The sequence below is a fragment of the Epinephelus lanceolatus genome, chromosome 8, assembly GCF_041903045.1.
Source record: "Epinephelus lanceolatus isolate andai-2023 chromosome 8, ASM4190304v1, whole genome shotgun sequence".
NCBI lineage: Eukaryota > Metazoa > Chordata > Actinopteri > Perciformes > Serranidae > Epinephelus > Epinephelus lanceolatus.
This window is the reverse complement of record NC_135741.1, coordinates 27,639,494-27,744,370: the sequence shown is the minus strand read 5'-3', so window position 1 is coordinate 27,744,370 and position 104,877 is coordinate 27,639,494. Positions and strand designations below refer to the sequence as shown.

Genomic DNA, 104,877 nt, shown 5'->3' with positions numbered 1-104,877 from the left:
GTGAGTCCAAAATCATCATCATCATTTGTCTGTACCTTCAAAAACCTTTGCAAAAATTAAACAGTTTTCTGATCTTACAGAGCTGTGATGAAGGTTTGGTTAAATTCAGGCACAAAAATGAAATGAAACACCCACACCACCAGGCCCTGATATCTAAACCAATAAAAACTTCCATGTCTACAGACATACATTGCAGCCTGCATATACAACTAATTATCAAGTATGAATATACAGTCGCCTTCCTCTGCACAGCTCTACTAGAATAAACTAGAAATGAAAAAAATCAGACAGTTAATGAAACTGTGGCGGGTGTCACAAGCATTACTGAGCTACAGAAATTAAATCGCCTGACACTTCTTATAGAATCAAAAGCAGAATGAAATATCACCAAAGCAGAAACACAGACATGTATAAACAAAATGACAGTAGCCACAATCCAACACACACAGGCCAAGGAGCAATTGAAGTTTTTACCAGTTCATACCATGTGTAGTGCACACATGAATAAACACAAGAAAAAGCATGTGTACATGGGTTTTTTAAACACGTGTAGACCTGCTAAAAACAGGCCATAGAATCCTTTTCCATTGCCAGTAGGCCAGAGCTGTGTACATGGTTCTGCAGTAAAGTATGCCTTTCTGTGTGTGTGTGGATTTTTTGGTGTGCCATATTTAATGTCATGAGCAAGCCAGAAAACGGGTTAGTAAACAGTAGAAAGCAGCATGGAGGCCTGTGAAAACCTAACAGTGGTTACTTTTTTAATATAAATATTAACATTACTTATTCAGTTTCTCCTTCAAACTTATTGCAGACTAATTTGAATCGATGTTTGAGTGCTATGTAGGCAGAGACAGATGGTATTTTGTGGTGGTGATTACTGCGTCTCACCAGTTATGGGTATTATGCCCAGGTGTTGTGTTTCCATCAAAGCTGATCAGAGCTAGGTTTGATAAATACCTGGTGTAAATGGCAAATATAACCCTTCCCATTACATTAAAAAGCCAGATGTTAGCAGGTGTTAGTGTTTGTTTTTTTTGTGCAGTGGAAAAGGGGCTTCAGTTTCAGTCATCACCTGTCTGAAAATCATTTGTTTTACCCCTGAAAAAGAAGGAATGATTATCACAAGAGTAATAGTGGTTACCTCTTTACTCTTGTAGTATGTGATGTGCCATGTTATGTGATGACAGGGAGATTGTCTCTCTGTCACCTATCACATTTTGTCTCAAAGTTCACAAAAACAACCGAGCTCTATATAGGCATGGTATTTGGAGCTGTTATGCAGAGCAGTTCATATTGGCTTTGAACCCTCTCTCAGGCATCCTAGGTGCTTGATTTGATGCTGTACTTCTTGTAATAAACTTTTCTATATACAAGCAAGACGGTGTCAGCGGAGTCTCCTTCATCACCTTCACATCATCGCTATTTAATAAACAACACTCTAATCTTCTTACAAAAATAAAACAATTTCCAAAGAAGTGCACCTACAGGAAATATGTCTTTTTGTAGAAAGTATACACCTCTCTTTCAGTTAAACATGCACAATGTGTAGGCTACCTGTGTACAAATTTTCTACTTTCAACTTAATATACAGGTAACAGTGCAAAATATACTACAATAAGTGTACATATGCATTCACAGTTATGGTTCCTCCTATGCTACAAAGCAGGGACTTCACTCACACAAAAAAATATGGAGCGTGGACTGGTGGCTGGAGAGGTGCCAGTTCACCTCCTGGGCACTGCCGAGGTGCCCTTGAGCAAGGCACCGAACCCCCCAGCCGCTCAGGGCGCCTCACCAAGGGCAGCCCCCTCACTCTGACATCTCTCCACTTTGTGCATGTATAGGTCCTGTTTGTGCATGTGTGTGTCTTTTGGACCTGTGTGTAATTGACAAGCAAGAGTGAAAACATTGAATTTCCCCTCAGGGGGATTAATAAAGTGAATAAACTTAACTATATTTTATCTTCAACTTCTCTGCTCTTCATTCTCAAAGCATGTCCCAGAATAGCCAGTCTCACATTGCCCCATTATAACCACTCCCACTGCACTGCAGCCACAAACAACAGAGAGGCCTCACACACCTCACTGAAGGTATAAGTTATCCTGGAAGATCCACCATGAGCATGTTAGCATTTATGGTGGTAGGCAGACACAGAGTGCACCTGTTTGATTTGTGTCACAGCATTCTGGCTGGATGGTGCATTAAAGGGAAATTTGGGTTTATTTCAACCCGTCTCCTATTGTCCTAAATTTGTTTCAAGTGACTAGTGACATAGAAATAATAGTTAGCATGTTAGCCGTTAGCCTAGATACAGCCGTAGCATCAGACCTGTTAAAATGTAAGTGAACGGGCATCCCTTCAAGTGCAAAGTTAGTCCACTAAACAAGCTTTTTTTCCACAAAGACCGCCTCATATCGTTAGGATAAATGTCAGAGAACATATAGAAAACGACATGTAAACGTGTTGTCTTACCTTACCGGTGTGTTGTCATGTTTGTTTACAATGTAGCTCTGCTTTCCAAAGTGCGGCCGAAATATCGCGAGAACAAGCAGCGATCTCATAGCGTGCCTGAACAAGCAGCAACAGCTGGAAGGCAGAACCGGACAGTAGCCTGAACGGAGGAGGAGGAGAGAGAGAGAGACGCAACTGGTAACGTTAGAGGACGAGAGAGGAGGAACGGTTGCGTAGCTCTGGAGATTGGTGGTGTAACGTTACCTGTGAATGCTGTGCCCCAGTGCCCACAGAAGAGGAATGCCTCTGTTGCAAGGAATGGGACCAGTTGCAGCCTTATTTTCAAGGTCTGGATGTGACCGAGGACGAGACACCTCCACCGGGAATAACGTTAGTATCCAGCTGGGTTTTATCTAGAGCTGGCGAGATATATTTCGGCTGCGCTTTGGAAAGCAGAGCTAGAGGGATAAACAAACATGGCAGCACACCGGTAACGTTAAGGTAAGACAACACGTTTACATGTCATTTTCTATATGTTCTCTGACATTTATCCTAACGATATGAGGCAGTCTTTGTGGAAAAAAAGCTTGTTTAGTGGACTAACTTTGCACTTGAAGGGATGCCCGTTCACTTAGTTTTAACAGGTCTGACGCTACGGCTGTATCTAGGCTAACAGCTAACATGCTAACTATTATTTCTATGTCACTAGTGACTTGAAACAAATTTAGGACGATAGGAGACGGGTTGAAATAAACCGAAATTTCCCTTAAAATCTGTGATTAATTAAAGCAGATGATGCCGTCTTGGTGCGACCACAAGCCCATCTACACGCATCTTTCCTGGCATCAGGTGAGTGTCATCTCTTTGGAGCTCTGCTGTCCTGCAGCCACAGACACACCTGCAGCTTCCTCTCTGCTGTAGCTGCTAAATTTATCTCTCTCAAGCCATCTGTTCTTCGCTATCAGTTTAATTTTATGACTTTTTAATGTAACTTAAAATGTAAACTGACAAAAACATAAGTGTATTTTCATTCATATGCCAACATCACTGATGGATAGTGAACTTCAGTAACTTCACAAGTCAAAATCCATGGTAACAACATGTGTGTCAAAGCCACACGCGTCACTTTTCAGTGCCCCCCTGTAAACAGATTCCGCTGTCATGTGGAGCGACTTGTGTGTATTATCTCTATTTGTTGCATAGGTGTAAATTTAGGGGGGGGGGGGTGCAGGGGACATGACATAAAGTATCGTGACATTTCCACTATAAATTGATGTAGAAAAGGGACAAATTGGTGCATAGAAATTCACCAGAAAAAACCTACACCTTTCATAGGCAGTGTGTTCATGTATTTGGCTGTGCCCTCTCTATCTGCAGCTGTATGCTGTCAAATTGGTGAAGATGTTCTCTTAATTTGCAGTACGTTGAGCTCTCAGGGCCACTGTAAAAACGCCCATAAAAACAAGTGATTGGAAACATACTGTATATAAAACTCTTCCAGAGAGAAGCAGAGGATCCTGGGAGCAGAGAAGACACAACTGGTCTGCGGTGTAATATTAAAAGTTTTTGCTAATTAGTTAATTACAGGCAGTTACTTACTAGCACAACATGCTGATTTTAATTATATACATAATCCACAATTATAACAGAACATTTTGACACCCGCCTTGCATCACCCAGATCCCAGAGTGCTTTTACTGAGCAATAAATTCTCTCTGAATCAACAGAGACATCAGACGCTGTCTGTGCTTTAACTCTCAATCAACTTTTGGTAGTTGTTGCCATTTATTTGAGAGTTCACTTAGTTCAGTTTGTTCCAAAACATTGCAAACTATTGCCCACACGTAGCAGCAGTGCAGCAGCATTTCACAGTGAAATTAAGTTTGTCTACACAATAGCATCCATGCTGTGGTACTGCAACACAACATTGTTCACTGCCACCACTACCAGCCGGAGCTTTTAACAGATAAAAGTATGTGAACTGTGCCTTCAGGGGACGTCACATGATTATAATAAAGATAGTAATAAAGAAAGACAGTGAGAGACAGAAAACCCCACTAAACACATAATACCCATCTGTGCTTATTGCTCCAGTGTGTGCATGTGTGTGTGTGCGTGTTTGAATGCTCAGCAGTAATGGTACACAGCATGCAGAAGGATCAAGTATTTTCATGGTGTAGAGCAGGACAAAGCCATTATAGTAATCAGTCTGTGTTGAGTGGAATTGAAAGAACCAAATATGCAGGCTTTCATGTTAGTGTTCCACCAGGATTTAAGAGTCGATTGTGTGATTATCTCTGGCCAAATGATGCCTTTTGCACCAGTTCTACTTGCCATTTTCATCCATTACGCTCTTTCGCCTCTTCACAACAAATCGTGATGTAAAAAGGACAACAAAATTGGAGAAAAACATCAAAACCTCACAAAAGCACATTGGGTATTACCCATGACTGTAAGATTTCTGTTTTGCAAAGAGCCAGAGATGGACAGCTCGGGGAGGAATAAGTAAACAAATCCAGTGACAGGTATCGGATAAGAAACATTAAGATATGGTCTCCCCGGTGAGAGTGGTCCGACTCAGACTCTCATAATTCAGATCTCAGACTGTGATGACTGCAGGCAACTTTCATGTCTGCTTCTAAAACGCCAAATTTGTGCCAATGCAGTCACTCCAATATAGCATGAGGGAGTTCAGCACAAGGACAGTGAGGTGTTGGACCACATAATTATTCATAATGTTAACCAAAGCAGAACTCAAAAACACATTATCAGCGTATGTTTGAAAGAGGAGATAATTGGGGCCACAAGAGAATGTGGCTGTGATATCAGAATTAAAGCTCCTCCTGATGACTTTTTCATGGGAAAATATTAACTCATCATTTTTGTTTTACCAAGTTGACTTCTTCAGGGTGTATTAAAGTATTTGGGTTAACTTATGACATCGGTTATGAATCAGTATTTCTGATGGTGGATTGTTCCCAAGCACTACAGCTTGTAGTGCTTGACAGAAAGTGATAAACTCAAGCCCCTTTACCGATGGACAAAAAAACCACTAACACCCACTAACATTTGGCTTTTGTATTCAGTGGGAAAGGTTACAATCGGCATTCACTCCCAGGACAAATGACTCTGCAGTCATGGGTATTTATCGGCTCCAGCTCTGACTGGCAGTGATGGAATTATGACACCCAGGTGGGCGCAGTAATTTTCACCCCTTCTCGTTCCAAACAATTTTGGAACACTGTTCCAAATTATTTGGCACCAAGTTTAAAGGAAAGACTGAACAAGTAGCAGATGTCAAAAAGAAGTACCCAGTCTAACCTTTTCACTGGGCTCCATGCTGCTTTCTAGTGTTGGCCCTGTTTTCCAGTGTGTCTTTGATGCAGAATGTGACACAGATAAAAAAAACAGAAAGGTATGCTCGTCTACTGCAGAGCTGTGTGCATGACTCTAGACTACTGGCAATGGGGAAGCAGTCTATCACATTAAAAAACCCACATATATGCATCATTTTGATGGGAAATGGGTATTAGCCGAGCCAGGGACTGGCTGGGTGGTAATGTTGGTTGGTCATTTTGGTCCAGACTGCAATACTCACTATTAAATGGATTTCCATAAAATTTGGTACAGATATCATTGGTACCCAGATGATGGAACTCACTTGCGGTGGTATTGACCCTTCAATAAGCCCCACCTCTGAACGCAGACCGGCTAATCATAACATAGCATTGGGCTTAGACCAGGGTCCAACAACAACACAGCTGTGCTCCATTGACTCTGATGCAGATTTCTTTTATTTTCAGGCTGGTTTTGTGGATTTGGAGCTAAATGTTGTGTCTGGGGCACGTCGTGTATTAATGATACATTAATGATAGGTTGGAAAAAGATTTCTTCCCTGTTCCAAAACCAAAATCAAACCCTGAAAGATTTAGGGTTAGCTAGCTAGCTACTGAAGATATAGTCTACTGAATGTATACACATGTTGCTTTTGTTTTTTAATGAAAAAAGACCGACCCTGCTGTACAGGAACCAGTGAAGTAAAGCAGGGAAACTTTGCTCATATTCAACCAGCTGTGTGTCATCACAGTGTGTGCAGATTAACGTTGTTTGGCTTCCTCCAGAGATTCCTGCCCGTCTGGTGGTGGAGGTCCGGGTGCTGGAAGCGGCATGAGGAAAAGCCAAACACCGTTTATCTCCACACACTGTGATAACACACAGCCGGTTGAATATACACAAAGTTTCCCTTTATATTCATTGTCTTCTGTGGCGATCAGCAGTGATGTGGTGGTTGACTTTTACACTGTGATCTGTAGCCTATAGTTCGGCTTTAGCTTCTAACTATCTTTGACTTTTTAACCTGTTGTTGCTGCTGAGTCAGTTTGACATCCTGGATATATCCTTCAAACACAGACTGTAGATCCCTCGGTCTGCTTCTCTGGAAAAAATATGAAAATATTTCTTCAGGGAGTGCAGTTAGTTACAGTGTGGGGCGGGGCTCAGCGAACGGACATGATGCCCATGACTGTGTATGATAGACTTGTCATACACAGCACTGTAAAATGCAGTGCATCAACGTGTTACTCTGTTTTGGTGGCATCTCAGTGAATCACAATTCAAAACATGTTTACACATATGTTGACATGGACTTGTTACATTTGTGCGGAGTGCTAAGCATATCTCTCATAAGCAGGCATGAAGTTTCACAGCTACCAGCCGCATTTAGCTGCTGAGAGAGCGCCCGTGAACCACTAAACCTAAACTAATGGATACATGGCAAGTGGAATCAGTGACACAAACTATACACAGTCTGTTAGACACACACAGATAAACATGGCTCTTTCTGTTTGTTTGTGTGTGTGTGTGTGTGTGTGTGTGTGTAGCAGGTGGCAACTGAATTCACACTTGACATGTCCCCAGTTGGAGCTACCAGTATTAATGAAGTTCAGCTGTAACTATGCTTTGGACACAGAGGCGGGCGGTTACACCTGTCTTTCCAATGCGGCTTTTATCATTCAATCTGTGCTCATTAGCCTGATTGCTGCTGCAACCAGGGAGGAACAACCAAGGAAGCATTTAAAATTTGATGGATGTTCAGATGAGTGTGTCTGGGGTTGGATTGGCGTAGGATTGCAAACTGGTGTGACTGAAATGAAAATGTAACAAAAGTTGTTCCATCATTACAGATAGATCTGAAAAACCACATTTGACAAACAACTGTCATTGCCTCCATCAAAATAATTATTGTAATAAATCACAACTCTGTAGCTTCTCAGGAGAAACACTAATGTCCTCCAGTATGATACTTTATCATACTTTATTTACTTCTTCAAGTGGGTTATTGCACCAAAGGGGTCCACTCTGACCCACTTACATCTCTGCATGATAAGATTTCATTTCAAACTTTAAGCCGAGTAAGCTTTCTTAGTTGATCTTCAGACATTTAAAGTCTTCCATGTTGCTGGGCTATTTGGTGGTCCAGTTCTGTGTTAAATTATTTGACATGTACACCAGGATCAAAAGCCCTAATGCATGTTATGCGGCCCTGTGTGTTATGCAAATGAAGGTGTTTTAATGAAGGCGCGATGAATTATTCAGGAGTGGTGTTCCACGAGAAACGCACCGCAGGAACAAATTCATAGAAAAAAAGAATTGCTTTGGAGAAATAAAAATTGACATTGAAGTATCTCTCCCTTCTGTTTGATATCCAGGCCGGCTCATCACTTGCTTATTAACAAACGTCCGCAAACTGAAATAACCCATTTGATTAGTTTGTAAAGCACAGGAGATGCACTCACTCCGTGTCCACTTCTTTCTTGCCGCCACTGGCCTTTTGTACTTTAATAAGACTAAAACTGAATATCAGGGCGAGGTTTCAAACTCAATTTGTCCTGTTTTTGGGGGAGTTTGTTTGTACAACACCAGAGCCTGATTACTGCCTACAAAGAAAAAGAAAAAAATGGAACACACTTTGTGTTCACTTGTGCATTTTGTGTTCTGACATTTTTTAAAATAGACCAATTGAATTGTTATTAACAAGGATTTTGATGCACTAAAAATAACATTAAAAGCATCACTGCGGGTGAGCAGGTGGAGTGTTCAAACATGAACAAATAAGAAAGTCATTTTTGATTATGTTCCTTCAGCTGTGTGCAAGTTAAGGATGCCATTTTTCACAAGGCTCTGTCGCAGAGACTTCGAGCTGACTTACGTATTGTGTGTGGATTGTGGTTTGTGCCAAGTTGTTGCTTTGACAGCCCCGGGCTAAGAAAGGAAGGTGAGAATTACTCACCACCCACACAGCACTTACAAGTCTCTTATCTAATCCTCCAGCAGTAGTCTCGATGAAATCCTTTGCTGGATCAAACTCAGGACGAGTTTGACCTAACAGAGCCCAGACTGCATTCCTTAATGATACCACACCTGAGATGTTTCAAGTCATCATTCATCAGGCTCCATTTTGTTGATTTAAGTGTTGTCATTATCTGAATAATGGCAGAACAGTGTGAGGATCATCTTTGACATTTGTACTCACTGCCACTCACTTTCAGGTGAGGGTAGGGTAAACCAGGGTAAGACACCCCCCTTAGGAAAAATATCTGTTTTCTTACAAAATATAGCCTGAATACTTTAACTATCAATATAATATGTACACAAGAAGCATGCTCAAGTAAATGTGAAATCTTGTAAAGGGGCATCTTACCCTATGACCCGCGGAAGATATCCCCCCTACTGGGGATAAAAACCCCAGGGGACATCTTGCTTCATGAGTTATTCAGATTTATACAAACTTGGCATTTGAACTTTAACTGCAGCATAAAGGTTACATAACTCATACAGAAATTATTTTTCATTGTTTTTAGAACAATGTGATTATTGCCAATTAATTTCAAACTGATGGACTGAGGACGAATTCACGCATAATCGCGCGATGTAACAAGATGTAGTTTCTATAAACAGAATCACAAAACCAGGGGAGTAGTAGGAAGACATCTCGGTGCACCTTCATGTTTAACATCTCCTCGTCCATGGTGTCAGTGGGGTGAAATGACGTCTGAAAACCTCTGACCTGTTGACTTCAGGCCTGCCTCCGCCCATTATGACGTTCTCAAGGTGTAGTGCAGGAAAATTTGATCCGGCCGTGAACACTGTGTATTTTATTTTGAAAATTAACTGGATGTTTTATTTTGTTTCTGCGACTTCCTGCCCCACACGATCTGCTCCGAGCTGAATTGCTGCATGCGTTGTGCTCCGGCGTCCGGCAAAAATAGAAGTCCTGCGTATCTGTTGCAGAGGGCTCCAGAGTGCCGCAGCTGTGATGGAGCCGGAACGCAGCACAGGTGCAGCCGGTGGAAACACACACACTGACTAGAATTTAAACGTATCGGCTCCATTCCGGAGCGCAGACGCAACCCACACGCATCTGGTGGAATTTGGGGGTTAGCCTTCCTGCAAAGTTTTCCCAGTGGCCAATGGTGGTATTAGCCAAAAAAAATTCCCTGCAGCCCATAAAGTGCTTTCCCCACAGGCCACGACTTTAAATGACATCCTGAATTTTTGAGCCCCTTTCAGCCACTTAGCAACACTACAGTGAAGGATTCAAGCTAACAAGTGCTACAGCAAACTAATGTTGTTAGCTATAACATTAATGTTGTAACATAAAATCAGATAGTTAGCCTTTTAGACTGATAATGCATTTCTTACTGTTGGTTAGTTGTTATGTTATTTTGTGGGAAGATGGCGTACGTAGCATTTGTTGGTGAAGATTCTCAGTCATCCAGGTGCTGTATTGTAGGCAACTTATGATTAACATGACCTGAATGACTGAGAATCTTCACCGACAGCAAGTCCACTTGCCTGCAATATAGATCTTATGTGTACGTAGCATTCTGTCTCAGAAATATAACATTAGCAAGGCTAGGCAATTCAAAATCATTGATTCGGGGGTCAGGGCTTCTTCCCTCAAAAATCCTACTCAGTGCTACAGAAACCCCAGACCTTATTACAAACATGTAACCAAAAACCCATTCAAAAAACTTATTTTGTGCTAAAATGCTAACTTGTTTGCAGGTTTCAGAACTCATCCCACTCTATACTTCTGCATAGGCTATTACAGAAAAAGTAGTTGTTATATTTTAGCTCATTCTCCATGTGATTTTCATGTTAACAGTAAGAAAAAGCTTGTGTATTTTTTACTGTTGAAATATCACCTCAACTGACCTCAGAACCACGTTTTTAAATTTCCTTTCACCAGTAAATGATTTTGATGCAATGAAAGGATAAGCAAGGCCACTACCATCCAAGAAAAGAAGTTCAATTTGGCCCCATGTATCAGTGAGGAGGGGAGTAACAGCGGGGGGGCTTCTTCCAGTGTAGTGGGGGGTCCACCCTACAGTAATGTAATGCAGACACAATACAACTAAACATCCCAGTGTCCACTTTGTCCTGTGCAGATGTCTCCAAAGCGCTCCCCTGGTCTCTGACACAGCCAGGCTGACTTTGTAATCATATTACCGATGCATGTCTCATTAGTTTCTGCCATGGCTGAGTGTCCCCACCTCATCCTGCTCTACTCATACCCTCACTCACACACGCACACACTCACACACACACATGCACACACATCCACTCAATTGCTGGCTGGCATTTGAGAGTGTCTGGGCTTGCATCTAAAGCAGTTTACCAGGGAAATAATAGCTCTCTAAAAGGATTCTCTGTATGCAGAATCATCCTGTTCCATTTGCATTCTAGTGAGACAAATTAAATTTTAGCAGAAGGTGAGTGTAACTCCATGTTGAGACGCCAAAAGAATGAGCAGAAACGGGGAGGAGGATGCCTGAGACCTAAATTAGATAGGAACTCTTCCGGGTGTTACTTTGGCTGGGAGAATTTTTATGTCAGATATCGATGCATTTTAAGTGGAATTGATAGAAGTTACAGGTTAGGAAGATTTAGTGAAAGAGACAAAATGCATTTTAGACTGTTTTTATAGCAGTCTCTTGAATGTGCGTCTAGATGTTGATGTCTCACTCGACGGCTGTCTTTTTTCCTTTCTTTGGCTTTCAGTAAAAAGGTAAGCCTGGGCATTCATCCCACATCCACTTCAAAATATGCAGACAAAGAGTGAAGGCCATTGGAGGAATATGCAAGATAAAACACTGTCATCCTGCGTGCGAGTCAAGGTCATGAGCCATCTTTCTGAGCTGCTTTTCTTCATCTGCAGCGTTGCTGAAGCAGGTCTCAATAAAGAGCCTGCAGTCAAATAACCTTCAATATGCAACCCCTCTTTTCTCCACCCACCCTTAACCCCTTTCTCTGCTAAAGTGCTCAAAGCCCATCCTTGAGACCGTTTGCGTGTTCACTCTCAATAGGCCAGACTGACTGTTTGTCCCTTTAAGAAAGCGGGAGCCGTGACATTGGTTTAACTCTTGATGCAGATTCCTCTGCAAATGCTTCAGCTGCATTTCTTTCAAAAGCCACCAAAGAGAAGAAGGTCTTCCATAGGAACATCTCCGGAAACACCTGTCACTGCTCCCCTCTCGGTGAACCCGACAGTGTTCATTATTGATGAGAGCCTCATGGCCATCGAGTTACCTTCTCCTTTACTGGGTGGTTACAGCGTATACTCTATATCTCGCACCCTTAAAAAATGCTTATGTTCCCTGCGTGCTACAGTTTGTGCTCATTGTCCTGTCCTTGCACTCGGTTTTAAAGTTGGTGCAACACTGAGTGGTTACAGCCCCTGGTTACTGGGCTGAACTCACAGTATGTGTCAGCATGCTATCGATTTCCTCCCACCCGGCAATTTCCAGGGTACTTAGCCTAAATATCAGCTCCGATCAAATTGACTGAAAGGGAGTGATCCGCTTTGAGCTGGGATCTGTGAGTTTGTGTGTGAGCTGTGTAGCGATAACACGAGCAAAACGCGACGGCAAACAAAGCTGTCCCATTTCACATGGATTCAGGTGATGTAAGCGTCCTGACCTTTGCTCGCTCCAAAACGGGGTTATTATGACTTTTATGAAAGGGTCACCTGCATGTCCTCAAAATAGATTTAGCGGGGTAAAAAAAAAGCTGCTTGTGTGACACTTGAGGGGGGGGGGGGGGGGGGGGGTTTGACTAGAGAAAGCTTTTGTTGTTGTTTAGAGGTTTTAACGTTCCACGGAGAAAGCAATTTTAAAACGGATGAGGGCGTAATCCCCGACAATACAGGGATTATCTCTTTAAATGACCTTTATCTTGCCATGAGGCATGGAGTGCTTTTCAACTCCACTATCCAAAGTCTGGTTTGATTACGGCTACAATTCCCATTTATAATCACCCGGCTATAGACAGACTACAGCTGCAAGGAGGCTACGTATTAAAAATGGATGATAAGGGCCTCCAAGGTATTTTAGAGATACGGGAGAAGTCCAGTGACAGAAGTGAGAGGATTTGAACAAAGCTGAATAAAGTAGAATAAGCATTGTTGTCTTATAATGGTGTGTCCTTTAAGAAATGCTGAGACTGTGACTGAGGGTACTTATATGCATCTTCCTGCCACGGAGCGCATGATCAATTTAAATGTTTTGCTTCTGTCACAGTCGTTCACTTTCGGTTTGTTTTGGAGTTCTGGGACAAACAAATATGGTAAATAAGAGGAAAAAACTCTTCCCTCTGAACCGCTGAGCTTTTTTATTGAAAGGCTCAAAAATAATGGAGTGAATTAGAGGGGCTGTTTTAGAGGTTCCCACCGAATGATGGATGAGTCGATCATCTCCCATCTTTGTTAGCTGGGATTTCTGCCTCATCAAAGGTGCTATATTTTCCCCTCAGAAATTGAAGGGGAGAGCGAGCACTGCTTTGTTTCAGATAATTGGAGCCATGGGACCTGGCTCCAATTATCTGAACCAAGTAATGGAAAAGAGATTGACTACAATGTTGACTATATTTCATAGCTGAACTTTTCTTCCGCATGACCACTTTTGTTCTTTTTGGTTTGCAGCGAAAACTCTCTTTAGTGCCGACTATTGTTTTCTCATGTTGTTTACTGTGTGGGAGGATTTTTGCCTCTAATGTCTTCAAAGCAGCTCATAGAGTTTAGTTGTATAAGTTTCTTGGGTTTGCATTTCTATAGACCAAATGTCCTCTGACTTAAATACAAAAGTACAGTATGCTGATTTGCCAAAGTTATACATCTCTCCGGATCTATTTGATTGTTAAGAATCTTTGTTTTTAAAGAGGTCTCGGAGTTGGATCTTAAACATAAAAAAAATAAGCCTCTAGCCAATAAAACATTTAGCACTTTGTAGCCGGCGCTGCTGTGTTATTACATCTGTTTAAGTAAGATTGTTGGATTGGACAAATCTCAACTTTACTTGAGTTATATCCTTGATGAATATTTTAGCAATATGCATAATGCATGTGAGGATTCACTGCATGTATTGAGGAGATAACAGGAAAAATATTTTTGGGATTTGAAATGTGTTTGACCTTTGAGAACATCAAGCTTAATTCAGCCATGTTTGTATCATGCCAATTTCGCTTTGTGCTCAGTTTGTGAACAAATTTTTCTGTATAATTTTGTAAATAGCTGAGCACTGAGACAGGATTTTTTTTTTCTTCACATATAATATATTCACATTTTTATGTTCAGTGGAGGGACATCTTAACTTGGAAGTGTGAACTTACCATATAAGTGGGTGCTTTTTCAAATTACAGAAAAGGAGCAGCAAATAGAAACTGATGAATCATTGCACCAAGTTTAAATAAAAACTGTGAGGAAGTACCCAACATTAATAATTTCCACATAATAAATAGCCCAGCTGCCTGATCATTTTAAAGGAATGTAGAGTGATTCATTCCGTGATATCCAGCAGAATAAAGGCTCGTGATTAAAAAAGTACAAAACAAGTGGGAGTATGACAAATTGCTTTAGCTTCAAAACTTCCTCTTCATTACTGGGTCCCTAAGGTGAAAGCCTCCCAATTTAGAGTTTTGACAAGTTCCTTAAATAAATGTATCATGATTCCACTCAAGAGATAAATGCAGCAATACACTTATCACTTTAACCTTCTCGCTAAACAACTTATATATCCTTGCTGTAATTCCATGGCTGGAGGAGTTTGATTCATGGATATCTTGTTTAAGTTGTCGTCTCCTGTTTAATGTAACCAGCAAGAAAAAAACTTGTGTGTGTTTGATATGATGATATAATCGGTTATCAAGGGCAAATATCATCAGCATTTTGATTATAAACAATTCATCAACTTTCACATTTTCATATTAACATAAATCTGAAACATATACAGTGATGGACAGACAGTGGCGCCCCCAAAATAATTCAAGACTGACATTAATTACTCTTTAATAGGCTGTGGTGCACTATTTTTTTTAAGATAGTACAAACCAGGCAATATATTATATATTATATAATATGTAATATATCGGCATAGCCAACCCGGTCTCACTCCAAAGTCGTTGAAATCTAGCGCTTGGGCAGTGACTTGTGGCATCAAACAACAATGAAAAAAGACATCCTTTCACGTCAGCATGATACGCGGCTGGTCGCTGTTATAGTTTAACAACAAACACCGACCTTCACCCGCGAGAGCTGTGTTCGCGTCCTGTAAGATTATAAAGCCAAACCCTGATCTTTTAACCTAAACCTAACCACATGCTTTTGTTGCCTACACCCAATCATGTGTGTTTGCTGCTGAAGGAAAAATAAGTAAATTTGCGGTGTTGTACCGACATACTACATTTATTTTGAAAGAGACTGTATGTAGGCGGTAAATTTCCTATTATTTTGAAAGAAGACAATGCATGTAACAGACAGAACTTGACACATCGTCCTAGAACGTCGACAACCAACATATCCGTGGTACCTTGCCCATGTATCTGGACTTAGAAAGTCTATGACCAAATGGCGATATGTGACGAGGTTGGAGTGAGAATGTGTTGGCCTAGCTTATCACATACTTGCCAACTCTTCCGATTCACGCGGGAGACTCACGATTTTTAACCCTATCTCCCGCGATGCTCCAGGTCAGTAATTTCTCCCGCTAATCTTCCGTTCACATCAGACACGCATTTCTCCACGCTGGTCGACAAGCGGTTCTGCTCCCAGCTGTTGTCTCCATCACCCGGCTTGACACATTCGCTCGTGGCTCGCACAGAAAATAGACCAGACTCCGAAACGACGGAGCCACGGAGCTGCGTGGCATGGCGCAGCCGGTGTGGATGACACAATCGGTTAACACGTGCACCAAAAGGAAACTGGCTTCGCTTCGAGGCGCTCCGAGGCTATTCGCAGCGCTTCCGCAGGCGGTGTGGCCTTGGCATGACACTTCTCCGAGGGTGGCACAGTCAGTGGCACACACTTTTTAATTTGATGTGCAATAAATACTGCATACTAAATGCATTGCAGTGTAACCGCCTTATTATTTAGCCTTCTGGTACTCATTTCAACAATTAAAACTGCTAATTTTTTCATTGTCCTCAATGGTAAACAGAATCATTTATTGAATATCAAAGAAACAACATTTTCAGAACAAGTTTCCTTGTGACGACAATTATATGCACACCCTGCGAAGGAACCTTGTTCCTTGGGCCTATACACCGATGAAAAAAATCTCCGTATTTTTCACAACCCAATGTTGGCAAGTATGGCTTATCATAACGCTCCAAAGTTTGGCCCCAGAACTCTCACCTCAAGGTAACTGAATGAAAATGGGTTCTAGGTTACCCACAAGTCTCCCGCTAAACTTGAGAAGGCTTGGTCCCTGTCATTGTTTTGTTCCAACGACTTGGCGTCTTGGGGGACCTGGTTGTCAGCTGCGCATCTTGGGCAATCAAAGCGACCGGAGTGGTCCGGAGGGGAGTTAAAACTTGTTTAACTTTATGGTAATGAGCTCTGACGCAGTTCGGCGGCAACCAATCGGAATGCTGACGTGCTTCGATGAAGTGGGCCCCAGAGAACAAGCCATGTAACTTTGGTTCCTACAGCTCACTTGTTCTGACAATGGATATTGAGAAGTTTATTACTTGCGTTCACACCCACTCAGTCGTTTATAAGGTGTCGCTGTTCGGTTACAGAGACCAAAATAAAAAAAATGAGGCTTGGGACCGCGTCGTGGAGGTAGTTGGTTGGTCTGGTGAGTTTTAAAGTGTGTAATGTTAGTAATAAAGGAGAGAATTTCAGCATGCAAGTCTTCCTTGCTTGGTTTGAATGGGATGACATACGTTTTCGGTTTTCATTGACCAAACATAACTTTATGTAGGCCAACTATGAGCTTTTTGACTGGACAACAGCAAACAGCAACTGTGCTGCTTTCAAGCCAGTAGTCCGCTTTGCAGCTCCTTTAAATTGACAAGCACGATTGAACGTTCAACGGTTCACGTGATGAGCAACAAGAGCGAGCAGTCGTGCTTCTTGGGCGTCTGCAACAGACTTTGCCTCTTTGGAAGCTTCTGGTGTGAACGCACAGTTAGTCTACACACAGCAGATAATTAGTAATAGTAACTGTAAAATAACTCTCACAGTGACAATGTTTTCCACTAGCCTATATACTTCAATAGAATTATCGAATTCCTGAAATTCAGTTACGACGGTTTTGGTGTGCCACCCTAAGGTTTTCAATGACCCCATCTGGCCACCCTTGTGAAAATTTCTAGGGGCACCCCTGTGGACAGTAAAGCATTTATGACTAGATATTGATTCCAGTTTAGGATAAATGAATGAACACAGGCTGTAGACGCATATGTATTTCTACTGTATGTGTTGTTCTCATCCACTGTGTAAACAAAAAAAGCCCCAATGACATTTTCAGTGTTTTTATATTGTGGGAAATAATTATTGATCTTCTGCCTTTTATGAAAGAACACAATCAATATACACAGCTTGAAGATTTTGGCTCATAGGTACAAAAACATTTTATTATCATATTAAAATCTTGAAAAACTCAAATGATACAGGTCATTCTCTTACAGTATGTACAAAGACTCGCAGGATTTGATGTGAATGGTGGGTTTATGCTTCCCTTTCAGTCCCTGGGCAACACTTCTGCACATCTGAGTCATTTTTATTCCCACATATTTGGCTATTGGAGCTATATTTAATGCCAGGGAAGCTGAATTTAAAAAGTATCTTGAAAGGATTTGAAGTAGACCGTTTCAACTGGAGCCTAGCTTTATGCAGTGACTGGTCTGGGTCCACCGGGCTCGCTAACAGAGCCTCCGCGCTTGCGTCCGGAATATTCTCCAATAAACGAACCGTCCTCATTGAATTCTCCCCCGCCGTCAGCGTAGTCAACCAGGCTGTCTCTGCTGACGCTGTCCCCCAGCGTGCCATCACCAGTCAGGGAACACAAGCTACTGCCCTTCAGTGGCTTCTCTTCGCTGTCACTGCCATCAACAACAACAGAGAGGGATAGTTAGGGTCAGTGGTGCAGTGCATATGTTCAGAAGCAACGCTGATGGTACTAAGAGGCTGACACACAAGCACACATACACAACGGGCCTCATGCAGGAACCTATGCAAACACATTTCCTCGTATTTTTGTTGTTTGTATCCTTTATTTGTTCTTATTGTGTTAGTATCCTTTGATTTCTGGGATTCACCAATGTTTTCTATTTGCGCTTCTCTTAGGTTTTTTAGTTGAGAGCTCTCTAAGGCCGGAGATATACTTGCTGTTTAAACACACATTTGTGTAGACAACTGGCTGCGTCATGAGCAGAATTGCTTACGTACTACAAATGTTGCTGGAGGATTCCATGGAGGGCAATCCAGGGAAAGAGTTTGCATGATGTAAACAATATATATGGCGACACTAGTGACCACTGGCAACACCCAAGGAGGTTACTTTATTCTTAATTGTGAAATGACGGCAGAAAAAGAGACAGTGGCGCCACTGTAGACAGTATGTAAGGCCCCTAAATCAAGCTTGCCGTGACAATGGCGAGTATGTTTTTCACACTATCCCTGCCACTCACTTGCGTACTACATCTCAGCCTTGATGTCTGAGGATGTGTACAACCAACACTCGGAACAGAAGCAGTATACACAAGGCAGCCATTATGCACAAGCGAGCACGTAGCTACAAGCAAGCACATCTCCGGCCTTACCAAGATAAGAGAACGACATCTTGTGTAAACAGTCCCTAAATTGTTAGCCCAATGAAAGGAACCATACGTTTTAAATTTAAGGAAAACTACTGCTGATGTTCCTTTTCTTACAGCCTTGTGTTGGTGGCATCTCCCTGCAATTCTTGGGCATGTGCCACAGAGAATTTGCATGAGGCACAACACTTGCCCCTATATAGTATTTAGGGGGCGTTACCGGCTACGCCCCTCCTATTCATGATCAAGTGGGATTCATCATTCAGCTTATCTAAGTAAAAGCAGATGGTGAAGAACATTCGGTGCATCTGGAGTTGACTTGTCTTATTTTCTCTTAACATAAAATAGGAGAAAGTTAAGAGAATGTGGCTGCATGAGGCTCAGTATCACATAAAACCACACATACACAGAAACACCAGCACACAGAACCTGCACAGCTCATGTAGACTATTACAGTAAATGCTTGGCTGAACTATCACACACACACAAACACATGCCTAGCCACAAAGAGAGTTCTTATGGTTTCAATACATCACTACGGGTGGTAGGCAGGAATGGATGCAGAGGCTGCACAGCAGGAAAGGGAGCACAAGGGAGGCGGGGAGGGCTTGCTACAATCACTTCACTAATTGCTAATTGCCAAGGCTTCAGGACCAAAGGCAATTTCAAATCTCTTTAGAACCAGCGATGGAAATTGCCAGAGTGCTGTGAGAAAGAAGACGAGTGGGAGGTGTGTGTATGTGTATATGTGTGTGTGTGTGTGTGTGTGTGTGTTTGGAGGAAGGTAGGGGGCTGAGATTGAGAAAAGGAGAAGGGGGGTGGGGCATATGCAATCCCAGACAAACAGCCTGTCATTCCTGGTATTCCCGAGAGGCCCACACGCGGACTGAGGAGATTAGATGCCAATTTGAGGCTGGGCAAGTGGCCAACTCACAGGTGTCTCACTACAAGACGCAGGGTCACCTCAAAACACTGAGGATATTTTTCCTCCCTGTCCTCCTTTCTAATTCCCTAAACCGTCCATGTTTGGTAACACCTCTCTCGTTCTCCCTCCTTTGGTTTAGTATTCATAACACAGAGCGTCTGTGTTCAGAGACGACGCTCAGGTGGCTGGTATATGATAGTGCCATTTGAGGCGTACTGTAGTTGACACCTGTGTCAAATACAAGCTCGGCATTTTGAGCAGCATTTTAGAGCAGAGACACGGTTCAAACTAAGATTACAAATCAGGTCTCCTTCACGGGGATTTTTAATAACCAATCTTATCTATCCTATTTCATGAGGCCGTTTACCATGCAAGCCACACAAGGTCCGCATTTCAACTCTTATCAAACCTTCTTTCTCTGACGACTCTAGAGCGCTGAAGATAAGTGGCTGTTATCTAAGAGCAGTGGAATGCCATAGCTGCCGCAGCCCGCCCACAGTGACTTTGAATACAGTGATAAAATGGGGCTGAGGGCTTTTGAACACCAGCTCTCATTCAGGACCTTGGTCGGGATCCAGCTCAGCCTCAGCTGTTGCTGTGAAAAGGCTTTCCTTCAGCCTCACAAACAGGTGAGAGATGGAGGCACATCACCACGCAGAAGGTAATTAAATTTGTCTTGCCATTGACCCATGCTGACTTGGTTTGGGGGCAGCACAGAAACGTCAGGTGGTAGCAGGATTTTTTTCCCCCCACTCACACACCTGAAGCTGCATTTATTTAGTTCAAAGGTGTCTGGAGGAAACCTTTGCCGCATCTGCTGCCATCTCCTTAATTGCATAAATAATAAAAAATCAAAATACAATAGCAGATAAAGTATCTGTGGGAAATATCGCATCACAGTCGACTCCGGCTATGACACCTGCTGTTCTTGCGGTGGACAGAGGAGCAAGGCAGCAGAGGGCTGTCTCCAAAGAGAAATCATCTGAAGCATAATTACTACTTGTCAGCTCCCCAGACACGTGGCATACCAGTGGGTGGTCTATTGCCGTCAGAGATTCAAAGGGCACAAGAGAGCCCTGAATCCAGCTCTAAAGCCAGGAAAGCAACATCATGGTAAGGCTAAGGGCACTCTGGGGGGACAACAGTCAGAACAGCCTCATGAAACCGACCATGAGAGGCATTTTAATCAGGTAGTTGAAGCCAAACATCTGCATCAACTCACAAACTCATATTAGGAGAGCTTCTTCTGCCTGTAAACAAGGTATCAGAGCTAAAATCGATGGTATGATTTTTACTGATTAGGACAACATAATTTTGTACTTTCCAGGGTCTTCCATCAGTAGGGGTGAAATCTTCAGTCAGACATTAGGGGGGAACCAACAAAATCCAGTTGGAACAATAAAAAATAAAATAATTGTCATCCATCGATACAGGTTGAAGCTTATGTGTGTAATCTCTAATAAGCACTGTGGCTTTCTGAACACAAAAGCAAAAAAGAAAAGGTAGCTGAGATAAAACAGTCAGGTGATAGTGCTGAACTGTGTAGCTGTGAACTGACCATGGTAACCATTATGTTGGTGGTCAAAACACACACACACACACACACACAGTGTGTGCTGTCTGTGGTGCACAGTCCTGACCATTCTGTGTCCTGTGTTTTACTGAACATCCAACATGCAGCTGCTGGTTAAAGAGTTAATACTTAAAATGCACAGAAATACTTATTGTTTTGTTTTAAGAAACATGCCTGTATACAGACTGTGTGTGCATATTTGGATACCTGAGTGCAACTCAGGCTGCACAGTCCTGTCTAACCCCAAGTAGCCAAACTAAGCCTGAGAGATTTTACTGTTTTCAGCAACTGACAAAAATAAGAAGGCTTAATAAAAAAAAATAAAAAAACATTTTTGGGCTGCACTGATCACTGATCATACAGCTGATCAACCAGAGCAGATTGGCTGTGAGCTTTTCACACAGCACCAAAGTGTCTTTAAACTTCTATAGACTACCTTGTTTAAGTTTCAGTTATAGTCAGACTTTAAATGGAATTATTTATAAATACAAAGACACAATTCTCGGTCTCGCTCCTTTCATCCAGCGACTCTGTGCTGAGCTTTTGCTATTATTACCAGGGGCGGATTTAGTGATCTGAGGGTCTGGGGCCCCAGACAAAGTGCCTTGCTTTATTTTCATCCTTGGGTGAAACTTTCCCAAACCTGGGAATGTTGGTAGTTTTTTTTTTTTCATTAAAACTATTAATAGCACACAGCAAAAGTTAAAGTCCTGCAGTCAGGAGAGGTATTATTAGCAGAATGTAGTTAAATGTACTGTTCAAGGTGGAGCTTCTAATCCTTATTTAATGCTGGATAGTTTAATAAATAATAATGCATCATATTTTAATTGTTATATTTTTTGAGAAATCTGATACTTTAACATAACCAGTAACATTTATCTGTAATTAAAGGTAATTGTCGCGGTACAATGTTTTCCTCTGAAGTACAAATATATAGTTTCTTTCCTTTGAGGGAGCTTTGGGGGCCTTTTGTAAGTTATTTTAGAGGAGAATAAAATAGAATAGTAACAACATAGCTGGGGGCCAAATGGCGAAGTCCAATCCCGATTATAATGATTATTCTTTTATATTCTCATACAGGGTCCACCCAGTTATTATGCTGTTTTCTACACCCAAAATCTAATTATGTTTTTTTTGTTCCCCCATTTCAAACTATATATATATATATATATATATATATATATATATATATATATATATATATGTATATAGCTGGGTTGGTCCTTCCCAGTGTCTAATTGAAAATTTCACCCTTGACTGCCAGTATATGTAAGTATTGCCAGAACCTCAATACAAAAATAAAAAGTTTGCTCACCATAATTGCTGAGATCTAAGAAAATAGACTGAAGTCAATTTGCAGGTACAGTGTACCTCCATGTCTGCCCCGACTCATATGTGCCCATAACTGTTGCTAATGCTTCAAATGTTGCTGAAAAGAAGCTGCATATAAAACAGATGCCTCACACACATCTTCAACCCAGCAGCACAGAAGATCTATACAACACCGAAGTTTCAAGGTGACTTAAGATTAGTGTTAATAACTCAGTATCTGATCAATTGTCTCCCCTTCAGTTCTGAGATATGGTGCTGAATATTGAGCAGAAAGGTGTTTTTACAGAACATTATGGTGTCAAATTGAAGTTGACCTTTGAGCTTTTGGATGTAAAATGTCACCACTTCATCATTTTATCCTGTTAGACAATTGTGTAAAATTTTGTCATCACTAATGTGAGAATTCTTGAGTTATGGCCAGAAAATGTGTTTTGTGAAGTCACAGTGACCTTGACCTTTGACCACCAAATTATAATCAGTTCATTCTTGCGTCCAAGTGAATGTTTGTGCCAAATTTGAAGAAATTTCCTTAAGGTGTTGTTGAGATATCATGTTCACGAAAATGAGACAGATGTAAGGTCACAGTGACCTTTGACCACCGAATTCTAATCAGTTCATTCTTGCGTCCAAGTGAACATTTGTGCCAAATTTGAAGAAATTCCCTCAAGGTGTTAAGATATCATGTTCTTGAGAATGAGACAGACAGACAATCCGAAAACATAATGCCTCCAGCCACAGAGGCATAAAAAACCAATAAGGCAACCAACATAAGTAGTGAAATGATTTGAACAAATCCCAATCTTAGCCAAACTGATTTGGAAGTGAAAACATAAGTGAATAGTAAAATAATTACCCAAACTACCGATTAAAAACATCCATTGCTGTTTGCAGACAGAATTCCTGCAATTTCAACGGAACATAGTCACTATATTGTGCACACACACACACACACACACACACACACACACATTTCCAGTGCAATTAGGGATCATTACCAACACTATTGGTGCTCCCACTTTCGGTTTTACCTCCAAATTAAATAGCTTGGATAAGCCGGCTGAATTGCTGGCTTGTTTACAATGTGCTTGTGTTTCTTTCCCTGTTGGACTTTGCTGTGACAGCGTCTGTGTATTGCAAAATTTAAGTGCCAGCAATTACATTGGTGAGCAAAATGTCACCCTATCTAAGAGAAATGACAGCAAAAGCTTCCCAAAAAAACTGCTGCTATTTGTATCCAAATGCTCACACATGACACATGAAACAGTAAGTATTTCTCTGCAATTTCAGTATTTACAGTTCTACAATTTAACAAGCAGGTGCACAGTGGATAGCAAGGACCTTGTGCAACAAACAACACGCACTCCGTGTGTGCATTTTGACCAACAACATAATGATAACCCAGTCAGCTCACAGCGACACAGTTCAGTGATACATGAACTACAGGTTACTAAAGACGCGTGACAGAGCGAATGTCAGATCATCCTCCTGCCGATTACCGACCAGATGTGTTCATCAACAGCAGCAGTAACTGGTTTATATTTGACGTGTGCGTCAGTGATGCTGCGACAGTGTATTACCTGTGTGGTAGACCTGTGAGTGATGCACAGCTGTCACGTTCACTGGTCGACACCTAAACCCACCTGCATATGGAGTATCTGCTTTTGTTTCTTTTTGGACAATCAGTGACTGCTGCCTCCAACGACCTAGTATATTTAAACACTAAAATGTATGAGCTTGAACATTGATGGATGACAGTTCTCTTTCATACACTGTGTGAATATCCATTTTTGTTTAACCTCACAGAAAACAGTACTTAAAGTGTGTCTGAAAAGCCGCCTCAGCATCTGCCCAGCAATCATCGAGTCACTGGTATCAATCAACGACGCTATTCACCCACACAAACAGTCAATTGGAGCTATGGGACAGTAAAAACTTACTTATTACATCTTTAAGCTGTAAGATCTATAAACAGGGATGTGGACAATGCATTCCTTCCTGTTCAACAGAATTATAGTCTTGGCAAGAATCATAGGAAGGCAATTGGCAGCGACCACACAGTTGTGAGTAATCATGTTCTGAATAATATGATGACGAATGGAATCAAAGCGGACAGAAGAGGCTATTTTAGGTGATTTCTTTTGCGTGTGCACAAACAAACACGCCATTGTCACACAGTTGCTGCAGTGCTGTCAAGCAAAATAGGATTGAGCTGATTTCCCTAAACTGTCACTGTAGCAGCTAAACAATGCAAACAATGGAAATTCAACAGCTATTATAAAGTACAACAGCTGTCTGCTTCGGGCTTAAAGGCTCAGTTTTTCCGCCCATTTGCCATGCTTAGTCTATGCCTGTTTCACTGAGTGTAAGATATTTACCATCAGCAATTACTCTACATCTAGAGTCAACCTGCGTGTCTGCACTGGAAGCTTCTATAGCAATTAAAAGTGTGGCCTGTATTGAAGATATTACACACCATAACCTCTAATTCATGAGGTGACTCAGGAGGGTGTAAAGGTAAATCTGCATCTGTCAAATCACCAGGTACGCAGAGGCTCTTCAGCAACAGAGTAGCATCTCATGTTGCCCTAACATCCAGGCTCCTTAAACACATTTCTATATTACAGGTGCTTCAACATAACCTTAATAGGTTCAGCAGGCAGCTGATAGAAGTGCTTAAATAATTAAGAGCATTACAGCTGTTGTCTGAGAAATGTTTTGCAAAGTGTAGTCACGCTACCACCAATCTTTTTTGCTGTGTCCTGTCATTCACTTCAAGTAAAACCAATGCAACTGCTAAATTTAGTTACATGTTTTCTGTTTCGGTGAGAGCTCCAGCACTCCAGGAAACATGACGTGGACAACTAAGATAGTAGCTTACTTACTTACTTGTGTTACTTGCAAACTAATTATCTAACTATCTAAACTTGCATGTCAAAGTTCACCTTTGGTCAGTTTTTGTTTTGTACAGTATCACCATATTGGATGATTTTTTTGTCTCGTATTATGTATTCTTAACATCACACATTCTACTATCAGATATTATCTGAAAATGCTAAGAGCCAGAGAAAATCATTTTCACTGCTTTCAAGAACCTGACAGGAGAGTGTGTGTGTGTGTGTGTGTGTGTGTGTGTGTGTAGTCTATGTATCTACCCAAACAGATCTGTACATTCTGCTTTCATGGAAGTAGTTCATGTTGTACTTTTATCAACATACGCGAGCTGTGTATTTAATTAGCTATATTTCTATCTGATATCATGTTTTTGACACATGCATACAGCACCATGCATTGATTTGCTTTTTTGTGTTTCCTTTTGCCTCTGAAGGTAATGTAAGTCGTGTCTTGTATGTTTGTGTGTCATATATATATATATATATATATATATATATATATATATATATATATATGTATGTATGTATAGAGAGAGATATAGATATAGATATATACATATACACATATATAAATTTATATATTTGTACGTGTTCAACCTGTTATACCTGTTCCTTAACACAAAAAGCTAATCCACACCAGGCGCCACTCCTGTCAGCTAACAACAGGAAACTGAGGCTACAGTTCACACAGGCTGACCAAAACTGGACAATAGAAGATAGAAAAACGTTGCCTGGTCTAATGAGTCTGGATTTCTGCTGCAACATTCAGATGGTAGGGTCAGAATTTGGTGTAAACAACATGAAAGCATGGATCCATCCTGCCTTGTATCAACGGTTCAGGCTGCTGGTGGTGGTGTAATGGTGTGGGGGATATTTTCTTGGCACACTTTGGGCCCCTTAGTATCAACTGAGCATGGTTTAAACACCACAGCCTACCTGAGTATTGTTGCTGACCGTGTCCATCCCTTTATGACCACAGTGTACCCATCTTCTGATGGCTACTTCCAGCAGGATAACGCACCATGTCACAAAGCTCAAATCATCTCAAACTGGTTTCTTGAACATGACAATGAGTTCACTGTACTCCAATGGCCTCCACAGTCACCAGATCTCAATCCAATAGAGCACCTTTGGGATGTGGTGGAACAGGAGATTCACATCATGGATGTGCAGCTATCATGTCAATATGGACCAAAATCTCTGAGGAATGTTTCCAGCACCTTGTTGAATCTATGCCACCAAGAAAATAAGGCCGTTCTGAAGGCAAAAGAAGGTCCAACCCTAATATATACCCTAATTTCCCTAATTTTAGTCAGAGGAGATAACAGATGAGAGCGAAACCCTAATGCCGAAAACGTTAGCTCGCAAGTACGAAAATCTGATATCATATATACATGCAGATGCACACAGCAACACACAAAATAAGCTACTGATGTCTATGGGAGCAAGTTGATTCACACACTTAAATCAAAATCTGACAACAACATAAAAGCAACTAAAGGGGAGCACAGCACAGGTTTTGTTGCCCACTACTCTTAACTACACCGTGTGATTACCTAGCCCAATAAATGACGAGAACAATGGCTTCTAGGCTGATCCTCGTAAAGCTCATGAATGCATGGTTTGCTTTTGGGATGGGAGAGAAAAACATTACTGTGACACATGACAAATGAGCTTCTCAGTTGGAAAACATTTAACATATGGTTGTTAGATTAATATTGCTACAGCGCAATGCATTTCCAGGAGATAAAAAGAGTGTCATTTCCTCAGCACACTTTGGCACTGCGGCTCTCCTCTGCAGAGCAGAAGCAAGGCTCACCTGTATTCACAGAAGGTGTCATCATTCATTCCTTGTGACTCCAAATCAGGGTGGAGGTCCTCCTTCTCTTTCACTGCAGGGGAGCAGAACAGACATTTCAGCACCACTATGAAAAGCAGCGCCTTCATCCATACATGTTATTACATATTACATACATCATTTGTAATGTTTTAAATTAATAAAGATTTGTCTTTAACATTTTCAAAACGGACACCACTCAAACAGCAGATCCAGCTTTTGTTGATTTTAGTCAGCCTCAGTGATTTTCTCTCAGACAGTTCTTTGAAACTAAAGCAACAGCAAAACATTCATGCTCAGCAGGTGAACAAGAACAAGTGATCTGAACTTTTACATCACTTGAGTATATATAAAAGTTGAATTTCAAAATCTGAACTGAAAGGCTTTTGAGAGAAACTAAATATGACTGTGTAAACATTCTATCAAGTCTGCACACTTAAAGCCTCTCTCCTGTTTGTCTGCCCAAAGTGCTACACGGCAGCTCTTTGTGTAAATATGCTTTAAAAAATACCAGTTGCTTTCAAGAGAGACAAAAGAGGGGTTTCATGAAAAGAGCTAGATGGGCAAAGGGGGAATCCAAAGGAGCTGATGAAATATTCAGTGCTTCATGTCAAAAGCTACTGCAGGCAAAGAGGTGGAGTGGTGGAGAGAAGACGAGAAAGCAGGTTGAGAGGAAAGAAAGTGTGAGCGAGGAGACACTTTGCAGGTAGGTACTACTGTGAGACTGAATTTGGCTCTGATACAAGACAGCACAAAGGCGCAGGAAGGTCTGCACAGGTGAGGGGTTGGGAGTTGTGGAACAAAGCCAGCTGGCCCGCTCGTCTGGCCTGACAAGGTCTGTAATCAGAGGTACCGAGCAGAACTAACAGGACCACACAAATTATTCCACAATGCAGTAAACCTACGGTTGCTGGAAAGATCTCGTGGAGGGTTCATTTGGGGTTAATAATATTGGGCTTGGCAGAGTTAGCATGCATAGTTATCCAACATGCATGCATAATTCATTTCCGAAAGGGGGTGAGGGGGAGTCAGGGTTGAGGCCCGTTGCACATTTTCGTTCTTTCGGGAGGTCAACCAAAATTATATCAAAAGTCAAATCAAAGTGTCGTCCTATTAAACAGGTGATGCTTAAAGATTATTTTAGATAATTAAACTACTAATAACAAAGTCAGACTTACATATATCTTCTACATGTACATTACATGAGTTGAATTTTGGTTCACTTCCTGAAACGAGACGACAAAGGGACCCAACCCCGGTCAAAGACTAACTGACCTTTTTCCATGGAGAATATGTCTCGTCGCTGGGTCGGCGGCGGCGTACCTGCATACTTGCCACCTTTGTTTCTCCTCACAAAGCAGGCCATGAGCACGACAAGTGTGAGGAGAGCCACAGCACACATGGTCCCAATGAACCAGCCCTGGGTGGAAAAGTCACTCCGCTGACCTACCGCACCTGGGAACAAAAGCAGCGGGGGGGGGGGGGGGGGAACAAGAGCTCAATAATCTGCTTAACACAGTGGTCTATTTGAGGATGACAGTCCCCTCAAGCGCTCCTCATACAACTTTATCTTTGACTGAAAATGGAAAAACATGATGGATTCTAGTTGGAGAGGATGTTCTCACGTCGTATTTGACTCACATTCCCTTCAGCTATAGCACTCTATCTCCTCTGAAAGAACATTAGATAGGAAAAGAGCAAATGAAAGATGGAAGGAAAATAAATAAACTCACATTCACCACAGACCACATCTATTCGTCAATGATATGGTTGTACTGTTATGGCAGGTTAGAGCTCAAATCACTACGTTCTATTGACTACGACACCTTTCTCTCCTCTCACCTTTGACTCTTGTCTGGATAACGTCTTCAAAAATGCTAGCGTTATCGAGCAGCCTCTTGGCCATGAGGCGCACGGTATACACGGTCCCAGGTTTGAGCCCATCAATTACGTGGAAACTTTGAGAAGCGTTTACAGCATCTGAAATCCGCCAGTTACCATCACCTACACAGCCAAGCACAAGAAGTGCACAAGCAGCAAGTCTGTATTAGCATTCATGCAATTGAAAGAACAAAGAAGATAGGATGAGCTGCTGCCAGGCAATTAACATTTCTTGAACTATTAAATATATTTGTTGTACTAAATATAACTTGAAATGCATCAAGTTGAGGCAATCATGGAAATGATGGAAGTACAGTAGCCATGCAGACGCTAGGCTTATAATATATTTTTAGATGTTTATATAAAACATTCCCACTTGCACCTACACACGATGCCACCTAAAAATTCCTATCAATGTTTAGCAAGGCGGGGACAGGAAAAGTAGCTTACGGTTATTCATATAAGCCACATAAAGCTCCGAGTCCTGCTGCTCCTCTCTGGCAGTCCAGCTGATTTTGGCAAAGGTGTCACTCACATAAGAGCTTATGTTCAACAGGGCTGGAACTGATAAAGAGAGAAGAAATAGGGGGGGGGGGAAATAAGGAGGAAAGGAAAACACAGACAGGCACAGAGAAAAGGAGAAAGGAGGCAGGCAAAGAGGATTAGCAGAGGCAAATAGGTTTCCCCCCGCAGCTTGAGAACAGTGCAGCTAGCAGAAACCCTTCAAGACGACAGTTCAAAAGGCAACACTGGGGCCCAGACTTAATTGAGTGGAGCTGGATTTTGGCTCATAAAGGGTAGATATAGAGATCGTGGGCGGGAGTGACATCTAGTCTTCACTCCGTCTAGCAAAGCAAAGCTGGCATTTCCTGACACCCCCCCACCATGAGCGAATATCAGAATAGATTGAAACGACTCTATGTCTCCAATGCCATTGTTAGTTGAAAGTTGAAGGTACATCAAGATGAGATCACAGGGATCTCATTGGCTGTACATGTGTCAGTGTGAGCTATATACCTAAAGGAGGATGAGTAGAATTGCCTGGGATAGAGCTGGGAAAGGAGAGAGAGCAGTTGTGGCCTGAAATGAAAGAGAAGCCTCAGATGTTAGAATTCTGCTGCAATGCTGTCGGGTCTAATACTCTATATCGTGCAACAAGCGAGCTCTATAGACTACATGAAGGCAGGATTGTTAGAGCAACCAGGGAAACTGGATTAATGGAAGTATCTGCGCAAGTACAAGTGATAGTAAACACAGTGTAACTGCAGTGAGGCCTACATAACAAATGGCAAAGTCAAACTGAAATTGTCACATTATGACAAAGAGACGTCTGCATGACAGTCAGCAATTACCTGAGCTATATCTGTACAAAGGACAAACATTGACTGAAGCTACGGCCAGCTACTCGCTACGCCAACACACCTACAACCTTGTCTATCTCTACCACTACTTCTAGGTTAGCGAAGTGCCGCGGCTGCAGGCAGTGATACATACTGCTCTGAACAAGGGCCACAGCTGGAGTCGAGGACAAATCTTCAGAGGGATAAAAAGAAAATGAAATACAGCAGAAGATTACAGATATATGGAAAGCCAGCTTTAAGGTTTATAGAGCCAGCACAAACACACACACGCACACACACATGTATATCCATACACACACAAATATGCGGTCGGTGCATCTTCACAAATACAGTCACACGCAGGTAGATGCCTGCATCAGTGATCTGTTTGTCAGTGGTGTTTTGGATTTGGTGACTGGTGGACAGCTTCTCCACCAGAGGGCACTGTGGAGGAGAAAGATCATATACTGTCCTCCCACTTAGTGTGCTGACTCAGTAGAAACTGAGTATGTAGTGAGTATTAAATGACAAATTCTGTGTACATCTAACATGTTGGTTGCTTGTTTGTCACAATGATGGACAATAATATCCCACAATGCAATGCAAACAAAAAAAATGAGAAGCTTCCTACTAATTATTCCAGGAATATATTGAAGGAAAAATCTTTGCATTTAACTTTTTTTAAACAAATTACCAAATGTGTAACTGTGAGTTTCAAAATCACCATTTAACTGATATCAACCGGCTCACACGTGTTATTTGCTAAACCCGCAACAACTGATTTCTTTTTTTAACCACTTGGGGGCAGCCACTGTGTCTGTTTCTCATTTGGTGTTGAGCAGGTAGTGTACAGTAAGTTTGTTTTAGAGCATTTCCATTGAAAACAGCTGCCTGCTTTGGGTGGAAGTTGTGCTTGGAGAGCATGAGGAAAGTTGCGGGCTGGACCTGCATCAGGTCGGGTACCCAGCAGGTGGCCGGCCAAAACGGTGATTTGCAGCTGATATTTTGTCTAAACTTTATTTCTGGGTGAAAAAAATAGAACCTGTGGGTCAGATCATGAATGTGAATGATAAATACATTAAAACAAAATGAGAACAATAATAATTTAATTTATTGTTTCAACGTTTTAATCTTCTGACTGCTGACTTCATGAGTCGGCTCTGACTGCGCATGAGAGCCGCTTCAATCCGGTGTGCTGTTAACAGACACACTAGCCGTGGTGATGCAATGCACTGTATTATGATAATAAGCAAAAAATACACATTTAAACTGTATTACTTGAATGACCTTTGTTTTAAACTATAATATCTATAATTTTTAAATTAATTTCTTGCATACTGAATGCCAAACAGTACATTAAGATGTGTTCAAATGTGTAGTTTATAGCAATGTGCATAAAAACATGATTTGTATACAGCAGCTAGTAGCTACCAACTGTACAAAATGATCACGATACTTAAGTCACGATACAATATTAGTGCGATTTTCAAGGTGTTGCAATATGGTGAGTATTGCAATAAAATATACTGCGATATAGTGCAATTTATTACCTTTTTTCAACTGCAAGAAGAGTCCCCAAAGGAAAACTTTGTCAACATCAGTCTTATCTTACAATATCACGTTCTCAGTCTGTTCATCTCATTTCAGCCATTTTTATTGCAGCAAAATGTATCTAGTGGACTGGAAAAGCAATTGATTATATTATTCTAGTAAGCTACCAAAGGTAATATTATTAATTTATATAATAAAAAAACAAACAATATTTGGCGTCTGTGTGATAATAATGGTATTGCCACACAAAAATATCATGATATTATTTTTTAGCATACTTAAGTATTTGTACTTGAACACATGGCGCCAAGTAAATACTGTTTGGATCAGATTAACCTGAATTTAAAGACTGAATATTTAACTACTATTTTTAATTTTAGTTTTGGATTAGCTTATAGGAGATTTGTCACATAGTTAGATATTTCTAGTTTTCACTCTGTTGTCGGGCTGATGAACCGCGTTGGTCATTCTCCAGAGGTACACTGATTTTACATGGACTGAATTTTCAATCACAGGAATAATTATTTTATTACCTGTGACTCACCGACACATCATAAAATTTGCATGTTGCTGCCTGTATTATTTCTCACATTGTCGAGTGTGAACCTGAACATATATATTAAAAATGACACTGCCTGTTCTGCTCCGACTGCTGAATCCCGAACTGACTGCAGCTCAGACGGAGCCAGCTCTTGATGATCATGTTTCTAACTAAACTTTTTCAAACGCTGAGTACAAGCCATTGGCAAATATGTCGGCGATAACAACTTGGGTGTTCAAATGCTAGGGAGCAAATAATTTAATCTCTGGAGGAGCTGGTTATTTTTATATGACTTAAGAGGTATATGCTCTTCTGTGCTTTTTGTCATGTTTGCAGTCCGCTTTATCTCTGCTGCTTTGTTATCTCATGAGACCTGATGGAGAAAAATAGATATTTTTTCTTCCTCTTTCTGCCACACTGTATGGCTATTAGCTGTTCTCTCTCAGTTTTCTCTGCTCCTCTTCCTCGCAGATGCTTCACCCCATCCGTCTCTGTGTTTTTTTTTCCTTTTCGTCTCTCACTTCAGCCACTCTCTTTTCATTACAAGCCTCTTCAAACAAAGGCACATATCTGCTGATACCTCTATGGCTGTTTTTTATTCTGATATGTCAGTCTGTTTGTCCAGGCGATTTTTAAGCTAGCCGACTGTTTATCCTGACTAAATGGGGATAAGCATTAAAAGCTCATTCAGTCATAAAGGTGAAATCTAAAAGGAGCACTTCATAGCCTGGGCTCACTAACTCGCATGCATTAATTCTTTTCACTGTCACTCCATCACTCCCCATCAACAACTCTAAATCCATGGTGCCCCTGCTCGGTGCTATTGGCATCCATAAATCTGCTCTGCTGCATTGTGACTAACATGCCCCGAGGACAGCGCTCCAAAACAGAACCATTTTATCTCCCCGCCGAGCCTCTACTCAACCATATTTACAAACAATGCATCTAATGGCTCTCAGGCTGGACGTTCACCTACAAGATACAGAGCCTCTCAGAGGAAATATAAACGCCAGAGAGGAATGAATAACATTTATTAAAACATTCAGAGATAGTGGAAACATATTTTCTCATGCGTTCACACCGAGTAATGGAAGGAGGAGTTTACTAGGAACTTTGAACTGTTGGGAAAATTCTAGCACTCACTTTTTTATCGTGTACCATCAGGGCTGAAATTAAACACCTGCCAAATCCTGCTACACTGAATGGTGGCAGGTAATGTTGTCAATATACTAGCCAGATTGGCTGAATTAAGTGTTAAATTAAGTGTTAACAGTGAGCTAAACTAAAATAGACAGAAGCTGCATGGCTTTGCTTTATGTAAGATACAAATTAAAGCCACCATCTGTGTGGAGTTTGAACATTTTTGGCTTTGACACCCCCTAGTGGTGGAATTTATATGCTGGAGGAAACAGGTACAGTAGACTGCACCAGGTCTTACCAGGATTGTCTTTTTTTTCTGGCAATAACGGAACAAATAAAAGAAGAATTCTTTAAATAATGTTATAATCACATATTAGATTGAATCAATAAGTGTTTTAACAAAGAAGGATTTGTATGTATTGGCTCAAAACTGGCAACTTTTCACCATTCAGGAAAGGATCAGAGATGCTACAGCAGAGGTTTTGTTCCCTGAACTTATAAGCTCATTAATCTACTCAGTGAGACCGACCCTGTGGGTGAAATGGCTGACACCCTGAACAACAACTTGATGAACACTCTAGGTCATTAAAGGCTTATGTGACAGAACATGGCCATGATTTATCAACTCTATTCGAATGCGAAAGAGATCACGTCGAGCCACTGACAGGAAATGCTGAAAAGTCGGAGGTCCGTGTTTAATTTATTAAGAGCTTGTAACTACTTATAATAAAGCTGCGTGCAGTGAGAGCCTATTTTTTCTGAGATAATCAGAGAAAACAGTGGCATCTCCAGCAGTATTTTGTTCTCTGAGAGAGATTGGCTGTTAAAACTTGTCCTAACCTCTGACATTCAGACTTTTCAGACTTTGCTGCAGTAAGAGAGAAATTTGCTAAGTAGTTAAAAAATATAGTTGCCATTAAAGTTGGAACTGCAGTGAAATATGACAATCTCTGTATATTATGAGACTATTTTCTGCCTCAAAGCTGTTTAAGTTTGAGAGTAAATTGTCAATGTGTTGTCTTGATTCAGCTACAACAAGATTATTTCCTTAAAATCATAAAAATGTTTCATGAGAGAGTTTTGGTGCTGTTGTTAGTCCCAAAAAATGAACAACAAGGTTCTCATTAGTTACAGGCCTAAACCTCTCTCTTAAAAGCAACTTAGAAAGTTATATTGAACAGATTTCTAAACTGGAGAAGTTCCAGTCAGACTTCAGGACAAACCAAAACACAGCAGTCGACATGGATCTATATGCTGACACAATGCCTGACACAATTGGTCAAAACACTGGCATTTCCATCAGAAATATTTTTCTGATTTGTTTTGTGCATCACTGGCAGGAAGTTTTATGTCTTGACAGCTTTTTTTTTGTTTGTTTTGGTTTTTTTTGTCCAGGAACTGACACTTCTTTTGTTGCAGCACTGAGAAGCTTCTTTGATCTCGAGCACGATATTCTCACTTTCCATGCCTCTGTTAGTCGACGTCTTCAGGGTGTGTAATGTTAATTTTCACAGCTATGCAGATGACACATGATTATTTCAGAGAGCCAGGTTAACAAAATGCCTTAATCTCACTCTCATCCTGTCAAATAATAGATTAATAATATCCCTCTAAGGCTCAAAGAAAAAACAAAACATCCTACTATAGCCCCCGAGGCTAAAGAGATGCACTGTCCAAGAATCTTGGATCTCTGGTTCCCCAGATCGACTCAGAAGTCATACTTTAAGCCTGTGTCTTTGAATGCGAACTAAGCTTTAAATCACACATCAGCAGAGTGGCCAAAATAGCATTCTTTCATCTAATCAAGTTTATGTATAAGCCGACATCTCAGACAATGTGAGAAACACTGCAGAAATGTACAGGCACTCCTAAGATAGCAAGATGCCACAAAGCTAATTCATGCTTTCATCTCAGGCAGACTATTGTAACTCTTCACTGGTCTTCTGTGAAAGGGTATTTAGGGGATAAAAATTATACACAATTCTGCTGCTAGACTTCAAAACAAAACTATAAAGGGGAAGCACAGCACTCCAGTTTTAGATGGGCTACACTGGCTCCCGGTATCTTTTAGAAAATGTCTGAGAGAAAGTCCTTTAGCTTTTATTAAAAGCTCTAAATGGCTCAGGACTGGCTTAAACTGCACACTCCCTGTTGTTTTATGTGACTTCAGGTTCACTTGAATCCTCTGCTGCAGGTTTGCTGGACGTTAAACAACCATTGGCATGCGAAAACCGGAGATGCACCTTTTTATATGCAAACTGTGGGAAAGCATTCATCATTACAAGTGTAGGGAAGCAATCTCACTGAGCATTTAAAGCTTGAAACATAATGAAGATATGCTCCCGTCTCTATTAGTATCTTAATCTCATAACTAATCTTGATGTTATGCTGCTGATTTCATTGTTACTGATTTTACTTTCTGCTTGTTTTGGCTTAATCATTTTTTCATTTTTCATTTTTTTTCTGTGCTCATTGTCTCTCCTCATTGTAAAGCACTTGGAACGTTATTTGTGTGATGGGCACATTTGTAATAGTTTATTATCATTTTAAAGGAACATTTTTATCAAGTGAAAATCCAGGGGCATTAAAATGTAACAAAGACCAAAATCTTTGCATCAGGTGACCAAAAATCCTCTATTTTATTTAATGTAGGTGGAGCTCCAAAAACACTGGATCCTACTGTACTGTAATTCCCACAATGCAGCTTAACAGTGACTTATATTTAACCTTCCATGCCTTGCAAACACCCACTTTTTTTAAGTCCATGGTGCAAATATGTAACACAGCCTTTATGTAAAACAAACAAACAAAGTTTCCAAGCCCTGATAACCCTGATGACATCATCAGGGGGTTACAAGGGGCCACAGACAAAATTTTACAACTGTTCTTTAAGGCTGATACTACCCATTAGGTCACAATATACCATCAACCAAAAAAGGGTATAATGCACAATAAACAAAGCTAAGGATGAAACTGACTAACAGCATTATTGTTATTTTAAAATTTTCCTTAGATATCACAATAATGTCATTTTTGTGAATTCTTTTGGCCACTATAAGAGTGTAGTGAAAATATGACCCTTAACTTTATAATGTTGTTTCGTTTATTTATTCTACTTGTCAGCCCTAAAGAAAAAAGAAAAAGAGAAATGCTGCTTAATAATCTGGGGAATTTAACTCCCTGGAATAAATCTGAGGTGACAAGTCTTGGTGTGATCCTTGATTCAGATCTAAGCTTCAGGTCCCACATTAACAAGGTGACGAAAACATAATTTTTCCACCTCAGAAATATCGCCAAGGTACGACCATTTCTGAATGAAAAAGATGCAGAGAAATTGATATATGCCTTTATTGCAAGCTGCCTCAACTACTGTAATGCACTTTTTTCTGGCCTCCAGAAAAAACACTACCGAGAGACTTCTCATTCAAAACTCTGCAGCTCAGCTATTAACCAGAACCAAGAGGAGAGAGCACATCAGGCCAGTCGGAGCTGCTCTGCACTGACTTCCTGTTACATCTAGAATTGATTTAAAGCTCCTCCTTGTACACAAAGCCCTACATGGGCTGGGACTGAGCTACACCGCTAACTCCCTTGTTGACTATTTGCCTCCAAGAACACTGTGATCATCTGCTGCTGGTTTATTAGAGGATCCCAGCAACAGCTGGAAGAAGATCGGGGATGCAGCTTTTGTCAGTTATGCCCCAAAGCTATGGAGCACACTACCTATGGATATCAGGGAAGCTAGCTCGCTAAATATTCTTATAAGAAAGCTAGACTATCTGTTCACTGTAGACTTTAACTAGCTCTGACTTTGCAGAAACGATCTCTTTTTAACTTTTACTGTCTATTTACGCTTCACACTGCTGCAACTTTATAGTTTTACAACTCTATGATTTTATGAATCACTGAATCCATGTTTTAAACTGTTTTAAATGTCCTTTTATATTAAATTGCCTTGTCTGATTTATGTCCATTATGTCTATTTTCATGTGAAACATCCAGTGCTTATACTGCCCTTATTGTAAAGCACTTTGTGCTGCATTTCTTGTATGACAGATGCTATATAAAGTGTATTATTATCAACCATTAGTGTAACTATCTCCACTTTTATAAATCATTATTGCATTGCAGCTACCATGTCTGCAGTGTGCTAATCTATGTTTTAAAAAGTGGTGCTACTTTCATATCCAAGCCAAAGCAGGTGATATTGTACCGGCCGCACGAGCACGACAGGTACACAGGTCCCATCTACTCACGTTCTTGACGAACGGTGTGGCTCTCCTGGGCCAGCGGAGGTCCACAACCTGCTCGAGTGCAAGCGCTGAGGTGGAAGCGGTAGAGGCTGTCTTCCTCTAAGCCCTGGAGCTGCCACTGGGTGGTGTCAGCCCCAGTGATGTTCATCTCCTGGGAATCAACCACCTCCAGTGTGGTCTCATTAACTATAGAGGAAGGAGAAAGATGTCAGGTCAGTTCACGGAGCATGAGTGAGCCTCTGACGGACCAACGCAGAGAAAAAAGTCATCGCTGTTGGCCTGTGTTGTATGTTAATGGGACACAACTATAAAGAGGGTCAATGGTTGAGGGAGGGGGAAGATGAAGAGATGTCATGCTAGCTCATGCAGAAAGTGAATATAGCAGATACGTGTCGTGACAGGTGAGCTGAGGAGGAATACATTACGAAGAAAGGGGAGAGGAGATGAAAGGGGGAGATAGAGAGCTCAAGAGGAGCTGGGGGGCGGGTGTAAACAAGTGGCAATGGATAAAAAGATGAGGATAGGGAGAGAGAAGGAGAAAGAACTACAGGAGGAGGAGGAAATTGAGGCGATGTGATGAAGGAAAAGCCGAAAAAACCCTTATGTAAAGGGAAGAAAAAAACACAAGAACAGGTGGGAGAAAAAAAACAGAGTGAAGACATAGAAACAAAAGAAAAATTAAACATAAGGCAGACGCAGTAGAAGGAAATCAGAGGAGTAGCAATCACACGCAGCATAATGTATCACCAAACTTGCATTATAGATCAAAGTACAGTATGTGAGCAGACTGTAGAAAGCAACACAGTTCTCCTGAAACCCCCCACATTGATGTCATTACTGTGCCAATGTTGAAATGCAGGTGAGAACTGAATGTGTGCCAAGCCTGCGGTGCCGCTTCGGAAAATTGATGTTTGTTTGCATCGCGGCATACAGGATATTTCATGTGTTTGTGAACACCGTCAGAAATATTCATTGACTAATTACACAGCAGTTTCATTTCAACAGGATGTGCATGTACTGTATTATGGAATGTCAAATTTAATCACGGAATTAACAGAAAACAAAATTTGAAATAAGCTGGAGTTACTTGGTGAATCAATTCAACTGGGAAAAGAAAAAACCTCCAACACCCACGGACTGCATTGTGTGGGTATATCTGTGTAAAGTCTGACATCTGATATGGGAAAAAGCAGAGAGGAGAGGGGGACAGAGTGTATTGAAGAGCTGGCCAGACTCCGTGGGTGCTGGTGGAGGCGGCAAAGGGCTGTCTCTGCCTTCACATTTTACACAAAAGATTTCAGAAATGTCAGCCAACGAGAGTGTAGGCTTTGAAAACACAGAGAGCGTAATGAAAGCCCCTCACTCACTTTTTCACCCTAACTGTTCTCGAGCATAAAGGTGTTCTTTATTTTTTTATTTTTTATTTTTTTTATTTCTCGCAAGACGAAATGCTTCTCGGTGATAAATGCCAAAGAAATTTGTATAAGAGGCACAAACAGCACTGACTGAAATGATCTTTTTGGAAGAGAACCTGCAATCCAGGAGGATACCAGATAAGAAACACTGAGGAAACTGTCAAACTACAATCTGAAGTGGCCTGTACTGTTGTGCTGCTGCAGACCATTGTGGAGCGTTCTGTGTTAAACAGTGCAACCTAGTGTCTGGTATGGTAACACAAAAGAGGAGAGGGGAAATAGGGGGTAGATGAATGTGCATGTTGTATGTTTTCAGGTTTATTAAATGGGCATTAAACCTTCAGACTCAAAGATAAACTGTCTTATCCCACATCCACCCACTCCACACTTCCTCCCCGCCGACTTGATCTTCCTTCACCTACTTGCACTGCAGCTACACTCCTGCTTACACTTCGCCCACAGCGCCTCACACTACAGACAAAGCAGAGCTGCAGCAAAAGAGAAATCTATTAATGAAAAACCTTGTGTAGGGCCAAAGGTCTACGCTGTGTGAGCCACTGAGTAATTAGTCAAACACTGTTGTGTGTGCACTGTACGTACTGAGGTGGTGCTGCAGGAGATAGCCGGTGAGGATGCCGTTTGTCTGCAGCGGTGGGCCCCATACCAGCAAAATGGAGTCTGTCTGGGCGTTGGAGGCGGTCAGGATGGGCACTTGCTCAGGAACTATGAAAATGACAATAATGTTAATGCATCTACTGTGTCGACATATTTATTTATCATGAGGTGGTTAAATATTACATCACAGTGCCAGTCTGTTTTTGGCCAACAAGTTAAGATTTCTATGTCTCATTTTGAGCATCTTTATGTTTGATGTTTATCTCTGCTTTAAGCTCTCTTATCTTATTTGTTAAAGAGATAAAACACACACTGATGTAGTGTATGACAGTTTGTTTTTTAAGCAGCTTTGTCATTTCACAGCTTTAACACTGAGCAGCCTTTGAAAAGTGTTTTCATTGGAAACTATCTTTGACAACTTCTTCTCTGTCTCCTTGTCTTAAAACTAAATGCTGTCTTGCAGTCACTTTATTTCATTCATTCATTTATGTGTCTCAAATTCTTCAAAAAAAGCACCTAATTTAAAAAGAACTTTTGGGTTTATCTGATTGCAATTACAAAATCAATTTAAACATGCTTAATTCTTTGGTAAATACCTTTCTCTGTAATTTATTTAGCTCGACATTCAAACAAAATATGCAGTTATCATTACAGAGGTTACAGATCCTCTGGTTTCTAACCAGCCCTTTATATTTTCTAAAATTATATATAGCCTGTCTGTACGTTTGGTTGTCATGCAGCAGATACTCCTACAGTTTGCATGCACGGTTTGCGTGACCTGATCCTTCAGCCTCTGTTCAACATTTTATTTCAGACAGCTGATGTTGCTGCACTTTTGTGTGAACCAGAGGTGAGACAAACCACAGTCATCCAGTATCTGCTTAACATGCAAGACCCATGGTGACACATATACACCTGTAGTATGCAGGCTGAGCAAATAGTCTTACATTACTCAACTGAGTTTAGTTGCTTTATCTTCTACCAGTCTCCCCCAAAAACCAAATAATTCACTCTCGGACATACTTTAAAACACATAGAGAATAATTAATTTAATAATCAATTAGTTAAAATTTGTGTCAATATTTTTTTTTCTACAAAAAGTTCAATTGCCTGGTTGCTAGAGTTTGACTACTGAACACAACCAAAAAGTCCATTCTCAGTATATGTGCATCAGAGGTTTCAAGTGTCCGCATCACACGTCTGTTAGTTGCATGCTGGACCACACTTGATTTCCAAAGTATGTGGCGTCACAAATCATGCTTGTAGGTATACACCTTAAAGGAAATGGCCACTTTAGAATGAAAATACAGACAGTACTTACTCACCCTCATGTCGACAAGAAGTCCAGTGTAGTTTTTTTTAATCCACAAAACTCATTTGGGATATTGGAGGATAACAGCTAGCGGAGTTTTATTACATTTTCAAAATGTGGGTTCCATGCACTTCAAGTGTATGGAAAAATCCGGCTAGCTGTTTTCCTCGGATACCCCGAACAAATTCTGTGGATTAAAAAACTACACTGGACTTCTTGTCGGCATGAGGCTGAGTAAGTAGGCTACTGTCCGTATTTTCATTCTAAAGTTGCCATTTCCTTTAAATTCAGATTTAAGGTAAGCACAGAGACATTTTCCACATTCAGCAGATGAATGTGAAAACAGTCAAAACATCCTTCTGGTTTTAAACTCTGCACATTTATTATGCTCAAACCTCCAGGTGAAGTAACAATTAGCAAAACACATTTTTGTAAATGAAATGTGTGCTTTTGTTAGAATTCATTGTATCACTGAGGGCATCACTTTAAAGGTAAAACATGCCACATTTTCCTAAAACATTTATGTATAGACTCACATAAATGTAATCCCTCTCAGTAGTCACTTGTGGCCCACTAGCAGTGGTGTAGTGGTGGATACAGCAGGTATACACTGCACATCCACACCTCTTTTTCTGGCTGTTTACAGTGAACCCACCTATCAGCCAAAAAGCCATTTGAATATAGAGCAGAGCATACACACATCCTCCTGGGTAACCTTCCCATCTACTAAGCAGGGTACCCACCGAATCCAGGGTTCTCATACATTTTCATTGACAAAATTTCAAAACTTTTCTATGACTTTTCAAGGACCCTTGATTTTTTTTTCTTGGTAAATTTGCTGGGCGTTTTTTCCATAGCTTATCAAAAACTTTCAATGATTTTTACAAATTCCATAACTTTTCCAGGTTTTCCATGACTGCGGGAACCCTGCCAATCAACTACCACCACACTAATGCACACTAGAAGTGTGTGATGGTGTATTTATCTGCAGAGACTCTGACCTCTGCCTGAATTTTTTTTCTCTTATCTTGCTGTTCAGAACGTTCCTGGACACAGCGCTCAGGTGAGGTCGGAACTTAATGACAAGGTAGCGACCAGATGCCAGACCGTAAGCATTTTTTTTTTCTACTTGGCACGAGTATTTAAAGATGTATCAAGAGCACCCATATGTTGTGTGCTGTATGTTTGTGTCACCTCACCTCCCTCTGACGTGTTGAAGGTGACCGGGTCACTGTTGGGCCCGTTGCCCTTCTTGTTAAAAACGTTGACAGTGAGCCTGTACTCAGAGAAAGGTTCCAGGCCCGGCACGATGGCATGAGTCCTCTTCCCAGGAAAAGACAGGGAGTGGCGCTCATCTAAAATCTTGTTGGGATTCAGCAAACTTCGTTTCCTCAACCACTGAACCTGGGAGGGGGGAGTAATGGAAATGCTGATGAGGAGCGAGTCTGAACAGAGACCACAGAGAGGAGGGAGGGAAGAAAGAGACAGAGTAGGACAGAACAGCGAAAATAGAACATGTTGAGGAGGAGCAATTAATGCCTGGTCCCCCCTTTAATGAGGCAGCTATCTGAAATCAGACATCACATATGAACTGTGATGCTGAGGTGTAGCTTTGTATATCAATCACCTCAAGTGACGGCATGTTACAGAGGAGCTGCTATGCACGATCACGTTGTCAGTGTCAGGCTGTTAACCACTGTCACACCTACATACATTTAATGATAACAGCTACACAGGTGACACAATGGAGGTAAGGGAAAATGTGCCATGATTTCTAAAGGTACCTATTATATCATATAACCACATTTAAGTGCACCTTTAAATTGAATTATGTACTGTACATGAAAACCGTTTCTAAAATTTTACATCAATGAAATGAAACATCTGTCTTGTCATATTCCTTCAACTACTTTTCTCAAATGCCGCTGTGAGCACATGCACGGATCTCATCGTTGAGTTCATCAGGTGGTGCGCTGCTGTTTCTTAGCAGACTAATGACAAAATCATTCCACCAGAAAAGATGTATCGTTCAGAAAAGGGACATTAACGGACTTTGAAATACAGAAACGCATCGGGTTGGGTGAACCTCACAATGTACGACAATTTCTGGGAATAAACTTTCTTTGTGTGCTCATTACTATAATGACTATATCACTACCAGCTATACATTTGTCATACTGAGGAGACATATCTTTATTTTTAGAAAAGTGTGAATTTTATGCTTTACAGGCAATGACAATGTGTCACCCATATGTCCTGTTCACCTATATAATCAGCATTACATAGTCAGGCTGTTATGGAAGCTTTGCTTTTAAAGATATTTCTATCAGGGCTGGCTCTGGGATATATAGCACCTAAAAATGGAGAATATATAGCACCTAAAAATGGAGAATATTCACAGTTGTGGAATCACATAGTGAATATTTTTTGTATCTCCGTCTCAGCTCTATCCTGCCTATTAAAACATTGCACTTACAGTATTTGGTTGAAAAGAGCACTTGTAAAAGACAAAATTGAAAGTGAGTGGTGTCTGTTTCCTGAGGAGCTGTCTTTGGATATGACACACTGATGACAGGTGAGTGAAAAGGGGTAAAGACTGATCTAATTGGACTCTAATTACCTCTTTGTACCTGCTGCCCTCAAAAGTCTTCAGCTATACAACATAGTCTGAAAGAAATCAGGTTTCCGGACCATGAAAACTTACATCGTAGCCCCCGAGATGACCTCGCACTGTGGCAGGTGGAGCCGGGGTCCAGCTTACTCTCAGAACAGTGGTGTTGATTACTTCCACTGCTATGTCCCGTGGTGCTGCAGTCGGGACTAAACAACACATAGAGGAAGGTCAGGAATACAGACACGCTTCAAACAACAGGCTCCCTTTGCAGAGACACTTCCATAAAGCATGTATAAAGAAAATAAAATGAAAACCTGTTTGCAGAGTTATAGTTATAGTGGTAAATAAAAACAGTTATGCTGGTAGATCAGCACAAATGTGCACAAATACACACTCAGCTGGACACCAAATGACGCAGCATCAATTTTTTTCCTTCCTCTTTCAGCAAGGACAAATACAACACCAAACATGAAATAAAAAGGCTCTCAATATTTTCTGCTCTACATGTGACTGCACTGGAAGTAGGGAGGGATAGAAGCACAGCAGACACTAGAGAGAGAAGCAGTCATTGTGCTTCAGTAGGCCTACAGCGAAAAGTGTGTCGTGATCTGTCAAATCTCCCACAGTTTGAGACAGAAGTGGAAATTTGACATCCCTCTGCTCTACAAAGGTTATCTGCCACCTGCTGGATTCAGCAAAGGTGTTTCTTATTTTTCTTTTTTTTTTTTGCTTTTGCAGAGGGGAGGAAAAGTCACTACTGCACACCTGCACGGGGTTAAAAACCATGGGCAAAAGGAAAAAAGGAAAGAACTTAACCTGACACATTTTCCCGCAGACAATGCCAAAAGACGACTGAAGACAGGGTGGGATACGATAACACAAGAAGTTCACAGTAAGTCACAGGCAAAGCAACACCTACAAGTGCAAGTTCAGCCTTAGGATACATTTTAATGAAAGAGAGAAGTGAGTTGCATAAAAATTGAAATAATTTTTAATTTAATAAATAAATGACATGCAAATATACAGTAGAAGTATTACGTCTGTAACTCACCATCTTCTCCAGAGTAACCAGTAACCACTTTAGGATCAGGTCCCCAGCCGTAACTGTTCCTGCTCTGTATTTTGATCTCGTAGGGGACAAACGTGGACGTGTTTCTCACGACAAAGGAGTGCCTTTTGACCAGATGCTCCCTCCAGACATCCTCCACCCCCAGTTTCCTGTAGCTCACCTTGTACTCGAGGCCCGGGCCATTCTGTTCAATAGGCAGCAGCGGCTACAACAGGAGAGTGTACTGATGACTAAGAAATCTAAAGGAATGCTTCCATACTATATTGGTCTCCAGTGCACAATCTTGTAGATTGATGTGCTCTTTCTCTTACCTCCCAGCTAATGTCCATTTGATGAGGAAGATGGCCTTGAATTCTGATGTTTTCCGGGTTTCTTTCAGGAGCTTTAAAGAGAAGTTGTGTAATCGTGCATTTATTAATGAAAAAATATCACAAAGAAATTCATCTTACTATTTTTTCTAAAATGCAAATCTATGAAGCCTTGTATATAGTTTATTGCTCACTTATACTTCCACATACACTGATCAGCCAAAACATTAAAACCATTGGTGGGTGAAGTTAACAGCATTGATCATCTTGCTACAGTGCAGTATTTCATTGGGAAACCTTGGGTCCTTGCATTCACCCACCCGAAAACCATTGCAGCTGCCACACCATGAAAACTGCTCAGGAATGACATGAGGAACGGGACAAAGAGCTCAAGATGTTGACCTGGCCTCCATAGTCCCCAGATCCCAATCTGATCCAACATTTGAGGGACGTGCTGGTACCCCAGAGGTACCCACAGTGGACCGGACTTGGCTCTGACCTGTCAAGGCATGAACACAGGACCTCTGAGGGGTGTCCTATAGTATCAGACATCAGGGCATTAGCTTTAGTTTTTTGAGTCCTGTGGGATCGGATTGGGATCTGGGGAATTTGGAGACACCTTGAGCTCTTTGTCACATTCCTTGGGCCATTCCTGAGCAGTTTTTGTGGTGTGGGATGGCACGCTGTCCTGCTGGGGGCCACTGCTACTGGGGAGTGCCACTGCCATGGAGGGGGTACCTGGTCTGCACTGGTGTTTAGGTGGGTGGAGCATGTCTGGTGGCAACCACACAAATGTCAGAGCCAATGGTTTCCCAACAGAACATGGCATTGTAACAAGATGATCAATGTTGATCACTTCACTTGTCTGTGATTTTAATGTTTTGGCTGATCGGTGTATATCTTGTGTGGAACTGTGAGGGTCGACCTTTAAAACGACTACAAATTCAATAGTCTGCCTAAGAAAACGAGTCATACGTGTTAATAATAAGGCTGTTTCTGTGATGACTGAATAAAATACTATACTATACAATACAAATGCATATGTGCAGATACAACAGACTCTTTGGCAATTGCACTACAAGTATCCTCACTTCATGCACAAGCAGATTCAGATGAGAGCCAAGATTAAGCAACAACATGTACTGAAGCAAACACTTGGCAACTTTAAGGGTGTCTCAGACCCAAAAATATCCACACCCCCTACTGCTACCAAGTCCTGTGGCCAAAGGCTGGCCTCTTTCCACACAGCAACTCCGTGCACATTTCAAAAGAAATGCTAAAACTTTGCGTGCTCTCACAATCACCAGATAACCACAGCAGAACATGTTAATTAAAGGGAGCGAGCCTCACCAGCAGGGGGTGTTTTGTATCTCTCAGTGGGCTCACTGGGGGGTCCAGGTCCAACAGCATTAACAGCATACACTCTGAACTGGTAGTTAAGGTGTCCATGTAGTGCCAGCTCAGCTGTTGCCTGGTTACCGGGGACTTTCTGGAGCTCCTTCCACCTGCCGGGCTCCCAATGGCTCTCCTCGAACTCCACTATAAATTCTGTGCTCATGGAGGAGACAGGAGATGCATCAGTTATCAGCATACCACTGATGATAATTTCTATCTGAGAGTTAGAAGAGAGTGGTGTTGTAAAAAATATCTATTTATCGAAACATATTGTTTCTGAATATGTGAAACAGTTTCAACACTCTTTCCACAGTGTCAATACCCCGGTAACAGCTGTGTTTTCTCACTCTCTCCCGTTGTTAATATTTACTGCAGTCATGCTGCTGCTCTCTAGTAACAAAGAAAAGAAAAGTCACTGTTGTCATAATATGGCCCAGCAATATTTATCTTTTAATACTTTTTTTATTCTATGCCCTCAATGTTAATTTCTCTTTTCTATTAGAAATGGTGTCAAATATTGTATTTTTCAAGGAACTGTATCAAAGTTAGAAATACCAGTATTGTGATAACAGTAAAGAGAGGACTCTCAGATCCATGCTTGCAGTACAATGCTATAGTCAGGGGCTTTTAGGTTAGCTTAGCATACACCTTAAGGGGTGGGCAGATTTTTTTAACCTTGGAGAAAACAAGGCTGGCTGTTTCCTCCTGCTTACAATCTTTATGCAAAGCTAATTCCCGTCTCCTGGTTTGTACTGAATGTACAGACACCAGAGCGATATTGATCTCATCTAACTCTTTAGAAAAAATGTGAAATTCCCGAAAACAACATTGTGAAAGGCTCATGGTGATTATTCTGCAGACAATTATCACCTGAATCTGCAGCTCCACTCAGTTTAACAGAGCTTTAAAATAAGTTTCCGCTTATAGTTTAGCTGTCCGGCCCATAATATTAATGTTCTGATGCACTCTCACCACTCTCATGGTGTCACCTTTGGCCACAGCAAGCAGCTGTGGCCAAGCTAAAAAGCTCTAAAAACTCACTGTGCGCTACCTGCTCAGCAACAAACAGCAGACAAGCACAGTTAGCAACTAGAGGGTAAACATAGCGGAGCATTTAGCAGCTAAAGATACAGATATTTCCCTCTGGAGTTGGTAGAGACCAAAAACAGAGCTAAAAGACTGAATATTGGACAGGTGGCCAGAAACATGACTGTAAATTAATGATAATTTAGCTCTGTAACTGGATGGGTAAATAAGCAGCTGTTGGCTAATAAATCTACCATCTCAACTTAATGCTGCATTCAGGCACTCCTCGGATGGTCCCATTTCACATGTTGGGAAGTCATTTTTTCTGACTCTGTGCATTCATGAGCTTTTTAAGTAGTAACGTGGAAGCAACATGGATGCTACTAAAAAGGTGAGTTGTATTTAATTGAGCGTTTAACATCCCAGTGAAGATTTGTGGTGCTATCTAAGTACGCTGAAGCAGTTAGAAGCTTTATGCTACAGTGGTATTTTTGCCCCAGACTTGTTGCTGCACCAGTAACCTACAATCCCTAAAACCACTAAAATATTGCTTTACCCAACTTGGTATCAGATTTAATGCTAATGAATATTTTTTCTGATTAATCTGAGTCACTCTACAAGGACAATAACTAACAGTTACAACCTAATGCTATATTACAAATTACGTGAGTAAAGAATTATATGCAATAAAAGTTTTTCAACATCAACCAAATATTTACTTCTGTACGCCATGTTTCTGCATAACATGACATGATCTTGGCAAGCCATGTACCAATATTTTCACCTACATAACGAGTTGTTCCAACTTGTTCCAACTTGATGGGATGTTCAGTTTACCTGGTGGGAAACTCATTTGTCTGATTATTTCGACACCGCATGTAATACGGATTACTATAATTTCATTATGCTGATCTGTGCACACAACATCTATTGCACGTCTTTCCGTCCTGGAAGAGGGATCCCTCCTCAGTTGCTCTTCCTGAGGTTTCTACCTTTTTTCCCTGTTAAAGGTGTTTTTTGGGGAAGTTTTTCCCTATCTACTCTGAGGGTCCAACCACAGAGCAATGTCGCGTGCTGTGAAGCCCTCTGAGTCAAACTGTTATTTGTGAATTTGGGCTTTGTAAATAAAATTGAACTGAACATGACTGCAGAGTAAAAGGTTCTATGTCTGTGATGTTCACAACTTGTTTCAGCTGCCCCCAAGTGGCCAAAAATTAATCAATTAATTATTCTAATTTTTGCCAAAAATTCCCAAAAGCATGTAATGCAATTGTCCCTGAAATGACAGATGTGTAATTTCGTCATGCCTCACTACATCTGTAAATGTGATGAAAATTAAAATCATTCCTCAGTGTCTAAAATCTCAGTTCACTACTTGCTAAGTGAAAAAAAAGACTGTTTATCATGTGGGAATAATAAACGTGCAAACAAGGGAATAGTTTCAGGCACAGCCATAGCTTTTGGCAATTTCCATGGCAAATTAACAATATTAAATTAATATTTCCACACACACATCCACCTGGTGCTGAGCCAAAATGATCCACAGATATCATTTAGAAGAGAGCTGGCCCCACAACTGATGTCTGTGGCTCCAAGATGTTTAATTAAACAAATAAAATGACTGCACATTTCAGCCTAACAAAGGATATTCTTCGCGCCTGTCTGTTGTAATTTCTGATCAGAGACAACACACATCAAAGCTAATAAACACTACAAGGACACATTTACCAACTGATGTGAATTCTTATCATCGCTACGTTCCAAAAATAAATGAATCCCTTTTTGAAGAATAAATGAGACACAAGCTTCCCTGCCAGGATCCTCAGCACTTCACAGCTATTTGCAGCCATTGCTTGTTAAAGAACTTTAGTTAGCACTCAACAGTGATCACAGCAGCAGATTCTGTTAACTCTCAGAGGAGACATGGCAACTGTAGAGTATCTGAATTAGGACTTGCATCAAAGAACAACTGGAATCAAGTTTTTACAGTTGCAGAGTGATACAGTTCAACCTATTTCTGCGTGAGCGCTTTTATCCACACAGCAGTCACTGAGCAACATCAGCTGGAAGTGCCAGGCCGCTGGGCAGTGTGCATGTAAATACTTTGTTTATGTACTATTATCTTTATACTACAATGTCATTTACTGTCTCCGTGGTGAGTGAAGAACATCTTCCTGTTGTGGTTGAGCAATAAAGTTGGAATCTATTCCGTCCTATTGTATTCTATTATATTTGGTCATCCTGGGTGTGTCATAGGGACGGCTACAGTTGGCAAGGGCCCACACGCCTAATGTCCTCACTAATTATTTTGAATTTACATCATAATTACAAAGTAATTACATCATTGTGTTGGCTGCAAACTTATGTAACAGTCAACTAACAACTAACAGTCACAACAGTACACAGTTAGACAAGCAACTGCTGATGATCTCTGAGTAAATGTTTCTTTGTTACGTTATCTAGCACTACTATCATGTCTTTCAGACTTCAGGGGCCATATTCACAAAGCTTCTTCATGCTAAGAGTTGTTCCTAGTGACGGAAATTCTTAAAATTGTGACGTTTTCTAAAAATTTCCCCTTAAAATTGAGATTAGAGCCTAGTAAAGATAAAAGTTATTCACAGAGTTAGCCCTGTTAACCATCAAAAGAGCTCCTAAGGTGAAAACTGTTAGGACCAGGCAGGAGGAACTTTTAGGAGGCTTAAGAGTTTCTTAAGCAGAGAAGAAAATGGTGGAAACACAACTGGGTCGGAGGAATATTCTCCAAACACTGGATAATTGTGAGTAAATGAAATGCAACAGATTAGATGGTGCAGTAATAATGTTTGTGGTTGATCTCATTAGGGATACACACACATTTCCAACCCAACAAAATAACACTATAACGCCAGAAACAAAATAATCACAACACTAAGATACGTGGAAAACTGGAATTAATGCAACAGTGCAGCAGTGATGACTCGATCACACTAACAAAAAGACAACACTTTCAGTCTCATATTGTGATGCAGTTCATTTCATTTCCACTGGGTGTCCACACCCTGCAGGCTCACAAAAGGGTGTGTCTGTGACAACCAATCACATCTGTCAAAACAAAGCCTCATACCTAGAAACAGGGTCAACCACACGTCCTCACTAAGGTAAAAGTTTCTGTCCCTTCCCTGCTCAGAGGTGCTCTGACAACTTTCCTAAATCACTCCTAAGCTTGGCCCCAGATGTTCTATTTTTTTCTGCATTAACGTCTACCTGTTACAGAGCTGTTGTGATCACTTCCAGGTACCCAAGTCAGGCTAATGTTTGTCGGACTCTCAAGGTCAGATATTTTCACTTTTTGGGGGGCATCGGGAACATCTGCAACAACAAGAAAAATACATACTGTAACATTAAATGCTCAATAGCAGCTGTCAATTTAATATCCAAAACACCTGGTGGGGTTTAAACACTCTGAATGTTTAATCAATAATTATTTATGTTCTATATTTTTAAAATAAAAGAAAAATAATATCTTACCGAGCACGGTGAAAAGTGCAGTGGCGCTGTCCTCATCTAGGCTGGTTCTAGCAATGCATGTGTATACTCCCTGATCGCTCAGGTTCACGTTCATGATCTGCAGCATGTCATCGTCCACAGCGTATCTGAACACATGGGCACATTAGTTAGTACATAGCTGGAATATGATTTCAATCAACCATAAATGAGCATATACAGTGTGCCAAAGCTGCACCATCCTGCACACATTGTTACTGATTTTAATAAGGTAAAAAATACTAATGACGAGATAGATAAAAATATAGCATCCTTGGCAGTAATCAGTCAGTTCATCAAAGGGGCTCTAGGCGATACTGAGAGTGTATGAGTTGCTTGGACACAGTTCTCAATACGGAGGTGGCTGAGCTGGCTGCCAGCAGCTAACGGTGTCACCTGCATTAACAGTACTTAACTATGGCAGCAGTGCCGACAGAGCTGCGTTAAGTGGTGGGAACCAGAGGGTGGGCAGATATCAGCGGTGACCACCATATGAATATGAGCTAGCCAGTTGGATACACAAACCAGACTCACATGCACTAACACACACAGAGGTTGCGTGACTTCTCTGCTCAGGACACTGTCACTACACTATGCCTTTACAAAGCAAATAGTTTTTGCTGCCAATTTTCAAAATGTCGCATACAGATCCTTTTATCATGACATCAATGACAGATGCATTCATGCGCTGCGCTGCCGGACCGGCTACCACAACAAACCACAGATTAGCTCTGATTACAACACACACAGAGGGAGCGTGACTTCATCCTCTGTTCAGGACGCCATTACTCCACTATATCTTTACATAGCAAACAGTGGTTACTGCTACTGTATTGATGCCTTTAATGTTGCATACAGAACCTTTAAGCAGACAGAAGCCCAGCAGAATCCCCTGTCTTTGACCCTCTACTGAGCAGGATAAGGCACAAAGCTTTTGGGACTTTTCATGCATTATTTCTTCCTTATCACTGCATAGAAATAAAGACACTGAGCAAAACCATCTAACACAAAAACACACCTTTAAACGGAAGGAAAACACTATCAAACCACAGCCACCTACCTGGAATTTCCCTCAAAGGAAAGTGGGATCTCCTCACCATCCTTCCTCCACACCACCTCAAAGCTACCCCGCAGGCTTTTATCATACTCTGCCTGGCACATCAACTGGGCTGTGCGCCCACTGACGATCTGCATGTCCTGAGGTGGAAACACTATTTTTGTAGGGTCTAAAGATTAAAAAAAAAAAAAGCACATACATTAAGCAGATAAGATAATGTTATTTGTCTTGTTAGGCTGCGGCCAGACAAAATAATTATTCATAATTCCTGCATGCCTCAAATAAGATGTGAATATTTGAATTGAGCCAAATTATTTACTGTATAAATGAGCCTCTCTCGTGGTAACTGCCTCTTTGATTTGTGAAATGAGTAATCAAAATGGAAATGTAATGATATTGCTCAATAAATTTGCTCGGTGATTTGCATTTATGAAATGTCCATGGAAAAAAATATTTCTAAATATGTTCCCCCACATTATTATTTATGCTGCATCTCTTCACAACATCAATGAGAGATGAATTTCAAGTCTAGATGCTGAGATATTTATTGGCTGTTCAGCACGAGCATGTTTCAAAGGACCAAACAGAGACAGACCACCTGGTTTTTAACTACGTGATCAATCACTGCAGTGTGTTGAAAAAAAAGAAGTATTCAGCCTTTCAGCTGTTAAACTGAAGCCAAAGCCTTCTATTGAACAACTAAACAAGAACAACTTTTCCTCCAACCCTCGTCTAGCCGAGCAGATAGAAAGATTTTAAAACTGTTTGTCGTTTGGGTAAGCTGGCCCTTGAATAATGATTAATGAATAATCGTGTGCAGGGACAAGTATTACCGCTGCTTAAAGAAAGCACTCATCGTGTTGCTGAGATACCTTTCACATCCAGCACAGCAGTGATGGCCGACTTGCCCTCCGCGTTAGAGGCAACACACACGTATTTCCCACTGTCGTTTTTCTCTGCACTGATGATTCGCAAAGATCCGCCCAGAGCAAAAAATCGCTCCCCCTCGATGGTTTCTGGAGACTTGTCTCTGGCCCTGGGAGAGAAAGTTTTCACACCTACTTCAGCATGTGTGTACAAGTTATCCGACAGCAGGAGTACAAACTGAGCTTGCCAATTAAGGTGCAACAATTTCAGTCTGAGTTTTTAACAACCAAGTATGGTAGTATCAAATTTGAGCCATGTAAATGATGCCTGTTTAATTTTCACAATTTCAGGGAAGGATTTTATAGTAAATCATCTTCAGGATATTATTTTGCTGTAATTATTTTTTTCCTCTGAATTTGAATATAATTGGAATTTGCTAACTCCTTTACAAAAAGTGTGTCATCATCTAATAGAATAAGAAGATTGAAGTATCTTAGTATTCTGAGTTTCTTCGCAAAGTTAAGAGTGTTTTGTCATTAACTGTCTGAGATCCCATTTTCTCTCTGTAGAAGTGTAGCAGAGCTGCAGTGATAGCTAATAGGTTTAATTAGCCCAAGCTCAAGGAACGGAAGAGGATGATCTCATTAAACAGACATAAATGTCAACATCTAAGTCATGCAGACAACTGAAGCAGTGTGGGATTGTGGGATCTGGTTTATTTTTCAGTGAACTGTTATCTGAGGAAAACATCACACTGAATGGAGGTGTGAAGTTCCTCTGTTTTAACATCATGTGTAAAAATGTTGTGAAACTCCTCACTGACGCATGTCACCCAGACTAATATACCTGTTCTTCCTAGTAATCACTTACCAGAAGATGGTGGGTGGTGGAGAGCCAAAAACACTGCAGTTCATGGTGATGTTCCCTCCTAGCACTACAGCGTACTCTTGGTAGTCCCCTGTCAGTATCCGAGGAGCCATATCTACGGGCGAGGGGGAGGGAGGAGAGATTATAGCTGCTCAAATGTCAAGTCGCTACCCATGAGAATTTTTTCACAAGAAATAGGAACTGAAGAGCAGATGACTGAAAACACAGATATAATTCAGATGCAGGCACAAGCATCACACCTCTTGTAACACTTCAGGAAATGTAAGATTTCTTATAGAGCTCAAGTGCCAAAATAAGAAAACCTCCTTCAAAATCCCATTGACATTTGTAAAAGTGCAAATTGCTAAAAATCTAGGAACATAAAGGTGCTCAACGGTATGTTGTGTCTTCAGTTCATGTCTAGATATATAATTGTTTATTTAATATTACTGTTTTTAGCAGACTAACTCGCATTAATCAAGTGACCAAATATGTCTGTCAGTATGAAGTAATTCTGGTTCGCAAAAATGCCAAATATTGGCTAGTTCAATCCACTTAAATGTGAATAAGTGCTGTTTTTTAAGTCTTCTGTGATTGTAAACTTAATATCTTTGAGCTTTGGACCACTGATTGGACAATACAAGCAATCTTAATATGCAAACGTTGGCTCTGGGAAATTGTGATGAGCTTTTTTTAAACAACTAAATAACAATTAAACAATACATTAATTCAGTGGTGAGTGACTAGGGAATGTGTCGAGTTTGTGAAAAACACACTTTATTTTGAAGTACAGTGGATTTCTAGCACGGAGCTTTTAATTTGAAGTGTTTCTTGCTGTAGAATGAGTGAATAAGTGACAGTTACTTCATAGAGGCAGCAAATTTGCTTGGCGACAAATGCATATATGACGCTGAAAATAATAAAATGTGTGGACCTTGAACCAGTGACTGAGGAGACATCTGGCCCCCGTGGCTGGACCAGTTGGGAACCACTGCATTAACTGGCTATAAATAATAACAGCAAGACAGAGATGACAGAACTGTATGGTAGAGATTACTGCTGAAATGTTAGAAAAATGATGAACGGAGATTCTTTGTGGATATCATGAAAAACAACTGTGTCATGATGGCAGAAGCATCGCTGCAGTGTTGACAAATTTTCCAGGGAGTTGTAGGGGTTTTTTTTGTATGCAAACAAATTTCTCATAAACTATTTCATTTAGGAGCGTCGGTAGCTTAGTGAATAGTGCCGGCGCCCCATGTACAGAGGTGAAGCTTCACTGCAGCGGTTGCGAGCTCGACTCCGGCTTGCAACCCTTTGCTGCACCTCGCATCACCTTTATTGAATTGCCAATAAAAATATCTTGTTTAAAAAATCAACTTTGTTCAGATCGTAAATGCATCATGCACTGTAGTAGATACTCATTAATGTTAGAATGTCAGTTTTTTAGATAAAGAGATGAAAAGAAATGCTGAATGATAGATTGTTGAGACTGAGTCACAGTCTCAGATGAAAGAGGCCAGCGAGGGGTGACGCTCTCTGTACTGTATGCAGCCTTCTTTTTTTGATAAACTTCAATTTGACTTAACATCTACTCCTCCAGACTGTGACTCACATATACTGGACAACAAAATTGCGAAATGTGAATGAGTGAGTAACAAGCAAATTATAATGCAGCCAAATAACTTCTAAAGAGTACTATAATAAATAGAGGACAGTAGAGTTGGGTGATGAACAATGCACAGGCAGTGTCTGTCATGCTTATTACCTAACCTGAGACAAATGCTTCCAGGATGATAATGGGCCATGAGAACGTTTGAAATCAGATGAAATAATGTTTGTAGAGAATGAACCACCTCAAATCTGAAGGGACTGTGAAATGGTATGGTATTGAGCCAACACACACTACACATCATTTCCCAGAGCCAGGTGTAAAGCTGACAAAGTGGCCACTGTGTTTATTAGGTAGTAACTATGTCCGCGCTGGCTGTGCAAGGTACTCACTCATGACCAAGATATTAATGTTGGCCAGAACGCTGCCATGACTGTTGGAGGCTTCACACTGGTAGACAGCGCTGTCCTCTGCAACAGCGTTATGGAGGACCACAGTGTCGTCAAACACTCGCCTGTTGCTGTTTGGGTCGTCTGACAGCAACGTGAAGACATGAAAACATGACGTCAAAAATATTTCACAGGGACTGCACAAAAGCACAACTAATAATTTCTAGGCTAACAGTGCTGTTAATATTTAAGAAGTTTAAAAAATCAGATAAAAGTAGAGCTGAAATAATGTGATGATCGATCTGTCAGACAAGAAATTGGCAGCAACTGGGATAATCAGTCAATTGTATGACTCATTTATTAAGCATTTTTTGGTTTTAAAAAAAGATTTTCTTCTTTTCTGTGTCAGGAAATTGTTATGAACTTTTTTCTACTTTTCTGACAAGTGATGAATCATTTAACAGAGAAAAATAAGCAGTAGATGAACTGATACTCAAAATAAAACCCCTTTTTTTTTTACACACACACTTCACATAAAGACAGTGTGACAGTAAATATAAGATAATGGTAAATATTGAAAAGTAAAATTCAGTGGAAATTTGCTTATTTTAAAATTATAACTTAAACAAAAACACAGGTACTACTGAGAAAATAATTGTAAGAATACAGTAAAATCCTTTAAAACATTTACAGTATGATGTACTGATGATCATTAAAGACAAAGCCACTATTGCTTTTTAAAGGTACAAATTTATACGTTTATTTAGTGTAATCTGTATTCTTAATTGTGTAAATGTACAAATTATCCCCCTGTCAAGCAATCAAGCCTGTCTAACGAGCTTTCAAGAACGCTTATCAGAACAGCTGCTTGTCAGCTTGAACTCATGTGGTTGAAGTTTGGTGTATCTGCTCGCTGCGCTGTCCTCCTGCCCAGTGGCAAAAGATGCAAACCACAGCTGGCATTATTCCCACTCACCTCTGAAAATTTCTCCATTCCTCCTCCATGTTATGTCTGGAGGTGGTTTTCCACTGACTGAGCACTTGATGTGAACATCAGACCCAATCACGGTCAGCTGGCTCTGAGGAGGCTCTGTCAGCCACTTTGGCGGCTCTGGGAGATGTTAAGAAGACCCATGTTGGTCTGAGTCAAAAAAAAGACACTGCCATCTCTGTGTCAACGGTTTTCACCCACAAATACATGCATGATTAGCTCCTACCTTCCACTATCACATCAAAGTAGTGGACAGCCTTTCCAGCATAGTTTTGGGCTGTGCACATGTATCTCCCCTGATCCCTCCCGTCCACAGCAGATATGGTCAACAGCTTTCCAAAGTTGGCATATTTTGTCCGTGGAGGCAGGTTGTCTCCCATTTTCATCCATGTTACGGTCGGAGTGGGACTATGGCATGAAACAACATGTTATGATTCGCAATGGCAGATAAATATGATAATAAATGTAGTGATAATGTGATGCTACAACATGAATACATACTATCCCTGTGGTAGACACTCAAGGTGCAGATTCTCCCCCTTCAACAGCACCTTCACTGTCTGAACACCAGAGGGCAGCAGCAGGTCAGGTAATCTCGCTGGGGGGGCTACAGCTGCATTGAATACATAGAGAATGGTCTTCTTCAGTCATATACACAATTTAAATCAAACATCAAATAATCTACACACAGGTTGACAATCAATCTGTTATCTGCAGCTATGTGGCCTGTTCACATGACAAGAGGTGTTTTGATTTACACTGAGAAAGCTTTGATGTGTGAGTATTACTTACTGGCATTGCTGCTGTCATTGCCAGCTTTCACTGGAAGAAAAAACAAAACTGAGTGAGAATGATACTGGTAGTGATGGTTTGTCCTCACCAATATGTATTGCTCAATTCAGAGTCGCAGGTTTCCTGGAGCATAAACATGACAAGGCAAGCCCTGCTTCTTGGTTTGAAGAAGAGGAATGTATCAGCTGTTATCAGTAAAAATACCTGGATACGTGACATTTTCTTCTCACTTCTCAGAGATCTGTCCTTGATGTCATGAAACAAGGATATGTATGCGACACTCAGAACATTAGTGGCAACACACCATCATTTGCTATGAAAAGATAAAGTGTAGTGATGGAGACCTGAGCAGAGAATGAAGTCACCTCGCCACCTCTGTGTGTGTTGTAATCCCAGCTTCTCTGTTTATTGTTCCAGTAAATGGTTTGGCCATGTGTGCATGTTAGTGCATGTGAGTCTGATGTGTGTATCCCACTGGCTAGCTAAATGCCGCACCTCTGCACTGCGCTCATACATTGGTTACCACTGATATTAGGCTCGCAGTGGCATAGCAGCGTAGCCTGCACCCTCCAGTTTCCCCTGGTTAACACCGTTAGCTCTGTCAGCACTGTTGCTGTTGTTAGCACCATTACCAGCTCAGCCACCTCCAAGCTAATAGTGTGCAGACAAACTCTTAATCATAGTTACATTCTGAATGTCGCATACAGCTCCTTTGACAAGTTAGCTACCGTAGCACAGCTGGCTATATTTTGGTTAAAGCCACACAGACTGTTTTGTAAACCTACAGCTCTTAACCACGACAGCCATGGCGGTTTTCTGGACGATGGTACGTATTTTGGAGAAGGCAGCAAAGCAACAGTAGTCTGGACGACTGTCTTTCTGTAAGGCATTAGAGAAGTACAGGTTGCCATCAATGCCCATGGAAACCCTCTCATCCTGCTCAATGTGCTGGAGACCTGGAAAAGAGCATATTGGTATCAGTGATATGCTGTCAATGTAGACAGTGTCTGTTTTTGAGATTAATTATTGGCTAAAATATATCCATCAGGTGCACCAAAAGAAAGAGTAAAAGGTAGAAATTATTGCAAAAAAGACCTCATTATGAGACTCAGGTTAAATGTTGGCAGATTCCAATACAGTGGAGCCTCATATACACTACACTTTAATGGAAACAGCCTGAAGAGTTTCTTTTTATAGAGCCGGTGGACTCATAAGTGCACTGTGACAGCGTATTTGGTTTACATAGAGCCATTATTTAAGTTACGGGTCAGTGACGCTCTGTGTCACCCAATTCCCAGTACTTAACAGCTTCATTTAAGGCATAGCCTTAAGTCATTGGTTGTTTAGTCAATGTTCAAGGCAAACTTATAAAACATGTTCAGTTCTGATTTATGTTACGTGCCACTAATAGAAAGTGAAAGATATTTTTCCGGCTAATGCACGTGGAGTGCATGCAGAGAGCACAATGTTCTGGTGGGAGTGGAGATCGTCGCTGTTTCCTTTGATGTGGTTGCATTTTTCAGACATCAAAGTGTCTTTTGTCATGTGCGTAAATCAATGTGACATATATGTGACAATCCCTGGAAATATAGATATGTGACTTAGAGTAAATAAAAAACAAAGATTTTAAACACAATTTTAAATAAGAATTGTGCACAAGTGTTTTCATTCACTCTGCTCCATGCCTCAAGGCCCCATCCACCTCAGCACCTAAAAAACTGTTTCTCTTTCTGACATCAGTCAGGTCTGTTGGAGGCGGATGAGGAGCTCTCAAGGGGTTGGACACAAAACTCAGCCCCTATTGACAAAGCACTTCAGACAGAACTGAGGTGACTTCTTACACAGTAAATCGCTTTCTTTGGCAGTGGTGGGAAGAAAGTTGTGTGCCTCAAGAGTGCAATTTTCCTTGACTGTCCTTCTTACTGTCACTGCTAACTTTACTGATGGCCAGCGGAGGGTGAGGGCAGCCATGTGCCTCTTCCAAAGCACATGGTTTCAACAGCTACTTCTTTTGTGAGAAACATCAGGAAGGTGTGACTCCTGACAGACCTTCACTCTATTCACACTGTCCCACCTGAGAACCCTGCACAGTGGTAGGCCAATGACATGGGCACAGTATTGTAGTACTCAAGATCAGGTCTTGGACTTAGGAGGGGTGTCAGGAGAGGACAAAGAGGACTCTGGATTTTTATTCAAGTTGAGTCAAGACAGGGATTATCAGTAAACTGCCTGTGCAAAAAAAGAGTGTTGAATAAGAGGGTTACATTGTTTTCAGCTTGATAGAGCTTGTATTTGTTTGCTCACAGAAAGCAAAGGGAAATTCCCACACATAACCTTAACATAACATAACATTTACCTCTGCTATACCTTTTGATCAAGACATTTCTCAAGGTCACTTGAGAAACATACACACATACATACAGTATGGCAATAAAGGGGGTGAATAAAGAGGAATCTTCATTTGTTTTCTGTGTGTGTGTGTGTGTGTGGGGGGGGGGGGTCAATCAATCAACAATCGACATTCCCACCATAAAAATCAAAAGCATAAAAAGTTGTTTTTGGCTTACCAAGAGACATCCAGTAGATCTGACGTGGGGCCACGCCTTCTGGAGGGTTACACTCCAGGATGATTGGATCTCCCTCCTTAACAATAAGGGGGGAATTATTCTCCTTTGGGAACTTTGGGACACCTAGTCAAAAAAGCAGACATTAGGAAGGAAGGAAATTCACTTATATGGTGACTTTGAAAAGCATTAGTCAGCAATGTCAGGTGATGGATGAGCTTCTTATGTAAAGGCTACTCACTAGGGACTCGTAGTTCAATCTCCTCTGTCATGGCAGTTCCCAGCTTGTTAGAGGCGTAGCATCTGAATGTACCCTGAAACTGGTCGAGGTGTTTCTTGTGAAGCACAAAAGTGCCGTCTGTGCGATCTATCATGACATAGGGAGGGACAAAGTCTTTGCCATCTTTTGTCCATCTGTATCTGTTGGAGCAAAATATACAGTAGGTTTCCATCAGTCAGTCACTGATATACAGAGTATTATGTGGCACAGATGAAAGCTAGGATATTTTGTTACTGTTCATCTTTAGTCAGTTATTATGACAGCGATCATGTTGATGTCACTTACTTTGGTGGTGGGTTGCCTCTGGCTTCACACCTGATAGCAACAGTGTTGTCAAAAGGAAGAGCAATAATGGGACCAGATGTGTGGTTTATTATGGTTGGAGGCTGCTCCACTATAATATGAAGACACATACACACAAAATGATCACAAAAGTGCTAAATGTTGACATTGGTGATTAGATTTCTGTTATAAGATCACTCTGCAAAAAGAAAATACAGCTGTTTTTATTCCTGTTCTTTCCTACTGCCCTGTATGAAGCTGAGAAGTCAGTAACATGGCAAAGCTGTCATCCAACAACACTATAATCTGGACAAATAAGGTGCCTTAGATAGACACTGAACTAAAACATCACACCAGGACCTGACTGCAATGCATTCATAGCCCTAAACAAGAGAGAGACACGAAACCTTTTTCTACAAACACTTGTGACTTAAACAATTTTTGACGAATGTAGAACAGACAGAGAAAATTAAAGATTACAAACTGAGCAACCAAACCTTGTACGTCAACTTTATCTTTACTGGAGTTTAAGTACTGATTACATAAGTATGACCTTAACTGGCCTCATGACACTCCTACCTTCAAGAGGGATGTTGAGGCCTGTGGCTGTGGAGGTCAAGGCCAAAAGCAGGACAAACTGCAGGCTCCCCACCAACCTCATCACCCTCCACTGGTTAATGGAGACAGTAAAGATCAGGAGAATGTGTTGATGCGGATCAGCTGGTGTCACTTGGGATTTGTAAGGCACAGAGGACCTGGAAGAGTCAGAGTGAGATTGTTTTGAACTAGAATTACTACTTTGCAAATCAGTCAAGTTGCAGTTACAGTTTACACCCATGTCTGTCCAGATTCATATGTAGCAATGACCATAGACAATGCTTCAAATATGGACGTTCCTGCAAAGAGACTGCTTATTCTAAAACATGGATGCGTCACACACATCTTCAGCCCAGTTTCAGGTGGACACCAAAGAGAAGGGTCACCAATTCAGTACCTAACCAAATGTCTCCCCTTCTGTACCTGATGGCCAGAACATTTAATGTCACAGTGAAGTTGACCTTTGACCTTTTGGATATAAAATTTCATCACATAATTAGACATTCCTTTGAAATGTTGTCTTAATAAGCGAATGAATTCTTGAGTCACGGTCAAAAACCTGTTTTGTGAGGTCACAGTGACCTTGACCTTTCACCACCTTATCCTAATCAGACTCGTTGAGTCAAAGTGGACGTTCGTACCAAATTTAAGGAAATTCCCTCAGGGTATCCTTGAGATAGGGCCTTCACAAGAATAAGACAGACAAGGTCACAGTGACCTTGACCTCTGACCTTTGACCACCAAAATCTAATGAGTTCATCATTGAGTCCAGGTGGACGTTTGTGCCAAATTTTGAAGAATTTCCCTGATGGCATTCGTGAGATATCGCATTCAAGAGCATGTGATGGACGGACAATTTGAAAACATCATGCCTTTAACCGAGGCTAGCATCGACGCGGAAGCGCCTCAAAAATAAATGTCATAAATTGACGACATCATCTTGGGGAAAAACAACAGTTTGACCAACAATGGTAAAATAAGAGCAACAGGCATCTCTCCTAATCACAGAGAAGCAGCATTAAATGGGAAGGAGGGTTGCTTTGCTCTAAATGGGCTGTGAATAATCAGACTTAAGGTAGCATTGCTGAAAACAGCTAACTTTATAACATGGCTGACTGCCAAGAGAAAGTAATGAAAACCAGAAGGCAAATACAAAAAAAAGTTCTGACAACATAAAAACCTGTCAAACCCATACACTTTGCATTGTTTTTTTTCCTATGATAATCTCAATTAAAATATATTAATGATTCCCTCTGTTCTGTTTTTTTTTTATAATTTTCTCTCAAATATTCTGAGCCTAGGGGTAAGAATAATGTTCTTCATGATGTTTTGCAAGTAAATGTGGATTACCTAAAGGGCATTTATTGAATGGATTTGAAGTCTTAGCACTAAAAGGCTGAGCAGTCACAAAGGAATAATAGAAAGCAATGGACTAAATCATTTCAAATTAAATATTTAAACTTCTTGATTTTTACTTTCATCAGTTCTAATCATGTGTATGTATGCAAAATGTCCCATTGAGGATGCAAGCTATTTAGCGTTAGTTGTCCCTCATTGTTGTGGTGTCGTAACACAACACAGCACAGCACTTGTCTGGAGATTACCCCTTGAACTATAAAGCCTGGCTGGTGGCATCGCATGGCATGCTTACAGTAAACCCAACTGGCATAAAGCTGCTGTCTGCTACGATCACTAGATCCAAGATGGCAGACTATAAATTGGTCTAAGCCCGTCAGTATTTCACGGCTTAGTTCTCACAGTGCTGAGACTGTGGCGGCAGCACTGGCGATGCCAAATGGGTTCACCCTCTAGCTAATCCTGCTACCAGAGAATGAAGGCGGGGAGCTCCGGCAGTCATACAGTACGCTGCTTAACAATGACTGAGTCCTACTCAGGGTTCTTCTAAGGACGCAAAGCTGCATGTGTTGTCCCTTCTTAGCAAGAAAGGTTAATGTGGTAATTGTTATAGACTAGATGCAGGATTAAGCTGCTTGAATTTAGAATCAATTAAACAAATTGAGAGACTGTGGTGGAGTGTTATTTGCTATAAGGACTTTTTGTGATTATCTTCCACCGGATTGAATGGTAAACAAAGCTGGTTAGATGTTTGTTCCAGTGGAGTAAACACACATTTTCATGTAGTAATAAAGCTGTGAGGCTCTCTCATTCTCAGTCTGGAGCTAATGTACAGTATAATACCGTTTGATTCACACAGAGAGGCACACACACGTGCCCACATGTGCAACAAATATAGCTTTGCATTTGAGACCAACTATTGCAAGGGCTGGGCGATATAGAGAAAATCAAATGTGGCAAAAAAAAATTCCCAAATACCTCAACATAAAATTGCAGCCATATTGTAAGGTTGAATATTGGTGCTTTCACAAAATATTTACACAATGAGATTTTTTTTTTTTTTTTAAATCACCAGTAATGAGGAAATGATGACTAGATGGGTAAAGGGAAATAAGTTCAGAAAATGACATTACTTTACTGTAATGCAACAAACAAAATAACAACACTTGCAATATAACCAAACTCAAAATCCAAGACCGTATCTAGTTTCAAGGTATCACTATCCTGCCGATACATTGCCCAGCCCTACCTTCAGCACTACTGTACAGGCATACGTGAAAACTTGAGTGAGTGAGTGAGTGAGTGAGTGAGTGAGTGACAGTGTTGTGATTTAAATCACAGACAGCAAACCATCAGCCCAGCAGAGCATGCCAAGGTAGAAGGCCCACAGTCCACCAGTAACATGAGAGGTAGGATCTTTTATCCAGATTTGTGCTGATCCTGGCAACACGGCAACAACCAAACTGGCAACTCTCATTCATGTGCAGCAAATCCACTGCCTGATGCACACCCAAGGAACCTTGTGGGTTAGGCAGATTACAAAATTTTATTTGCATGTGGAGAACTGTAAACCTGCCACTTTAATGACAACTCAAACAAAGCTGACAGGTCCATTCAAAAGGCAAAATCTCTGGAGTGTAAAATGGGGTGGAGTCCCTATGTAAACAGATAACAAAGCATTTGTTTTGGGAGCTGAGGGATCTATTACCTGAACACATGGCAGATCATAGCCGCAAATCCGCAGGGATTGTGTTTCCTAAGCCAATAGTTGGCCAGGGCACTAAAAGTGTGACTACTACAAGACTAATCCTTGCCAACTCTGTATGCACTGACCCCCTCCCTTTCTTTAAACTCAGACTTCTCCCTTAGACAAACCAGCTTCCCTATAGACTATCAATGTCCAGCTACAAAGTAAACACTGCAAAGTAATGCAGATATCTGTGCACACGTTATTCTACTCAAATACATGACACAGCAAGTACAGAAAGGGACTAATGACAGCACACTGTTCATGAAGTAACCATTACTTACTGATTTTTGAGTCATGCTACATCTTAAGTCCACCTCTAGCTGAGGCCCAAGGCAGCTGCACTACAAGTCCATAAAAAAAAGTACAGGACAGGACATCAAGGGATCATTCCAACAACTCTCTCTGAACCAACATCTCTCACATGTCCTTCCTCCTCAACCCCACGTTGTACCTCCCCTGCAGGGGCGGGCACGCCTCCCTGCCCGCCCCTCCACTCAAGCGGCTAAAGGAGCGACAGCAGACTCACTGAAGTGACATATGTCGCCAAAGCCTCTCACTTGGCAAAGAGGCTCTCTAAGCCTGTGACAATGACTGGGACAAAGCCTGCACTGCGGGGCTACTCAGTGAGCATTAAAGAATGGGCGGAGAGGAAGTACAGGCATATCTCTCCCTCTCTTTCTCTCACTCACTCTATCCCTTTTTCCCTGGATCCTTCCATCCTGCCTTCCACACACTATGCACGCCCATTTACACCCAGCTTGGTCTCAATGACTCTAATGCAATGTGTCTTAGCTCCATTGAAAGGAGAAGAGAGTCATCCTCTCTCAGAGGAAAAGAGCTTTTGTGTATTTTCATTTCCATGCAGTGCTCCGGGTTATTGATAGATGGAGGCATGGCAGAACATGCCTGAAATAGACATAATGTTGTTGATAGCAGGCCATGAGGATCTTTGTGATTTGGCTTTTCCTTTCCATTCTCTTTCTTGTATAGATTTTTATCACGCAAGCACGGTTTCTTATCTGGAGATATGTAAAGACACGATTCCACTGAATCTGCATCTTCCCTACAGTCATTCAAACAACTTAAATATCCTTTTAATGCAGAGGTCTCTGGATGTTATCTGTCTGAATTCTCTCACTAGGCCCCATTTATATTCTAAAGAGTAACGCAGGGATTTGCCATACAGGTGGCTCAACAGGCACCTTTCTGAGTTTAAAGTGTTTCCAGATCTACATTGTATCTAGGAAAAATGGAGATTTTTATCTACAACATCATTTTCAAAGCCTAATGGAGACATAATGACCAGACCAATATAGTGAGCAATGTGCACACTGCCCTGCAGGGTCATCCAACCAGCAGGAAAAGAGAGTTGACATTCACAGCCCAGCATATTAAAGCCCGCAATTAGGTAGTACAAGCTCCTTACCCTGAGATGAACCATTCTGAAGTGAAGCACGTTCTAAAGAAAGATTTGTCAAGAAGTTCTGCAGGTAAAACAATCTTAACTGCATTTGCTTTACCGAATAAAGACATAAGAAATGTCTTCCGAAATCTTCGAACTGATCTGGCTTTTGTTGTGTTTTTTATGTGCAGATTAAAATATTGACATTAACTAGGAAGTAATTCTATTCATACTGTCTTACTTCTTTTAATTTTTAAACCACTGACTGATTCAGATTTGCATGCAATTTCCTAAGGTCATCATCAGTGCAGAATGCCTGGACATAATTTCGCAGTCCATTTCAGACAGTTGTCATCACTTCAAATGGACCTTTCCTATATTTCAGAGAGCATGGCCTCTGTAAACACTGAGACACAAACCTTAGAGGCAAAGCCTAACGGACTTTCATGTTCACTCTAGGCTTGGTATGCTATGTGGACATGGGAGCATGTGCATTAATGGATTAGGATTAATGTAAATCAAAAGACAATAGCTGCAGCATGGTCAAACATCGTCTGGTCTAAGTAAATATATACACAGAGTCACCTGGCTGTATGTATGTATGTTGTGAGAACATGTCAACGTCAAAAGAAAAGGAGACTGAAAATACGGAAGATCAATGCTTAAAGGTTCAATACACGAAAGAATCATAGTTCGTTGTTGAGTCTTATTCCCGGGTCATCAAATACTGGCACTACCAACACAAAGTCATCGCTATTTGACAACATGGGAATGAGACTCAACACTCAACTATCTTTTTTTTGCATACTGAAACTGAAAGTAATATATAATTTACAATAACATACAGTGTGTGTCGATTATTCAATTAGAAAACTAATCTGCAGCTCTTTTGATAATTGATTAATCTATTCTAAAGCATAACTACTGCACATTTACTGGTACCAGCCTCTCCTGTTTAAGAATTTTCTGCTTTTCTCTGTTTTATATCGTTCTCAGATTAAATTCGTCGAAATCCACCTCTTGGGCAGTGACTTGAAGCATCAGAAACCAACAAAAAAGTTTAACGACGGCATGATACGTGTCCAGTTATCGTTGTAGTTTAACAGCGCCCAGCGGTGTCTGGGCAAATGTGGCGAGACAAGGCCAAAAGTTAAAGGAAATGGCCACTTTAGAATGAAAATACAGACAGTATTTACTCACCCTCATGCCGACAAGAAGTCCAGTGTAGTTTTTTAATCCACCAAACTCGTTCGGGGTATTGGAGGATAACAGCTAGCCGGATTTTTCCATACACTTGAAGTGCATGGAACCCACGTCCAAAATCATTTTGAAAATGTAATAAAACTTTAAAAGACATAATTTACTCCACTTTTATAGCATAATTTCTCACCGTGGTCAGTTAGCCTGCAGGCGTGCTGTGTTTACATGGCAACTCGCACGAGACTTGAGAACGCTCAGAGACGTTCTTGTTCTTGAGTCTCGCGAGCTGCCATGTAAACACAGCATGCCTGCAGGTTAACTGACCACGTTGAGAAATCATGCTACATTTTCAAAATGATTTTGGACGTGGGTTCCATGCACTTCAAGTGTATGGAAAAATCCGGCTAGCTGTTATCCTCCGATACCCCGAATGAGTTTTGTGGATTAAAAAACTACACTAGACTTCTTGTCGGCATGAGGGTGAGTAAGTACTATCTGTATTTTCATTCTAAAGTGGTCATTTCCTTTAAGGCAGCGAATGTCTGACTGGGGTGCGTGGGAGGGGTGGCGGATGGGTCCAACAAACATCAACTTTCACCTAAGAGAGCGGTGCTCGCGTCCCATAAGATTCAAAAGCCAAGCCCTGTTCTTTTTCCTAAATCCAACCACGTGTTTGAACCTAACCATGTGTTTGTTGATGAAGGACACAAAATATCAATTTGCAGTGTTGGACTGACGTAGTGCATATATTTTAGAAGAGACTATGTAAACGTTTAATTTCCTGTGAAAAGTGTATCTACAAATAAGACAATGCACGTAACAGGCAGAACTTGAAATGGCATCCCAGAACGTCAACAACCAACGCCCCAGGGTACCTTGCACGTTGCATGTGAACATGTGAGGTCCATGACCAAACGTTAATATGTGGAGGTCAGAGTGAGAATTTGATCAATATTTGGTGGTTTTAGACTGTTGCTTGGACAAAATAAGACATTGGAACATGTCATAATGTACTCTGAATAACTGTGACAGACATTTTTTGCTACTTCCTTTCACTTTATAGACCAAAATAGTCTATGTTACTGTATATCGATTCTTGGGACAGCGATATGATATTTGCTGGTATCACAAAGTTTGCCACAAAACAATTCTGATTAGATTCAAATTAAGGGTCTGCCTGAGGCAAAATTAGTAAATATCCTTATTGTGTTTTTCTTGACTGGCTACCATTGACTGCTTGGCACTAGGCCACTAGCACTCTTTGAATGTTCAGGGCGTAGGTGCGCTTGGACAGAAATAGTGACACAGATGTGCCATGGGAATTTCCAAATAAAGGCGTATCTTACAAATGAGGATATGTATCAATGTTTTCACTTTGCAGAAATAATAATACATCATCCATCATTTAATTAATATATCGATCCAGGCCATTGAACTGTCACACCTCAACCGAACAACAAATCCATTCAGCCACAAAATAATCGCTGCAGCTATAACCATATCAGACTGATGAATACAATTTCTCCTTTCTCTGTGTAGGTTAAATAAGACAACTCAATTTGTGTTAGGTGTTTCATCTTATTGTAAAGGGAACCACTACGAACAATTCTGCCTGTACAGGGCACTCTGAACAGGAGCAGACTTCCTTGATCCCCACCTGTCAGACATCGACATACTGCCATTGTCATACTACATCAGACAGAACCAAGTGTTTCTAAAGCTACACGCATATATGTATTCACCTATTTCAGGTTCAAAGTATCAACGATCTAATTATGACTCACAGCTGACTGACTCAAACGCTCACACAAGTGCCTCAACAAAGGAGAATGAACAGGACTTTGCCAAGTGTTTTCAGGGTCCCTACTCATGACCCGTTTCAATGTGCTTGTTAAATTAGCGTGAAAACTAAAACAAACGAGAGACGCTATTTGTGAATTTTCGACTTCACGTCTTCGCCGACATCTCAACCCCCTGCGGTGACTAACAGAAAAGGGTTGCCCTGCCCCGCGCCTTTGTCATGATGCATTTCCTCCCTAACAGTCCTTGGCTCTGGTGCTTTCTGATAATTACAAGTCTTTTGCTTTTGTCTGTATGCACAGCTCACAAATGCATAGCAATTACACAATACCTTTCAAAGAACTTACAAAAAGCTTGACACACTGCACCCTACGACGACTGGGTTATAATATCTGTAAACATGTGTGTGCATGTAATTAGTATAATCAAAGAACGGACGGAAGGTCAACAGGACGCACCTACTGTAAATATGTTTTGTAAATCTCTTACAACGGCAGCTGTGGTTGTGACCCATTCATAGTTCTATTACATTCTCAAACACCGTCTGAAGTCACAATAGAAGAGATTTCAGTGAGTGTTAAGTGACACAAAACCATGGGTAGACACTTCACACATGCACACATGCAGACATGTGACAAAAGATACACATCATGACAAGCTTTGCTGTCAGCGCAGACAATGACAGCAATGACTGAGGAAGTTTCAGATGTCCATAAAGATCTGCGGGGACTGACAGAGAGAAAGCCAGCCCTCAGACAACCTTGAGTCATGAACAAATACTAGAGTGCTTTTCAAAAAGAAAAAAAAAAGTCCTCCTGTTTGTTTTTAGCAAAGTTGGCTAGAGTTTTAAACTATGTGGATCGGGTGACTTAAGGTCTTAAAATCCACAAATGTGATAGTAAAGAATGTGTAATTAAGCAAATTTCCTGTCTGCCTCAGGAAAACCCTCATGCATGTGGCTGAGATATGCAGTGAAAACTATTATGTTTATCTACAGAGGAGCAAAACCCCAAAAGCACAAGCAAAAGACTTGGCTTTGAGGAACGTGTTTCTGAATGTGTGGCTCGTGTGTACATCTGATATGGTCACCATCTTGACGAGATGTTGTTACATGAGTGACACAAATTGTTAGATCTCTGTAGATGTTGACTGATTACGCTTTGTGAGGCAAATCTCTTCATCTGTGCTTATTATCTGGGCTCCTTTAACAATACTCTGTGATTGCCCTACTTATCTGTAGATGACAGAAGTCTCACTTACTGTAATCATATCTGCACAGATGCAATAGCAGTCTCACTCAGGACAGTTATTAATTCTTAGTTTTTGTCTGGACCAGTGAGGACGGAAAACATACGACATTCCCAGTGATTATTTGATGGTTGAAAGAATTCTCAAACCATCTTAAAGCATGCAATATAAGCCCGACTGACATACCATGTGCGCCTAACACCCCACAGCCGTGTTTCCCTCTAAACACATTAAGGTTTTAAGCTAGTTAAGGTCATAAATAACAGCAACTTCTCTTACCTGGAAGGTCAACGTGTCTCCGTCATTACTTAATGCAGCAGCAACTTGTACCGTGTCTGTTTGAGTCCCCCGAGCACTTCAACAAGCTAGTAATCATGTAAGCCTGGAATTCTCACAAACAGCTCTCTGACACACATCAAACACATCCACATCAAACCTGTGCTTCCAGTATTATGTAAAGCTCTACACTTTTACATTGTATACAAGCGAAACAGGTTTAAGGCTAAAGCGTGTAGCGGCTCATATTTCAAAACCTTCAGACACTCAAAAACAAAAACAAAGCACGCCACACTTGCCCTGCTCTGACTTGAAATTTCATCCTCTACTGGCATGTATATATCTTTTTTAACCTAAACCCACACTGGTTTAATACTCTTTGCCTGTGTTTAATCCCTACAGCAGATTTGGTTTGAACATTTAAATACCACATAGGTTTTGAGGTCATTAAAACAAGCTCATTTTACTCTCACCACGAACATCAGAATCCCGTCATTCTTTAAATGCAAATGTTACTTTTATAGAGCACATGTGCTGTGTGGAAGTTTGTGGACATCTGCTGCTCAATAGTGCCACCAAGCTTTACAGGGATAGTCTAAAGCTTTTGAAGAGGAGGTGTATGAGGTACTTATCCATAGTCACTGTATTACGTACAGTAGATAGAGGTCAACATGCCCCCAAGTGTGGAGAAGCAGGCAGAAGTACCACCACTGAAGCTCAGCAATGTTCTGCCGTGGACAGAGGAAGAAGCAAAATGTATTTTAGCCACCTAAAAAATCAATAGCAGTTTAGGTATAGGCTTTACTCGGAATATTTTCACCACATAACCTTGGGGTCAGACGGCCCTTTAGGACAGGAAACTGAAGCAATTATCTATGCTCTCCTCAAAGTCACCAAACTCCCTCAACAGAAAGAGTAATTTTATTTCGCAGAACACAGGAGTTGCTGTTCTACCCTTGCCATAATCGGTTAGTTTGTTTGTGTTACTGTGTCACCAAAGTCACACAATAACCGAAGCTCGCCAACTGAGGCAGCGGTACACCAGGAGTTCTTGTGGTGGCTTTGAAGAGATAGAAATGGCTGTCTGACAGCAAGATAAAGCAGTGAAAATATTCTAACTATAGTGCACTTAAGCTCATAGTGATTTTTTTAGATGGACATTTTTAGGTGGCTGAATCTGTTTTGCTGCTGCCATCGTCCACAGCACACACTACATAGCTTAGCTTTGGTGGCGATGCTCCTGTCTGCTTCTCCAAACTGGAGACATACCAACTGGCATCTACTGTAAGTGATACACTGACAATGGATAAGTACCTCATACCTCCATACCCACAATAAAGCCTAACTATCACTTTAAGTGGTTCCTGGGCTGGCACACAGTCAATTGTCGAATGACATGTGAAGTGACGCCAAACAGGAGCCATCCTTGCACACAAGCAGTCGGCATGCTGTTACAACCTTAATGACCTGATACTTAAACACAGACTATGAGGTTGGGCATTTCCTAAACAAACAAAGATTCTCTCCTCCTCTGCTCCTTTGGCTTCTCTTAAAGAATATTTCCCCCTCACAGAAAACGTGGGGATATGATAATGAATTATTGCATAAACTGAATTTCCATTAAAAAAAAAAGTCAAAGTCTGTTGAGTGACACAAGCTAGAAAACAACATGAATCACTATGGAAACACAACCCTCACAGAAGTGAAGAGTGACAAAGGGTGGCATTCAGGAACTTAATCAGTTTGCCACAGCAAGCAGCACAGGGAGAGACAGTGTGGAGACAAACAGTCACACTCAGCTTCCTCCCTTCAAACACAGAGGCCACGAGAAGACCTCTTCACACCTTCCCTCACCCTGGCACATTGTTCATCTCTGTTGCAGAGCAGTAGATAAGGGAGCAGCGCTGTGCTGTATGGCCTGAACTAAGCTGGTAATTAGTTTATGGGATAATCTTGAAGGCCTAAAGTGGTATTTAGTTGGGTTGGTGAAGTCTTTTTTTAAGAAGTCCAAAAAACAGAAGGAATTCTGTGTCAAAATGGCTGTTTATTTACAGTAGGTCAAGTCCTACAGAAGTTTGAACAAAGACAAATTTGCAAAAGTTTGACTTAAAACATAAACCTTTTACAGGATTACACTGTAATTTTATTCTATAGTGGCCATGTATCAAAAATCAATTTTTGGTGTCCCATAATTTGAATTTTGGTGGTGAGAAAACAATTTGTTTCAGAGATAGGCCACACAAGAAGAACTAGCCTATGTCTTTAATTTCTGTTAACAATCATTTCTGTACTTAGTTGCTCAGGGCCGAGGACCTATTAATACAGCACTGTCACCGTGTGTGTCTGTTTATGTGCAGGATTAGCTCCAATGACACGAGACACTAGAAGAGACAATTCAGTTTTCAAACACAATGCAGTCTTTCAAGAGGACCTGAAATGTGGTGGAACTTGTGTACATGATTATTACCAGCCGAGACAATGTCGCGACAGCTGGTATTGTTTTCACCTTGTGAGTGAGTGTGTGTGTGTGTGTGTGTGTGTGTGTGTGTGTGTGTGTGTGTGTGTGGTCATGGCAAGATGTGGTTCTGCGGAAACCATTGTAACAGGAACTACAACAGAAGGGAATCTGAGGATTTTGCCAGATGTCTGCCTGTTTGTAGACAGATTTTATCACTGCGTCACAGCCAATGAAGATGTAAGCACAAAACTTTACAAGTGTGTAGTTAAGATCAAAATGAATGCCAGGTTCAAAGTACGGTTGAAGTCCAAGCAAGGAGTTCCTTTCCTCTGTATGCCTCTGGTCCACATTCGTTTTAGGTTGCAGATCACTGTATCACAGCTGAAGTTGTCTCTAGCCTTTTCTCTTTATTCTTTAAATTTTTTATGTAATGGATTAAGTGAGTTGTGATGGGGCTACTGTTCTTATGTAGCTCTGCTTGTGTTTTAGTAGGCTATCAGAAGAAAATATATATAACCATATATCACTTTCAACTAAGGTTGGGTCGTAACCTAAAAGCCCCCTACCCCATCTGTCCATCTGTCCATCCATCCATCCACACCATCACTAGGGCGTGGGTCTGTGGTGGCGGTGATAGCACTAGTTGTGAGCCTAAACAGTACCAACTGTGATTTATCTGACAGATAAACTGAAGTCTGCTAACTACGCAAAATGGTACCTTTTTTAGCAACCAAGTGTTTGGCACTATTTTGTATATCTGCCACAATCACCATGACTGATCAATATCTGATCCACTCATATCCGCTGCGCTAACTGTTTTTTTTTTTTTTTTTAATTCACTGATCTATAAATATCACAGGTCACAGCAGACGTGTCATAAAGTGAGAAAGCAGCATCTAGAGTAAGTTATCAATAACTTACAGAAAGGTTGCATGCAATAATTCAGCTGTCCTTCCCTCTCTCTGTTAGCTACCCCTCACTGCAATGTACAATTCGGGGCGGTGCTTAATGTGGGTAGAGTCAAATGTTTAACTCCGCCCACGTTTAGCACATTTGACTTACTCAATGGCACCACCTGAAGGTGGACGTCAATACTTAATGTACAAAATCATGAACACTGCAGCCATACTGCAGCCATATTACACTAGTATATTTGTAAAATAATCTGTAATAAATCATTGGCTGCGTGTCAAGAAATAAGGATACAATTGCAAATTGACCTCTTGGTTCTCTGTCGGAAGAGCAGAGCACAGCATGTGTCAGCTGGAGGCTGCATTTGGACTGTGAGATAGAGCCAGGTGGCTGAGAGTCAAGCCAGGGCCCGAGAGGCAGTCATAGCGGGTCAGAGGAGAGCCAAGGCCTGCAGAGCATGTTGGAGGCTCCACATCCAGGGGTGTGTTGACTCCTGCTCTCCAACATGCTCTGCAGGCCCTGGCTCTCCTCTCACTTTCAGCAAGCCCCTCTGACCCAGGCTGTGCTTGGGTCTTCTGCCAGAGAAACAGAGCGAGAGTGGGAGGGCAGTAGAGTTCGTGCCCACGGCCCTATGCCGGCTCTTCGCCAGTGTCCACACAATATTACCCCTGGATGATGAGTTGTGGACTCTTCTCCATTTTTTCGGAGAATTCGTAGGTCGGGACCTGACAAGAAAAGTAGCAGGATCCATAATAATGCTTAAATTCATCAAATTCAGTGCTCCCTAATGCTATTTTCCAAGCTACTGTGGTCATATTTCACCGACACCGACCTTACTGCACCCCGTGGTCCTTCCACCTCACTCCCGCATATGAGACTACTTAGCTGGGAAGAGAGCAAACAGCAGCTTTGAAGACGGACCTTCAGTTAGCGGCTGTAGCAACTCAAATTCAGCCGATGCAAATGCCAACTGCCCGCTGGATCTGCAAGCTTCTGTTTCTGTCATTACAAATGTCAGACCCAGCACTTGTGCTGGCAACCAGCCTGCTGTGACCCCAAGCGCTGGGTTACCTGATAAGCTATGGCTGATTTAGTGTTGCTACAGCAAGTCCGTCTCCACCTGTCCAGATGTGCCAGCTGTTTTCTTCATGGCAGAAGTAGTCTCATAGGCTAGGAGTGAGGCCGAGAGATACCGCAGAGCAGCAGCTAGCTAAATAGCAGCTACCGAGTCACAAATGCCAATGCAGGTTGGCGCTCACTGTCGACTCCACCCACATTGAGCATAACCCTGATCTACACACTGAAGTGATAAAGTGAGGGGCTTCACCTTCCTCTCTGTCACTCACTCTCTAAACACCCCCACACCCCGCCCCATCATCAATCACATGTTTCAACATCATCATATGCCAATTTGCTGGACATCGCCCAACCATACAATCAACAACACATGTCCACCCAGTTCAAATTCTTATGCCCATACGTAATTTTCTGTTTCCAGTTGAGACAGTGAACCCACCTGTTGACACACTTAACTCCTCACATCTCACTATTCTTCTCATTGGTGGGAGGAAAAGAAAGAACCAACAATAACAGCCACCCATGAAGCTTCAGAGACTTCCATGCGCATAGTGACAAGTTGTGATAAATGCCATTTCATGATGCTTAAAAATAACAGCTGTTGTTCGATCCTGAGGATTAGCCTTCATCTCCAGAGGGCTCAGACGCAGAAAGTATTGAAGCCTCACCTCAGGGCAAGACCTGCCTGGTCTTGCAGCAAAGCACACCCCATTGTGAGCACTCTCACTCTCCCAAGTGTCCTCTCCCACCCTTCCTTTTCAACACCAAAAACACAGTTTGTGAATGTCATTACTCAAGCTTTAGGTAGGACTAAAAGACAAGGAAAAAAGAAAGGAGCGATTTTCCTGTCACTTTGAAAAAAACACATTTGGATCTTTCTTCAAACAGCCTCCACCTGCAGCTTAGTTTCTTCTCAAACAAGACAGAAAGGGATGAGGAGTAATATTTTTACCTTAACATCTGTTTGTCTGGATGAAGAGTCTGAGCCAAGACTCCAATCCCATAAGTGTGTGTGACATTAGGAGGTATTATGCATAATCTGTGCAGATTTAAAATAAAATATGATTCCTGGCATATGGGGCAATAATGATACACAGTCAATGCATGATAACATTCTACCAAGATAAATAAAAGTGAAATATTTCTGAAGCATCAGCTGTTAATTGCTGAAATTCTCTACATTAACCACATGCCTGTGGGAGAAAAAAAATCAGCAAAGGCAATTTATCTGGCGTGGTATCTACCGCATTTACAACCTCATCACATTTGTGAGAAACTCATCTGAAGTAAATTACTTATCAGCTTACTCATGATGAGCTGGCAATCATTGAGTTATGAAGCATCTGCTGCAACATGTCAAGAGACTCTGAGTCACCTCACCCAAGTGTACCCTTAAAGCCATTTCTTAAATATCATTACATGCAAAGCAAGCTCTGACAAGGGCTCACAACACATTATCAATCCGATAAGTACAACCCTCTTTTTTAAATTGAAATGTAATGAAGAAAATAGACCACTGATACTTCATTTATGAGTCATATGATCTCAATCAGTGAGAAAAGTCAACTAAAACACAATCAGGGTCATTCTAATGTAAAAGTGATTGATGTTTGATAAAACTATTACAGCACTAAAGGAGGCATTTCATGTGCTGTTCTGGAAACTGACTCCAATTTCAGCCTGTTTTAACCCAGTTAACCCTGAATCTGTTGAGTCAATGCTGTGGCTCAGAGCCAATGGTGCTTGAGGAGTCTCATCAGCTCAGTAGGTCTAAATTACTCTTGGAACAGGAAACATAGGAGCTGTACCTTGCATCACCCTGCGTGAATGATAGCCTCACTGCCGTCTAACACAGGCCCATGACAGGGGTACCCCTGTGAAAGTGTCAGGGCCTTGCTTCATTAGCATTTCTGGAACGCCATGAATGAAAGTGTTTGTTCTGGTCTGCGCGCCCTATTGAAAGGGTCCATTAAAGAGTGTTTTAGGGGTTCCACTGTGTTGGGTCGGAAGTTTGGGAGCTGGTGTACTGAGGAAAGTGCCAGAACAAAGGAAAAAAAATGTTCTGAAGGACATGGTGGCCTGGATCAATCTGTATGCAGATGATACACTGCTTGACGTCTTTCTGCATGTGAACAGGTGGGCCACATAAAGTGACAACATCAATCAGGTTAATAAATGTTTCAACACAGACACAGAACTTGTTGGCAGGTTGTGATTACACCCACAGTGGCTGGTCCCACATTCAGAGCCAAGTATCAACTAAAGCCTGTTTACTGTAAGTCAGAGATTGCAACATCCCCCCTGGCAACTCTGCTGGCTAACAATTACCAAATACCTCACTTTCACACACAAGGGTATTGCTAGTAGCAGGGAATACATTAGACTGAGAGTGTGTTCTGTTTTAATGAAAATCCAACATGCAGCTATTGGTTAAAGAGTCAATACTGACAATACAGAGAAAAAAATACATTTCAAAAACAAGCTCATATAGAGACTGTGCCTTAGGTGTGTGTACACTTGGATACAAGCTTTCCCTTTTCCAGATCAGCAACAATGACCTTCAGCCTTAATTTAAAGGCAGAATTTGAAATTTCCCCCTTCTTTTGCAGTTCTCCTCCCCCCGTGCTAAGCCCCTCCTGACAGATGACCACAGGCACATGCACACGTTTCATACAGTAACCCAGTGTTTAGAAGAAGTAAGAAATTTAGCGCTCTTAAATGTGAAGCATGCACCTGTCTGGTGCTCTCAGAGTATGGCTACCTTATACCAGAAGCGACTTCAGAGATTAGGTCGGAAGTACAGAGGAGCACACAGGCGAGAGGTAACAAACTTTATTACAAGAATTTTCAATACGTTTGCTGCCTCTAATAGTGCATGTGCTCCAGTATACTTCCAATCTAATCTCTGAAGTCCTCTCCTGAAGTAACTCAGTGTTTCCCATACATTGATTAATTTAATCTTTTGTTATTGTAGAGTTCCGCACAGCATATTCACTCAGTCCCTTCTTGCCCCACTTTCTGCTAGCTAATCACCCCAAGGTCCCTCTGACTTGCTCCTGGCCACTGTGGATTGCCCGCACGAGAATAGAAATGGAAGTGAAGAAAGTAAACAAAAAGCTTAAGTCAAAACAGAGTGAAAACAAATGTGTAACATAAGGTAAGATTATCTTTTTAGCCATTGAGCTCTTCAACAGAAATGGTTAGAAATTGTTTGTATTTAATAGTTACACATAATAGTGCACAGTAAATATAATTTATTTTTTTCAACATTAGATTGTGTTATTAATGTCCTAACTGGCTGACAATCGTCAAGACAGTCTTGACGATTGTCAAGACTGTCTTGACGATTGTCAGCCAGTTAGGACAATCGTCAAGACAGTCTTCCAGTTTCCCTTTTTGAATGACGACTTCAGACTACTGCCATCTGCTGGTGTGGAGTTATTTCCTCTCATGCAGGTGCCAAACATGTGTTAGCTGGCCATCAGTTAGGATCTTTGAGGTGTATTCAGGTGCAACGTTTTTGCCAAGACTTATGACATGAGGCAATGCAACAGTTGCTGCTAGTTCTTAAGTTCTAACTTAAACTGGTTTAATTGTTTTACTAGACTTATGTTTACACAGTACTCATATAGATTTTAAACAGACCTATGAGCCAATCAGAAAGCATTTCTGTGTTTCTGTAAACCTCGTTAGGGGTAAGATTACTATTATAGTTACCAGTCCTTCATTTTCAACGTGACAAAAATAAACTATGTTGTTGCACTTTAATGTGCAGATTTATTCCAGAAGAAAGTCAGAAACTCACATCCCTTAAAACAAGTGTTTCAAGCTGCCTCACCTTTGTCTATTCAAAGAGTGTTTCAGAAAAGCAGAGAAATGCATGCTGTTTTGCCTGAACCTCTACATGGCCTGATGACAATGCAAATGTATGTGAACACCTGCTGTAAAGGTAGAAATGCATACAAGAGTCTTGTGTACTGTGAGTAAGGTTGTGACCCCGCGAACGCATGAAAGTTAGGGAGTGCGAGAGAGACAATAACAGACACAAAGCAAGAGGGGGGAGCAGAGAGTTTTGGGGGTTATATCTACGGCACAGGAGAGAGAAATCCATGGGAATTCATCTCATTAGCATATGAATCAAATTCCAGCAGCAGGAAAAGACAGACATTCAGTTCAGAGCTCGTTGTTAGGAATACCAGCAGTGGATGAGCAAAATCATTGGGCTGAGTGCAAGGGTCAAAGTTAATCCTTCCATGGTGTGCTACAGAAGCAGAGCTAAGGATTTCAGAGGCCTGGGGAAAATATGATAAAGATAAAACAACATACCATGACACACTTTTGGAATTAAAACACGCGTGTGTACAACACTTTGCAACGTGCTCACCACTGGGGGGAAACCGAGCATTGAAAAGGCTGCTGCTTCTAGTGGTTATAAAAACAAAAACCTCTAATATTTTCAACATATGTTTTAATTTAATGCATGGCTACCCTCTTTTTTCATCAGTTTGATAATGCAATCATTGTTTATGTCAGAAATGTCTTCTTCTAGCCTCTAAAATGAGAAGAGTTTATCATTTTCTTTGACTACGTTAACACCTTGATTTAAATGTGTCTTGTATACAGATTGCCCATATATATTATCTTTAAAAACACAAAGAGTGACAATCAGGATATTGCCTGCATTTTCAGAGACAAAACTGGCATGAAAATAAAACAAATATTTAAAACATGAAAAAAAAAAAAAGAAAAAAAAAAGTGATCACCAGGAAGAATACATTGCAGATGAGGGACACAACCCGGTGGTGTTAGCATCAGATGAGAGAGAGACAACCATGTGCAATGCAGCTACAGCATCAGGAAAGAAGAGCCACTGCTACCCTGCTGGTTTGGAACAATCATGAGCTATTACGTATTAACCACATGGTTGTTGTACGTGGACTGAATACACACTTGTGGTCAATGTGGTCATAATCAGTCCCTGACTTCTATTGGTCTGGCCGAGTCAATCATAATCGGGCCTTAGTGTGTTTTGGGTGCATGTACTTTCATATGGGTGAACAGCACCTGATTGCACCCAAAATGCATTTTAATGCAAGGTAAGTGGGTCTTTGTGCATGATATACCATTTTCCCACCAAAATTAGTGTGTGTAGCATGTCCTTCTGTTTTGTTTTGTTTGTTTTTTTCTGGTGCATCATGTTTAACTTCACGACAGGTTGGAAAACAGTTTATTAAACAGTAGAAAGCAGCATGGAAGTCTGTGAAAATGTTACAGTGATAATTTCTAGTTGTAATATCTCTTTCTCATTCAGTCTCAGTCAAAATCAGTGCAAACTAATTTGCAATGATGTTTAAGCACTGCTTGGGTGGAGACAGATGCTGTTTTGTGGTGGCATGTCATTGCATCTCGCCAGTAAAATTAGCAAGCTCATCTGTTTGTTGTATTTCTATCATTGCCTAACAGAGCCAATAGCCAATAAATATCTGTGACTACTAGGGCCACACCTGAAAGTTGGAGATTCGAATTGGTCGGAGAGCCCTCAGTTGAATCAAGTATTGCTTCTAGTCAAGCAGTCGTGCTAGTCAGTGTGCTGTGCGATGACCTTCTGGGGACGTTTTAGTCCCCAGTTGTATCTGCAGAGTGAGTGCTCCTTCACAATACTCTTTGGTACAGTCAGCAGCTGAAATACCTTTGTCTTCTTTCGCCTGCATAGAGGTGGTGAATTTACAACTCACAGTAGCTTAAGAGAGACACAGTCTCTGGCTTTTGTTTGATACCTGTGTTGGAAAAAAAATGTGTTGCACATTTCCAAACCATCATTAGGGCACTTAGCTTGTTAACTAAGTGAATGCCACTGTCACACTGACCGTCCTGCTGAGCCCACTCAAATTTTACAATGTTATATGAAAAAGAATTGTCAAATATTTAAATTAAACAGCCAAATCTGATTCGACTGTCTGAGTTGGGTACAGCCCTAGTGACTACTGCGGAGTCTTTTGATCTGGGTGTGAATGCCGACTGTAACCTTGCCCATTGCTTTTAAGAAAGGGGCTATAGGAAAACTATCTTTTTTCTGACTGTTGGTCGAACAAAATAAGACATTTGAAGATGAAAGGGCTTTTTGTTATGTTACTGAGAATCAAGGAACACTGGAAATGCTACAATGGAAGAAAACTAAAAGACATTCTTGGAGCCTACTATTTGTCTCTCATCAGTGGCAGGGACCTGTTGTAGCTCAAGTAGATCATCCCAGGCATAAAGCAGGGCAACATGTATGGACATGGAAACCATGCGTCATAGCCGAATTCTTCACTCCTGTCAAACTCAGACAACCTCTTATTATTGTGGTCCCACACATGAGCCTGCTGTACAGTCAGCTTCAGACATGTCTCTTGTTGATCAAGAGACATGTCTTGATTTTGAACAAGCCTATCTAAAGTTCAGGTTCTCTACAGGTTCCAGGACCAAAACAAAACAAAGTTTGCAATGATCCACTCAGGAATCTGCAGGTGGTGACCACACGCAGAGGAGAATGTTTACTTCCTAATCTGGCAACTGGGACATGCTGTCACTGTCAACAAGGCTATGTGCTGTATATGTCACAGCTTATTTCTGTATTTCTATCTCAAAGTGAGCGTTTGTCTCGAAAGAGGGGTCTTAACAGTGAGGGCACTGTTCAAAAGCAGGACTCCATATGAATGCCGTGAAGAGCATTTCAAGTGCCAGCAAACCATGTTCCTCACTTGCTCGGAGGAATGCAGCCTATTGTCAATTGAACTTGTACAAAGGCTCCTGCAAGTGCAGCACAGGGGGTAGAGGGAGGCTGAGGACAGCGTACGTGACCGCCCCTGGAGCCAGATCATCCCTCTTCTCTTGTGCTCGCTGGAGAAACTTCAGTTACTCCAATTCAGACAGGGTGCAAAGTTATTTGTGCCCCCTGTGTGAGGCGTTGATTTCACCAAACAGTTGTCGACTGGAGCGGTCATGACCTTTGCTCTGGGTTGTTAGGAGCTGCCAGGGCTGAGAGGCAGAAAGCCAGACACCATGGTAACAAGACTGCTGGTATCTACGCCGGAAAGATTTACTGGGAATTTTAAAGACATTTCATACAAGCATAATCCCTTGACGGGTGAAAGTTTTGATGCAAACAAATCTGTCAACAAATGTGAAAAGCCAGACAGGCTGATGACACAATCAGTTTCTGACAGTGACCCCTCTATTTTAAACCGCAGCATTGATGGTGGCAAGTTCCTGTGTCAGTGAATCCTGTAAATATTTCACAAGCATTCCAACTGTGGATTGGCCGTCCTCGGTTTAGGGCAATAAATTTCCGCGCCAAATACACACATCGGTGCACAACCCTTAAAGTTTCTCTTTCATGGTCATCTTCTGATCAAAGCCAAGCAAGCACCATTAAATTATTGCGCAAGGAGTGGGGAAGGGATTCCTGCGTGTCCTTTTATGGCACAGAAGTAGGAAGTTGATGCACAAACTAATACTCACAGTAGGAAAGACCTTGAGAACGACACAGCAGAGCCACCTGCCATTCTTTGTCAGACATAAAGATTCTCCTTTAGATTCTTTTTATCCATTAGTTTAGTATCGGAGTGCTGGTTGATGATGGAACGCGTGGTGCAGCTAAGCCAATTTTCATTTCATCATTTCAACATGCAAAGTTTAATCATGATACTATGTTTCTGACAGCTGCTATCTTCTCAAGTACACAGGCTGCTGAATTTATTCATGTATGCAGTATTCTGAGATTATCTTCTTAAACAGTACTTAAACAGTTAATCCACATGAATGCTTTCTCCAAGGCTTTTGATATGTAAAATATGTGATTATTGTGCTTCTCTAGAAAAGCAAACACAATCACATTTTTTCATGCTTCAGGAATAAGAGATATATTTTGCAGACTTTGCCGTCTAAAGCACTCTTTGCATTTTGTTTCCCCACATATAATTTTGTTGAACTGATGACAGTAATATATGAATGATTTGATGGTGAAATTGTAGTGTCTCAGTCAGAATATGTTCAATTACACTTAGTTGTTGTTCCTACTGCAATTAGAGTGCTTTGCACACGTGGAATAATTTAACATCTTATGGCTTTTTAACAACTTGTATCTTTTGCAGGGATGAGAAACCTTTAATTGCTTTATACTAAATGATTGTGTTGTGTTTCGTCTCCCTTCCTATACTTTCTAATTGAGGGAATCCCCTACTGTGTCTGCCTCGTCGATAAAGTTCCAACGCAGAGATCGATTCCAAGAAGCTCTCAGAATTTGATAACAGCAAATGCACACATTTAACCATCTGAATTCCCTCTGGAAGTCATATGCAATCGAGACGGTCTTATCTGACAACTAAATTAGATTATTAGGTTATATTCCTTCATGCAGTGGCTGCATGTTGACAGCACATTGTTGTCGACTACATATGTGACTGGCATGGAGTTTTACTCTTCCCAGAGCGTCCCTGATTAAGTGGCTGAGAAACTCACCCCCTGCCTGGTAATGCTCTTATACTGCACTAGCTGCTCCTGATGGATAACAATGAGCTGCTCAGATGCTGACAGCAGCTAAATATACTCTATTCTGTCACGACACATTTGGCTGCATTTCAAACTCATTCAATGCCTTATACAACAACAAAATGCTGCATACATATGCTACATACAACATTTCATAATCACATATTAATAGTATAGTATTTATTTCACAAAGTTTCAAGTTCTGGGAGTGTTTGTTTATGACTTCTGTAATGCCAGTGTTTTCCCTAGAACTGCAATATAGTCAATAGAGTAAAACTCCTCCGACAGGCTCCAATTATGCAATTACAGAGGTTGCTGAGAGGCTATTATCTCTCTTTTTCTCTGAGAGCTAAAGTAGGGAGGTGGAGACAACATGCCTGGCATGTGGCAACACATGCTGGACATACCTGTCCCAGGGTGACGGTGTGTACAACCTCTGAAAAAACAGCAAGAAGTGATTTACTGAAAAACACTTTTACATTCATGTTCTCTCATTGTTGCCACCAGGGAGCCATTTGCCTTGGAAAGTTTTGATTTCCATTTCACGGTGTCAAAGCATTATGACATTTTCAGCGTGAATCCCTTGTCAGTTTGCATTCAATTGCTTGCTTCCTAAGAAGTGCACTCAGACAAACCACTCACCATCTGACATTTAGAATTTATCATCCTTTCTCTGCCTGTAATAAACCAGAAAATGTCGGTGAGCCATGGATTTGGAAGGTTCAATTCGTATTTGTATAGAACGCTTTAGTCAAAACAATGTGCACAATACAGTATTTCTTAGAGAAGAAGAATATTGAAATCTTTAAACTGAAGAAAGCAGAGCCAGACGTGTCAGTGTGTTTAAGTGAACAGATGGATCCAAGCAGAGCTGCAATGATCAACACTTTTACAGCAAACATGCAAATAAAGGAACACTGCATATCCAGTTGATGCAACATAAGTCCTCCAGGCCTTTAGGGGCAGCACTAAGTGGGACAGCTTGATTTATCAACCCAAGAGAGGGAGAGCAGACGAGACAGTTTAGGTTTTTGAGGCAGGAAGAAAAATGGAGTAAGTGGATTTACTTAGCTAGCGATGTCTATACAAATCTGTTTCTCTTTTACAATATTGTAAAACACTAATGCCAAATGTAAAACGAGAATACCTGCCTTCTTATGTCGCCTCTTAACTCAACTTTTCTTCCTGCTTCAAAAACAAATGCACCAAAGGTACTCTAAAAAGATAACACATTACAAACTGCGCCAGTGGTACGCAATGGTATAGACTTCCAGACACCTAAGTGGGCGTGATCATCTCTCCCTGGCATCCCCTCACCTTGTTTGGAAGTGAAGTAAACTTCGTGTGGATAGATGACATCAAATCCAAAACAATACAACACTACATACAATACAAGTTTGATATTTGCTCTTTATTTTACAGCTCGTTTTTATCTGCTAGCTTAATGTCTGATATCAACCCAGCGTAAGATCACTTCAGTGGTTACCAAATCTCACAAGAGTGTGTTGCTAAAACAGAGACGCATCTCGAACACAATTAGTTTTGTCCTGATTTTCTGTCAAAAAAAAAAAAAAGAAGATATTTTAGTGTCAGAATGTTTGGAAGGGCTGGGGCTTTTGAAAAATGGGTACGATATTTACATCAGTCACTATGGGGAAAAGGAAACGGCCATAATCTGTACTTATGTTTGCTTTTCGCATTGGGATGAATGGACTCAGGACTGCTGCTAGTCCCCTAAGGCGGCGGGGCAGTGGCAAAACCAACATGTCAGATATATTACATGGTTTATCAGTGGTCTCTGAACACACTCTCTCGACTGGCCTCTTTGTCTCAGATTAAGAAATCAGGCTCTTCCGCTTAGCGCTCCCCCTAGAGGCCTGGGGGAGCAAGGATCCCAGGATTCCCCCTGAAGGTGTGTTGTGTTGACAATTGGCTTTTTGCAGCACGTTTCCATTGTTCTATTTCTTTTGGATTTTCATATGTGTTTTTGTGTTGACATTGTTTCTAAAGCTGCAGCACATTTCTCTGAATAAAAATGTTTTGGGCCAGTGTCATGTGTTCCTTGTCGGCCACCAAAGTTTTCTGACCTTTTACGGACAAAAATTGTGATTGCTTTGAGGGCTACATTGATCATTATCATGATTAACTAATCAACTGATTACCTGCAGGAAAGATACTTCAAATATCTTGTTTTATTCAACCAGCACGCCCAGAACACAAAGATATTCCTTTTACTATGATTCACATTTAAGAAGATTGAACTGAAATGATAAATTATCGATTAAGGTTGTTGCCTATTACTTTCCTGTCAATCAATTAATCAACAATTGATGCCATAGACTGTTATCATATGTACAGTTTAGCATTTATCTCAAAGTGCAGCTGAGGCTTATGGGAATTCTTCAATAGGTTTTAAAGGCATTCTCTTATGACGTCTTAGACCTGTGGAAATGTCTTGTTTGTGTTACCACATGGCCAACGGACAGCTGACTGAGCCAGGGTCATTTAAGACCACATGACCCTGTACATGTGAAGGGGGTAGAATCTGAGCGAGATGACACCACGGCTGAACGAACAACTGGAAGTTTTTCAAACTTTAAATTAAAAGCTGACCTGTTTCTCATGTAACACCATGTTGTACTGTACAACAGATTTATTGAAAGCTTGGCCTGAGCATCACCACAGGGAGCGAGGATCCCAGGAGTCCCCAATTACCGCATTTCAGTCAAGTTGGGTCACACAAAGAGAGAGAGACTCGACCCATTTCGCTATGACAAAGCTGCACAGGAGTGAATGGGCCAACTTCACAGGGATGAGCGTCGCCAAAGCTCTGGGCAACTCACCCGTCACCTCTCCTCTTCACTTTCTGAGTGGCCAGACAGAGGGACAGACTCAGAGAGAGCTGATCTCACTGTGAGCTATTTGCATTCATGTTAGGCAGTCTGACTTTTAAAAGAGGTAGAAAGCGAGCGAGCGAGTGGGTTTAACATGACTGTAAAGCAGTATCACCCACATTAATGTAAATCTCTAACAATCACAAAACTCCGAAACACTGCCAATGAAAATCCCCAACTCTAATTAACACTTTAATTAAATCTGCTGTAGGAAATGTAGTGATAAATGTTGCCCAGCAGGAGGGATAGGGAAAAGACAGAACATCTCAATTGCAATCAGCATGGCCTGCAAGAGTGTGATACAAACTCTGTATGTTCCTCACTTTCATTTCCCTTGACAAACCATATGCCACAAAATCCAATAATGAAAAAGTGAAAACGTGAATTAACTTTGAAGTTCATTTTGGTTAGGGAGCAGCAGGAATAGCTACATTATGGTGGTTGCAGAAATAAAGGTAAACATAAAGCACACTAAAGAGATCACAAATTATTATAAGACAGTGCTGCAATATGATGTTACATATTAATTAGAGTTGTTGTGCATACTGATACCAGTATTGGAAATGCCTCTGAATTTATCAGGTATCAGCAACTACTATGCACCCATCATGGAATTTGCTAATGAATATTAAAGTAGTTTCAAATCAAAATAAAATGGCAATTTTCTCAAAAATCTGTTCTTCTTCGCTGCTCTAAAACAGTACCCTACACAGCAAATTGCGCTGTGTATCAACTGGCATCTACGGTTTTAGAGCAGTGAAGACGAATTGATTTCCAACAGGGTGTCTACAGATATAACCAAGTTAAATTTAGGACTTTTTAAGACCTTTTTAATACCACCCTATACGAAACATAAGACCAAACCTGCAATGGAATACACATGACATATATCTGTGTGTAAATAGTCTTTCCCGGTGAACACACTGATGTCATTTCAAAATAAACAGTAAGGAAAAATGACAATTGGGTGACTTTAGGTTTAATGTGCTTAATGTAAAAAGAAAACAAAATCTCATCGCTGTCATAAATGCTTTTTATTATTGCAATTCCTTGGTCTGTCCAATGATTGTAAACAGTCATGAATTTAAGACAATTTAAGACTTTTTAAGGCCTTATGTTTAAAAAAACACCTTTATTTAAGACTTTTTATGGACCTGTAGACACCCTGTCCAATAAATAATGTAATGTTAGCCATAAGCAAAACTTCAGATTAGATCATATAAGAAAATACTGTGGCGTTCTATTTGTTCATGTATTATTAACGGTTTTACCTGACTATGCTTTACAAGTATGACAGCAATCCTTTCGCATCCACACAGGGTAGCATACAGCTGCAGATGTGCAACTTTAGGTATCAAAATCTGTATATTGCTGTATATATGTTTTGCTATATTATTGATAACATCTTCATTATTAATGTAATGGGAGTATGTTTCTGGCACAGTTGCAGGTACAGTCAGGGTGAAAAAACCCCTTGAATAACTGTGCACATAAACATGCCTGATATCCAGAGGGAGGGAGAAGCTTATAGAGTAGTGAAGAAGTACTGCATTTCCAGCACAGACGAGACAAAGTCAGTACTTTCAGACTTTCTGCTTCACTCTTTTTTTATATTTAATCCACTGTACAACTGTCCAATAACCTGCATGGGCACAGATTGAGTGCTGGTTGTTTTGTCTCTGAGCTTCACAGGGATCACACAGCCCACAGCAAAGGCTTTACCTGCTCCTGATTTCAACTGATAAACTTTCAGCTTGCAGTGATGGTTTGATGGAGTGTGCTGGCTTTACACGTTCTGACTGTATGCTGGCATCCCAGTTGCTCACCATCTACCTCTGTGTCTGTGCTGAATAGCTTTTCTGTCTCAAACCTGAATAAAGCAACATTGTCTAGAAGTTCATTTAGTTGTGCAGCTTACCCATAAGACGAGCAGCTGGGGTGATGACAACGGTCCTTTTCCACCTATGGAGGTTTCCTCTTCAGTCCCCTCAGGAGACGCTCGTCGTGTCCAAAATAAAGTGATGGTAACTTTCAGTCCTCACAACTCCTGCAGGAGGAACACTCTGCAACAAGTTAATGAGGTAGTTTTTAACCCTCAGTCGCCCAACGTGAGAGACTCTTTGACTGACGGCCAAAAGTGCGCAGTCAACAACTGCAACTATGACTCAAGTCTCCACAAGGTCGTCTCTCTATTTTGGAAGCGACAGAGGTCAAAGGACAAGCAGTGACTCTGAAGACGGTGCGCCTGGAATGGCTGCTGTCATGCACTATAACCGGCCGGCACCCATAGGCTTTGAGTCAAATATGTGCGTATACAAAACACGGGGAAATATTTCACTGCGCGTGTACGTGCGCGCGCGTGCGGAGTGTCAATCAAGGGGAAGGCGCGAGAGCGGCGTCATCACTTTCCCCCTCTATTCACAATAACTGCGCACAGTGCTGCTGCTCATATAAAAGAAGCACAGCTGAGCCTCCTTATTAATGTCTGCCACATCTGCTATTCGTGATTTCAAAGGTCACTCACTGCTCATTCATGCACGTGATAACAAAGGAGGATAGATGTCTGCTGAGTGGGCTTTCCCTCTCTCATCTTCCACTGTAATTTGCCTGCCCACATGTAAAGGTGTTACAGCTAAGTATAATTTAATGCACAAGTAATACTGTACAATAGGATAACTCACATGGGCACTTAAAGAGTGAGAGAAAATACCTGAAACTCTGCCAGTGTTTGTACAGACTGACACACCCATCTGAGTTCACTTCAGCTCAGTGAGTCAACACAAACAATTAAGACTATACTGTAAGAAAGAGAAATGTATTGTGTGTTTTACTGTCCTAGAATTGAAATGTTCTGTCATCTGAAGTGCTTCTTCACCTGTCTGAAGGCATGTGAAGTGCAGGTATGTGGAGAAAGAGCATTCTTGACAGTAATTACACATGTAGCTGACATAATAAGGCACCGTGTTCAGATGCTCTTGGCTATTAAGTCAAGAAAATTTTAAATTAATGATACAAATCCATCTGAGCACATCAGCAGGGTAAGCTGAGACCAGCCTCCAGATGACGAGGGGATTTCAGTATAAGAGTAGTGATGAAACAAATAGTGAATTAATAATAAGAATTGATAAATCATTTCATTCTTTTTTGTAAAGGTAAGAAGAAGAAATAGAAGAAGAAGATATACTGAAAACATACACATGCACAAACAGGACATATACATGCATTGTATGGAGAGGTGTCAGAGCAGGGGGCTGCCCATGCACCCTGAGCAATTGGGGCTTCAGTGCCTTGCTTAAGGGAACCTCGGCAGAGTCCAGGAAGTGAATTGCCACCTCTCCAGCTACCAGTCCACACTCCATTCTTGGCTCGGACGGGGACTTGAATCAGTGACCCTTTGGACCCTATGGACTGAGCTACTGCCGCCTCAAATATGAGAATTCACTGAATTCTCTCTTCTATGGTAGTAAACTGAATAACTTTAGGAGTTTTTGTTAGACAGCACAAGCAGCTGAAATATATTTGGGCTTTAGAAAATTGCTGTTTCCCCCACTATTTTCTGACATTTTGTAGATAATTAATTGATTCATTTAAAAATTATTGTCCAATCAATCGCTAATGAAAGTAGTTATTTATTGCACGCCTATCTCTGGCATTTATTGAATATAATAGAGTGTGCCAGTAAACCCAGAACTCTGTTAGCGCCTTTAGCACTTCCAGTTCTCTCGTCTAAAAGTCAATACGTTTTTTGAATGGGATTTTGGTAAAATGCCTCAAATAAGGTCTGTGGTTAAGAAAAGCTTAAGCGAGTTTCAGGTTTTGTTCTATGACATAAAACACGTCAGTAAATACCCTACTTGTGAATTTTGAAGTTTTTACGTGTCGTAAAAAAGGCGGTTGCTAACAAGTTGCTCAATACGACTACAAACCCTGTCGGGGACATTAAATGTCATCACCCCCGAACAGGCAAGAGTTCTGGCAGTCCGCCGTTACAGCTTCTTATTTAGCTTAAACAGTCCGATTTCCCCATTATACAATGTTTTTAAAATAAAGTGGCCGAAATCAGTTGAAAGCTTAGTGGCGGTGATGTCAAGAGTCATGCGACCTTGGAGTAGTCATGTAGTCCGTTAAAGCCTAAAGTTAGCTTTTTACTTCTGGCGATCGCATTTAAGCTTCAAATGTGGTATGAAAGGTGTTCATATGTGAAGATTATCTCGCTGAACAAAACCTCTAAGTATCATAAACTTGTGTTAGCCACGGAGCTTATTTTCTGACATAATCCAAAACGCAATGCAAAAATCACATTCACTTTCTCTTCCGGGAACCAGCGCGATGCTAAACTTCCGGGTTTTGACGTCAGCCCTGGCACGCTGTATAGGAAGATTAGGAAGTTTTGACACCCAGAGAGCACTAAAATGAGAATTTCTAATCTTATTAACACAAGTTAAAGCTCCAGTGTGTAGGATTTAGGATGATATACTGACAGAAAATGAATATTATATAAGTATGTTCTTTTTTTTTTTACTGTTTAATCACCTGAAAATAATAATTGTGTTTTCCTTTACCTTAGAATGAGCTGTTTATATCTACATGAGGTCTGCTTTGTTTCACCATCATATTTCTACAGTAGCCCAGAACAGACAAACCAAACACTGGCTCTAGATAGGGCCTTTTGCATTTTAACGCCAGCCACCGTAGTTAGCAGCCCCTCAATGAGCAGCATGGAAAACCATTTTTTTTAACATGCTACTGCTTTATTCAGTGTTTTTACCAGTTTAAGTCACTGTGTCAGTTTGTTTAGGAGAGGAGGAGATCTCTGTGGATAATTCAGCTCCTGGCAAAAAACCTTCCGATGAACAATGAACACTGAAGGAATTCTAACAGGGAGAAGTTTCAGCTGGTTGCAATCTGCAGTCTTCACCAGTAGGTGCCACTAAATCCCCCTAAACCTGACTGATGCGGCATAAAACCTTTTGTAAAAGGGTGGCATTATAAAGCAGACCGAGTACACAGCTCTGTGGTGAGACAAATTCAAGACCTCAAATCTAACTAATTGAACTGATAACTGGAAATCAAATGTAAAAAAAAGTTTCAGAAATGGAAAGGATAACCTGTAGAATCCGAAATCAAGAACAAATTTTTTTGAAATGGTGAAATAAATGGATTAAATATGATGACCACAATTAAACAACTATGAAGGATACAGCTCTGAAGAGTTTAAAGAGTCTTTTTTTCTTTGTGTGTGCGTGTAGGTATATAGAGATATGTATGTCTGTACTGTATATGCGTGTGTATGTGTATAAATGCTGTATATGTATTTGTGTTTGTGTCAGACCAGCCTACTGCATTTTTATTTCTATATATTGTTACTATTATGTATTTATTTTCTCTACTTTACTATCATTATTTTCTTCTTGCCATACAGTAAAATATGTAAAGATCTTAGGAATGCTGTTAGCAATGGCATCATATATAAGCAAATTTAAATCTACATTTACTCCTGCACTCCTGCAGTAAAGTATATCTATTAAAAAGCAAAGTAATTCAGTGACATTTATCCATGGTGTGCCCCTGATTATTCAGCTTCACTTTATTCATCACACACAGTACATTTACCTTATTTTCTCATGGACATCCCGACAACACAGATCGAGCACTTCATTCCATGCACAGTATGTTTTAGTTGACACTGACTTTGTAATCAAAGGATGTAAATCACACAGTCAAGGATGCGCTGCCTCTCCTGTAAACCAAAGTATAAAAATAGACTTTTGTTGACAAGTGCTCTTAGTTGGACTATAAATTTGAGATAGCAATTTCCAGGCATACATCAGCATTCAAGGTTAATGTTAGGCTTTTAAAAACGCTCTTGAGGCGAGGCTCTTCAATCTACTGGTACTTTTTGTACAGCATAACTGCCACAAAACAAGTGCTTCAATTTTAGATCAGTTAATCCAAAGAAATGTTTGCAATTCAATCTTATAAAAACCTTGATGCAGTCGAACACGAACAAGTTTACTCCCATCAACACATTTAGACCATAGATGAAGCTTTTCACTCTGAAGTTCACCATGCCATGCTCCGCTCCCACAGGGTCCAAACTTAATTGTAAGGCTATAGAGAAGAAGCTTACATTCCAATTACCACTCGAACTGGCAGCAAACACTGTGTCCTGAACCTTGACATTACCCTCTATAGAGAGAGACACCAGAGAACAGCTTGAAGATCACACATTTTCACCCATTATAAGGCCATTGTGCTGCGCTGACCTGTAATCTTGACCTCAAGTTGTGTTTCTCTCCAGCCCAAAGCACTTCACTGCCTATAAGTGAGATCTATAGATTCCCCTACACGTTCGAGTCGCAGTACGTATAAAAAGAAGTAACTCTACAGAAAAACAGTGTTTTGCCAAAAGTGACAACTCTTTATTCAAGTGTTAAGCCTGGCATGTCATAGAAATAATTTTTTTTATCAATATATACAGTCCCAAAGGTAGTTCACATTGACCTCTGCCCTGTATTTTTTGAGCTACACAGAAAAACATGTAAAATATGTTTGACAGAGGAAGGAGACAATCTAGTTGCCATAGTAATGTATGTATAATTTTTTTTGGTGGCAGGTCTCTCCTCCTGTGGTATAACAATGCCCCCTAGTGACATCTCTGATGGCCTTGCACACCAGGGAAGCATACACACAATCCAGGAGAAGTATTTTCACAGTCTTACCCCAGCAAGTTTGAAATAATTTAACAAGTTTTCATTGCAATTTTAGTAAACCCTAGACACATTCAAGCATCACATGTTGATGTCATCTGATTTTAGAGATGCTGGGCAATGTGAGTTCACTGGTAAATCTACATAAAGGTTATGATTTATGTCCAGATTTGATGTGCACTATTAACATCTATATCACAGTCTCAGTCTCATGCAGTAGATGTACAGTGCTTCTTTTTTCAGTGCATCTGAGCATGAATAATAATGTCTACCAGCTGCAGCACAACTGCTTCTCCCACTGCTCATTGTTGTTGTTCTTGGTTGAATGAAAAAGACCTGTGTGGATTTTTCAACTGATTAAGCAAGAAATCCTTTGCTGGTGTTTCTGCTGCTGAGTCTGTTGTGCATATATTTTATTTATTGGAGTCAAACACTGGAGGGAGCTTCTGAGCCCATTTCCCTGATGTTTCAATACTACTGTCTTTTTAGTTCTTTCAGCCATCCAGGTAGTGTTTTCACCCCCAGCAAAAGATTATCAAATCACCAAATCTACTGACCTTGTAGGTAAGAAAAATTTCACAGCTCATCCGAAATAAGTCTTCAACATGGTGTTGCAGGTGGTTCAAAGGACTGGTGGCTCCCTGGTGACCTACTGGCAGAGGTGGTGACTCTAGTCACATGACTTGGACTTGAGTCGGACTCGAATCACAAATCTGAGGACTTTAGACTCAACTTGACAAAATCACAAAAGACTTGCAACTCAACTTGGACTTTAACACCAATGACTCATGGCTTCTCTAAGCCTGAGCCTTTTTTTTTTACTTGAAAATACTTGATACCTTCCAGAGCCACAAAACTTCCAGGTGTTTCGTCATTTATAGTTACTTATAAGTCAAGGCTAATATTGACCAAGCTCAAAATTCAGGACTTCTTTCTTGACTTGGAACTTGACTTGGGATTTGAGTGCAGAGACTTACCTGTGATTTGCAAAACAATGACATAGACCCACCTCTGTTAAATGGTCTAAGACCTCACTGTACATGCCATCTTATTAAACTTGTGACACCCTTAATGACCCCCAATTAACTTTTCAATGTCTCCGCTCTGGCGATAGTTGTGGCCGGAGATATTATGTTTTTGGGTTGTCTGTCCATCTGTCCATCCGTCCATCTGTCCCAATTCTTTCAAACCTGATTTTTTAAGAATACCTTGAGAGATTTTTTCTTCAAATTTGGCACAAACGTCCACTTGTACTCAACAATAAATTGATTTGAGTTTGGTGGTCATAGGTCAAAGGTCAAGGTCACCGTGACCTCATCTGTCTTATTATTGTAAACATGATATCTCAAGAACACCTTCAATTTCTTTAACTCGGGCACAAACGTTCACTTGGACTCAACAATGAACTGATTAGATTTTGGTTGTTGAAGATCAAAGGTCACTGTGACCTTGCATCTGTCTCATTTTCATGAACGCAATACCTCATATAGGTCCTTGAGGGAGTTTCCTCAGATTTGACACAAACGTCCGACTGGACTCAAGAATGAATGCTTAGAATTTGGTGGTCAAAGGTCAAAGGTCAAGGTCACTGTGACCCCACAAAATATGTCTTTGACATAACTCAAGAATTTATATGTAATTAGGACAAAATTTCACACAAATGTCTGACGGAATAATGATAAAGTGAGGACATTTTATATCCAAAAGGTCAAAGGTCAGCTTCACTGTGCCATTATAATGTTCTGCAAAAACACTTTGCTATTCATTACTTAATGTCATAACTTAGGAATTGTACTGTGCAACCTGACTGGTGCACGGAGGCATACAGCCACGAGGTAGTAATTCTAGTTTCTTTCTCCATAATATTTTAGCCTGACAAGAAAAAAAATTATGGTACTTCATTTGGAACCTTCCTCAAATTGTGGCATTGACCTTCAGGCACATGGAAGAAATCTGCAGCCCTGGAGGTGGCAACATTCAGATAATTGTTAAGGAAGGTGAATAAATCTGACTGCAAAGGAGAGAAAGGGGAGGATAGACAAAACACTGAATAAAATATTTTTTCTTTTCAATTTTAAGTGTTAGGGACACATTTGAGGTCAGTTCTTTTAAGAAAACATTTGTATGTGTTTTAAAAATTCTTGTTCCCTGTGTCTAAATGGCTGATACAGGCACCTTTATCAAATGATCAGTATCAATATTGGTGCAATAAAAATGTTAAAAGTGAGTGCAAGTTTTGACTGATCCTCTAGATGACAGACATCTGGCTGAAACACAAATTAAATTAAAACTAGAATCACAGACTATAGGATTCACACCTTAAGAGGTTTCTTTAGCCATATAACATTTGAAGTGAAATTCTGCACTGCTGTCTGCTTTTGAATGATAGTTGTTTAGCCGTTGCAAGGATATAATTCAAAATGTGAATAATAGCAGCCCTTCAAGGATTATCCATAGTACAAGGCTGAACTACTGCGCACTGTATGAAATTATCCAGTTTTGAGTTTCTTTGTATTGTGGGCCAGCATGTGGGCGCATCGACCTGAAGATGCCAGGGATCTTTCTCTGCATGCATTCCTTTCAGTAAAGTTTTTTAAGATCTGCTTGCCACGCACAACACAGGTGTTCTTTGCAGCGTCTGATCTGACCAACCTTACCTTTAAGTGTCAGATTCATGAAAGAGCGCTAGAATGGAGGAAAGGGGTGTGGAAAGAAAGGAGATGATGTTGTGTGGAGCGGTGCTCTCTCCGAATCAGAATGCTTCAGAGGATACAGAAAATGTGTCTTGCATCGGAGGAGAATGCTTATGCTGCATGCATTTTTTTTTAAATGACTGATTGTATTGTGGAGCCTACACTGGGAACATCAAATGCCTCATGCAAAATATCACTTGTACTGGCAATGGATTATCTTATATTTGCTTGCCAACAAGATAACAGTGTTGCGATGGGCTCTAAACGGACATGGACTGGGAATAAATGTTGACTGATAAGTGCAATCAAAGTCAGCTGCCTTCATTTATTGAATCAAGACCTAGGGGTGTGAGGGTGTGTGAGAATGTGCAGAATATCAGTGTTGCAGTGGAATACGAGATGTTACATCACCACCACTTAACAGTATTACAGGCAGCTCACCAGACTATAGGTGCCCAGGGGAAAAATTTTAAAATTGAAATGTTAACTGACTTTAATACACATGCACATTGGGAATATGTGGCTAAGGGTCACATTTAAGCTTCAGTGTGTTGTTCTGGGCTCTGCTTCTGTGTGTGTGTGTGTGTGTGTGTGTGTGTGTGTGTGTGTGTGAGGGATAGAGGAAGTATGTGTGTTTGCATGCACACTTGCCTCACTTTATACAGTGCAGGAAAAAAATGAATATATTTCTTGCTGCCATGCAAATAGGAACAATTTATCATACAGTAATGTTGCAGGACTGTGTGTGGGTCAAAGAGCTAACACTTTCAGAACTGCTACATGAAGCCTTTTTCTGCTGAATACTTTTCATTTCAGAATCACAGTTTCTGAAAAGGTACAGGATCGGGGAGAAAACAATAAACCAAAAAACGAAATATTCCAGATATAATACATGCTTTATCCAGATTGGTGCAGAGTCAAGGCCTTTTTGCAATGTTTCTGGCAGTTTCTTGAGCCCACTGATCAAATCTTTGTACAATAATAGCTGTGAGGGATACAGAATTAATTATTTGTTATCTCTAAAAAGGCTGTGAGAGAAGCTTGTTGAAACACTAATGTAAAGCACTGGGATTATTGCAAGCACATTCAATTTAACAGTTTGTATATTATGAATTACAGTGAACATTACAGTGGGGATATATTTAGCTTAGTTAGCTTTCTTTCAGCACAGTATTTGCAATTAATCAAGTATCAATAACAAGAAGACAGTTTCCCTACAGTGCACCAACAAAGTTTTATCTTCATACACTTGTCATATAGATTTTCTGTTTTATGTACACTCGTAAGTCAGCATGTTGACCATTAAGGGACCTTTATGTTAATTAAGATGTTTGAATAATTCATGTGTTTGACATCCTTAATGCTAAGCTAGGCAAAGGCATGGGGAGACAGATGTGTTCACCCTTAACCAGCTAATGATCATCCATGAAAATGAGAAGCAAGCAGATCTACCGCTGTTCATGGTAGCTGTAATGAGAAAACATCGCCATTTCACACTATTTCTGCATCATTTGTCACCAAAAAATGTGCAAATTAACACTTGAGAACTGCAGAGTAGTCGCACGTTACCAGCTGTTTGAGGTCGATTGTGGTTTTGTGCTGATGAGACCGTTTTGTGTCGCCCACTGTAAGTCATGTGTTGATGTTGAAGCACATCTTTTAAAAAATCAGCAGAGATCATTTTTGTTTTTACACACAAGCTAATAGTAGCTGTTATTGTATGCTAATGCTGCAGGGGATCGCTGTGTCTCTGACAAGTAGGGAGTGAAAACAGTAATTAGGAGGATACTATCCTACAGGAGGGAAATCCATACAGTGGTCTGAACCTTGGACCCATACATATCCAAATCCCAATCAGCTACGATAGATCTTTTCATTGAGCACTGGAGAACAATGTGTGAAAACAAATGCCAGCAGCGCCGGGGCTGCAGGCTAGCTGCACATCCATAATGTGTGTTTACGTGCAGGAGCCCTCTCTGGAGAGGAAAAGTATGGGAGAGAACTCATTTGGGTGACATCCCCATTGTTTGTTCCATTATACTGCAGGGTTCACTTACGTATAAGCCTCTAATGCTCTCAAAATGAAAGTAAACACAACTCCCAACTGCCTCCTTTTCTCATGAAGGAGGCAAACATTTCATTTAAGGAGGCACACTCCAGGGCCAGGCAGCACTTGTTGGGTTAAGCAAGTTGGGTGAAGCTGAGGAATTTTCCTACACTTTTTTTTCTGCTGATAATAGGTTATATGTATTCACTCATAGGTGGGTTTTTATGGTTACTGGAGCACTGCGTTTGATTTGAATAAGCAAAGTCTCTTTGCAAGGCATCCGAAAGATGTCTGCATATACTCAAATAGTATGCATGTAAGTTTATATTAAATCATAAATATTAATGCATTCATTTGCTCAGTACATTTCTTTTGTGTAAGGGACTGTTCGTTATTTATAAGGGGGGAGGGTAGTGGTGCAAAGCAGAGGAGGCAGTTTAAGCATTGGGGAGGGGCTTCTGTTTGTTTTTATTTTAGCTTAGGGGAGACATATTTAACTTTAAATGGTTGTGTTTTGAATTATTTCATGTACCATTTGAACCTCAGTACCCGCCAGTTGGTTTAAAAGGTATGTTTTCTTTTTTAAAAATCACCAAAAGTGCACCATTTATCATAGCAATAAACTGTAAAAGCAGAAATTATTATCAGATTTTCAGTTTTCCTTGAGCACATCATGCATGACTTTTGTCAGAAAACGTTAGAAAATATAAGCTTAAAATAGTGATATCTCATCAAAATTACTTTATGTCTCATTTAAGAGTTTGCCAACAATTAACCATTTGCACCAGATTCTGTAAAAAAAACATTAAATTCTGCACTCCTGTCTGCACGACTAAGGCAAAAAATAAATATATAAAAATATAATATATATAATATTTCCATGATTCTGTTTTCAACTTTAAAGTTTTAACTTGCAAACAAAACATGGCAAGTTTTTAAAATGTAATAACATCCATTGTTCCAAGTTGCTGATATTATTCTGGCCAGCTGCTGCTGCCATGTTGTGTACAGTTGATTTAGGAAAACAGTGAGCGCATGTTGCAGATGCCGGCTGTGTGCATACTGTGATGCGTGGATGCGTGCATGAGGGGTGTGTGTGATGTGTAGGCATATTAAATTTTGTTGGTTTTGTGTGGTAGGACGGGTTGCTGTCATGCATCCATATTCTGCTGATTTGTAAGGAGGATTTGCATTTTGCTTAAGAAATTTGTTGTTTGTTTTGGTGATAACTCTCACTGCCATGATGTTTGCTCATTGCACTGCCTCCAATACCTACACTTGGTGTGAATATAAAAAATATATATGGTTAGGGCCTATTTTTGGTGGATGGAGGGTCATGCATTTTTCTGCAATCATGGAGGATGGCTCAAGGAAATATGTTGGTAGCTTTGTGTCAAGACTAAATAAAAATGAAGTCACATCCCAGCCACCCACCTCCTCTGATAAGTACAGAACAGTCCCTAAGTGAAATAAGCTTTAACTGCAATTGTATCTTTCTTTCCTGTCCATATCTGATATCCAGAAATATGACAGAGAAGAAAATGTGTTGCTGTAGCCCACCTAAAGCCACGTGTGATTGTATAGATTCATGCAGCTACATATAACAGAAAAATTGCCAGTCTTATGAGAGGTAGGCTGACCTTGTAGGTTCAGTAGCTTTATTGATTGCAGATGTCAGACAACCTCATATTGGGCAGCAAAATTGAACCCTGCAAACAAGGAACTCACATGCCTGCGCACACACAGAGACACACACACAAGATGAGTCAATGGAAGCTGGTGAAATGAGAACTAAATTATTAATAGGTAATGAATATTCAGCTGAGAATACTTTTGTATCATCCCCCACAACAGTTTTACAGTTAAAACATTTATAGCTGCTTAAATAAATGAAACAGCCGCACAACCTAAATATTGGGGATGTCTGGGTAAGTATAAACATGCGGTACATGAGGCTTGTCGGCCTGGATGGATACAAAGGGTTTCAGTTGTCTAAAAGCACAATATAAATCTCCTTTGTGCAAATAAAGTGTCCCTGAATATGAGAGCAGGACAGACTTCCTGTCTGAAAATTCATAACACATGGCAAGTTGTTCCATTTAACAATCTGCTCTTCCCACCCTTTACCACACTTAACACCTCCCCTCCCCCTAACTGAAACGGAAGCATTAAAGCAATTTTGATTCGGTTATCACTTTATGTGTCGCCATTGGCAGAATTTATAACCAAATGAGCTGGGCTGAAAATGTCTGTTCAGACTGACATGAGGACGTGGGCAGTAATGTCTGCTGCCACCTGCTCCTTTCCCAATGTTTTCTGCTCAGCAGTGCAAGGCCACAGGCAGTGAGTCTAATTCTGTCTGCAGTGCGAGTTCAAGATTTAGGGACCTTTTACCAGGGCCGTAAAGGCGTTGGGAGATGATGATGTCAGAGCAATTTAATCTTGTCAAAACTTCAAGGTTGGCCCAGAGGTAGAGATACCGATGATCAACAAAATGATGTACAAAAAAAACTCTGTTGGGTTGATTCCTGGCACTGGGTGAGCAGTGTGGGCCATTAAATTTTGCACACTATCAACTGCAAGGTGGCTGTTGTTACAGACTGCAAACACTGCTTAAGAGCCCTTGAGTAAGACACTAAACCCCAAATTACTGCGAGGGTGATGTACTGCTGCTAAGAGTAACAATAAGAGACTGTTTGGTCTTTTTGTTCATCCTTCAGCTGACTTATGTTGGCTTGCAACCCACTCGCCAGAATCAATGTGGGCATTGTAGGTTTCTGCAGACCATGTCATATTTGTATGTTTCATGTGCAGTGGATATGTTGTGTCAATTTTCAGTTTTCTGTTGTGACACTTTGCTAATATGTGGTTACATTTAGGCACAAAAAACACGTAGAAAAACATCATGTTTTGGCTTATAATACCTGGTGTGGTCGTTATAAACAATGCTGGAAATGTCACAACCTGTCTTTACAAAGTACCTGCTTTTGTTGGTCTCAAACAGTGGTCTGTTGTTTGGCAGCTATATAAACTGTCACACCATTCAAGTGTCACACCATTCACCGTCCCCTCCTCCTCCAACACATTCTCACTCTGACCTTGTTACATATCAACAATTGGTCATGGACTTTCCACATAAACATATGTCGTGCAAGGTATGTGCGTTGGCTGTTGATGTTCTGGGATGCAATGTCAACTTCAGCCTGTTACTTGCATTGTCTGTTTTCAAAGTACACTTCAGTTTTCACAGGAAATGCACAGTTCGCAAAAGCACATGATTGGGTTACGGAAAAAAGAACTGGGTTTGGCTTTACAGTCACACTGGGTGAAAGTTGGTGGATTTTGGACCCGTCCATTACCCCTTCCACATGCCATACAGAGACTTTCGCCCCCTCAACTTATGTTGGTGTCCCACCGCATTTCCTCCTGACGTCGCTGTTAAACAATCATGGCAAGCGGTCATGTATCATGCCGACATGGGGATGGCTTTTCTCGTCAGTGTCTAACGCTGGAAGTCACTGACCAAGTGCCTGTCCTCGACAACTTTGGAGTGAGTCCAGGTTGGCTCCTCTTAATGAGAAACTCAACTCATATACATGTAATGTGAAGTAGATCATATGTATGAACCATAAAAGTATAGCATATCCGTGGTTTGCAAAAAACTTAGTGCCAACATTTTATTACATCAACGTGACATCACAAGTTTGCCAAAATCTTGAGTGAGCTTCAGTTTTTCATTCTTTCTGGCTAATTTCAGAACACTGTGTTAAATTTCGATTAAAGAATACTGAAGCTAACATGGCGTTTAATTATTTCAAAGCCCTTTCTGGTGATTCTAAAGCAAGATACTGGAGAAAACTCGCCCTAACTAGCATGGATGGATTACTGAACGGGCCCCCCTGGCCTTCAGCTGCAAAATGCAATGGAAATTTACATGTACTGGCCAGGAAGAGACTCAAAATGACCACAAAGAGACACACAGAAACTGCAAAGAGACACAAAATAACCACTAAAAGAGACAAAACAACCAACAAGACACAAAATATTCTCAAAGAGATGCAAAAAAGACTATGAGATACGAAATTACCACACACAGAACAACCACAGAGACATAAAACTACAAAAAAGATGCATGATGACAACAAAGAAATGCAAGGCAACAAAAAGAAGGAGTAAAATTACCACAAGGTCTTTGTGCCTCGATCCTGTGTAGGAGAGGTGGAGAAGCCTTTTGCAAAGCTTTGCCCAGGGACTCAGTGTCTCATAATCTGCCCATGCTCGTTAGCATGACATGGTAGCCTACCAATGGATGCCTTAGATTGTCTTACATAATACCACTACCTTCCTGCGAGCTTAAAAAATTGTTAAGTCCTTTGAACTGGCCAAGTCTGGGCCTATAATGAACACTAAAATGCAAGACCAAACACACAAGCACAGAGTGTCATTATTATTAGCCTTATTATATGACTTATTATATGAGATTTGTTTATTATTCTCATCTGTTATGAACTGGTTGGAACAGACGTAAGTGTAACTTGACTTGGGGGGACCGGACTGGGGTATATTTTGGTCGACACTTCCACAAGTGTTGAAGTAAGATCTCATGATGGCTGCTAAGCACATTTTCCTTCACGTTTCCTCCACTGGTATGATATAAAACTGGAGACTTGCATTTGTCTAGTCTTGCTAGTCACACAACCAGTCAACCAGCAGCTCTTTTGCATGTTGGCATGTTGATGTCATGAAGAAAACAATCTTACTTTGCCACTTATACGAGTAGTTCCCTGGAATGCTTCAAACTGTACCAGAGAAGTGATCTTTCCCCGACGCCATTGTTGCGTTGCAACAACAGGCTGGAAGTTAACTTTGAGAATTCTGGTGACTGGGCTGTGGCTTGAAGACTAAATGTAAAAACTGTGATTTTCAGATCTCTGGTACAAATAATCTGGCACACACACACTGCTGGTTGGTATTCAGCTGATTGTTTTACTTGTGTGAAGCTGCCTTTTTGTTCTAACAGTGCTGAAAATGCTGCATTGGTCACAAAGACTGTGAAATTATATAATTTAAAGGGGACTTCTCAGTAAACATATTTCACACAAGGAAAACTGCTTCAGCAAAGAGATCCAGTGGTCACAAGTAGACCCTTACTAACGCCGACTAAAAAACACTTAACAGGACATTTGCTTAATAACACTACAAACCACAGCCTCTGAATGACCATCGAGTTGAATCAACACCTCTGACAGCCTCGAGCACAACTGACCACCATGAGCTCCACCAAATGTGCCTGTATTCTGTTATTTTTCCTATTGCATGTTACATGGATTAATTTAGAGCTCTTATTGTACTGTATGTGCACCGTTTTAATCAATCTATGTGGCATTTTTACTGCAATCAATATATGTCATCTTGCAGTAAATTAGTTGCGCTGCTTTGATATCATTAATGAAACTGTGGTAGAGATAATTGGTAGTAGCCTCTGTTGCAAAGCAGGGGTACTGTAAGTGCTGGTAAATTATGATTCAGATTATGACCACATTTCCAATAAACCATATTGCTTCCTGTTGCAAAGGAGAAGGCTACTGTCTCCTCCCCCGGGCATGAGTTTGTTTAATAGAGTGAGATAATGCTGATAATGGATACAGTGGGCTTCCTCAGTCTTTCACTCACACCACCATCTGTTGTTGCAAGAAGGCTTTAGTTCGCTTTATGCTTTATGAGCACTGTCCTGTGCATCCGTTGAGCCATTAACCACAACCTCTTTGTACTATCAGTGTAGAGTAATAACACGGTATTATTGTATGCTCATATTCATAATGTAAATCCAATGAAAAGCATGCAGGGGCTTCCAATTCTCAGGTCTCTCCTGAAAAAGAGATCTGAATCTCAACAAGACGACCTGATTAAATAGCGATTAAACAAGATATGTGTTATCAATGTCTTAAAATATCTTAAAGGTCAAGTGTGTAGGATTTAGTGGGCTATAGTGGCAGAAATTGAATATTATATAATAATTATGTTTTCTTTAGTGTAGAATTATCTGAAAATAAGAACTGTTGAGTTTTCATTACCTTTGAATGAGCCGTTTATATCTTCACAGGGGGCAGGTCCTCATCCACGGAGTCACGTTGGACTGCCGTGTTACAGTAGCACAGAATGGACAAACCATACACTGGCTTCAGAGAGGTGGTATTTCTCAAAGTCAAGGATCTGTCCTTGGCATGATGAGTCCTTCAAAGAAAGGATCCTACAGAGGCAAGGCAAGAGTCCAGAGCATTCAGTAAACACATATTGGAACAAGCTAACAAGGGACTGAGGAGGTTTCAGGGTACTGTGATAATTTTGGCACCCTCTGTTGGTTGTTGTACAATTTGAAGAAATGTAAGCAGTATTTTAAAGTCATGTGACTTTTAGGTAGAATATATTTCTGGATATACTAAATGAAACTTTTGTGGCGCTCCATCACTCCTGTAAATGATGAATTTAAAAACATCTATCTTTTATCTTAATCACGGTATTTTAAAAAGCTCATTATTTGGCAGTGGACACATTGGAAAGTGTAAATTATGAGGTTTCCTAGAGATATTAATCAGAATAAATGACATATTTATCTAAATCCCACTGAACTCTGCTGGTGCACATTTCATTGAAGAGGCCCCGCCTTCACTTCCAGCAAATCGTGCACAAAAAATTGTGGATACTTTTTACCTGCTGAGGATACACACATGCATCCTTGAAATTTTCTGAATAAAGGACTCTGTCCTTGGTAGAATTTGAAGGTTCCTTGACTTTGGAACAGTCCTTGGGGGGGATTTGATGATGTAGCATCCTTGAAATTCAGCCATTTAAAGATCCTTCTTTGAGGCCATTCGCATTTTTACATTTTCTTGTTTTCCCTTTTTCACATTTTTACAGCCAACCATGATGGCTGACGTGACAACAGCCCACCCGAGGCAAGCTGAACAGCATTGGAAATACACTGATTTTTAACACAAAACTGCTCTATTCACTCTTTTATTAGTTTTAATCACCTGGGGCCTCATTTATAAAGCTTGCTTACGCACAAAACGGGGCTTGAAAGTGGCGTACGCCACTTACCACGCAAAGGTTGTGATTTATAAAAATAAACTTG

At 40.9% G+C, this 104,877-nt stretch overlaps 1 protein-coding gene across 13 annotated transcripts; it reads right to left on the bottom strand.

The window, feature by feature from the left end:
- Positions 1-17,336: 17,336 nt before the first annotated feature.
- On the bottom strand, positions 17,337-88,586 carry chl1a (cell adhesion molecule L1-like a). Of its 13 annotated transcripts, none has more exons than XM_033628928.2 (30): positions 88,211-88,586; positions 61,370-61,545; positions 60,794-60,902; positions 60,470-60,648; positions 60,232-60,354; positions 58,450-58,620; positions 57,665-57,694; positions 57,374-57,485; positions 57,099-57,280; positions 56,858-56,992; positions 55,885-56,025; positions 53,884-53,995; positions 53,019-53,182; positions 52,150-52,315; positions 51,075-51,199; positions 50,811-50,915; positions 46,494-46,691; positions 45,147-45,217; positions 44,818-45,040; positions 43,857-43,972; positions 42,352-42,556; positions 39,826-39,948; positions 37,814-37,996; positions 30,480-30,518; positions 30,003-30,065; positions 29,436-29,549; positions 28,947-29,108; positions 28,380-28,559; positions 27,087-27,159; positions 17,337-17,832 (listed from the first exon to the last, which is right to left on the bottom strand). In XM_033628928.2, exons 2-30 carry the CDS (start codon positions 61,449-61,451, stop codon positions 17,619-17,621), a joined length of 3,900 nt encoding a protein of 1,299 aa, XP_033484819.2. In that variant the 5' UTR covers positions 61,452-61,545; positions 88,211-88,586; the 3' UTR covers positions 17,337-17,618. The 13 variants fall into 13 exon arrangements, with proteins under 13 accessions (XP_033484819.2, XP_078026242.1, XP_078026244.1 ...); XM_078170116.1 differs by lacking the exon at positions 88,211-88,586 and adding an exon at positions 70,423-70,595; XM_078170118.1 differs by lacking the exon at positions 88,211-88,586 and adding an exon at positions 70,423-70,595 and having other exon boundaries at positions 28,428-28,559.
- Between the last annotated feature and the right edge of the window lie 16,291 nt (positions 88,587-104,877).

Bases quoted from the DNA above. Each gene is read 5' to 3' on its own strand.
- chl1a (XM_033628928.2), bottom strand. From the start codon at position 61,451: ATGAGGTTGGTGGGGAGCCTGCAGTTTGTCCTGCTTTTGGCCTTGACC. The intron at 46,692-50,810 runs GTAGACGTTAAT...CCATGAGCACAG, and splicing joins TCACAACAGCTCTGTAACAG to AATTTATAGTGGAGTTCGAG. The intron at 29,550-30,002 runs GTATATAGCTCA...TCTCTTTATCAG, and splicing joins TTCTACTCATCCTCCTTTAG to TTCCAGCCCTGTTGAACATA.